This window comes from Rutidosis leptorrhynchoides, chromosome 1 (genome assembly GCF_046630445.1).
Source record: "Rutidosis leptorrhynchoides isolate AG116_Rl617_1_P2 chromosome 1, CSIRO_AGI_Rlap_v1, whole genome shotgun sequence".
In the NCBI taxonomy this organism is placed as follows: domain Eukaryota; kingdom Viridiplantae; phylum Streptophyta; class Magnoliopsida; order Asterales; family Asteraceae; genus Rutidosis; species Rutidosis leptorrhynchoides.
In genome coordinates this window covers 291,842,792-291,986,970 of record NC_092333.1, presented here as the reverse complement: position 1 = coordinate 291,986,970, position 144,179 = coordinate 291,842,792, and the positions used below count along the sequence as shown (strand labels likewise).

At 34.8% G+C, this 144,179-nt stretch overlaps 1 protein-coding gene across 1 annotated transcript; it reads left to right on the top strand.

The window, feature by feature from the left end:
- The first annotated feature begins 33,094 nt into the window (after positions 1 to 33,094).
- LOC139870059 (protein STRUBBELIG-RECEPTOR FAMILY 8) lies at positions 33,095 to 127,960 on the top strand. Its single transcript, XM_071857914.1, is given in 18 exon segments — positions 33,095 to 33,197; positions 38,648 to 38,783; positions 38,934 to 39,005; positions 39,112 to 39,177; positions 39,280 to 39,351; positions 39,436 to 39,507; positions 39,642 to 39,713; positions 50,357 to 50,422; positions 50,496 to 50,561; positions 50,679 to 50,980; positions 51,140 to 51,307; positions 116,974 to 117,071; positions 117,168 to 117,439; positions 117,535 to 117,670; positions 118,275 to 118,414; positions 119,577 to 119,647; positions 127,552 to 127,646; positions 127,808 to 127,960. Coding segments are annotated over 18 exon segments (2,160 nt in total).
- Positions 127,961 to 144,179: the final 16,219 nt, after the last annotated feature.

Below are 144,179 nucleotides of genomic sequence, written 5' to 3'. Positions count from 1 at the left end.
TAACCTCAATTATCTTTTTCTCATGGCAATCCCTAAGAAAGTGATACTTAACACCTATGTGCTTAGTCTTAGAATGTTGAATAGGATTCTTAATAATTGCAATAGCAGCAGTATTATCAATATAAAGAGGAGAGAAAGAGATTCTTAGTCCGTAATTGCGAAGTTATTATTGAATCCAAACAACTTGCGAACAGCAACTAGCAGTAGAAATATATTCAGCTTCACGTGTGGAAAGAGCAACTGCAGTTTGTTTCTTGCATTGCCTGGTCACCAGCCTTTCACCTAGAAACTGACATCCTCCTGATGTAGACTTGTTGTTGATTTTACAACCTGCATAGTCTGAATCATTGTATGCTACATGATCAAACTTGTCTTCATTTGAATACTAGATGCCGAGCTTTAGAGAATGTAACAGATAACGTAGAATTCTTTTGGCAGCTGTAAGATGAACTGTATTAAGTTTAACTTGATAGCGTGCACACAGACATGTTGCGAACATAATATCCAGCCTAGATGCAGTGAGATACATGAGCGATCCGATGATTACTCGATAATATGTAGGATCAATAGGTTCCCCTTCACTGTCTAACGAAATACCGTGATTCACAGCTAGCGGGGTCGACACAAGACGTTCTTGAGTCATACCGAAATGTTTAAGTATATCATTCACATATTTTGCTTGGTGAAGAAAAATTCCATTTTCAGTTTGTTCGACTTGCAGACTAAGGAAATAGTGCAAGAGACCCAATTTGCTCATCTCGAATTCATCCTTCATAACCTGCTTAAACTCGTCAACGAGTTCCTGCTTAGTAGATCTGAAAATAATGTCGTCTACATAGATCTGGACTAAGATAATATCATCATCTTTAACTTTCGTGAACAGAGTACAATCTACTGTGCCCATTTGATAACCTTTCTCGATAAGATAACTTGACAAACGTCCATACCAAGCTCTTGGGGCTTGATGTAATCCATAAAAGGCTCTTCGTAAACGGTAAACTTTGTCAGGATGAAGATGATCTTCAAAACCCGGTGGTTGACTGACATATACTCTTTCATTAAGCTTGCCATAAAGAAATGCACTCTTGACATCCATTTGATACACTTTGAACTTCATAAATGAGGCGAAAGTCAAGAAAATGCGAATAGCTTCCAATCTGGCAACAGGAGCAAAACTTCATCGTAATCGAATTCAGGATCTTGCTGATAACCTTTAGCAACTAATCTTGCTTTGTTACAAAAAACATTGCCATCTTCGTCAAGTTTGCATTTCCAACCCCAATTGAGATCAATTACTTTAGCTCCATGCGGTTTAGTAACCAAATTCCAAATATCTAAACGATTAAATTGCAGAATCTCTTTTTGCATGGCCATAACCCAGTCAACATGCTTCAAAGCTTCTTTTGTGGTCTTTGGCTCTATTCTTGAAATATGAAATGAGTACTCCTAGTAAGCATCAGCAGCTGTCATATGAGTATCAACTTGACCATCAAACTGAACTTGTCTTCTCGTTCTAACACATGCATTTGGATCTCCAATAATATTCTCTCTAGGATGAGCAGCTGTAGTTCTGGGAACTGGTTGTGCAGGAACAGGTATCTCGTGATGTAGATTCGTGGTATCTCCAATATCTTCAGGATTGTAGGAACTTTCACTTGAAATATCAGATCCGTAGGTATCGTACACTGGATCAACATCTTGATATGAATCTTGAACTGGCTCAGCGATAATTGGTAATAGAGTTGGAGTTGGAGTAGATGCAGACACCTCTGGTTCATTCTGTAAATAAAACGGCATTTGTAATCTTACTTCATTCTCCGTCTGATCTGGAGCAAGATTGAATGAGTCAATCAGCTCATCATAGTTATAAATCCAAGGATGACTCTTAGGAGCACTCTTCGTTTGATTCCTTTGGACATCCACTTCAGACCATTCTTCAACACATCTCGTTTCATTTTTGAAAACTCGCTTGTTAGGAGAACTATACCCAAGAAAAACTCCAATAACCACTTTAGAATCAAACTTACTTCCAGGTTTTCTTTTCAAGATGGTACACAGTGCACCAAATGGTTCTAGATGCTTCAAAGATGGTTTTCTCCCATGCAATAACTCATAGCAAGTTTTACCCAGTCGTTTAACACTCAGAACTCGATTCATAGTGTAACAAGCATTTACAATAGCTTCTCCCAAAAATGAACAGGTAACGATGAATCTACCAGCATTGTTCTAGCTGTCTCGAACAATACCCTATTCTTTCTTTTAGTAACACCATTCATCTGAGAAGCGTATGCAGAACTGAACTGCATATTGATACCTTTTTCAATACAGAAACCTGCAAGATACTGATTCTTGAATTCTGTGCCATTATCGCAACGAATCTTTCTTACATTTAGATTAAAACCTGTCTCTAATCGATTGATTAGCACTTTCAAATTCTCAAAAGTATCGGACTTCTCTTTTAAAAACATTACCCAAGAAAATCTTGAATAATCATCAGTTACAACTAGAAAGTACTTACTTCCATCAATGCTTTCAAAACGAATTGGACCAAAAAGATCCATATGTAACAATTCAAGTGGAGCAGATATTGGATTGTACTTCACCATCTTATGAGCTTTCTTGCTCTTCTTACCCTTCTTACACGGAACACATGTTCCTGGAATCTGAAAAGATTGAAGATCAACACCTTCTACAAGATTATTGTGAACAAGGTGATTCATTTTTCGAAAACTTAAATGACCTATGTGTTTGTGCCATGTGATAGAATCTTGTTCAGTCGCTTTAGAAATAAACGCTTGATGATGTTCAGCAATTGAAGTAGTAACATTCATATCCAGCATGTATAAGTCAACTTGTCTAGGAGCCTTCATCAAAATTATTTCTGGAGGAATCAAAAACTCTGGTTTCAAAATAAAGTTGAATTCGTCATCAAACGCATCACAGTAAACCACAAAATCTTCCGATTCCTCTGGTAAAGCTAAAACCGGTGCTTGACATAACAACTGTTTGAGATTCTGAAAAGCCATTTCTTGTTCATCAGTCCATCGAAAGGCTACACCTTTTCTGGTTAATTTATTCAACGGACCCGCTATTTTAGAGAAGTCTTTGATAAATCGGCGGTAGTAACCTGCTAAACCCAGAAAACTCTTGATTTCTGTCGGTGTTTTCGGTGAGTTCCAATTCATTACAGCTTCTATCTTAGACTGATCTACTTTGATACCCTGTTCACAAATTACATGACCCAAAAACTGTACTTCCCGCAACCAAAATTCACACTTGGAGAACTTAGCGTACAACTGTTCATGTTTCAATAGTTCTAACACCAATCTCAAATGTGTAGCATGATCCTTCTCGGTTTTCGAAAATATCAAAATATCATCTAGAAAACGATCACAAACTTGTCGAGATATTTACGACACACTCTGTTCATTAGATCCATAAACACTGCTGTTTGTTAACCCAAACGGCATAACTAAAAACTCATAAAAGCCATGTCTGGTTCTAAATGTTGTTTTTGGTATATCGGTCTCTGCAACACGTACATGATGATACCCTGAACGTAAATCAATCTTTGAAAAGTAAGAAACACCCTGTAACCGATCGAATAAATAATCTATTCTCGGTAACGGATACTTATTCTTTATTGTTCTCTTATTCAAATCACGGTAATCTATACATATACGAAGTGACCCATCTTTCTTTTTCACAAACAACACAGGAGCACCCCACGGTGAAGAACTTGGTCGAATAAACCCCTTATCTAACAGTTCCTGAATCTGAGACATCATTTCTTGGATTTCTGATGGAGCTAATCTGTAAGGAGCTTTTGCAACTGGCGTAGCACCCAGAACCAAATCGATTTTATACTCTACTTCACGTACTGGAGGTAACCCTGGTAAATCATCTGGAAACACTTCTGAAAATTCTGACACAATGGGAATATCAGTCACCTGCTTCTTTTCTTTCTTAACATCGATCACATAGGCTAAGAATGAATCACACCCTTTCTATATCGCCTTCTGAGCTTTCATTAGGGAAACCCTAGGAAAGTTAAATCCACTTCCCTCTCCCCTAGCTATCACTCAGGATCCATCGGCCAAACGAAAAGAAATCATATTCTTATCACACTTAATATTATCCCTATTATCTCTTAACCAATTCATGCCTATGACTACATCAAAGCTAGGTATAGGCATCAACAAATAGGTTAAAGGGAAGGAATGGCCGTTGATTTCGATGGTAACTCCAGAAACAGATGACGTGCATGGCATTTTACCATCAGCTACTTCTATTCCCAAAGGCGCATCTAACATCCTAACAGGCAACTTCAACTTATCACAAAAGCCTAAGGATATAAAAGATCAATTTGCTCCAGAATCAAATAACACACGAGCTGGCAAGGAATTAACCAAGAACATACCCGTAATGACATCTTCGGTAGCGGTTACAGCGTCTACCGTCATCTGAAATGCCTTTGCCTCTGCTGTTGGAGGATTCTTTCTCTTCTGCCCGGCAGTAGAAGCAGAAGATCCCCAAGAAGTTACTGACCTTGCCCCTGACCCTGCCCCAGAACCGGCTCTTGATGCAGATGGCCAATTTTCAGATCTATGCCCCTCTTGATGGTAACTCCAATAAACATTTGATTTGAAAGAACAAGCTATTGCTTCATGACCTAATACTCCGCATTTCAAACATCTTCTGGTCATTGGAGAACACGGATCGACATGAGTAGATTTACAAACATTACACCAACCAGACTGCCTAGAACCCGATCCGCTCATGCCAGACTTACTTTTCTGTTTAAACACACCTGACTTCTTACCACGAAATTCTGATTGCTTACTTGATTGCTGAACAGACTAACCACCTGTTTGACCTTCTGATTTCCCCCCAAAAGATCCACCTTTTGAACCTTCTCTTTTTGCTATCATCACGTCCCCTTCAGTAACCTTGGCCATTTCATGAGCCTGTGCCAAGGTTGTTTCAAATCTTGCAATTATTCTATACTCTGGCTTAATCACCCGTATGAAATGCTGAATTTTATCCTTCTCAGTCGGTACCCATTGTTGAACGAACCTTAGCTTCGATGTAAAATCTCTGAAAACTTCATCAATCATCATACTTTCTGTCATCTTCATACTCAAAAACTCAGTCTTCAATCTTTCCATTTCATATTCTGAACAATACTGCTCATGAACCTTAGCAGCAAATTGTTCCCAGGTTATCTGACTGATCTGTTCTTTGGGTAAATATGCAGTGATAGAGTCCCACCATTCCATTGCTTAACCTTTAAGAAACCTACTGGCAAACAACACCATGGATTCAGGCTCACAAAAACATGCTTCCAACGCTCTCTCCACTTCTTTTAGCCAATTAAGGGTCATTGTAGGGTTTGTGTGATCGCTGTACTCGAGAGGTTTACAGTCTAGAAACTGTTTATATGAACACTTCTTTCTCGTCTCAGGAACTTGAAATGGGTATATCATCTGATTTGGAAACGACTGGTTAAACAGAAATGGTATTTAGAGGTTTAGAAATTTGGAGGAAAAGTTGTGTTCAACGCAGTGGTATTAGGGTTCCATTGCGTCCGTTCTTGTTCCAATTCCTTAATTTTCTCCTGAGCTTCTAGTAATCGACTTTGAAGGTTTATTACTTCACGAGAGGTTTCTTCCCCTGATGACACGTGTCCATCTTTGTTGGGAGCTCTGAAGGTTCCAGTTCCAGGGGCGACAGGGCCAGTAGCGTTCGCTTCGTTATCTGCCATTACTGCACTACAACAACACTCACACCAAAGCTTAGTATAAACTCTGTTAGTACTAACAACTAACACATAACCTGTCCTAATACTCACTTAACCCATCCCCAACATGTTATGTTTGACATGACTCTACTAAGTTTGGGAACATGACATTTAGATTACAATGTGCATGCTGCCAAACCAAGCTCTGATACCAACTTGTGACACCGCTAAATTTTTTTTTAAATACGTGGCGAAAGCATTTATTTATTAATTACCAAATACACTTTAACAATTGTCAATACAGAACAACCAGTGTCACGTGTTATAAAAACAATATACATAATTTAAACGGAAGAGACATAAAGGCATTATGTTTACAAAAGAACACATTTTAACTAAGCAAGACCACATCAGAGTTGACTGCTGTCAAACATAACATCACCATGCTCGTCTTCTCCCAAACGCACTATCTACAAAAACTATCAACCTGCAGGGAGGAGATGGAGGAGAATTAGCACGAAGCTAAGTGAGTACAACTAACTATAGGAAAGAGTATACAGGAACCATCATACTAATCATGTCACAAAATCTAACACACAAACATCACCCAAGTGCCGTCTACAGAGACTCTGACAGCCCGGTCAAACCTTTAACTACCAGTTGATCGGACTAGGGCTTACCAGAAGTTCCTCCACCACCGTATGTGTGTATATATATATATATATATATATATATATATATATATATATATATATATATATATATATATATATATATATATATATATATATATATATATAAACCACACGCGACAGACGCGTCATTCACATATATATACACCACAATTGTCTAGGCCACCACATGAGGAACCCAACCCACAGGTTGATCTCTCCTACTGAGGCTACCACATAATAGGGACGCACTGGGCTCCAACAAACAAGCATCAACTAACATGCAGTCATCACATCATACTAACTAACCATAATAGCAAGTATATCTAACAAGCATGACAAATATAATATAACATGCTACTCTATACTATATACTCTAGTTAGTCCCACTCACCAAATACCAGCAACTAGCTCAGATAATCTACTACTGAGCGACTTCCTTATCCTTATCATCTAAACATAAAGAAAATCAAGTTAGTTTCTGTCCGTTAACACAAAACAACACAGTACAATAAATCAGTCACAATAAGTGTCACTAAAAGTCCTCCTAACACTTGTGCATTTTCAAAATTTACATCCTGATCATCATAAGTCACGCGGACAGCATAATGGCTAAGAAACAACTAAATTTCACTATAAAGTGTAGTGACCCGAACTTTTCCATGTTTATATATATATATTAAATGAAATTGTTATTTTACATGATTAAGTGTTTCCAACATGTTAAGCAATCAAACTTGTTAAGACTTGATTAATTGAAATAGGTTTCATATAGACAATTGACCACCCAAGTTGACCGGTGATTCACGAACGTTAAAACTTGTAAAAACTATATGATGACATATATATGGTTATATATATAGTTAACATGATATTATGATAAGTAAACATATCATTAAGTATATTAACAATGAACTACATATGTAAAAACAAGACTACTAACTTAATGATTTTGAAACGAGACATATATGTAACGATTATCGTTGTAACGACATTTAATGTATATATAAGAGATATTCGTACATCATAATATCATGATAATATAATAATTTAAAATCTCTTTTGATATTATAAACATTGGGTTAACAACATTTAACAAGATCGTTAACCTAAAGGTTTCAAAACAACACTTACATGTAACGACTAACGATGACTTAACGACTCAGTTAAAATGTATATACATGTAGTGTTTTAATATGTATTCATACACTTTTGAAAGACTTCAAGACACTTATCAAAATACTTCTACTTAACAAAAATGCTTACAATTACATCCTCGTTCAGTTTCATCAACAATTCTACTCGTATGCACCCGTATTTGTACTCGTACAATACACAGCTTTTAGATGTATGTGCTATTGGTATATACACTCCAATGATCAGCTCTTAGCAGCCCATTTGAGTCACCTAACACATGTGGGAACCATCATTTGGCAACTAGCATGAAATATCTCATAAAATTACAAGAATACGAGTAATCATTCATTACTTATTTACATGAAAACAAAATTACATATCCTTTATATCTAATCCATACACCAACAACCAAAAACACCTACAAATACTTTCATTCTTCAATTTTCTTCATCTAATTGATCTCTCTCAAGTTCTATCTTCAAGTTCTAAGTGTTCTTCATAAATTCCAAAAGTTCTAGTTTCATAAAATCAAGAATACTTCCAAGATTGCAAGTTTACTTCCAAGTTTTCTGAATCCATTCCAAGTAATCATCCAAGATCAATAAACCTTTGTTACTTACAGTAGGTTATCTTTCTAATACAAGGTAATAATCATATTCAAACTTTAATTCAATCTCTATAACTATAACAATCTTATTTCGAGTGGAAATCTTACTTGAAATTGTTTTCGTGTCATGATTCTGCTTCAAGAACTTTCAAGCCATCCAAGGATCCTTTGAAGCTAGATCAATTTTTCTCATTTCCAGTAGGTTTATCCAAGGAACTTGAGGTAGTAATTATGTTCATAACATCATTCGATTCATACATAAAAAGCTGTCTTATTCAACGTTATAAACTTGTAATCACTAGAACATAGTTTAGTTAATTCTAAACTTGTTCGCAAATAAAGTTAATCCTTTTAACTAGACTTTTAAAATCAACTAAACACATGTTCTATATCTATATTATATGCTAACTTAATGATTTAAAACCCGGAAACACGATAAACACCATAAAACTGGATATACGCCGTCGTAGTAAAACCGGGGGCTGTTTTGGTTGGGATAATTAAAAGCTAAGAAGAACTTTGATTTAAAAGCTATACTTCTGGAAAAATGATTTTTTTTATGAACATGAAACTATATCCAAAAATCATGGTTAAACTCAAAGTGAAAGTATGTTTTTCAAAATGGTCATCAAGATGTCGTTCTTTCGACGGAAATGACTACCTCTTTCAAAAATGACTTGTAACTTGTATTTTCGACTGTAAACTTATACTTTTTCTGTTTAGATTCATAAATTAAGTTCAATATGAAATCGTGGCCACTGGAATCACTCAAAACGGATTAGAAACGAAGAAATGGCGAGTAAAACAAGATTGATAAAAACTACTCATTTTACTTACGTGAAAGTTAGTAATAAATCTATTCCAACCATAACCTAATCAACTTATATTGTATATTATATAATCTTGAGATACCATAGACACGTATACAATGTTTCGACCTATCATGTCGACCCATCTATATATGTATTGCGGAACAACCATAAACACTCTATATGTGAATGTTGGAGTTAGCTATACAGGGTTGAGGTTGATTCCAAAATATATATATAGTTTGAGTTGTGATCAATACTGAGATACATATACACTGGGTCATGGGTTGATTCAAGATAATAGTTATCGATTTATTTCTGTACATCTAACTGTGGACAACTAGTTGTAGGTTACTAACGAGGACATCTGACTTAATAAACTTAAAACATCAAAATGTATTAAAAGTGTTGTAAATATATTTTGAACATACTTTGATATATATGTATATATTGTTATAGGTTCGTGAATCAACCAGTGGCCAAGTCTTACTTCCCAACGAAGTAAAAATCTGTGAAAGTGAGTTATAGTCCCACTTTTAAAATCTAATATTATTGGGATGAGAATACATGCAGGTTTTATAAATGATTTACAAAATAGACACAAGTACGTGAAACTACATTCTATGGTTGAATTATTGAAATCCAATATGCCCCTTTTTATTAAGTCTGATAATCTAAGAATTAGGGAACAAACACCCTAATTGACGCGAATCCTAAAGATAGATCTATTGGGCCTAACAAACCCCATCCAAAGTACCGGATGCTTTAGTACTTCGAAATTTATATCATGTCCGAAGGAGGATCCCAGATTTCGATGTAACATATTTGTATTTTAAACCATTATGTAATGGTCGTGTGTAAACAGGATGTTTTAGATTATCATTATTTGATAATCTACGTAAAGCTTTTTAAACCATTATTTAAGAAATAAAGGTTATGGTTTGTTTTAAAAATGAATGCAGTCTTTGAAAAACGTCGAATATAGTGGTCAAAACCTCGCAATGAAATCAATTAATATGGAACATTTTTAATCAATAAGAATGGGACATTTCAGTTGGCATCAGAGCTGGTGTAACGCCATCCATGTGTGGCGGGTTAGTCGTAAAGGAGGTTCTCACAGTGTTACCTGTGACGAAGCATTGGCTCTTACTCCTTGCGATCCCTTACGAGGGTTGGCAGTAGCCGAGAGGCAGGCCATAAAATCAGTATCTGAGGTACACTCAGTGGTCACCAGGCGGTTAGCTGGGAAGGCACTGGGTGGGACGGTGGTTGTCCCCAACTATATTTCAGTTGGTATCCGAGCGTTGGTCTTAGAGAACCAGAATTTTGTATTAGTGTGTCTTATCGAGTTTGTTAAGATGCATTAGTGAGTCTGGACTTCGACCGTGTTTACTTGAAAAATGATTGCTTAACAAATTTTGTTGGAAACTATATATTTTTAACATGTAAATATTATGTGATATATTAATCTCTTAACGTGTTTGATATTATGTGATAGATGTCTACCTCTAGAACAAGTCCCATTGACTCACCTAATAATAATGAAGAGTCAAATGTAAATTGGAATGATTCGTGGACTGAGTCACAAGTTCCCGAAGAGGAACCGGAAGAAGAGTCGGAACCGGAAGAAGAATCGGAACCGGAAGAAGAATCGGAACTGGAAGAAGAAATAGAACCAGTAGGGGAAATAATAAAACGGTTAAGTAGAAGAAAATCCTCAACCAACCGACCAAAGTTAATTATGGTCAATGGTGTTTCCGCCAAGGAAGAAAAGTATTGGGAGGATTACCAATTCTCCGATGAATCGGATCCCGAAAAGGATTCCGATGATGTTATAGAAATTACCCCAACACAATTTAATAAGGCAAAAGGGAACAATAAGGGAAAGGGCATAAAAATAGAGAAATTTGATTCGAAACCCGATGAACTTTATATGTATCGTCAACACCCGTATTTCTTAAGTTGTGACAATAACCCGGGAACCTCTAAACCACCAGGTTTTTCTAAACCAATGTGGAAAATGACGACTCGTATTAGGGGAACATCATATATCCCTAGAAACTTGGCAAAACGAACCAAAACCGAAGAAGAAGAAACGAGAGAGTCGGAATAAGATAGTTGTATTTGTGTGATGTAATATATGTAATATAGTGTGCTTATGCTTTATGATATATGTAAAAATTGCTTGTATTAATAAATATTTTTTTTATGAATCTAACTCTTGTCTATTTTACAGTATAAAAACACAAAATGGATAGACAACCCAATATTTTAAGAGACCTACCCGGAGACATGATTGATGAAATCTTGTCTAGAGTCGGTCAGAATTCCTCGGCACAACTATTTAAGGCGAGATCAGTTTGTAAGACATTCGAAGAACGTTCCAAGAATGCCTTGGTTTATAAAAGGCTTTCGTTCGAAAGATGGGGGATATCACATTGGGAAACCCATAAGTTACGATGTGTTTACTTTGACGCATATATTGCGGGGAACCCAAATGCTATTTTACGCAACGGGTTAAGAAATTATTTTGACTCAATATATCCGAATATAGGACTTCGTGATTTAGAAAAAGCGGCTAACATGCAACATAAAGAAGCATGTTATGCTTACGGGTTAGTAATGTTCGCTTCTGACCAAACTGAGAACAAGAACATCGGGCTACAACTATTAAACAAAACGTTCCCACAAGTGACGGAGTCGGTAATTGGGGTAAGAAATGAGGTTTTTAGGTTATTACAAGACTGTTGATCATTACGTAACCTTCATCCTTTTGACGACGTTACAACACATTGTCTTACTATCGGTCACAACGGTTATGTTCCACAAAACCAAGGATGGGAAGTGGTATTAGTGAAACCAGAACGCATGACTTGTTTCTGGACGTATGAATTACGTGTCTTTATTGCCTTTGCTAAATGCCTTATTTATTAACTAGAATTATCTTCGCAACTACTTTGTATCAAAGTTTTATGTACTATATTTCATGCTATATGTAAAAAAAAGCGGTATTGTAAGTTTGCAAGTTATTGTATAAAGGTTTGAATATGATAATTTTTTTTTTGTGATTAGTTTTTCATATAGAATTGTAGTAGTTGAAATGGTATGTTAGCTACTAAGTATGAACTTAACGGGTAGGTACTACCCGAATTAAAGAGTATAAAACGCTAATATGAAGAAAGAGCTTTTATAAATAAGTTCATATTACGCTACGAAATACTATTGACTACTCTTGATATTCTATATGATTAACTCGTTTCATTTGACTATTTTGAAGGAAATGACATCGACTACTCGACACACCTTGAATATGAGCGAAGAGGAATTTCGTGCCTTTCTTGCTTCAAACATAGCCACAGTACAGGCTGCGCTACATACCAACAATAACTCCGAATCTAGCAATGCAGCTAACGGCGCAAGAAATTGTGTAGGATGCACCTACAAAGAATTCACTGCCTGCAAACCTTTGGAATTTGATGGAACCGAAGGACCGATCGGATTGAAACGGTAGACCGAGAAGGTCGAATCGGTGTTTGCCATAAGTAAGTGTACTGAAGAGGACAAAGTGAAGTACGCTACGCATACCTTCACAGGTACTGCGTTAACATGGTGGAATACCTATCTAGAGCAAGTGGGACAAGATGATGCTTACGCACTACCGTGGTCAGCATTCAAGCACTTGATGAACGAGAAGTACCGTCCCAGAACTGAGGTCAATAAGCTCAAGATAGAACTTAGAGGGTTACGAACCCAAGGATTTGATATTACCACGTACGAAAGACGATTCACAGAATTGTGCCTATTGTGTCCGAGAGCATTCGAAGATGAGGAAGAGAAGATCGACGCGTTTGTGAAAGGATTACCGGAAAGAATCCAAGTAGATATAAGTTCACACGAGCCCGCCTCTATACAACAGGCATGTAGAATGGCTTACAAACTAGTGAACTAGATTGAAGAAAGAATTAAAGAACAGGCGGCTGAAGAGGCCAATGTGAAGCAAGTCAAAAGAAAGTGGGAGGAAAACGGTGATAAGAATCACCAATACAACAACAACAGCAATTACAACAATAATCGCAACAACTATCCCATCAATCGCAACTACAACAAATAGACCAACAACAACAACAACAGTAACTACAACAATCATCCCAACAACAATAACAATTGCAACAACAACAACAATCAGAAGCAGCTAGGCCAAAGGTGTGAAAAGTATCACTCGGGGTTCTGCACCAAATTTTGCAACAAGTGTAAAAGAAATGGTCATAGCGCGGTGAAGTGTGAGGTCTACGGACCAGGGGTTAACAGAACGAAAGGAACAAATGGTGTCGGAACGAGTAATGGTGGAGCAAGTAGTGTCGGAGCAAGTTATGCCAATGTAGTTTGTTATAAATGTGGAAAACCGAGCCACATTATTAGAAATTGCCCGAACCAGGAGAACACGAATGGACAAGGTCATGGAAGAGTTTTCAATATTAATGCGGCAGAGGCACAGGAAGACCCGGAGCTTATTACGGGTACGTTTCTTATTGACAATAAATCTGCTTACGTTTTATTTGATTCGGGTGCGGATAAAAGCTATATGAGTAGAGATTTTTGTGCTAAATTAAGTTGTCCATTGACGCTGTTGGATAGTAAATTTTTACTCGAATTAGCAAACGGTAAATTAATTTCAGCAGATTATATATGCCGGAATCGAGAAATTAAACTGGGTAGCGAAATATTTAAGATTGATTTGTTACCAGTAGAGTTAGGGAGTTTTGATGTAATGGTTGGCATGAACTGGCTGAAGAAGGTGAATGCAGAGATCGTATGTTATAAAAATGCAATTCGCATTGTACGAGAAGAAGGAGAACCCTTAATGGTGTACGAAGAAAAGGGCAACACGAAGCTACATCTTATTAGTAATTTGAAGGCACAAAAACTAATAAGAAAAGGTTGCTATGCTGTTGTAGCACACGTCGAGAAAGTACAAACTGAAGAAAAGAGCATCAATGATGTTCCCGTCGCAAAAGAATTTCCCGATGTATTTCCGAAAGAATTACCGGGATTACCCCCACATCGATCCGTTGAATTTCAAATAGATCTTGTACCAGGAGCTGCACCAATAGCTCGTGCTCCTTACAGACTCGCACCCAGCGAGATGAAAGAACTGCAAAGCCAACTACAAGAACTATTAGAACATGGTTTCATTCGACCAAGCACATCACCATGGGGAGCTCCTATTTTGTTTGTCAAGAAGAAGGATGGTACATTTAGGTTGTGTATTTACTACAGAGAGTTGAATAAACTTACCATCAAAAACCGTTATCCACTGCCGAGAATTGACGACTTATTTGATCAACTACAAGGCTCGTCGATTTATTCGAAAATCGATTTACTTTCTGGATATCATCAAATGTGAGTAAAGGAGGATGATATTCCAAAAACTGCTTTTAGGACGCGTTATGGTCATTACGAGTTTATGGTTATGCCGTTTGGATTGACTAACGCACCAGCTATGTTCATGGACCTTATGAACTGAGTGTGTGAGCCATATCTTGACAAGTTTGTCATTGTTTTCATCGATGACATACTTATTTACTCAAAGAATGATCAAGAGCAAGAAGAACATTTGAGAAAAGTGCTAGAAGTATTGAGGAAAAAAATTGTACGCTAAGTTTTCAAAGTGTGCATTTTGGTTGGAAGAAGTTCAATTCCTCGGTCACATAGTGAACAAAGAAGGTATCCAGGTGGACCCGGCAAAGATTGAAACCGTTGAAAAGTGAGAAACCCCAAAAACTCCGAAGCATATACGTCAATTTTTAGGATCGGCTGGTTACTACAGAAGATTCATCCAAGATTTCTCCAAAATAGCAAAACCCTTGACTGCATTAACGCATAAAGGGAAGAAATTTGAATGGAAGGATGAACAAGAGAAGGTGTTTCAATTATTGAATAAAAAGCTAACTACGACACATATATTTTGTCATTTCCTGAAGGGAATGATGATTTTGTGATTTATTGTGACGCATCAAAGCAAGGTCTCGGTTGTGTATTAATGCAACGGACGAAGGTGATTGCTTATGCTTCTAGACAATTGAAGATTCATGAGCAAAATTATACAACGCATGATTTGGAATTAGGCGAGGTTGTTTTTGCATTAAAGACTTGGAGGCACTACTTATATGGGGTCAAAAGTATTATATATACTGACCACAAAAGTCTTCAACACATATTTAATCAGAAACAACTGAATATGAGGCAGCGTAGGTGGATTGAATTGTTGAATGATTACGACTTTGAGATTTGTTACCACCTGGGAAAGGCAAATGTGGTAGCCGATGCCTTGAGCAGAAAGGACAGAGAACCCATTCGAGTAAAATCTATGAATATAATGATTCACAATAACCTTACTACTCAAATAAAGGAGGCGCAACAAGGAGTTTTAAAAAAGGGAAATTTAAAGGATGAAATACCCAAAGGATCGGAGAAGCATCTTAATATTCGGGAAGATGGAACCCGGTATAGGACTGAAAGGATTTGGGTACCAAAATTTGGAGATATGAGAGAAATGGTACTTAGAGAAGCTCATAAAACCAGATACTCAATACATCCTGGAACGGGGAAGATGTACAAGGACTTCAAGAAACATTTTTGGTGGCCGGGTATGAAAGCCGATGTTGCTAAATACGTAGGAGAATGTTTGACGTGTTCTAAAGTCAAAGCTGAGCATCAGAAACCATCAGGTCTAATTCAACAACCCGAAATCCCAGAATGGAAATGGAAAAACATTACCATGGATTTCATCACTAAATTGCCAAGGACTGCAAGTGGTTTTGATACTATTTGGGTAATAGTTGATCGTCTCACCAAATCAGCACACTTCCTGCCAATAAGAGAAGATGACAAGATGGAGAAGTTAGCACGACTGTATTTGAAGGAAGGCGTCTCCAGACATGGAATACCAATCTCTATTATCTCTGATAGGGATGGAAGATTTATTTCAAGATTCTGGCAGACATTATAGCAAGCATTAGGAACTCGTCTAGACATGAGTACTGCCTATCATCCACAAACTAATGGGCAGAGCGAAAGGACGATACAAACACTTAAAGACATGCTACGAGCATGTATTATTGATTTCGGAAACAGTTGGGATCGACATCTACCGTTAGCAGAATTTTCCTACAACAACAGCTACCATTCAAGCATTGAGATGGCGCCGTTTGAAGCGGTTTATGGTAGAAAGTGCAGGTCTCTGATTTGTTGGAGTGAAGTGGGGGATAGACAGATTAAGGGTCCGGAGATAATACAAGAAACTACCGAGAAGATCATCCAAATTCAACAACGGTTAAAAACTGCCCAAAGTCGACAAAAGAGCTACGCTGACATTAAAAGAAAAGATATAGAATTTGAAATTGGAGAGATGGTCATGCTTAAAGTTGCACCTTAGAAAGGCGTTGTTTGATTTGGTAAATGAGGGAAATTAAATCCAAGGTATATTGGACCATTCAAGATTATTGATCGTGTCGGACCAGTAGCTTACCGACTTGAGTTACCTCAACAACTCGCGGCTGTACATAACACTTTCCACGTCTCGAATTTGAAGAAATGTTTTGCTAAAGAAGATCTCACTATTCCGTTAGATGAAATCCAAATCAACGAAAAACTTCAATTCATCGAAGAACCCGTCGAAATAATGGATCGTGAGGTTAAAAGACTTAAGCAAAACAAGATACCAATTATTAAGGTTTGATGGAATGCTCGTAGAGGACCCGAGTTCACCTTGGAACGATAAGATCAGATGAAGAAGAAATACCCGCATTTATTTCCAGAAGAGACGTCAACACCTCCAACTGCTTAAAATTTCGGGACGAAATTTATTTAACGGGTAGGTACTGTAGTGACCCGAACTTTTCCATGTTTATATATATATTAAATGAAATTGTTATTTTACATGATTAAGTGTTTCCAATATGTTAAGCAATCAAACTTGTTAAGACTTGATTAATTGAAATAGGTTTCATATAGACAATTGACCACCCAAGTTGACCGGTGATTCACGAACGTTAAAACTTGTAAAAACTATATGATGACATATATATGGTTATATATATAGTTAACATGATATTATAATAGTAAACATATCATTAAGTATATTAACAATGAACTACATATGTAAAAACAAGACTACTAACTTAATGATTTTGAAACGAGACATATATGTAACGATTATCGTTGTAACGACATTTAATGTATATATATCATATTAAGAGATATTCGTACATCATAATATCATGATAATATAATAATTTAAAATCTCTTTTGATATTATAAACATTGGGTTAACAACATTTAACAAGATCGTTAACCTAAAGGTTTCAAAACAACACTTACATGTAACGACTAACGATGACTTAACGACTCAGTTAAAATGTATATACATGTAGTGTTTTAATATGTATTCATACACTTTTGAAAGACTTCAAGACACTTATCAAAATACTTCTACTTAACAAAAATGCTTACAATTACATCCTCGTTCAGTTTCATCAACAATTCTACTCGTATGCACCCGTATTTGTACTCGTACAATACACAGCTTTTAGATGTATGTACTATTGGTATATATACTCCAATGATCAGCTCTTAGCAGCCCATGTGAGTCACCTAACACATGTGGGAACCATCATTTAGCAACTAGTAGGAAATATCTCATAAAATTACAAAAATATGAGTAATCATTCATGACTTATTTACATGAAAACAAAATTACATATCCTTTATATCTAATCCATACACCAACGACCAAAAACACCTACAAACACTTTCATTCTTCAATTTTCTTCATCTAATTGATCTCTCTCAAGTTCTATCTTCAAGTTCTAAGTGTTCTTCATAAATTCCAAAAGTTCTAGTTTCATAAAATCAAGAATACTTCCAAGATTGCAAGTTTACTTCCAAGTTTTCTAAATCCATTCCAAGTAATCATCCAAGATCAAGAAACCTTTGTTACTTACAGTAGTTTATCTTTATAATACAAGGTAATACTCATATTCAAACTTTAATTCAATCTCTATAACTATAACAATCTTATTTCGAGTGGAAATCTTACTTGAAATTATTTTCGTGTCATGATTCTGCTTCAAGAACTTTCAAGCCATCCAAGGATCCTTTGAAGCTAGATCAATTTTTCTCATTTCCAGTAGGTTTATCCAAGGAACTTGAGGTAGTAATGATGTTCATAACATCATCCGATTCATACATAAAAAGCAGTCTTATTTAACGTTATAAACTTGTAATCACTAGAACATAGTTTAGTTAATTCTAAACTTGTTCGCAAATAAAGTTAATCCTTCTAACTAGACTTTTAAAATCAACTAAACACATGTTCTATATCTATATGATATACTAACTTAATGATTTAAAACCCGGAAACACGATAAACACCATAAAACTGGATATACGCCGTAGTAGTAAAACCGGGGGCTGTTTTGGTTGGGATAATTAAAAGCTAAGAAGAACTTTGATTTAAAAGCTATACTTCTGGAAAAATGATTTTTCTTATGAACATGAAACTATATCCAAAAATCATGGTTAAACTCAAAGTGAAAGTATATTTTTCAAAATGGTCATCAAGATGTCGTTCTTTCGACGGAAATGACTACCTCTTTCAAAAATGACTTGTAACTTGTATTTTCAATTATAAGCTTATAATTTTCTGTTTAGATTCATAAATTTAAGTTCAATACAAAACTGTGGCCACTAGAATCACTCAAAACGGATTAGAAACGAAGAAATGGCGAGTAAAACAAGATTGATAAAAACTACTCATTTTACCTACGTGAAAGTTAGTAATAAATCTATTCCAACCATAACCTAATCAACTTATATTGTATATTATGTAATCTTAAGATATCATAGACACGTATACAATGTTTCGACCTATCATGTCGACCCATCTATATATATATTGCGGAACAACCATAAACACTCTATATGTGAATGTTGGAGTTAGCTATACAGGGTTGAGGTTGATTTCAAAATATATATATAGTTTGAGTTGTGATCAATACTGAGATACGTATACACTGGGTCGTGGATTGATTCAAGATAATAGTTATCGATTTATTTCTGTACATCTAACTGTGGACAACTAGTTGTAGGTTACTAACGAGGACAGCTGACTTAATAAACTTAAAACATCAAAATGTATTAAAAGTGTTGTTGAACATACTTTGATATATATGTATATATTGTTATAGGTTCGTGAATCAACCAGTGGCCAAGTCTTACTTTCCGACGAAGTAAAAATCTGTGAAAGTGAGTTATAGTCCCACTTTTATAATCTAATATTATTGGGATGAGAATACATGCAGGTTTTATAAATGATTTACAAAATAGACACAAGTACGTGAAACTACATTCTATGGTTGAATTATTGAAATCGAATATGCCCCTTTTTATTAAGTCTGGTAATCTAAGAATTAGGGAACAGACACCCTAATTGACGCGAATCCTAAAGATAGATCTATTGGGCCTAACAAACCCCATCCAAAGTACCGGATGCTTTAGTACTTCGAAATTTATATCATGTCCGAAGGAGGATCCCGGAATGATGAGGATATTCTTAAATATGCATCTTGTTAATGTCGGTTACCAGGTGTTCACCATATGAATGATTTTTATCTCTATGTATGGGATATGTATTGAAATATGAAATCTTGTGGTCTATTGTTACGATTTGATATATATAGGTTAAACCTATAACTCACCAACTTTTTTGTTGACGTTTAAAGCATGTTTATTCTCAGGTGAATACTAAGAGCTTCCGTTATTGCATACTAAAATAAGGACAAGATTTGAAGTCCATGTTTGTATGATATTGTGTAAAAACTGCATTCAAGAAACTGATTTCGATGTAACATATTTGTATTGTAAACCATTATGTAATGGTCATGTGTAAACAGGATGTTTTAGATTATCATTATTTGATAATCTACGTAAAGGTTTTTAAACCTTTATTTATGAAATAAAGGTTATGGTTTGTTTTAAAAATGAATGCAGTCTTTGAAAAACGTCGAATATAGAGGTCAAAACCTCGCAATGAAATCAATTAATATGGAACGTTTTTAATCAATAAGAACGGGACATTTCATAAAGCATCGTTGATCTACATCCGTATGGTTGCACCTGCAACCGTATGGTTACAGCATCCATCCGTACGGTTACAATATGTAACCGTGCGGTTACATGTTTATAGTCTGATTGCACATTACTGCTACATCCGTACGGTTGCACATGCATCCGTACGGTTGCACCACGCAACTATGCGGTTGCAACCTGCAACCGTATGGTTGTGTTCTTCGTGCAGCAGCAGTAGAAATGATGGGTTTTTGAACCAAAAACAAACAAATCTCGATTTCTGGACGTTTTGACACCAAAATTCTTTTAGAAAACATTTATAACACTTACAGAAACTTAAACCCCAACAAATTATGCCAAAACAACTCGAAAATCATAAGATTTGACCAAAAACCCCATTTTGAACCAAAAACTAATTAACAACACAAAACTCACTGATTTGAACACGAATTCAGTTGAGATTTACCTTGATTAACACACTGAAATCACAAAGAACTGATTACACACAAAGATTCAACACAAAAACGAGATTTAAGAGATTAGGGTTCTTGAATTAGGTTTAAGTGTGTGTGTGTGTGTGTGAAAATGAAGAATCTGGAAGAAACATCACAAATGAGCTGGTACAAGCTTATATATATAAGTTAAACACCATACCCCATCACACACGGGTATTTATCAGTTATCTGATATCTTTCGCACATCATTTAGTAACCAAAACGAAGTCCAAAATAAATAAACAAACATGTTCTGTGACCCTTGTCACAAACTGGTCCTAACCATATCATCACATAATAATAAATATTAATTAAAAATAAAGCATATACTAACACGACGCTAACTTAAGGGCAATTTAGTAATCTTACAGCTAGGCCCGATTGAGGATGTTACAGTGTAAGTGTTTGCAAGTAAGTAGATTATATATGTATATGTATAATTGTTGCATTCACTAAGCGTTTTGCTTACCCTCTTGTTGTTTACTCTTTTAGATTTATGTACGAAAAAGGGCAAGGGTAAGCTTGTGGACTAGAGATCTCCCTCTTATGATTGTGATAGAGGATGCTTTTAGATTTCGACCTAGGTTTAGGTAGTTTAACCCCAAACACCATGCTCGTCTTTTGTTTGGAACTTAAACTCGTTTGATCGGAATTATTATTTGAGAATGTACATGTCATCGTACCCTTTTTGTAAACTCGTAATCATTTGAAGTGTACAAACTATGAAGGTTGTTAAAAAGGTTTTAATCCAAAGTGATTGTACTGTTGAAAATGGGTTTTACGTCGTTTAAAACTTGCTGGTACCAGTTTATGCAGTGGGAAGTGCCGCGCCGCAGAAACGCGCGATTCTGGTCACCAGGTCTGTTTGTAAGTTCTGGTCTGGAAATCCATTAAGAAGCGCGCCACGCAAATGGCTTTAGTAAAAAAAAGTTTATAAAAAAAAGGTGTATTTCTAGTAAAGAGTATGGGTTGTTACACTATCTCATTTTAAAAACGAAAGCGAAGACACCTGAATAGATGCAACGAATAATCAACATCACAACCTTATAATGAGGAAGAAAGTGACACAGTTACCACACAGGTCCGTTTACAAAGGCTGGAAGGTGTTCGCGACAAAATCGTTCAAGAATTACCTGCAAAAAAATGAAGTAGCAGTAGTAAGCGCAATAATATTTTAGTCGCCTTTGTTAGCTAATAGTAATCGCGATTATCATATTGGCATTTTGGGTATTACCTGGAACTACGTACAAATGGCGGAATGTGTTTCAATAGTTCTTAATATGTACAACAAGTTTATACTACATAAATGACATAGGCTCGAATAAGTGGTTAAAGTCAACCAAAAGAACAGGCTTCATAACGGCTGCAAACTTTAAGTTGCCACGCAAAGGTACGAAACCATTTCAACTCATTTGTCGACACAACTCCAATGATTTGATCATCATAGTCTGTTTTGATATCCATCTTTCTAGGAAAACCATACATTTTTATTTGGAGTCGTGAGCATCGCCAGGCACAATTATGAATACAAATGCATTCTGTGACTAAAGGAAACCACTCAAAAACTGCATTACAGATCTTTGTGGTTCTCTTTGTGGCTCAGACATAAGCATAAACGAAGCAATCGAAAATGAATCACCATGGCTGCAATCCGAAGGTTGCCCATCCAAGGTATGAAAACATTTATTCAAGTTACCTAGCCCACATCCAATATGTTTATCATCACAGCCTAATTTTTTTAAGGTGCAGGTTTAAAAGACAATCATGGACAAATGAACATTAAATGGCTTCTCTAATGATACATAGTAAAATTAATAAATTAATATGAGGAAACGGGTTACATGGCTGCAATTCAAATATTGCCATGCCAAAATATGATCCTTTTATTGTGAGTGTAAGGGTCAAGTTAAAACCGTAAAGGTTACCTATAAAACAGAGCAACATAGTGTAACATCCCGCCTTTTTCCGTTTACTTTTCCGTTTAACTATTTAAAGTCCGTTATATGATTATGACATCCCTCGTTAATACGCGTTTTAAAATATCTCGTTTAGGTAATTCACGCACCCGCAACCGAACTAGAGGGACCATTGTTGCCAAGAGAGCAAAGAGGTGACTAGGTTAACTAGTCAACCCTTCACTCTCATCCATTCATTAATTCTTTTTCTTTTTCCTTTTTCTCTAACACTTTCACCAAATCTCTCAAACACCACTTCAAGGATTCATCATCCAAATCAAATTGAGCAAGCATCCATCTAAACAAATTGCATATTCAGAATCCTCTCATCTTCCTCTTCGATTCCATACCGATTTCATCAAGTTTGGGTAACTTTCTAAAATCACTAGATGTTGTGTTCTTGATGTTTTTAACTTATAAAGTTGTTAATTAGTGTCTATGGCTCAAGTCTAACATGAATATATGATTTATATGTTCGATTTCGTTATTTGAAGTAACTAGTTTGAATATGAACTTTGGTGTGTTTGATTTGGTGATTTGGTTGTTTGAATGTTGTTAAAAGTGATAAATGCATGTATTAAATGTGTTCCTAGTATCACTAGCTTCAATTTGATGTGTAGGTTGTTTTAGAAAACTTCATAAACATGATTAGTGATTTTGATGTTGTTGGTTAGGGTTGATAGAATTTAATGTGAACATTTAATGCTTTGAATGACATGAAATGTTATTTGTAAGTGTTAGGTTGTATTGTATGCTTGATCACCTTCGAAACGGCATATCATTCATGTAAATTGGTTGTCGAATCATCAAATTTCATTTATGAACTTGAATGCATTTAATGAGGAGCCTTGAATGTGATTTTGGTTGTTGTAAAAGTAAATGTGATTGTTGAAATGTGTTTAGTTGTTTTCCTTGTCAAAATACCTTTCCGATGATATAAGATACATGTTTTGGTTGTTTGCGGGTCATAAATGGTGATTGTTTGAAGTTAGGTTCGTGCATAAAACTTAAAAACTGCCAGATTTCTCTGTACAGGTAATGGCGCGGCACGCCATATACCCGCGCGGGGCGCCAAAGTGGTCAGTCCAACTTTGTCAATTTTCGAATAATGTTTGCTATGCTACGCACCTTCGATTCACATGTAACTTGTTCTAACATGCTCATATATGATTAAAAACCTCAGAAAAATAGTTCGGGACCCGACCCGAACGTGTTGACTTTTTCGTTGACTTTGACCGACCAAAGTTTGACTTTTTGTCAAACTTAACCAAATGATTATGCAACCTTCCTAACTTGTTTCTATACTTGTATCTTGCATGAAACTTGACAATTTGATTTCACATGCTACATAATCGAGTCGTAACGAGCCGTAGGACTAATTGAACATCTTTGACCTATCGTGTTTACCGTTATTGATACGACCTATTTGTTTAGGTCAAGACTAGCTCTATTCTTTGCACACGTTACTTGTTGAAGTACTTATTTACTCTTCCGCTCAAGGTGAGATCATAGTCCCACTTTTACTCTTTTGCACTTACATTTGGGATGAGAAAACATAAACGTTTCTTTTTACTAAGTGAACACAAGTACAGGAAAACAAACATTCTACATACGAGTTTGAACAAAAATCCTCAATTCAATTATCATTAGTTACACTTGCCGGGTGTAAGCGAGAACTTATGTTATATGGCCATATGGGTTTGACAAACCCTCATTCAAACGGTTCGCTACCGTTTACGAATGAAATATATTTTCGAGAAACAGTGTATGTTCTAACACTATTGTGATGGGGTTCTATGGAAGGAATGTTAAGCATTGATAATTGGGTGCTCGTGAAACAAACTTTTGGAATGTATTACTATTATCTCATTGTTGCAAATCTTGCGGTTCACTTGTACTTACTTACTCAAACCTATGATTTCACCAACGTTTTCGTTGACAGATTTCTATGTTTTTCTCAGGTCCTTGAACATTAGGTGATACATGCTTCCGCTCATTACTTTTGATACTTGCTTGGATGTCGAGTATACATGCATAGTTGGAGCGTCTTTTGGCTACTTTAAATTGTGTCGCATAGGTTTCATTCGTACGTTAAAAATTGTAATGTAACTAGTCTTTTGAACTACAATTGTAAACTTGAAACATCCTTTTACTTATGAAATAAATTAGACATATTTTGGTCAAACGTCATGATAAAGACTTATGACCACGTAACGGGACCCAAGTAGTCGGCGCCGTCAAACATGATTTGGTCGGGTCGCTACAGATGGTATCAGAGCGTTGGTTGTGGGGATTTAGAGTTCATTGGTCTCGACCCCGAGTCATAGGGTACATTAGTGAATCTAGACTACAACCGGCATATAGACTGAAGTAGGAACTACTTGACTATTTGTGCATTATACTCGAACTCTCCTATCATATCTAACTCTTATTCGATCTTGATATCACGTTGTTAAATTTGATTGACACGCCACCTTGACTATATGAAATGATGTCGAATGCACATATGAATCAGGGTAATATAATATCCGGGATTATATTATGGTGACTCATATGAACGTTCCGACATTATGGCATAAAGAATTTAAGGCGAGTCAAGGAAAATTTTCTCTCTATCTTTATTCCATATCACGGTTAGTATTATTTAGAATACTAACCAACAGTATTCTTTTGTTTTGAAGGAACAATGGCTCCTCGCCGTGCGCCACGCCGTGAAACTCCCGAACAAGCTCTACAACACATGATAGCCACCGCCGTAGATGCGACCATGGCCGGTCACTCATCCAACAACAATAATAATAACAACCACAACAATCACAACAACAACAACAATGGAGCCTGTAACTCAAACGAAGGGTGCTCCTACAAATCCTTCATGGGGTGCAAACCTCACACTTTTGATGGAACCGGGGGACCGGTCGTGCTCACCCGATGGTTTGAGCAAACGGAAGCCGTCTTTAGCATAAGCGGTTGTCGGGACCAAGACAAGGTTAAATACTCCACTCACACCTTCGCCGGTGTCGTTCTTACATGGTGGAATACTTATGTACAATCGGTGGGTACCGATGAAGCTCACGCCCTCTCTTGGGCCGACTTGAGGGAAAAGATGATTGTCGAATATTTCCCTCGTGAAGAAACCCGAAGGCTCGAACAAGAGCTAAGAACTTTAAAGGCGATCGGAAATGATCTCAAGGCTTATAATCAACGATTTTCCGAACTAGCCTTGATGTGCCCAAATCTTGTGAACCCCGAAGCTTTAAGGGTTAAACTTTACATGGATGGTCTTCCAAAGAGTATCAAACACGGAGTAATGTCATCCAAACCCACTAATCATCAAGAAGCTTTGAACATGGCCCGCAAAATGATAGAAACGGTTGACGAAATCATAGTTCCGGTACCTAAGGCCGAGGATAAATCGGGCGGCAACAAAAGAAAGTGGGAACCCTCCTAATCAAGCAACAACAACTTTGCTAAGAAGCCTTACACCTCCGACGGCAAGAAGGGTTATGCCGGGAACCTACCCCTTTGCAACAAATGCAACAAACATCACTTTGGTGAATGTGGCAAGTTAATTTGCCACCGGTGCCAAGGAGTTGGTCATAAGGCCAATGAGTGTAAAAGTGTTGCCCCCATCGCTCGAAAGGAGCCCAATGCACCAAAAACGGGCACTTGTTATGAATGTGGCCAAACGGGCCATTATAGAAATGCATGCCCGAAGAGGAAAGATAACCCCAATACGCGCGGCCGAGCTTTCAACATCAACACCGAGGAAGCCCGAGATGATAATGAATTAGTCACGGGTACGTTTCTTCTCAACAACACTTATGTTACTTGTTTATTCGATTCGGGTGCCGATAAGAGTTTTGTATCCAAGACTTTGACTCATTCTTTTAATACTCCACCACGTCCACTAGATACCACTTATACCATTGAAGTGGCCAACGGAAAACTATTGAGTGCCGACACATATTACCGGGGGTGTACGTTAAACATTTTGTGTAATGAGTTTGAAATCGACTTGATACCCATGGAACTAGGTAGCTTCGATGTAATAATCGGTATGAATTGGCTAGCCAAAACGAAATCTCACATCCTTTGTGATCTTAACGCAATCCGAATCCCTATCGAGAATGGTGAACCTTTGATCGTCTATGGCGATAAGAGTTGCACCGGACTCAACCTCGTTTCGTGCATTAAAGTTAGAAAGCTACTCCGTAAGGGTTGTTTTGCGATCCTTGCTCACGTTAAGAAAGTCGAGTCCGATGAGAAGCACATCGATGATGTGCCAATTGTTAGTGACTATTCCGATGTATTTCCCGATGAATTGCCGGGTCTTCCACCTCATCGACCGGTTGAATTCCAAATTGATCTTATTTCGGGAGTCGCACCCGTAGCACGTGCACCATATAGACTTGCTCCATCCGAAATGAAAGAATTGCAAAGTCAAATCCAAGAACTACTTGATCTAGGTTTTATCCAACCTAGCCATTCACCTTGGGGCGCTCCGATCTTGTTTGTTAAAAAGAAAGACGGATCCCTACGAATGTGCATTGACTATCGTGAACTAAACAAATTGACGGTTAAGAATCGATATCCTCTTCCTCGCATCGATGACCTCTTTGATCAATTACAAGGGTCTTGTGTATATTCAAAAATCGATCTCCGCTCGGGTTATCATCAATTGAGGGTTAAGGGGGAAGATGTCTCCAAAACCGCTTTCCGAACTCGTTATGGTAGTTATGAATTTCTTGTAATTCCATTTGGTCTCACTAACGCACCGGCGGTGTTCATGGATCTTATGAACCGCGTGTGCAAACCGTATCTTGACAAATTCGTTATCGTGTTCATCGATGATATTTTAGTCTATTCAAAAAGCGAAGAAGAACACGAGGAACACCTTTGACTTGTGCTTGAACTTTTAAGACAAGAACAACTCTATGCCAAATTCTCCAAGTGTGAATTTTGGTTAAAGGAAGTTCAATTTCTTGGTCATGTTGTAAGTGACCAAGGTATTAAAGTCGATCCAACAAAAATCGAAGCCATTAGTAAATGGGAGACTCCTACTACTCCTACTCACATCCGTCAATTCTTGGGTCTCACCGGATACTACCGTAGATTCATCAAGGATTTTTCTTTGGTTGCTCGTCCTCTAACCACGTTAACTCATAAGGGAAGAAAATTCGTTTGGGCAACCGAACATGAATCCGCATTCCAAATCTTGAAAACGAAGCTAACCACCGCTCCTATCTTGTCACTTCCTGAAGGAAATGATGACTTTGTTGTATATTGCGATGCCTCGAAACATGGTTTTGGGTGTGTATTGATGCAACGAATGAAAGTCATTGCTTATGCTTCTCGACAACTCAAAATTCTTGAACGAAACTACACGACGCATGATCTCAAACTCGGAGCCGTTGTCTTTGCACTTAAAATGTGGAGACACTATCTTTATGGAACCAAGAGTACTATCTTTACCGATCACAAAAGCCTTCAACACATCTTCGATCAAAAGCAACTAAACATGAGACAACGAAGGTGGATTGAAACCTTAAACGATTACGATTGCGAGCTTCGTTACCATCCCGGAAAGGCAAATGTAGTAGCCGATGCCTTAAGTCGAAAAGAAAGAGCGGTGCCTCTTCGTGTCCGAGCCTTAAACATCACCATCCACACAAACCTTAATAGCCAAATTCGGGTAGCCCAAGATGAGGCTCTCAAGGATGAAAACCTTTCACACGAGCTCTTGAACATTCTCGTCTCTCGATTCGAAATTAGGGAGACCGGACTTCGATATTACGCCGGAAGGATTTGGGTGCCTAGTTATGGGGACTTACGAAGCCTTATTTTAGATGAAGCCCATAAGTCCTGATACTCGATTCACCCCGGTGCCAATAAGATGTACCACGACCTTAAACAACTATATTGGTGGCCGAACATCAAAAGGGACGTAGCTACTTATGTTTCCAAGTGTTTGACATGTTCCAAAGTCAAAGCCGAACACCAAAGACCGTCCGAACTACTTCAACAACCCGAGATCCCGCAATGGAAGTGGGAAAGGATAACGATGGATTTTATCACCAAGCTACCAAAAACGACGGGCGGTTATGATACCATTTGGGTTATTGTTGACCGTCTCACCAAATCCGCACACTTCCTTGCCATAAAAGAAACGGACAAAATGGAGAAACTTGCACAACTTTACATTAAGGAGATCGTAGCCCGACACGGTGTACCTTTATCGATTATCTCCGACCGAGATGGCCGTTTCGTTTCTAGATTTTGGCATACATTGCAAGAAGCGTTGGGAACGCGATTAGACATGAGCACCGCATATCATCCTCAAACCGATGGACAAAGCGAACGTACAATTCAAACCTTAGAGGACATGTTACGAGCTTGCGTGGTTGATTTCGGAAAAGCTTGGGACAAGCACTTACCTCTCGCCGAGTTCTCTTACAACAATAGTTATCACGCGAGTATTAACGCCGCACCATTCGAAGCATTATATGGTCTAAAATGTCGTTCTCCTCTTTGTTGGGCCGAAGTAGGCGACAAACAAATCACCGGTCCCGAACTTATTCATGAAACAACCGAGAAGATCGTTCAAATCCGAGATAGGCTTCGGACGGCCCGGAGTCGTCAAAAGAGTTATACCGACAAACGACGCAACGACCTCGAATTTCAAGTCGGTGGCCGAGTAATGTTAAAAGTCGCACCTTGGAAAGGTGTAATTCGTTTTGGGAAACGCGGGAAGCTAAATCCGCGGTATATTGGTTCTTTCGAAATCTTGGAGCGTATTGGAACCGTTGCTTATCGTTTAGATCTTCCGCCTCAATTGAACTCCTTTCATCCTACCTTCCATGTATCTAACTTGAAAAAGTGTCTTGCCGAACCCGATATCATCATCCCTCTCGAAGAACTTACTATTGATGACAAACTTCATTTTGTGGAATAACCGGTTGAAATTGTGGACACCTCCATCAAGACATTGAAACAAAGCCGAATCCCGATTGTCAAGGTTCGTTGGAATGCCAAAAGAGGACCCGAGTTTACTTGGGAAAGGCAAGATCAAATGCAAAAGAAATACCCTCACTTATTCCCGATTCCGGAAACGCAAAATTTCGAGGAAGAAACAACAACTACTACGCCTACTTAAATTTCGGGACGAAATTTCTTTTAAGGAGTAGGTAATGTAACATCCCGCCTTTTTCCGTTTACTTTTCCGTTTAACTATTTAAAGTCCGTTATATGATTATGACATCCCTCGTTAATACGCGTTTTAAAATATCTCGTTTAGGTAATTCACGCACCCACAACCGAACTAGAGGGACCATTGTTGCCAAGAGAGCAAAGAGGTGACTAGGTCAACTAGTCAACCCTTCACTCTCATCCATTCATTAATTCTTTTTCTTTTTCCTTTTTCTCTAACACTTTCACCAAATCTCTCAAACACCACTTCAAGGATTCATCATCCAAATAAATCGAGCAAGCATCCATCTAAACAAATTGCATATTCGGAATCCTCTCATCTTCCTCTTCGATTCCATACCGATTTCATCAAGTTTGGGTAACTTTCTAAAATCACTAGATTTTGTGTTCTTGATATTTTTAACTTATAAAGTTGTTAATTAGTGTCTATGGCTCAAGTCTAACATGAATATATGATTTATATGTTCGATTTCGTTATTTGAAGTAACTAGTTTGAATATGAACTTTGGTGTGTTTGATTTGGTGATTTGGTTGTTTGAATGTTGTTAAAAGTGATAAATGCATGTATTAAATGTGTTCCTAGTATCACTAGCTTCAATTTGATGTGTAGGTTGTTTTAGAAAACTTCATAAACATGATTAGTGATTTTGATGTTGTTGGTTAGGGTTGATAGAATTTAATGTGAACATTTAATGCTTTGAATGACATGAAATGTTATTTGTAAGTGATAGGTTGTATTGTATGCTTGATCACCTTCGAAACGGCATATCATTCATGTAAATTGGTTGCCGAATCATCAAATTTCATTTATGAACTTGAATGCATTTAATGAGGAGCCTTGAATGTGATTTTGGTTGTTGTAAAAGTAAATGTGATTGTTGAAATGTGTTTAGTTGTTTTCCTTGTCAAAATACCTTTCTGATGATATAAGATACATGTTTTGGTTGTTTGCGGGTCATAAATGGTGATTGTTTGAAGTTAGGTTCGTGCATAAAACTTAAAAACTGCCAGATTTCTCTGTACAGGTAATGGCGCGGCGCGCCATATACCCGCGCGGCGCGCCAAAGTGGTCTGTCCAACTTTGTCAATTTTCGAATAATGTTTGCTATGCTACGCACCTCCGATTCACATGTAACTTGTTCTAACATGCTCATATATGATGAAAAACCTCAGAAAAATAGTTCGGGACCCGACCCGAACGTGTTGACTTTTTCGTTGACTTTGACCGACCAAAGTTTGACTTTTTGTCAAACTTAACCAAATGATTATGCAACCTTCCTAACTTGTTTCTATACTTGTATCTTGCATGAAACTTGACAATTTGATTTCACATGCTACATAATCGAGTCGTAACGAGCCGTAGGACTAATTGAACATCTTTGACCTATCGTGTTTACCGTTATTGATACGACCTATTTGTTTAGGTCAAGACTAGCTCTATTCTTTGCACACGTTACTTGTCGAAGTACTTATTTACTCTTCCGCTCAAGGTGAGATCATAGTCCCACTTTTACTGTTTTGCACTTACATTTGGGATGAGAAAACATAAACGTTTCTTTTTACTAAGTGAACACAAGTACAGGAAAACAAACATTCTACATACGAGTTTGAACAAAAATCCTCAATTCGATTATCATTAGTTACACTTGCCGGGTGTAAGCGAGAACTTATGTTATATGGCCATATGGGTTTGACAAACCCTCATTCAAACGGTTCGCTACCGTTTACGAATGAAATATATTTTCGAGAAACAGTGTATGTTCTAACACTATTGTGATGGGGTTCTATGGAAGGAATGTTAAGCATTGATAATTGGGTGCTCGTGAAACAAACTTTTGGAATGTATTACTATTATCTCATTGTTGCAAATCTTGCGGTTTACTTGTACTTACTTACTCAAACCTATGATTTCACCAACGTTTTCGTTGACAGATTTCTATGTTTTTCTCAGGTCCTTGAACATTAGGTGATACATGCTTCCGCTCATTACTTTTGATACTTGCTTGGATGTTGAGTATACATGCATAGTTGGAGCGTCTTTTGGCAACTTTAAATTGTGTCGCATAGGTTTCATTTGTACGTTAAACATTGTAATGTAACTAGTCTTTTGAACTACAATTGTAAACTTGAAACATCCTTTTACTTATGAAATAAATGCGACATATTTTGGTCAAACGTCATGATAAAGACTTATGACCACGTAACGGGACCCAAGTAGTCGGCGCCGTAAAACATGATTTGGTCGGGTCGCTACACATAGATTCTTTATCACTATTATAAATTCAAAATGGAATATCACCATGGTTGAAATATTTGTTAAACACTCAAGTTAACTTAAAGAAAAAAAAACGACATTGAAAATCTATCATTATGAAAATATGAAATGGAACATCACCCCAGAGGGAAGACGTCTTAACAAAAATTCGAACCATAAGAAAGCATCAAATAACAAACCTGACCATTATGACTGTAAATCAAGCTACCTCATCGTCAAGTAAAAACCCTAGCTGAAATTCAATGGTCATAAACCGAGCGCAACCACCAACGCCAATGCAACAACGACGTCAACAACAATCGATCGTTATAATGCAACCACCAACATCAACAACAATCAAACTTCAAATCAAAAAGTGTAAACCCTAAAATAAATTTGACGGACAAACACCTATTGCAGCAACCATCAAGGGGGAAAAAATAAGGAATTCTTAAGAAGGAAGCCCAAAAAGCATCAAAAAATCGACTAAGAAGGTGGAAACGCTAAAGTGAGACGACAGAGAGGCTGAAAGCAATCACGAGAAGTTTCATTGGGTATACAAAGCATATAATGAAAGGGTCAATAATATTTTCATATATGAAAAATAATAAAAAATAATGATTGTATTCTAACTCATCTTTTGGAAGATAAAAACTAGAATACCTCTAGATGAGGATAATTGGAATAAGGTAAAAATGGATGTAGTTAAAAATTATCATGAACTTGAGTTATATAATGTTGTCGCTAAAGGGTTTTTGTACACTAGCTAGTGTCGTTTAGAGCGGGGAAATATGTAATTCACTCACTCAAATAAATGAAACAGTAGCCGACACCTTCCCTGTATGCTGCTCCTACTTCACTCTCTTCTTTATTACTACTCTCTGCATTTCAAGTTTCGAATCTCTATTCCTGTATTTCTATCTCTACTCATTCATTCATTTAAACTATTTAATTTTATTTAATTAATTTTTTAAATGGCAAAACCTACCAACTGTTCTTCTTCATTACACACACTCTTCGTTTACTGCATTCTCTTCTTCTTCTTCATCCAATTTTAGGTCAAACTCTGCTTAATATTGGTCATACCAAAAATGGTGACGAATCGCCGTCATCACTATTTTCTGTTACTCAACTTTGTTGCAGCCATCTGAGTTTCGTTAAGCTCCGTTCACGCCACTACTGATCCAACCGATTGTAAACACTCATTTAATTAAATTATTTATTGTTAGAAATAGGAGGTTATGTATATTATTTGTGGAAGAGAGGATTGATGATTTAGAAGTTTGATTGATCTTGAAAACTCTTCTTTTATTGCTTATTGAATTGCTTTATTGTTTAATTACAAATGAGGGGTGAAGCCCTCTATTTATACTACTCAATGGAGTAGTCTAGATCACTCCATCATCTACTACTATCTAGATATTTCCTAGTATTTCTAGACCTAGATATTTTACAAGATTATTCTACACACATTTTACACACTTTCACTACTACATATTACACGAAGTTTCTACATAATGGGCTATAATCTTGATCCAAAATAGTTGTATACTTGCAAGCCCAAATCCAAAACAAATAGCCCACAATCAAGTTTAGTTTCCAACAGCCCCCCTTAAACTTGATTTCGTTACTCCGAGCATATTTCGTAATCTCTTAAACGTCTCGTGTTTTAGAGGCTTTGTGAAAATATCAGCAACTTGGTCAAGTGACTTCGCGTACTTTATCTGCACCTCTTTATTTGTAACACACTCCCTGATGTAATGGTATTTCGTATCGATGTGCTTGCTTCGATCATGGAAGACTGGATTCTTTGCTAGAGCAATCGCAGACTTGTTATCCACATATATCTCTGTAGCTTCCTTTTGCATGACAGGTGCACGATGTTGCTGCTACAAACTCGGCTTCACACGTTGACAGAGTCACAATGGGTTGCTTCTTCGAGCTCCATGTGAACGCCGTATCTCCCATATAGAACACGAAACCACTCGTACTCTTACGATCATCTATGTCTCCAGCCCAATCACTATCACTGTATCCAACTAGCTTGAAGTGCTCAGAAGGCGAATAAAACAGGCCATAGTCAATCGTACCTTTGATGTAGCGAAGTATCTTCTTAGCCGCCTTCAAGTGATTTATTGTAGGTGCTTCCATGTATCGACTTACTAGTCCAACTCCGTAGAGAATATCTGGCCTCGTGCAGGTTAGGTACCTCAGACTTCCAACCAAACTCTTGTATTGTGTTGGATCCACCAAGTATCCTTCATCATCTTTTGACAATTTGAGATTGCAATCCACCGGTGTGTTCATTGACTTGCAGTCATTCATCTTAAACTTCTTGAGCACCTCAATATTCCTTCTTTCTTTTGTTTTACCTCGATCCCAAGATAGTAAGCCATAAGTCCAATGTCGGTCATCTCGAACTCCCGAACCATTGCTTTCTTGAACTCCTCAAACATTTTGGAATTACTACCGGTGAATATCAAGTCATCCACATATAGGCACACAATCATAACATCTCCTTCCTTGCTTACTTTGGTATAGAGAGCATGCTCATGTGGGCATTTTGTAAAGCCATTCTGTTGGAAATACTTGTCTATCCTGCTATTCCATGCTCGAGGTGCTTGCTTCAACCCATATAAGGCCCTTTTCAATTTCAGCACCTTATTCTCTTGGCCTTTCACGATGTATCCCAAAGGTTGTTCTATATAGACTTCTTCTTCTAAGTGGCCATTAAGGAACGCGGATTTGACATCCATTTGATAAATCTTCCAATTATGCTGAGCCGCAAGTGAGATTATCAATCTTATAGTTTCTAGATGAGCGACGGGAGCAAATACCTCGTCATAGTCTATGCCGGCTCGTTGACTATATCCCTTCACCACCAACCTTGCCTTATATCTTTCAACTTCACCTTTGGAATTCTTCTTGGCCTTGTACACCCATTTTACACCAATAGCCTTATGTCCCTTTGGTAGTGTGGCAAGATCCCACATATTATTCTTCTCGATTGCTTGAATCTCTTCGTCCATAGCACATTTCCACTTTTGGCTTTTTGTTGCGTCTTCATAGCTTATTGGCTCACAATCGGCAAGAAGGCAGAACAATGATAGATCCTCCATAGGCTGTGTTACCTCGTACAACTCCTCAATGCTCCTTGTGTGATGTTGTAGCCTACTTGATTCTCCTCCTGATGTTGGTGTTACTTCATTAGGTGTAGTGGTTGGAGTATGTGGAGAGTGCGGAGATGATGTACTAGAAGGTTCTTGAACTTCTAGATATTCTTCATTCTTTGCAGTACTCTCGAATGGATAAGGGAGAAAGTCGTAGTTCTCCTCTTCGGGAACATTCCAATCCCATGTTGCTTCTTCATCGAACACCACGTCTCGACTTGAGATTACTTTACCATTCTTGGGATTGTATAGCTTGTAACCCTTCGAACTTGAGTCATAACCCACGAATATGAGTTTCTCGCTTTTATCATCGAGTTTTGTCCTCTTCTGATCTGGCACATGAGCATATGCCACACTTTCGAACACTCGAAGGTGTGAGATGCCGGGCTTCCTTCCACTCCAAGCTTCAATGGGCGTTTTGTTCTTGACACTTCTAGTGGGCGAGCGATTTGATAGATAGATCGCACAGTCCACTGCCTTAGCCCAAAACTCCTCAGGCATCCTTTTGCTCTTTAACATACTCCGGGCCATATCAAGAATGGTCCTATTTTTTCTTTCCGCAACACCATTTTGTTGAGGTGAATACGGAAGAGTTAGAGGACGTCGTAACCCGTTGTTGTGGCAAAATTTCTTGAATTCCTTGGATGTGAACTCTCCTCCACGATTGGATCTCAACGCCTTTATGGTGAGACCACTTTGATTCTCCACAAATGCTTTAAACTTCTTGAACATTCCAAAAGCTTCCGACTTCTCTTTTAGAAAATAGACCCATGTCTTTCGACTAAAATCATCAATGAATAGAATAAAATATCTATTTTTACCAAAAGACGGTGGGCTGATGGGTCCACACACATCCGTGTGAATAAGTTCTAGAGGTTTCTTCGCTCTACTAGAAGCTTCTGTTGGAAAACTGTTTCGGAAGTGCTTTCCTAGAAGGCATCCCTTACATATTTGATCCGGATGATTAATTGGAGGCAAACCCTTCACCATTCCTTTACTTGATAATAATTTTAACCCTCCAAAATTTAAGTGCCCGTATCTCATGTGCCAAAACCAAGAATTATCTTTGAAACATGCTTTTAAACATCTTGGAATGTCATGTTGAATATTTAGCATGAACATCCTATTCGTTGGCATTGGCACCTTAGCAATCAAACCTCCTTTTTGGTCTCTTAAATAAAGAGTACGATTTATCATGTGAATATCATAGCCTTTCTCTAAGAGTTGTCCAATACTTAGTATATTCGTCTTCATATTAGGCACATAATACACGTTAGAGATAAATTGATGCCTTCCATTTTTCAAGCGGATGAGAATCTTACCTTTGCCTTTAACTGGGACTTTAGAGGAATCTCCGAAGGTGATATTTCCACTAGTTACCTCGTCTAACTCCACAAACATGTTTTTGTCACCACACATATGGTTGCTTGCACCCGTGTCGAGATACCATAAATTTGATTCTCCGTTATCTTCACCTTTGCATGCTAGTAACAAAGTATTTTTCACGGCTTCGGTATCTTCTTGCACTAAATTTGCTCTTTCTTGCACGTAATTGTTTGACTTCTCGCATTCCGAAGCATAGTGGCCAAATTTATGACAATTATAGCATTTGGTTTGAGAATTGTCATACCTTGGCCTTCTACTTGTGTAGCCTCTCCCGCGACCTCTTGTCGGGTGAAAATTTTGACTTCTTTCTTCATTTCTGTAAGAACTATAACCTCCACGTTTGATATATCCTTGTCCTCGTCCTCGGCCACGTACTTGACCACGACCTCGTTGACTCGTTTGATGAGTCTTTTCACTGCTCTCTTCCTTGAAAGACAGTTTTGCTTGTAAAGCTTGCTCCAATGGCTCCTTATTATTCTTATTGAACCTCACTTCATGGGCTTGTAGTGAACCCATGAGTTCATCGATAGTCATTGATTCTAGATCTTTAGATTCTTCGATGGCTACGACTATATAGTCGAATTTTGAATCTAATGATCTAAGAATCTTCTCAATGACTCTTGCATCACTTAGAGTTTCACCATTCCTCTTTAATTGATTGACAATCGCCAAGACTCTTGTAAAATAATCGGAAATTGATTCTGAGTGTTTTTTATTTAAGGATTCGAACTCACCTCGTAGTGTTTGTAGTCGAACCTTTTTCACCTTTTCAACTCCCTTGTGAGAATTCTCCAAGATCTCCCATGCTTTCTTGGCGGTGGTTGCACTTGCAATTTTCTCAAAAGCTCCATCATCTACACTTTGTTGGATGATGGAAAGAGCCTTTTGATCGTTCGTCTTCATTAATTTTTTCTCCTTGCCGAGAGGACCTTTTTCTGCAGGTTCCTCATAGCCTTCCTCCACAATCTCCCATAAGTCTTGTCCACCTAGGAAGGTCTTCATTTGGATGCTCCATCGATCATAATTATCCTTTGTGAGGCGAGGAAATGTGATGACATTGTTGGCTATCATCTTGTCGAACCTAGCTCTTGATACCAATTTGTTAGAAATAGGAGGTTATGTATATTATTTGTGGAAGAGAGGATTGATGATTTAGAAGTTTGATTGATCTTGAAAACTCTTCTTTTATTGCTTATTGAATTGCTTTGTTGCTTAATTACAAATGAGGGGTGAAGCCCTCTATTTATACTACTCAATGGAGTAGTCTAGATCACTCCATCATCTACTACTATCTAGATATTTCCTAGTATTTCTAGACCTAGATATTTTACAAGATTATTCTACACACATTCTACACACTTTCACTACTACATATTACAAGAAGTTTCTACATAATGAGCTATAATCTTGATCCAAAATAGTTATATACTTGCAAGCCCAAATCCAAAACAAATAGCCCACAATCAAGTTTAGTTTCCAACATTTATGCTTACTTACATTTCTTCTTTATACTTAATATTCTCTGTATACATATTTATATGCTATTTATGATTATTGAATAATTTCATATTTTGAATATTTAGTTAGTTTCGGAATGAGATCTATACAACAAAGTATTATTATTTTTTTTAATCTCAGTCAAGCAATTGTATTTATGATTTTGTGCTCTCTGTCGGATTAGGTTTTTTTCGCTATATTTTTATAGAGGTGTTGTGTTATTAGGTTTAAGAATGAGGTTTATGCATGCGCCAAAGGTTCAATACAGAATTTTTTTTAATGTGCACCATTGTGCACAAGTGTATTTTTGTGCACAAATACAAAACTCTGTTAATGTGCACCATTGTGCGCAAGTATATTTTTGTGCACAAATACAAAACTCTGTTAATGTGCACCATTGTGCGCAAGTATATTTTTGTGCACAAATACAAAACTCTATTAATGTGCACCATTGTGCTTATATTTTTATGAACATTAGTTGGTTATGTAGTTTTTTGGTTATGTATTGAACCTCACCCTTATGCATGCTGGTTGCAGGTGGTTAAGTTGTGTAGGGCATAATAATAGTTTTTGTTTGCTTGTGTGTTGCAGTTGAAGCACTAGGGGTTTTGTACACCTCTTTAAACAATGCTGCACAGCTAACGAATTGGAAACCAAATGTTGGTGATCCATGTGGAGGAGAGTCATGGAGAGGTGTTACGTGTGAGGGCAGTGCTGTTGTTTCCATGTGAGTTTTTTCATGAACCTCATTTATAATATATGCAATGTAAATTTTTACTGCATACACTGTATCCCATGGTTAACGATTTAGTTTTTTGCTCTGTTTAATTAAATTGGATTTGTTGTTTTGTTGTTGTTGTTGTTGTTGTATTGACAGTCAACTTCCAAACTTAGCGATTGATGGGACATTGGGATATATGTTGTCCGGCCTTACGTCACTTAAAACATTGTAAGTACAAAATCTTGAATTATTGAAGGACTAACCTACAAAGGTTTTGTGTAATGAATTTTGTGATTAATTTTTTTATTTTTTTTTTTTTGTGCTTTTAATTTAGGGATTTAAGTGGAAACAACATTCACGATGCACTTCCATATCAGCTACCTCCAAATCTTACTAGCTTGTAATGCTGTTAAAATAATTTAATTTTGGTGGATCATTTTTTATTTTCTCTGATTTTTGTATTATATGATTCTGCTGCTAATATGTGTTTTCAACCACGTAGGAATCTTGCAAATAATAATTTAAGTGGAAATCTCCCGTATTCCATTTCGTTGATGTATAACCTGAATTACTTGTGAGAGCTTTACCCTTATATAGTGACTACTATGCATCTTACTATTTACCAGAAAGCTTAATCCTATTATCTTTTGGCTTCCAGAAATCTCAGTCACAATGGGCTCTCTCAGAATATTGGCGATATATTTAATAACCTGACAAGTCTCACTACATTGTAAGTTTGAGGTGCAATACTTACAGACCATATTTTGTCTGGTACATAAGTTAAAAATTTTAAATCCATATAAATTTACATTCTTGTTTCAAGCATAATTTTACCAATATTCTAACCTGCTACAAGTGATGCAGGGATCTCTCAAACAATGACTTAGCTGGTGATCTACCAAATTCACTGAGTACATTGTCAAGCATTTCTACTTTGTGAGTATCTTTTTAATTGGCTATTCGTATATTAAAAACTGGTTCAATATGTTTGTAATCCTCGTGATGATTTTGAAGCGACCCGTCCTAATCCATCCGGACGAAGTCCATATCGATTATAAACGATTCACAACAGTTGATTACATCGCGAGGTACTTGACCTCTATATGATACATTTTACAAACATTGCATTCATTTTTGAAAAGACAATCTTTCATTTCATCGAAAGTTGACAACATGCATACCATTTCGTAATATATTTTACTATAATTGACTTAATAATAATCTTGATGAACTCAACGACTCGAATGCAACGTCTTTTGAAATATGTCATGAAAGACTCCAAGTAATATCTCTAAGATGAGCAAATGCACAGCGGAAGATTTCTTTCGTACCTGAGAATAAACATGCTTTAAAGTGTCAACCAAAAGGTTGGTGAGTTCATTAGTTTAACATAAATAATCATTTCATAATTTTAATAGACCACAAGATTTCATATTTCCATTTCTCATAAACATACGTCCCATGCATAGAGACAAAAACATCATTCATATGGATTGAACACCTGGTAACCGACATTCACAATATGTATATAAGAATATCCCCATCATTCCGGGATCCTCCTTCGGACATGATATAAATTTCGAAGTACTAAAGCATCCGATACTTTGGATGGGGCTTGTTGGACCCGATAGATCTATCTTTAGGATTCGCGTCAATTAGGGTGTCTGTTCCCTAATTCTTAGATTACAAGACTTAATAAAAAGGGGCATATTCGATTTCGATAATTCAACCATAGAATGTAGTTTCACGTACTTGTGTCTATTTTGTAAATCATTTATAAAAGCAGCGCATGTATTCTCAGCCCAAAAATATAAAGGGTAAAAAGGCAAATGAAACTCACCTAATGTATTTTGTAGTAAAAATACATATGAAGACATTTAACAACTGAACAATGCAGGGTTGGCCTCGGATTCACGAACCTATATCATTTGTATATATATATATATATATATATATATATATATATATATATATATATATATATATATATATATATATATATATATATTAAAACATTTAATTGTAACTGAACCAATTTATTTATTATATCCTTAATTTATATATTATGTATATATTCAAAATGTTTAATATTTATATAGTTATATTGATATATATTTGATTAGTATCTTAATAAAAATACCTATCATGTTATATGTGAATATTTATATAAACTTTGTTAATTTGATTAAAAACATACTTACAATCCTAATAATATCTTTAAAACTTTTATTTTCATATACGTAATTATTTTTAGTAATATTGATATAGATAATGCTGATAATAATAAAATAATAGTTTAGATGAAAACAAAATAATAATTTTGGTAAAAATAATCTTAGTAATAATAATAACTATATTAATAATGATAATATCGGTAATTTTTAATATAATGAATAATTTAATAATAATAATGATGATACAAATAATAATTTTTGATGTTAATACTTAATGCTTATTAATAATAATAACAATCTTTTTACGAATGGTAATCTTAATAGTAGTGCTTTTGTTAATAATAATAATACGTCTAAAATGATACCGATACTAATATTAATGATAATTTTAATGGTTATAATACTTATAATAATACTAAATGATCATATTAATAATAATAATAATAATACTCGATAATAATACTATTAGTGATAATAATATTAGTTATAGCAATATTATTGATAGTAGTCATAATTGTAATTATAATTATGATAATAATAATAATTGGTGACAAATACTTTCATTGGTAACAATAATAATAATAATAACTATAATACTAGCGATAATCATAATACTTATTAGTAATAGCAATAATTAGTAATCAAAAATAATAATAATAATAATAATAATAATAATAATAATAATAATAATAATAATAATAATAATAATAATAACAACAACAACCATAATAATAATAATAATAATAAATATAATAATAATAATAATAATAATAATAATACAAATAATAATAAAAATACAAATACAAATACAAATACAAATACAAATACAAATACAAATACAAATTTTGATATGGAAACTACCTCAAAAGAGGCCTTAAAAAGAAACAGCCGCAAACAAGATTCGAACCCCCAACCTCTCGTACACCCGCTAACACTCAGGACCATTGGGCTGTTGCCTATTTTCTGAATATATTTGCATCCCATATATATGTGTATCGATTATTTTTCTGAAAACATTCCATCTTCTCCATCAAAATCCAATAATCAAAATGTCACAGAGATTATGAAAACAATTACACAATTTTGTTCAAGACTTATAATCAACTCGTATAACATAAAATTTGTGTGTTATTTATAAACAAGGCAAACAAAAAAATAAAAAAATAAATAAAGTATGCTGCAGTCGCTGATTTGCAAGAAAAAAAAATTGAAATCGAATTAGAGAAAGTTTGAGACCAAGCTTATAACATAAAATAGATTTTAATCCACTCCTATAAACTATTGGTATCCTAAATTGCATGTAATTCGCAACAACAAACTTGAATTTCTTCAAGAACAAAACAGTTGACTTTTGTATTTAGAAGTTTGACTCCGAAATTCGAATTCGTTAGTTAAAATTTAGACTTGGGACTTTACAGATAGATTAAACGAACCCTTTCTAATAGAATTGCATTATTAGATTTTTGAATAAGACTCGAATTCGATATTTGGCTAAAAAGGAGAATATTAGAGAATGAACGGGTTTTCTTCTTATTTTTCTTTTCTATTTTCCCTTTCTGATTCGCAACAGACAACCATATATGATTTGTAATCGAATAAGTAAAACAGTATTAAGATTTGTTATTTAGTGAAAAGGATCGACACTCAATCACAGACCGACAGAAAAACAAGAGAGTAAATAACAGATTAAATAACGCGTAATATATTTATTTTTACATTTATATAATTAGTCTTAATATAATATTTATCCATATCTGTATTTATCTATATTTATCTGTATATATAAATTATATATATTTATATATTTGTATCTATATATTATAGTTAATCTTATTCATTAATATCAATAAATATATCTATAATATTAATAATACTGTTAATATTATACATAATAATAACAACATCTATAATAATATAATAGTAATAATAATATTATTATTAATAATAATAATGATAATAATAACTATAAAATTTATAACAGTAACATTATTAATAATAATACTAATTATAATAATACTAATATTGTTAATAATAATAATTATATTAATATTAATAATAATAATATTATAACAATTTATATATATCAAATTCGTATCTATTGGTTATATAATTAAAATAATATCAATAACACTAGTATTGATATTAATATTGAAAGTAATAACAATATTATTATAACAATTATATTTAATTAAATTCAGTATATTAGTATTACATATTAGTGATTATGTAATATAACTATAAAATTTACATTACATAATAACTTACATCTTAACATAAATTACTGTATACATATAATAATAATAATAATTATACATAGAAATCATATTATATATATATAATTTCATTTTGAATTACACTTAATTATTTTATATCTTATTTACATACTTAAATCTAATGTTTAAATTATTATTTTTTTAGTTTCAAATTATTTTATATACATGCATTTATATATATATATATATATATATATATATATATATATATATATATATATATATATATATATATATATATATATATATATATATATATATATATACATATACATATTTATTTACAACAATTGTTCGTGCATCGTCGAGTAAGATCCAATGGGTAGTTAAGTGCATGAATTTATTTTTACATGAAACGTCGATTTACTTAACTTGTCGATATCCATTTTCTAAGTTATCTATATTTCATAATTTCACTTTCACATTAAATAATATGAAAGCTAAATAGTTATCTTATCAAAAGTCACGAGACAATTATTGTAAGGCATAAATTGAAAATCAAACGGGAATCTCCACTAACCCTTGTCTAGTTTCCGTTAATTGACCTTTTGTTCTTACTTGTAAATTACCTTACTATTTATTCCGAATACTGTTAAAAGGAACAGATTTCCTTAAATCAAAGTGGGTCCCTTAACAGAGACTCGTAATCATAAAATGTATCTGATAAATCAATCATTTGATATTATCTTCTAGTTCCATCGATAATCATATTGAAACAAATACGTTCATGTATAGTATTACACGTTTAATACCTCGTTAATATTCTCAAGTTATAATATATAGATATACGTGCATATACATATTCATATCTAATTAAATAATTGTTCGTGAATCGTCGGAACTTGGTCGAGGTTAAATGAATGTATGAACATATTTTAAAATCCTTGAGATTCAACATTACAGATTCTGCTTATCGTATCGAAATCATATAAAGATTAAGTTTAAATTTAGTCGAAAATTCCCGGGTCATCACAGTACCTACCCGTTAAAGAAATTTCGTCCCGAAATTTGAGTGAGGTGGTCATGGTTAACAATAAAAATGTTTTCATGACGACAATTGAGTTGATAAATAGAGTTTTATCATCATTGAGTAATACAGATAAAATAATTCGATTATTCGAAGAGCACGAATGAAGCTATCACAAAAGAGTGAAATGAATAAGTGAAGTTTCGTTTTAACTTTTGACGTTGCCTGGGTTGAATTTAGAGAATAAGATGCATCTTAACTTTTGAAGGAGTCTGGTTTGAATTCAGGAATTCAAGGGATTTAAATAAAATCTTCGAAATCTAAAAGATTTGACTCTTCAGCGAGTAAGGAAATTAAGATCTCTATAATTAAATACAGTGATCTGCATCAATTACTCTGTCTGATATTTCCATTATAAATTAAACTCTTCCCGTTCCATAATTTTCACCATTCCTATACTTTCTTTCATTGTTCTTACATCCACAAGATTGTGAAAATGCTTAATCCAGTTCTGATCCTTGTCCTTATCCTGACTATTGCAACAATCATTCTCCTTTTCCAGCTTCCATCGGAGGAATCTGTATTTTTTTACTTCGTCCTTGGGGTTATAGTGTTTTTAATTCTCCCGTGTCTTTATGTTGCGATAAATATTGATATACACGGTCTGTAATTTCCGTGTTGTTATTGGGCTTTATATCTCCCCTTATATTTCAATATCCCTATTTTTGTTTCCTATAATCATTGTTATCCACAGCTAATACTCCCTCCTATTTGCGGAGATTTATACTCCACTTTCTATTTCGGAGCGTTGTCCCTTCGTTTCTTCTTCTTGCGATTGGGCATCTCTTGTAATGGTCCAGAATTCGTAGATATAAGTTTCAGAATGAACATTGTTAATGTTCTAAGAAGGGAATGGTAATGGCAAGATCTTGATTTGTTAAATTACCAGAATACCCTGGAAAAGGCCGAATCATTAAGGAATATTTTCTTATTTTTTAGAGGTTTAAATAGAATACAAGAGTCGTGTAACATTGCACATGATGACGTTAGAGTCTGTGAATCATCACGTTTCATTAGAAACTCAGCATGACTTACTGTAATATAATCACGTTGATCAAGTGTCATTATATTATACTAACTCATGCTTCAGTTCCCAACATTACTCCAATAACATTCATATTTTAAGCTCGAAAGTTTACAGAATATAGAAACTAACAGTTTCTATATGATGTAACACTGATAGCACGAAGAGATTAATGATTTCAGATAAGAATAGTTATAAAAATATCTTCAGAAATATGGAGGATATTTATAATGAAAGATATGATGATATCTTGGAATTTCTAATATCGAAGGATGGTGAAGAAAATTTTTGTCCGCAAGAGTTTGGAGTCAAAAGCAAGGTATTCGTAAATGACTTCAGCAGGTACTGAATCATTTAGATTCTTTGAAGTCAAACTTATTCTTTGTGATTTGTCCACGGCTTCCTTCATAGTTTGCTCAATCAGTTTTTTAGTTTCAAACTTTTTCTGAGCTTTGCCAACCTACAATTCTTTATCATCAACTTCCGATGATTAAGGTCATTTACGGTTGTCTACGGTTTCTGCTGCTTCATTAAGCTTTTTCAACATTCAGAGTATTTGATTTGTAGACTGAGTGCTTTTCAGGATTTCAGATGAAAGATCATAATTCTAAGAGATAAATGTTATATGTTTACATATAACTGTTGATATAGACATGCTGCGAGATTTCAAAATACTGATTACTGATTCTCGATATTTGGTACGGCAATTCTCTTTACAAGGTGCGGATGAGTACATGATGAGACTTCAATAGATAAATTTAGTGATTTGTCGGAGAGATTTAAACCAAGGAGCGACGAGGTTGCTGGTACATCTGCTGGTAATATGATGGAATATAATAAAAGGTTCTCCGGTAACAATAAAAGAGTACTCATATAAATCAAGGTTATAATAAGGTTGTTTCAAACAAAAAAATCAAAGTTGACTTGCTGGAGATGTGACAAAATTTGCTAATTTGGAAAGGGATTGCAAAGTTATTTTGGGTAATAATAACACAAAGAAATTAGCATAGCTACGTTTTAAACGTTTACTCAGTTGCCGAGAGTTTCTCAGGTGAAAAGTTATATGCATCAATCTTTTCTTCCGTAGATGAAATGCGGTTGGTTCATCCTTTCGATTGAGGTGTTTTCAAGAATTACGAAAGGTTTGGACGCAGATTGTAATCGTCAAGATACATATGAGGTTTTAGGGTGAAACCAAGTGGCAAACTTGAAGATTTATTTAGTTTCATATGTTATAATCAATATTTTAATTCATTTTAATTGTCCAATGTTGGTAGTCCTCGATTGATAGTCCACAGTTAGCAATTCGAAAATTCATATATAATTTAATATATAATATTCGAATTAATTAATACGTATTGTGACCCGTATTCGTCTCAGACTCGATCACAACTCAAACTATATATATTATTGTAGAACCAACCTCAACCCTGTATAGAGAACTCAATCATTACTTCATATAGAGTGTCTATGGTAATTCCAAATAATATATATAGATGCGTCGATATGATATGTCAAAACCTTGTATACGTGTCCCGATATTTAAAGTGCGTAAAATAAATAACAGAAAATAAATGACGATAAATAAAATTGCGAGAATATAAATTGCGATAATTAAATTGCGATAAATAAAGTGTAATCAGTTAGCTGGGAACAATTAGGTAGGAACAGTTAGCGTGGATTCTTAACAAAATTTCTCATAGTTAATTTGTTTGTTTCTAACAAATTTTACTTTGTCAAATGTTTTCTTCATTATGCCACTTGTTGGATTCTGATAAATCAAATTCCCAATATGAAATTGGATGAATATGGTTATTCTGTGGTGAACGAATTTGTATATCGGTGGATGTAAGTAGGATAGTAAACGACTGTTGAATCAGCTTCGAAGAATGTACAGTGTAACTTATTAATGTGAAATCTGAATATTCCTCGGGTATTACCTACCCGTTAAAATATTTTCACCATTAACAGTTTGTACAAAAGAATTTTTAATTACAATCTTTATGAAAACATATATACATATATATTTTCTTCAGACTTAATCATGGATTTAATGAGTCAATGTGATATTAAACTCATCAGATTTACGGCTAAAACTAGAGTACATAATCTCTAAAACATTAAAGATCACATAATTTCCATGAAGGACGAAGATAGTTTATGTAGAATGATTCGTAGAACGATGATTATATTCGAGGTACCGAATGAGACGTTGAGGCGTGTGACGTTGAAACCTTGGGTTGTTGGTGGTAATCGTATTGATGTTGTTGCTGAAGCTGGTAAGTTTTGCACCATAATCTGCAAATTGATTACTCGAGCGCGAAGCTTGTTGACTTCTTCCATTATTCCGAAAGGATTGTCGGTTGGAACGAGCCGCTGAATAAGGTTTAGAATTGTGGATAGAATATAATCGTGTTGAGATATTCGGGAAATGAGGGTGAAAATGGTGTTTCGGACTGGTTCGCCGGTAAGTGCTTCAGGTTCATCGTCAAGAGGTAGATTCGGTTAATGGAAGGGATCGCCTTCTTCGCGTCTCTATTGATGAAGTCGACTACGAATCCATCAGATGAATTGGGGATGGCTGATTTGGTTGATTCATTTTGATGACACTGCTTTCGGATCTTAGGTGAAACTCCATGTCGGAATGGCTGTCGAAATCCGAGGAATTCGAACTGGTTGAAGGATTGATCTCGTACGATCAGACGAAGGATTTTCGATAAGAAATAGATTATAGGATATAGAAACAGCCGCAAACAAGATTCGAACCCCCAACCTCTCGTACACCCGCTAACACTCAGGACCATTGGGCTGTTGCCCATTTTCTGAATATATTTGCATCCCATATATATGTGTATCGATTATTTTTCTGAAAACATTCCATCTTCTCCATACAAAATCCAATAATCAAAATGTCACAGAGATTATGAAAACAATTACACAATTTTGTTCAAGACTTATAATCAACTCGTATAACATAAAATTTGTGTGTTATTTATAAACAAAGCAAACAACAAAAAAAAATAAAGTATGCTGCAGTCGCTGATTTGCAAGAAACAAAATTGAAATCGAATTAGAGAAAGTTTGAGACCAAGCTTATAACATAAAATAGATTTTAATCCACTCCTATAAACTATTGGTATCGTAAATTGCAAGTAATTCGCAACAACAAACTTGAATTTCTTCAAGAACAAAACAGTTGACTTTTGTATTTAGAAGTTTGACTCCGAAATTCGAATTCGTTAGTTAAAATTTAGACTTGGGACTTTACAGATAGATTAAACGAACCCTTTCTAATAGAATTTCATTATTAGATTTTTGAATAAGACTCTAATTCGATATTTGGCTAAAAAGGAGAATATTATAGAATGAACGAGTTTTCTTCTTATTTTTCTTTTCTGTTTTCCCTTTCTGATTCGAAACAGACAACCATATATGATTTGTAATCGAATAAGTAAAACAGTATTAAGATTTGTTATTTAGTGAAAAGGATCGACACTCAATCACAGACCAACAGAAAAACAAGAGAGTAAATAACAGATTAAATAACGCGTAATATATTTATTTTTACATTTATATAATTTGTCTTAATATAATATTTATCCATATCTGTATTTATCTGCATATATAAATTATATATATTTATATATTTGTATCTATATATTATAGTTAATCTTATTCATTAATATCAATAAATATATCTATAATATTAATAATACTATTAATATTATAAATAATAATAACAACATCTATAATAATATAATAGTAATAATAATAATATAATATTAATAATAATAATAATGATAATAATAACTATAAAATTTATAACAGTAACATTATTAATAATAATACTAATTATAATAATACTAATATTGTTAATAATAATAATAATAATATTAATAATAATAATACTATAACAATTTATATATATCAAATTCGTATCTATTGGTTATATATTTAAAATAATATCAATAACACTAGTATTGATATTAATATTGAAAGTAATAATAATATTATTATAACAATTATATTTAATTAAATTCAATATATTAGTATTACATATTAGTGATTATGTAATATAACTATAAAATTTACATTACATAATAACTTACATCTTAACATAAATTACTGTATACATATAATAATAATAATAATTATATATAGAAATCATATTATATATATATAATTTCATTTTGAATTACACTTAATTATTTTATATCTTATTTACATACTTAAATCTAATGTTTAAATTATATTTTTTTTAGTTTCAAATTATTTTATATACATACATTTATATATATATATATATATATATATATATATATATATATATATATATATATATTTATATATATATATATATACATATTTATTTACAACAATTGTTCGTGCATCGTCGACTAAGATCCAATGGGTAGTTAAGTGCATGAATTTATTTTTACATGAAACGTCGATTTACTTAACTTGTCGATATCCATTTTCTAAGTTATCTATATTTCATAATTTCACTTTCACATTAAATAATATGAAAGCTAAATAGTTATCTTATCAAAAGTCACGAGACAATTATTGTAAGGCATAAATTGAAAATCAAACGGGAATCTCTACTAACCCTTGTCTAGTTTCCGTTAATTGACACTTTTGTTCTTACTTGTAAATTACCTTACTAATTATTCTGAATACTGTTAAAAGGAACAGATTTCCTTAAATCATAGTGGGTCCCTTAACAGAGACTCGTAATCATAAAATGTATCTGATAAATCAATCATTTGATATTATCTTCTAGTTCCATCGATAATCATATTGAAACAAATACGTTCATGTATAGTATTACACGTTTAATACCTCATTAATATTCTCAAGTTATAATATATAGATATACGTGCATATACATATTCATATCTAATTAAATAATGGTTCGTGAATCGTCAGAATTTGGTCGAGGTTAAATGAATGTATGAACATATTTTAAAATCCTTGAGATTCAACATTACAGATTCTGCTTATCGTATCGAAATCATATAAAGATTAAGTTTAAATTTAGTCGAAAATTCCCGGGTCATCACAGATTTTGTTTATGGCAGTCATGTGCAGAACAATCAATTAACAGGCTCTTTAAATCCACTAAGTGGTCTTCCTTTGACTGATGTGTAAGTTCAAATTTTTTATACACTGGCCATCATGCTTTATGCTACTTATCTTATTCCTTTAATATATACACAGAAATGTAGTAAATAATCACTTCAGAGGATGGATACCACGAGATCTTCTTTTCGACCCTGCTTTTATGTAAGCTGTTATATTTAAATATTGATAATTAATATTGTTATAAATTGTGTGGCTTATGTGTCGTTTTCCAACGTATACGAGGTTTTTATTACTCTCAGCATTTTTAAAAATGAACAGATACGATGGGAATTCATTTGACAATGGACCTGCTCCTCCTCCGCCTCCGTACACTACACCGCCTCCTGGTAAACCTCGTAACAGTCGGCCCTGTTCTCCCCCATCAGGTACACGTATGCCCAGGTCAAACACGAGCAATGGAAAGAAATTTGGAATTGGAGCTATTTTAGGCATAAGTTTGGGATCTGCATTCTTTATACTTCTTTTGCTTCTTGTGCTTCTTTTCTTCTTTAAGAAAGGGCAAAGGAAGGAAAATATTGCACGAACTTCTACATTAAACCCTCCTATCAGTAATGAGAAAGGTTCGTCTCATTAATAATTCCATTCTAAAGTTTTATCTTTGAAGTCTCTTGCAAATACTATTTCGGGTCACATAACTTAAAACGAAGTGAAATTATGTTCGATAGATTCTTGGTATTGTTCAAAACAATATTCTAAGCATTCGAAAAACGTCATTGCAGTTAATGCAGAAATTCAAGAGCAGAGGGCAAAACCAACAGTTAGCAGCCTAATTGATTTGAAGCCGCCACCAACAGAAAACTCGACATTTGAACGCGAGAAATATAGATCTACAAATAGAGTGAAACCCCCTATAACCACTAGTTCATACACCGTTGCTGAAAGGACCCGTTCATATACATTATAAACAATTCACAATAGTTGATTTCATTACGAGGTACTTGACCTCTATATGATACATTTTACAAACATTGCACTCGTTTTTAAAAGACAAACTTTCTTTACATTGAAATTTAACGGCATGCATACCATTTCATAATATATCCAACTATATTTGACTTAATAATAATCTTGAAGAACTCAACGACTCGAATGCAATGTCTTTTGAAATATATCATGAATGACTCCAAGTAATATCTCTAAAATGAGTAAATGCACAGCGAAAGATTTCTTTCGTACCTGAGAATAAACATGCTTTAAAGTGTCAACCAAAAGGTTGGTGAGTTCATAGGTTTATCGTAAACAATAAAATTCATCATTTTAATAGACCACCAGATTTAATATTCCCATTTCCCATAACCATTATGCATAAAAATTCATTCATATGGATTGAACACCTGGTAATCGACCTTAACAAATTGCATATAGAATATTCTCATCATTTCGGGACAACTTCGGACATGATAAATTTGCCATCATTCCGGGAAAACTTCAGACATGATAAATTCGCCATTATTCCGGGAAAATATCGGACATGATAAATTCGCCATCATTCTGGGAAAACATCGGACATGATAAATTCGCCATCATTCCGGGAAAACATTGGACATGATAAATTCGCCATCATTCCGGGAAACCATCGGACATGATAAATTGACATGATAAATTTGCCATCATTCCGGGAAAACATCGGACATGATAAATTTGCCATCATTCCGGGAAAACATCAGACATGATAAATTCGCCATTATTCCGGGAAAACATCGAACATGATAAATAGGGTATATTTGATTTCGATAATTCAACCATAGAATGTAGTTTCGATTACTTGTGTCTATTTCGTAAAACAGTTATAAAAGTAGTTCATGTATTCGCAGTTCAAAATATATTTCAAAAGCATTTAATAAAGCAGTTGTGAAAACAGCGCATGTATTCTCAGTCCCAAAAATGTAAAGAGTAAAAGGGAATAAAATGAACTCACATAATGTATTTTGTAGTAAAAATACATAGGATGACACTGAACAATGCAGGGTTGGCCTCGGATTCACGAACCTATATCATTTGTGTATATATATTAATACACATACTCGTAATCGAATAAGTTTATATATATAACTTATTAATGATGTTATTATTATTTTTTTAAAAATATTTTGTTGTGTTATATGTGTTATATATATATCTATGTATTTTATTCGTTTATCCAAATAGTAGTTTTAATTATACTAAGTTAATATTAGTAATGATAAAAATAATGATAATACCTTTTTAATATACTTATGTTAATAATAATAGTTATACTATTTTTAAAATGATAATAATATTAATTTTTATGGAAGTACTAATAAATTGTATCATTTTTATGATAATATTAATAATACTAATCATATTCATCATAATAATACTATATATTTTAATAGTAATAATAATAATGATTATAATATTAATTATACTAAAAATCTTATTTCTAATATTGATAATAATAATAATTACTTAATAGTAATCAATAATAAATAATAATAATACTAATAATAATAATAATAACAAAAATAATAATAATGAAATAATGATAATGAGAGTATTAGTAGTAACTACCTCAAAGGAGTAGCCCTTTTTTTTAAAAAATATGCCCAAGTTCGGGTTTGAACCCGCAACCTCCCGCTAACCCAATAAATCCCTTAGACCATTCCGCTGTCCGTTCCCTTCTTGATCTAATCTAGGACTTAATTTAGTTAACCCGTTTTTCTGTTTCCTTTTTCTTCTTATCTAAAAAAAATGTCACAAACCGGGCTCGAACTCAAGATCTCTCGCTTAATACCAACACATCTCTAACCACTGCTCCACCGTTTCATTCATGTAGCATCTTGCACTTATAAATATTTAACATATATTAATTTGTTCATCATCTTCCAGAAGGATTTTCGTATGCCCGAGAGACATATTTAATTAATGTGGCTAATATATTATGATCCAAGTCGGGTCATACCCAATAACAAGCTTACCAACACTTTAAATGTATTTAATCTTAGCGATTGGATCGTTAAGTAAATACGCGACACTTGAATTTTAGAAAATCGGTTTTCTAAAATATTATCACTTGAGATAAATTATTTGGATAATTATATATAATTGTTTATAGGTTTAAATAATTATATTGTGTTATATTTTATAAAAGGTTTATAAAGTATATAAGTAACTAAACAATGCATATGTTTTATAACAAGTTTTATATATAAAACATCAAGTTTTTTATAAACATTCTTGTTATAAAATAATGGCATGGATGGGCAGATTTTGGGACTCCAAGACAAGTCCCATGCTAGTTTATTCTTGTTACTTTTGATACAAATATTCCCAAGTGCATGCTTAACACTTAAAACCAAGTTTTGACTCTTATTTTTGAACTTACAAGTTAGAAACTCTTTCAAACTTTCTGCTTTATGATTCTGGCCGAATTTTGAGCTGAACAAAAAGGGGTTCAAGTGGTTTTGCAAGTGAGAAATTTAAGTGTTATTAAATCCTAACCAAAGCACTAAGTGTTGGTTATAAGTTTGGGGTATAAACACTTGAGGTTTCATACTTTTGAGGCTCCATTCATCATCTTCTTTCTAGTTGCTGCTGATCAGAATTTTGGGTGCAAATAAAAGGGTTTTAAGCTTGCTTAATTAGCTAGTTAAGTGTCTAAATCTTAACTAACTTAAAGGGTGGTGTTGGTGCATCAAAGGATTAGGGTATTGCACACTTGAGGGTTCAAGTTGGTAGCATTCTTCCATCATTTTCATCATCATTTTGCTGTCCAAATTCAGCTCATAACTCATCATAGAGGAGGTATAATCTTCTTCCTTATTTGTTATATGTAAGCATTATTTCATGACTTGATAACTATATGGAATTCATCTAAAGTGGTTTAACATATTAACATGCTTTCTTAATATTTTGCTTCCGCTTGTTGTAACTCTTAATGAATTGGTTTCATGAATAAGTTAACATTAAGAACTTGTTGAAATGTTGAATTCCATCAATGGTATCTAGAGCCGAAGTCTTTGAAATATGCTTCTTATATATGGTCTTTAAAACCCATCAAATTTGCATTCTACTAACATACATGAAAGTAAAATGCAAAATTAATGGATTTGGGAGGGTTTCTCATTTTGGCCGAATTTATGAGGGTTCCAAAAGTGGTTTTGGGTTTGCCATTTGGTTCATACTTGTTGATATATTGATGTTCACAATCATAGCCAAGACCTTGTGTTTGTATGAATATTTGTTTGGTTGATTTTTTAATCTTTCTATGTGGTTGTTATATTCATTCATTTGGTTTGTAAAATTAATCATTCATTTGGTATGTAATATTAATTTTGGTTATGTAATTTATTTTATATTTGGTATGTAAAATAGATTAGGTTGTATTTTCATTTTAGAAAAATGTACTAGGATATATTTTTGTAAAAATGAAGATGCAAGATGAAGACAAGGAAGATGCAAGATTAAGTGGGAGATTTGAAATCTCCTACTTTGTGTTATAACCCCTTAACCGGTGACATTTGTTTTCGGCTAAACAAATGTCTACCTAAATGGCTTGATTGTGAACTCATTAGTTTTGCATGCATGGTTGTATATTGTGTTTGTATGTTTGGTTACTACAAGTTAATCACAAGTTAACAACAAGTAAAATAACAATTTAATTGGTTAAATTAAACATTATTTACGACATGCAAAACGACGATTTAATTGGTTAAATTGAAATGGAATAAGGACATTAATAAATGGTTATTAAGAACAATAAAAGTATTATAATAAATGGTTATTGAATCACATATATAAAATGGTTTATATCAAGTAATTGGCTAAAATTACAAGACTTGAAAATGGATTTCAAATAAACCATACACTAAATGCATGTTGGTGTATGGCATAAATGTTTTCTTAAACTAAAAATAATGGAAACTTAAAATCCCTTCAATTAACAAGGTAAACAAGTTAAAATGCCATCCTTTTGTGCAACACTTAAAAATATTAGGGAACTCATAATAGGATAAAGGTCACCTAACCGTTATGAGCAAACTAATATGATTGAGGTAAATTTTGCACACTTGTGGGACAAAGGTCACCTAACCACTTGTATGTTAAATTTACACGTTTACACAAGTAGGACGACTTGATTTGAGAATCATGAACTTAGGGTCACCGAAGCATGAGGAACAAATAGGCGTTGATGGGATAAATATGCCATGCAAAAGGATTGCATGATCCCATAACTTAGAAGTTGCAAAAGGATTGCAATTGTCATATAATGACTACCTAGCTAAATCAAATGACGGGATAAAGGTCACCTAACTGAAATTTGGTTTACCGTTGGATTCTAAAATTTAATAAATATCAATTGGATTTAAAGGGTATTGATTGTTAAATTAAAATTAATACTTAAACGACTTTGTTAAATTTTGTAGATGGCCACCAATAACAACAACAACATTTCAAACGCACCCATCAACTTTAACAACCTATCGTTGAGGTCAATCCTCGAAAAGGAAAAACTCAACCATACGAACTTCATGGATTGGTTCCGCAATCTAAGAATTGTCCTCAAACTAGAGGATAGGGCGTATGTGTTGGAAAACCCCATTCCCGATCAACCGGACGAGGATGATACGGAAGGCATGGCTTATTGGGAGAAGTATTGCACCGATTCGGTGCAAGTTTCTTGCCTCATTCTTGGGACTATGATACCCGAACTCCAAAAGGATTTTGAGCATCATAGTGCATATGACATGATCACACAGTTGAAGGAGATGTTCCTTCAACAAGATAGTGTCGAGCGCTTTGAAACGGTCTGAGCGCTTCATGCATGTCGGATGGACGACTCCCAATCCGTTTCATCTTATGTCCTTAAGATGAAAAGCCTAATTGATCGTGCGAACCGTCTAAACTGCAACGTGTCTAATGAATTAGCCACGGACCTTATCCTTAATTCCTTGTCAAAGAGGTTTGACACATTTGTAATGAATTACAACATGAATGGATGGGATAAGAGCATTGGTGAATTACATGCCATGCTAAAGACGGCCGAAGCGAGCATGGGTAAAAGGGCTTCACCCATGTTTTTGACCAATGAAGTCGGGTCTAAAAACAATAACACTTCTAAGCCGAAGGTGGCTAAGAGGAAAGGACCCGCCTACCAAGGCAAGGGCAAGGGAAAGGGGAAAATGGTTACCCCAACCAACAACAACAAGAAGCAAAAGGTTGCCGGTAAAGCTAACCCCAAGGAAGATCCGTGCTTCGGTTGCGGTGAAATGGGTCACTGGAAACGCAACTGCCCGGTCTACCTGAAGGAGTTGAAGGAAAAGAGGGATGCGGGGCAAACCTCAGGTAATGTATATATGGTATACATTGAGCTTAGTATTACTTCTTCTAATACATGGGTATTAGACACATGATGTGGAACTCATATTTGCAATTCTTTGCAGGGGTTTAAAAGAAGTAAACAACCAGCAGGAACAACAAGTCTCTTCATGGGAAATGGAGCAAGGGTGCAAGTGAAAGCTCAAGGAGACTTTGTTTTAAAGCTACCAAGTGGTTTGGAGCTTATTTTGAAAAATATTTTGTATGCACCCGATTTATCTCGAAACATTATTTCTGTGTCCCGTTTGAAACAATATGGTTTTAATCTTAATTTCATTAATGATGATATCCATGTTTCTTTAGATAATGTGTTCTATTTTAAGGCTTTGCCTTCGAATGGTATTTATGAATTGGTTCATGATGACACATCATACAATAGCTCAATGTTCCATGCAAACACCAAGAAACTCAAAAGGGATTTGAGTGATTCCTACTTATGGCATTGTCGCCTTGGTCACATAAACAAGAATCGAATGCATACACTTCAAAAGAATGGACTTTTTAAATCAAATGAACTAGACTCGTTTGATGTACGCGAATCTTGTTTACAAGGCAAAATGACTAAAGCACCTTTCAAAGGGACCTATGAAAGGGCTAAAGACTTCTTAGGATTTATACATTCGGATGTATGTGGACCTTTTAAGCCCATGACTAGGAAAGGTGAAAGATACTTCGTCACTTTCATTGATGACTTCAGTCGTTTCAGATATGTCTATTTATTAAGGCACAAGGACGAAACTTTTGAAGCATTCAAAGAATATCAAAACGAAGTACAAAATCAACTCAATAAGACAATCAAGGTACTTCGTACCGATAGACGAGGTGAATACCTAAGCGATGCTTTCCAAGATCATCTTAGAAGTTGTGGGATTATCTCGCAACTTACTCCACCCGGGATACCACAGCTTAATGGTGTGTCCGAAAGGAGGAACCGAACCCTAATGGATATGGTTCGATCTATGATGGCTAGAAGCTCGTTACCTCTATCATTCTGGGGTTATTGTCTATGCTCCGCGGCTCGTATTCTAAATATGGCCCCAACCAAGAAAGTGGAACGAACTCCTCATGAGATGTGGTTTGGAAAACCTCCATCTCTATCATACGTAAAGGTATGGGGATGTGAAGCTTATCCTAAGCATTACGTCCCTAATAAGTTGAATGCTTGATCCACGAAGTGTATCTTCATAGGATATCCCAAGGATGATATGGGATACTATTTCTATGATCCAACCGAGCAAAATGTATTTGTTGCTCGAAAGGCTGAATTCCTTGAAACTAAGTTCCTAATGGAAGGAAATAGTGAAAGGATGATAGATCTTGAAGAGGTTCAAGATCAAATAGATGATACATAATTGGTTGACACTAGCACTCAACATGAAAATGTTGAGAATGATCAAATGGATGATCGAAATACACAAGACGTTCGCAAATCTGGTAGGATTAGTAATCCTCCTGAGAGATATGGGTTTCTCATGGATGGTTGCTATGTGGTTGATTTGGATGAACCAACAAACTACTAAGATGCTTTATCAAGGATTGATAAGGATAAATGGCAGGAAGCCATGAACGCTGAGATGCAATCCATGTATGACAACCAAGTTTGGGAACTTGTTGAACAACCTACTAGCTCAAGGCTAGTTGATTGTAAATGGCTTTTCAAAATGAAAACCGACATACATGGAAACTTGGATACATATAAAGCTAGACTTGTAGCAAAAGGTTTTACTCAAACTCAAGGGGTTGACTATGATGAAACTTTTTCGCCTGTGGCAATGCTAAAGTCTATTAGGATATTACTTGCCATTGCTGCTCATTATGATTATGAAATATGGCAAATGGATGTCAAGACCGCTTTCCTGAATGGGCATCTTGAGGAAGATGTCTATATGGTTCAGCCTGAAGGTTTTGTTGATTCGAGATATCCTAAAAAGGTATGCAAGTTAAAGAAGTCAATCTACGGATTGAAACAAGCATCTAGAATGTGGAATCATCGTTTTAATGAGAAAGCTGAGAAATTTGGCTTCATTAAAAATGGTGATGAAGCATGTGTATATAAGAAAGCTAGTGGGAGCACTATCATGTTCCTTGTAGTATATGTGGATGATATATTGTTATTAGGAAATGATATTTCGGCAATGCAAGGTGTTAAAACTTGGCTAAGTAAATGCTTCTCCATTAAGGATCTTGGAGAAGCACAATACATTTTGGGGGTTGGGATCTACAGGGATAGATCCAAGAAACTGATAGGTTTGAATCAAAGTACATACATTGAAAAGATCTTGAAAAGGTTCAAGATGGAGAACTCTAAGAAAGGTTTGGTACCTATTCAAAAAGGAACACTTCTCAGTGCATCTCAGTGCCCCACCACGAAAGATGAACAGGAGAGAATGAAGAAAGTCCCATATGCATCCGCCATTGGATCAATCATTTATGCAATGATATGCACTAGACCGGATGTGTCATGCGCTCTTAGCCTGACAAGTAGATACCAGAATAACCCAGGAAACAGTCATTGGATTGCTGTCAAAAGTATATTGAAATACCTTAGAAGGACTAAGGATATGTTTCTAATATATAGGTTTGGTGAGGAGGAACTCGCTGTAAAAGGTTACGTGGACGCGAGTTTCCAAACTGATCGAGATGATTCTCGATCACAATCCGGTTATGTCTTCACATTAAATGGTGGTGCGGTCTCTTGGAAGAGTTCAAAACATGATGTTGTTGCATTATCCACTACAGAGTCGGAGTACATTGCCACCTCATTGGCAGCTCAGGAAGCTGCATGGATGAAGAAATTCATCGACAACTTAGGAGTAGTCCCTTCTATTCAGGACCCTCTTGAGATCTCTTGTGACAACGAGGGTGCGATTGCTCAAATCAAGGAACCTCGTGCTCACCAAAAGACCCGTCACATTGAGCGGAGATTCAACTACATAAGGGATGAAGTTGAAAAGGGAAAGATATGTATTCGCAAAGTTCACACAGATCTTAATATAGCGGATCCTCTCACGAAGCTCTTACATGGATCAAAACATGCAGGACATGTTTGTGCATTAGGGCTTCGATATTCTAGTGATTGGTCATGATCTGTTTTAAGTATTGTAACGGAACAAAATTGTTCAAACTCATTAATATAATTATGGTATTAATTTATTTTGAGTTATGTTCCTATTTTGCATATTTTATCCATGAATAAGTAATTATTCTAAATTCCGTAGTCGATCACATTTGTGGGAGCAAATGTGAGGTTTAGACTATTATGAACTTGGATTGGTATACATTCATGGACTGAATGTGGGGCAAGGTTGCTACCAAGGTTCATAGATATTTGTGGGATACAAATATTGGAAGACCCACCCTCAAGATTCACTAAATGGAGCCTTTGTGGTTGATCACATGTAATCTTGAGTAAAGGTGAATATCATTGTATCCTCTGACCTGAGATACATATTGGGTTCAGATATTTACCAAGTATTGTGCCTTGATTCTTTCCTTCGCTATTCTGAAATATGGTAGTTCATAAGGAAGAGCTCAGGTGTAATGCAAAGTATATATATCTAGGACGTATGTGATCAAGATGGAATTTGTCCCTCTTATTCGTTGAGAGTCAGATGTCTAAGGCCTGATAAAGTTAAATCTAGAAGAGAGTGATCACTCTGTGTCTCTTGGATTTAGCATGACATCTAGAACGAAAGGAAATAATGAAAGATTCATCTATTCATATTCGAGATGGGAAACTCGAAAGGGATGATGTTATTGAATGGCACAAAGTCATAACATATTGGGGGTGATGGACGGTTGTTAGGTGATATCCATCACTCGCATTAATTTCTTATGTTTCTCGTGCAAGTGGGAAATTGAAGGATTTTCGTATGCCCGAGAGACATATTTAATTAATGTGGCTAATATATTATGATCCAAGTCAGGTCATACCCAATAACAAGCTTACCAAAACTTTAAATGTATTTAATCTTAGCGATTGGATCGTTAAGTAAATACGCGACACTTGAATTTTAGAAAATCGGTTTTCTAAAATATTATCACTTGAGATAAATTATTTGGATAATTATATATAATTGTTTATAGGTTTAAATAATTATATTGTGTTATATTTTATAAAAGGTTTATAAAGTATATAAGTAACTAAACAATGCATATGTTTTATAACAAGTTTTATATATAAAACATCAAGTTTTTTATAAACATTCTTGTTATAAAATAATGGCATGGATGGGCAGATTTTGGGACTCCAAGACAAGTCCCATGCTAGTTTATTCTTGTTACTTTTGATACAAATATTCCCAAGTGCATTCTTAACACTTAAAACCAAGTTTTGACTCTTATTTTTGAACTTACAAGTTAGAAACTCTTTCAAACTTTCTGCTTTATGATTCTGGCCGAATTTTGAGCTGAACAAAAAGGGGTTCAAGTGGTTTTGCAAGTGAGAAATTCAAGTGTTATTAAATCCTAACCAAATCACTAAGTGTTGGTTATAAGTTTGGGGTATAAACACTTGAGTTTTCATAGTTTTGAGGCTCCATTCATCATCTTCTTTCTAGTTGCTGCTGATCAGAATTTTGGGTGCAAATAAAAGGGTTTTAAGCTTGCTTAATTAGCTAGTTAAGTGTCTAAATCTTAACTAAATTAAAGGGTGGTGTTGGTGCATCAAAGGATTAGGGTATTGCACACTTGAGGGTTCAAGTTGGTAGCTTTCTTCCATCATTTTCATCATCATTTAGCTGTCCAAATTCAGCTCATAACTCATCATAGAGGAGGTATAATCTTCTTCCTTCATTGTTATATGTAAGCATTATTTCATGACTTGATAACTATATGGAATTCATCTAAAGTGGTTTAACATATTAACATGCTTTCTTAATATTTTGCTTCCGCTTGTTGTAACTCTTAATGAATTGGTTTCATGAATAAGTTAACATTAAGAACTTGTTGAAATGTTGAATTCCATCACTTCCCATTACCTAGCATCATTATTATGATCAAATATCTATTATCACTATCTTATTACAGCATCGTCATCATTTCCTAATCACTTATCATTATCCTCATAATACTACCATCATCATCATCATCATCATCATCATCATTATCATCATAATACCGATCAATATCATTATCATCAACCTTATAATCATCAAACACATCGTATCTCATCACCATAACTGTATCTTCTCGTTCTCATCACATCATCATCAAGTCATTACCATTCTCAACATATGACACCATTATCATCATCAAACAGGCTCGATCATTTTATTTACAACCCATAATTGGCCCAGTAGAATAGTTTAGTTCATGGTTTTAAAAAAAAATTATGATGGCCCAATAAAAAGAAAACGAGCTCATTGGCCCAAGTAACACCCGAAATAGAATAGAAATAGACATCAGTTTGCAGCAACAACAATCAGTGGGGTATGGGTCTTAATTCTTGTCTGCCAATAATGAAAAAGATTAATGACTTTGTTTGTTAATACCCAAAATCATTAACAATTAAAAGGAACGTTGGAACCATCAGGAGACTTTAATGAAATAAAAGGAATTGATAAGTTTATCTTTGAAGATTTTGAGCAATGATAACTCCAAAGAGACTTCAACTTACAACCTTCTACATACAAGATACAAATTCAAGATGCAAGCTCAAGATATAAATCTATTAAATGTTGGGATGGAAGTATGCTCAGAGAAAAGAAATATATATATATATATATATATATATATATATATATATATATATATATATATATAATGATAAAGTTGATCAAATCACGAGGCCATATCGGTCAACATTCCACAAATAATAATGCGAATGTATCACTGGTATTAGTTATGGTGGTGTTTCTCAATGAGTTGATGGGTGGTTCAAAATATATATATATAAATATATAGAATTGGAATAGTGGCGGTGTTCATCAACGGGGTTTGGTGTGGTGGTGATGTTAGGCGATAGTGATGAGTGGTGAAGTGGTTGCGGGTGATTTTGGGTTCGACGGATGAGTGGTGTGGGTTAAGATGTTATTCATATGAGAAGAGGAGAGAGAGAGATGTAGTGAGAGAGAGAGAGAGAGAGGAAGAGAAGGGTGTTTGTGTTGTTCGTAGCTCCAACAGAACCGGGATCAGGTGTAGTAGCAACTTGGTTGTGTTGGTCTCGATCATCAAACAGAAAGTAACCGCAACGTAGTAGCAACATGGTAGTGTTGTGTAGTGGGTTCAACAAGAAAACAGATTTATATAGGTGGCGGTTTTTAGGTTGGTTCACGATAATTGTAGAGGATGGTAATTGTTGTGGTGCCCGATAATAAGAAGTAGCGGTTTAGGTGTGTTTTACAATAGCTGAAACATATGCAAATAACAAGTGGGTCTTGTGTTTGCGATGGAAGTTCTCAGTTAACAGTTTGCAATATTTTTAAGTTCGATGATGGTGAAGTGCTGTAGGTTATGGTGGTTACCGGCGACGTGTGTGGTTGTGTTTTTAGTTGTGGATGGTGGCTTGTTGTCGTAAGAGAGGGAGAAGATCAAGAGGGTGTGAAGGTGATGATAGGTGATTTAATTATGTACATGTTCTATTGTATATGTAATATATGTAATAAGATTTGGAGAGTGAGTAATGCAAAAACATTGCTATTCTAATAATTATCATGTTTTAAACTGTGCCAATATGATAAAGAATTTAACAGTTATCTCTATAGTACAGCAGCCCCAAATTTTAGATTTTTCCTACCGACAGTTTATCCCGAATGGCTATATCGTGTCTATTGCTAAACAGTTAACGTATAAAAGTGTTCCTAAAAAATTCCAAATTTTTAAATTAACTATATTTATTTATTTTAGTCATTATGGTAAAAATTTCAATCATCAATTTAAAAATAAAAATTACATCAACTGTCCCTCTCATTTATGGGTGAAATATAAAAATTGTTAAAATTTAATAACTAGATCCTAAATACATTTTTAGTAAGCCTAAAATTTATAGAACTCATTTTCGGATCACCGTTTATTTTAAAATCAATATAAGTTTGAATTTAACTTGCTTAATATCAATCGAAACATCAAACGAGTATTACCATCATTTAATATTTATTTTTAATATACTTTATTTATATATATAGATATATTTTAACAAATAATTATTATAATATCATATTTTTCTTTTAATAAAAACAACATATAATACTTTAAATTCTATTTCGAGTTATTATTTATATATACATACACACATATCTATTTATAATTAATTGTTCGTGAATCGTCGAGAGCAGTCGAAAGTCAACTGAATATATGAACATCGTTCCAAAATTTTTGAAACCCAACATTACAGACTTTGCTTATTGTGTCAGAAACATATAAAGATTAAGTTTAAATTTGATCAGAAATTTTTGGGTCGTCACAGTACCTACCCGTTAAAGAAATTTCATCCCGAAATTTGATTGGGATGGTCATTGCTAACAATAAATATATTTTCATGACTCATACGAGTTGAAAATTAAAGTTTTATCACCATTGAGTAACAAGGATAAAATAATTTGATTATTCTAAGAGTACGAGTGAAGCTATCACAAAAGAATGAAATGAGTAAATGTGTGTTCGTCTTATCCAGTGACGTAGTCACGGTTGATTTCTGGAATTCAAGGGAAAAGATAGAACTATCATTAAAATATGTTCTTGATATGTTTGAAGATTAGATAGAATGTAAGAGTCGTGTAACATGGCACATGATGACGTTATGCTCTGTGAATCATCACGTTTCATTTTGAAACTCAGCATGACTTACTGTAATATAATCACGTTGATCAAGTGTCATTATATTATACTAACTCATGCATCAGTTCCAAACACTACTTCAAAATTATTCATATTTTAAAGTCGAAGGTTTCATAATTTAGAAGCTAAAATAGATTCTTTTATGATGTAACACATATAACGCGAAGAGATAAATAATGTCGGACAAGAGTATTTATGAAGATATCTTCAGAAATATCGAAGATATCTTCAGAAATATCGAAGATATTTATGATGATATTTTGGAATTTCTAAGTTCGATGGTTGATGAAGAAAGATTTTTCGCAAGATTTTAACATGAGTACGGAGCTAGATATTCGTTGAAGGTTTCATCGAATCCAGAATTACCTGGTTTCTTTGAATATATGGTATGGTCCTTGTATTTAGCCTTGGTCTCCTTCATGGTTTGCTCAATCTATTTTTCAGTACCAAATTTTCTATCGAGCGTTCCTAACACTCCTTTCTTTATCATCAAACTTTTGGCCGTTTAGACTATCTACAATTTTTCTATTTCCTCTGCATTTAATGCTATGATATCTGAATCATCGGTTATCAATCCGAGGTGGTTTCAGGAGAATTGTGTTTTTAGATGATTAAACGCTGATTGTAGTATGGTGAAATATAAAAGGTTCCCCGGTAACAATAAAAGAGCATACATATAAATCAAGGTGATAATAAGGTTGTTTCGAATGAAAAGTCAAAGTTGACTTGCTGGAGCTGTGACAAAATTTTGCTACTTTGAAAGGAATTACCAAGTTATTTTGGGTAATAATAACACTAAAGGAATTAGCACAGATACGTGTTAAACGTTTACTCAGGTTCCGAGTGTTTTCAGGTGCATATCTATATGCATCACTCTTTTTTCCCGTAGATGAAGTGCAATTGGTTCATCCTCTCGATTAAGGTGTTTTCAAGAATCATGAAAGGTTTGAACGCAGATTGTAATCGTCAAGATGCAATTGAGGTTTAAGATGAAATCAAGTGGCAAACTTGAAGAAATGTTTAGTTTCATATGTTATAATCAATATTTTAATTCATTTTAATTGTCCAATGTTATTAGTCCACAGTCGATAGTCCACAGTTAACAGTTCAATAATTCATATATAGTTTAATATATAATATTTAAATTAATTAATACGTCTCGTAACCCATTGTATACATGTATCAGACTCGATCACAACTCAAAGTATATATATTATTGTAGAATCAACCTCAACCCTGTATAGCTAACTCGATCATTACTGCATATAGAGTGTCTATGGTTATTCCAAATAATATATATAGATGCGTCGATATGATATATCAAAACCTTGTATACGTGTCCCGATAATTAAAGTGCATAAAATAAATAACAGAAACTAAATGACGATAAATAAAATTGCGAGAATTAAAATTATGATAATTAAATTGCGATAAATAAATGTAATAAGGAATTAACAGTTAGCTAGGAACAGTTAGCTAGGAACAGTTAGCGTGGATTGTTAACAAAATTTCTCTTTAATTAATTTGTTTGTTTCTAACAAATTTTATTTTGTCCAATGTTTTCTTCATTATGCCACTTGTTGGATTCTGCTAGATCAAAATCCAAATATGAAATTAAATGAAAATGGTTATTTTGCGATGAACGGATACGTATATCGGTGGTTGTAAATAGGATAGTAAATGACTGTTGAATTAGATTTGAAAGAATGTACAGTGTACTTATTAATGTGAAATCTAAATATTCCTCGGGTATTACCTACCCGTTAAAATATTTTCACTATTAACAGTTTGTACAAAAGAATTTTTTATTACAATCTTTATGAAAACATATATACATATATATTTTCTTTAGATGTAATCATGGATTTAATGAGTTAATATGATATTAATCTCATTTGATTTATCGTTAGTACAAGAATATATAATCTCTAGAACATTAGAGATTACATAATCGTCATGTCGTACAAAGATAAATGAGGTAGAACGTCATGTAGAACGATGATTATGCTCGAGGTACAGATTGTTATGTTCAGGCGTGTGTTGTTGTGGTTTGTGTTGTTGCTGGTGGTACTATTGATGCCGTTGATGTTACTAAAGCTGGTACGTTTTGCACCATACTTTCTAAGGCTACAACTCGGGCGCGAAGCTCGTTGACTTTATTACTCCGAGATGATTGTCGGTAGGAACGAGCGGATGAATAAGGTTTAGGATTTGGAATATCATATAATCATTGCGAGATATCCTGGAAATGAGGGTGAATATGATGTTTCGGACAGGTTCGCCGGTAAGTGTTTCAGGTTCATCGTCAAGAGGACAATATGGTGGATAGAAGGGATCACCTTCTTCTTGTCTCCAATAATTAAGTACACTACGAACCCATCAGATGAATTGGGGATGGCTGATTGGCTGATTCATTCTGGTGACGCTGCCTCCGGAGCTTAGGTGAACATCCATGTCGAAGTAGCTGTCGGGTTCCGAAGAACTTGAACTATTGACGAGTCCCATTTCGTACTTTTGAATAAAGGATTTTTAATATGAAATGATTGTTGGCTATCGGCTGGTATTCTAATTACATAGAATATCTTTATATATAGAACAAAAGATTTCGTAGATTACGGAGGAATTTACGGCATATGTTAGGCAAATCTACAGTAGCAGATACGCTAGGATATGAATTTTGTCTATACACTATTCATTCAATCAATGCAGTAAGATGTGTCTAGACTAGGAATGATAAGCAGGTAATTTCCTAAGGATGATAAGTAGATGATTTTCGACACGAAATGATAAGCAAAAATTTTGACATGCAGACACGGTCGAAGTCCAGACTCACTAATGCATCTAAACAACTATCAGTTAGACACACTAATGCAAGACCTGGTTCGCTAAGACCACCACTCTGATACCAACTGAAAGGACCCGTTCATATACATTATAAACGATTCACAATAGTTGATTTCATTGCGAGGTACTTGATGTAACGACCCTGGTTTTTCCAACGTTTAATTATTAATAATTTATTATTAATGCATGTATTTTAATAAACATATTCTTATACGTGTTACTTGTTACCGTATTTAACTTTTCATGGCCCGACTTGTCTTTGTGATACACGTACGTTTCACGAATAATATTTTCGAATATGATTAATTATTATTAATCATTTTTAATTAACTAATGTAACTAGTTAATTACTTGGGCTTTGTTTATTTAAATTGTTACATACTTGGACTTGGGCCTTTATTATTGGAAATGGACTTGGAAGTCCACCCTACTTCTCTTAATGGATTAATTAAGTGCCCACTTTATGCTAGTAACATCTTAATGATAAACAAGATTAATTAGTGACATGAGGAATCTAGTTACATGCATACTTACACCATTTTCTCATACCACTTAGCTTTAATACCATTTCAAGCTAACACCTCCTCCCCATGCATGAAAGTTGAAGACTTGACTTACCCCTTTGAGCACCTTGGGACCGTCGACCACTTAGGGAGAAAGGAGGGATTCAAACTTTTTTTTGGTTACTTATTTACAAGTATTATCTTCACTTTTACACACACTTACTTACACTTTCTTTCTCTCATCTCATTTTCTCTCAAACTTGTAAGTAACAAGGCTTTGTTATCTCTCTTTTTCTTCCAACAAAACTGAAATATATCATTAATTATCATCATCATTTACTTGATTTATTACTTGTTGTTTGTTGTTGTTGTTAAAGATCAAGTTTTCTAACTTGTATCTTCATGTAATCTTGGTTACTTTCATCTTTGTTTGATGAAGAACCAAGAACAAGGATCTAAGTTCTATAACTTATGGTTCTACACTTAAAATGTCAAAAGATTTAAAGTTCATGAGTTTTATAAGCATACTTGTGTTCATGTTAGTAAACTTGAGGTTTACTTTCTTAAAGATCAAAGCCTTGGCTTGAATCTTTCTAAGTATGAACAACCATGAACTTATTACTTGTAGATTTAGTTTATCTCTTCATTTTATGTACTTTAAAGTTGTGATTCTTGTTTGTTGGTCAAGTATTACTAGTTAATCTTGATCTCATATTTCTAGAAACTAAAAGTTAACTTTGTAAGTTCAAGAACATGGAAGTATAACTTTCTAGTTATAACTTCATACACTTGTGTTGGATCTAAGTTTCTATAGCTTATGGTCTTCTAATTTTATTGTAAACAAGAGCTTACAAGTTTTCATACAGATGGTTTCATTAAAGTAAAGATCTAAGTCTTATAACTTAGGATCTAACTTAAGAACACTAGATCTAGACTTTCTAGTCTAGGATCTTTAAAATATAGCTAAGATCTAAGTTCTACAACTTAAGATCTTGATTATTTAGTTTACTTTCAAGTTTATAGCTTAATATTACTTTTATAACTCATGTATGTGTCGGATCTAAGATCTTGATGTAACTTTGGTTCATCAAACTACTTACAACCCTTAATTGAGTTGTGCTACTTATCTTAGACTTACACTAGTGTTATAATAGTCAAACCTTGGTTAAGATGATGCAAACCCATCAACAAGTTGTACACTTGAAGCTATACGCATCAAGGATGAGAACCGTGATGAGCATCGAGCACCAAGAACCCACCGGAACACATTTTTTATGTTTCCTGGAACTGATCAGACTACCTGGGATACTGGAAAGCTGATTTTCAGTTAGTTTGGTTTGAATAGATGATTTTCCATTTAGACCTCATCATAGTCCGAGTTACGGTTTAGGATCTATGGCCTTCCGAAAGTCACTACACCCTATTAATGTTGTGCTGAAATTTCTGACCTACTCGCACATAAACCGTCACCACGGTCAAACAATGACGAGTTTGGTTCTAGAAATTGGTCAGTACCTAGGGGACTCATATATGGAGCCATGACCACTGGTCTCACCCCATTTCAGTTTGTATAGAGGTCGTGGCGACTGAACGAATTAAGCCTTTATTTCAAACCCTAGTCTTGACTTAAAACTTACTTTACACTTTTTGTTTAATGATGAATGATGATGGTACTTAAGACCAAATTTACATACTTTTAAACCTTTGGAAACGATTTACTGACTTAGTAACTTTTGACTTAGGTTGAGGACCTTCCGGACCAACCACTTGCTTACTATTCCCGCGTATCGACTTTTACTACTTTCCACTGTGAGTTATAGCATCCCTTTTTACTTTAACTATTTTGGGAACTGAGTATACATGTTCATTTTATGTTTTACATACTAGGCACGAGTACTTTAACTTATTATATGTGTGGGTTATACAATGGCATAAACTTTCCCCTTAGCTCGGTAACGTTTAGTCATTGGTCTTTGAACTGGTGAACGCGAATCTTAGATATGGATCCATAGGGGGTGTTATTTAATACTTCATAAACATACGCACTCGCCAAGTGTATTTTTAGGGGGTGTTATTTACGTTAAGTTAGTTACCAAGTGCCCACGTTTATACATATACTTTTCATACTGTTTTGAAACGCTGTTGAAGCACTGAAATCTCGTGGCCTACCTTACATTACTGTTATACTTAAACTATAGCTCACCAACATTTGTATTGACGTTTTTAAGCATGTTTTTCTCAGGTGCTTAAGATTTGCTTGCTTCCGCTGTAATAGTCATGCTTTGTAGACACCCGCTGCGCTTATTAGAGATGTCACCGCATGAAACGTTTATTTTGCATTCAAACTATATTACTTTTGAAACGATGTATTTGTAACGACCTATGGGTCACGTACTATTATTTTTGCTTGCTATTCGTAGAAGCATACTTTTGGATGTTAAACATTTGACGTTGGTTAAAACGTCACCTTTATTCATGAATGCAAACTTATTTTGAAACAGCATATAGTATTTGACCTTGTAATGATCCTGTTGTTGATGATTCGTACACGATGGTTTTGTACTGGGCATCACATTTGGTATCAGAGCATTGGTTGTAGGGAATTAGGTTGCATTAGTGAGTCTAGACCGGACCGAGTAGGATTCACTAATAGTGCCCTTTCAAATTCCTTCTTAGAACAATTACTATGTTTATTCTAAAATCCATACCAACGAATTCTGGACCATTACAAGAGTTATATAAACGTAAGAAGAAGAAACGAAAGGATAAAGCTCCGACATAGAAATTGGGGTATAAACCGCAGCAAATAGAAGGGAACATTAATTATGGATGACAATGATTATAGAAGATAGAAACAAGGACATCGAAGTATAAGGGAAGATATAAAACCCAATAACCACCCGCAAATTATAAACCGTAGATGTCAATGCATATAGCAATATAAAGACACGGGAGAACTAGAAACACTATAAACCCAAGAGTATAGTAGAAGTAAATAGATTCTTCTGGTGGCAGATTAAAAAGAAGAATGACAGATATGCAAGTTAAGAGGATATCAAGGATCAGGATGGGATGGAGCATATTAACGAATACTTTAAAGTAGGAATTGAGGAAGAAAGAACAGAAGGTGTGAGTTGTAAGGAAATGGAGAGGGTGGATTTATAGGAAAAATTTTCGACAGAGCAATCGAAGCAGATTATCACTTTTAATCAAAGAAGATCTGAATCTCCTTAATTACCGAAGAATCAAATCTTAATATGAAGATTTCTTCTAAATTCCTTAAATTCCGGAAATCAATCTTGACTACGATACCGGTTAAGTCAAACTCACTTTTATTCATTTTCACTCTTAAGTGATAGCTTCATTCGTGCTCTTCACAAAACAAATCATTTTATCTATATTAATCAATGATGATAAAATCCTAATTATCAGTTCATATACGTCATGAAAACACTCTTACTGTTAGCTATGACGACCTCTATCAAATTTCGGGACGAAATTTCTTTTAACGGGTAGGTACTGTGATGACCCGGAGATTTCCGAACAAATTTAAACTTTAACCTTTATATATATCCGACACGATAAGCAAATCTGTAATGATTAAGTCTCGAAAGTTTTGAAATTATATTCATTTAATTAAATACCCTTTGACCATGCCAAGCGATTCACGAACAATTACGTGTAAATAAATATATATGTATATATACATGTGTGCTTATTAGATTGATATATATTATAAAACATTGAACGGATTAGTTGATATGAACATAAGCTATGAGATCTATTTTATGAACTTGGAAATGCTATCAAGGTATTGAATAGATAATAATTTACATGAACGTATTTGTTCGATGTAAGTTTATCGACGAGATTAAAAGATAATATCAAATGATTGAATTATCGGATACATTGAACTATGATTATGAGTCTCTGTTATGAGGTCCACTTTGAATTAGGAAACCCTTACTTTTAACGGTATTCGGAATAAATGGTAAAGTGATTTACAAGTAAGAACAAAGTGTCACTTATTGGGAGTTAGACAAAAGTTAGTGGAGGATTGAATTTCATAACACTTGGTTGATAACTTGCAACGTATATAGAACGTGTTTATGTATATTAGATATATTAGTTAGGTAAAAGATAGTAACCCTTGTTCATTGATTCGATTTATAATTAGATATATTAACTAGAGTGTTTGAGAAATTGAAGTAAATGTTGGCGCATAAATAAGTTATATCAGATTAAGTTTTTGAGCATAAGCGTTAGGTGATATAACAATATCTAGTATTCACACGACTTTAATGTTATATATATATTGGTCTTTGAAATATAATTAATTTTGAAAAGTGAAATATTATATTATTAGATAAATATTTCAAACATAGGTATTATGTATAAATTTATAAATTTTAAATGTACATATATTTTATTTTAGTCATAAAACGTTTTGATTCAAACTAATAAGATTAAATATATATTTTGTTATATAACGAGACGTCGATTTATAAAAGGAAATGACCAAAACACTCAAAAGATTAAGTTACACTTTGAGTGGGTTAGTTTTTAATTAATTTAAGTCTAGTTAATAATAAAGGTACATGTCACAAAACGTTTAATTTAAAATAAAATATTTTGATAAACAACGAGTCACTGATTTATAAAAGTAAATGACCACAACGCTCAATTTTATAAGTTACATTTTTTATAAGGTAATTTATTGATGAGTAAGTCAAATTTTTGATAAAGGTATACGTCGCGTAACGTAAAAGGCTAGTTTTCTAAACGTATGAAAGTGCGTCCGAAAAACCGAAAGTGGTACATGAGTCGCGAGACCACGACCGTGTCATTTTTGTAAAAATTATATTTTTACCATGAACGTAAATATAATATAATATTTAATTAATCCTAAAGATTAAATATAATATATATTAAATAAATTATAAATAAACTTCAATATGTCATACGTAATGAAGAGAATTGGCTGTCGGCAACCTTAAATAATGGGACAGCTGGATTTATTTAATCCTCGCGAGTTACGAAGATTATAATGTGTTCAGAGAACGAGTCGCAGAATAGTCAAAATCAGAAAATGGCTATAAAGCCAACGTAATCTGTTGTCTAATATATTTTTTTTCATCAAACACTAACACACACATACACGAGTACTCCATCTATTTTATTATTATTTATATTATTATTATTATTATTATTATTATTATTATTATTAATCATATTATTATTAGGAGTTATTATTATTATTATTAGTAGTATACATAAAATATTACGACGGAGTGCTGTCTAAGTGTTTTCAAAACGGGTTTATGAGTGGGATAGAGCTAAGGAAATTATGGGTTATAGCTATGGAGGTGATGGGTAATGTTCGAGGGTATGCTCGTGAGGTCAATCTAGTGTTTATCATCTCCGTTGCATTTACGTACCGTTCCTGCAATATTGAATCTCAATATTGATACGTGAGTATTCATAATTTTATTTTTATATACCAATAGTGTATCCCTGACTAGTGCTCGAGAAAATAAGATTATGCATGCTTGTACATTTGATATTGCCCTTAGATAGGTTATGTTGAATCTTAAAGGTTGTTATACTAGGGATGAATTAAGGTATAAGATATGCATGTCATTTGAAAGCTAGCGAAAAATTAAGAACTTTTCATTTAGATATCGAATGGATTCGATGAACGGTTAGAAAGTTATGAATTAAACAATTAATTTCGTAATTAAGATTGCTAATGATAATTAGTGAACTAATTTTCTGGGTAATAAAAAGTGGTTATTTGGATTCTACTCGTCGAGTAGATGAATTTTCATATAAAGCACGTCTCGTTTCGTTGAACGGTTGTCAAGTTATGGATAAAAGAAATTTTGTAAATTTTGATGAAACGTCGATACGGAAACTGAAATTCTCGTTGATCTGCGTTGTTTCAGATTAAAACAAAAATACCACTAAATTCTTTACTGTAAGGTCTAGCAAACGACTCTAGCCGTTTGTCAATTTGAGTCTCGACGATTTTTCTAAAAATCGTCAAAGTTGACTGTTTGGTCACATTTTAAAATTCTGAAAAGAACTGAAACTTTTTATTAAAAATGTCAGTTTTGTATCAGTTGTCATGGTCGGCCTGATGTGTGTTTACTTTTGCTAAAAATCATGTTATATCTTTGTGGTAACTAGAATTTGCAGGCTTTGACCGTTTGTCAATCCGAGTTTCGAGGAATTTTCTAAAAATCTCCAAAGTAGGCTACTCGGTCACTTTTGTAAATTTATTAAAGCTGAAAAATTAACTTTGAAACGCCGAAACCGCGTTGGCAACTACGAGTTGTCTAGGTTTAGTTTACTTCTGTAAAATTTATGCTTAATCTTTTTGGTAATGTGTAACTTTTATCTTTGGCCGTTTATCAATCAGAGCTCCGATAATTTTTCTAAAGGCCGTTTAGTCATGTTTGACCGAAAAATCATTTTTGTATAAGTTATTGTACTTGTGCATGCGACCTCATTTTTACTTTAACCTTTGACTTTTGACCTAACTGAGCATGGGTAATATAACATGTTACTATACTGTTGAGTCAGACTCGAGCATTAGGATTGTGGTACACTATGACTTGGCCTAAATTGTTAGACAAATATTGACCGTCATATAAATATATATAATTAATATAGGTTCGTGAATCCGAGGCCAACCCTACACTTGTTCAATGATGTTATATGTATTTTTACTACAAAATACAGTATGGTGAGTTTCATTTGCCTTTTTACCCTTTATATTTTTGGGCTGAGAATACATGCGCAACTTTTATAACTGTTTTACGAAATAGACACAAGTAATCGAAATTACATTATATGGTTGAATTATCGAAATCGAATATGCCCCTTTTTATTAAGTCTGGTAATCTAAGAATTAGGGAACAGACACCCTAATTGACGCGAACTCTAAAGATAGATCTATCGGGCCCAACAAGCCCCATCCAAAGTACCGGATGCTTTAGTATTTCGAAATTTATATCATGTCCGAAGGAGGATCCCGGAATGATGGGGATATTCTTATATGTATATTGTGAATGTCGGTTACCAGGTGTTCAATCCATATGAATGATATTTTTGTCTCTATGCATGGGACGTATGATTATGAGAAATGGATATATGAAATCTTGTGGTCTATTAAAATTATGAAATGATTCTTTATGATAAACTAATGAACTCACCAACCTTTTGGTTGACACTTTAAAGCATGTTCATTCTCAGGTACGAAAGAAATCTTCCGCTGTGCATTTGCTCATATTAGAGATATTACTTGGAGTCATTCATGACATATTTCAAAAGATGTTGCATTCGAGTCGTTGAGTTCATCAAGATTATTATTAAGTCAATTATATTTGGATATATTATGAAATGCTTTGCATGCCTGTCAACTGTCGATGTAACGAAAGTTTGCCTTTTAAAAACGAATGCAATGTTTGTAAAATGTATCATTTAGAGGTCAAGTACCTCGCGATGTATTCATATGTTATTGTATTCGTCCCTATGGATTGGGTCGGGTCGTCTCATGTGGTATCAGAGCGGTGGTCTTAGCGAACCAGGTCTGCATTAGTGTGTCTAACTGATAAGTCGTTAGGATGCATTAGTGAGTCTGGACTTCGACCGTGTCTGCATGTCAAAAGTTTTGCTTATCATTTTATGTCGAAAATCATCTACTTATCATCTGTAAGAAACTACCTGCTTATCATTCTTAAGTCTAGACGCGTTTTCTTGCATTTATTGCATAATAGTGTATAGACGAAATCTTATCCTAGCATATCTGTTACTGTGAACTTTGACTGACATTTTTCAAAGATTCTTCCGTAATTCATGGGATTTTGGTATCATATATACATATGCAAATTATGTAATTGAAGAATACCAAATCTAAATCCTACAATCTATTTCATAACAAAATTCTTTCCCTAATCATACGAGATGGATCCCTCAACCAGTTCGAACTCCTCAGATTTCGACAGCTATGTCGATATGGATTTCCATTCGAGCTCCGAAAACAGTGTGACCGGAATGGATCAACCAATCAGTCACCATCTATTCTGGATGAAATGGGGATGGGTTCGTAGCCTCCTCAATTATTGGAGACAAGAAGAAGGTGATCCTTTCCATCCACCCCATTGCCCTCTTGGCGATGAACCTGAAGCACTTACCGGCGAACCTATTCGAGAAACTATTTTCTCTCTCATTTCCAGAGTATCTCGTCACGATTATATACTACACCAAATTCTAGATTATATCTATCCGCTCGTCCGAACTGCTGACCATCCCGGTGTGATAGAAGAAGTCAACGAGCTTCGTGCTCGGGTGGTGGCTTTGGAGAATACGGTGCGAGGATTACAAACACCATCAGCAGCACCAGCCGCATAACCAGTACCGCCAGTAACATCCACATCGCAAGCCTCAGTACTAAAAGCACCAGCAGCATCACCGGCATCAACAGCAACCACCATTACTAACATCAACAGAATCATTACCACCGCCAACAATCACATATGCACCACACACCTCATTATTCCAACCTGTATATCGGATATCAACGTTACACGCACCAAAGATACCAAGGAGTACCAACAACAACAAACGATGAAGTATTGATTCATAACTTCATCGGAGAAACATCCTGCGGTGATTATGTAATCTCTAAAATCTTAAGAGATTATTTATCTCAACCTTAACCATAAACCAGTTGAGTGAACAGAGATGATAGAGGAAAGAATCGAAACCCTGACAAGAATGGTGCGCGGTTTACAAGCTAGACTTGTTTTACCAATAGCATCATCAGTACCCTTAGCTTCACCAACCCAGTCAGTGATGTCAATATCGTTAGAATCGTCAGCATCTCTAACATCACAAGCTCCGCCAGTTCAAGAAATCACTGTGGAAATCATTACGAATCAACAACGAGTATATTGTATCAACGAGCTATGAAGTATTAACTCATTCTTTTCGGAGGATTTATATATATTCAATGTATATGAAATCTGAAACCATAATACATCTTTCTGTACTAAGCTATTATGTATGGAACTTAACTATCCGATTAATTCATATTACTAATATGCTATGATGCACATCCTTCATTAACAACTTAACCATCGTTAATTACAATCTCCGTTTCAAATCAATGAATTCAACTTCATAATAAACCAAGTGTATCATTCAATAACATGTTTGATTCTACAATTTCATCATCGATGTACTCGAAACTTACTGGAAGACAACATTCGTATCTTTCGAAGTTAGCAAGAGTTCTATGAGCATCAGCATGATTCACTAAGGAAATACATATAAATATTGAAGTATTGATTTCATTAGTGAAATACTCCGCAAAGATTATGTAATCTCTAATGTTGTAGAGAAAATTCATTTTTAATTCAAGCTGAAAATTAAATGAGCTTAGTATGATATTAACTCATTGAATCTGTATTACATTTGAAGAAAATATACCCACATATATTTTCATAAAGATTGTAATAAAAAAAAAAATTCTTGTTCAAAATATTATTTGTGAAATTTTTTTTTAACGGGTAGGTAATACCCGAGAGATATATAAAATCACAATTAATATGTTACGTTCTTCAATTCTGATTCGACAACCATCAACTATACCAATATACATTCTTCTATAGAAATCAAAACAATCATATTCATTCGAATCTAATTACATATTCTGATTTTGGGAATTTCAGAATTCAACTCGAGATACAACCGAAATCATCACTCTTAGATCCTTATATTTTTTTCTTTCCAAAACTATACTTTGACTTCAAAACTGTGATAGAACATCACTTTTAATCATAACACTCAGAGGAATATGAAAATCATTCGAGATTCAGGAAGATTTCACCATCTGGATACTGACTATGACAATCTGCATTTAAAACCCTTCTAAATTCCGGAAGACATTTCAAATAATGAACAATCGAGATGATGATCCAACCACACGTTACCCGAAGTTTTGTACCTGAAAAACTCTCGAAACCAAAGTTATAATCTAACATGTACCTGCGTCGAATTCTTTATCATTTATTAGCAAAACAACATTTCGATTTCTTTTCAAAGTAGCCAATTTTGTCACAGCTCCAGCAAGTCAACTTCGATTTTTCAGTCGGACCAGTCTTATTATAACCCCGATAGATACGTTGCCCTTTCGTCATCATTACTGGGGAACCTTTCATATTTCACCATATTACCACCAGCGTTTAATCATCTAAAACACGATTCTTCAGAACCCGCCTCGGATTGATAACTAGAGATTCAGATATTATAGCATTAAATGCAGAGGAAACATAAAAATGGTAGATGGTTTAAACGGTCAAAAGTTTGATGATAAAAGATAGTGAGTTGGTGAAGCTCAGAAAAAGAAAGGATTTGGTACTGAAAAACGGATTGAGCAAAGTATGAAGGAAGCCGTGGACAAATCACAGAGACTGAATCTGCCTTCAAAGGATCCAAATGATTCAGTGCCTGCTGAACTCGTTAGCAAACACCTTACTTCTTATTCTAAACCTTCACAGACAGATATTCTTCATCATCATCTTATCTTAAATATTAAAAGATACCTTTGTATCTTCCACTATATATACTCTCCATATTTCTGGAGATATTATCACAACTATTTTTATCTGAGATCATTTATCTCTCCGTAATATCTGTAACATAAAAGAAACTGTGTTAGTTTCTAAATTCTGAAAAATTCAAATATGAATGTTTTGAAGTAGTGTTGGGAACTGATACATGGGTTAGTATAATATAATGACACTTGATCAACGTCATTATATTACAGTAATTCATGTTGAGTTTCTAATGGGATGTGATGATTCACAAAACATACCGTCATCATGTGTCATTTACACGACTCTGACATTCTATCTAATCTCTAAACATATCAAGAAAATATTTCTTGATGATTCGGTCTTTTTCAGGGTATTCTGGTAATTTGACAAATCAAGATATTGCCCTTTCAAATTCCTTCTTAGAACAATTACTATGTTTATTCTAAAATCCATACCAACGAATTCTGGACCATTACAAGAGTTATATAAACGTAAGAAGAAGAAACGAAAGGATAAAGCTCCGACATAGAAATTGGGGTATAAACCGCAGCAAATAGAAGGGAACATTAATTATGGATGACAATGATTATAGAAGACAGAAACAAGGACATCGAAGTATAAGGGAAGATATAAAACCCAATAACCACCCGCAAATTATAAACCGTAGATGTCAATGCATATAGCAATATAAAGACACGGGAGAACTAGAAACACTATAAACCCAAGAGTATAGTAGAAGTAAATAGATTCTTCTGGTGGCAGATTAAAAAGAAGAATGACAGATATGCAAGTTAAGAGGATATCAAGGATCAGGATGGGATGGAGCATATTAACGAATACTTTAAAGTAGGAATTGAGGAATAAAGAACAGAAGGTGTGAGTTGTAAGGAAATGGAGAGGGTGGATTTATAGGAAAAAATTTCGACAGAGCAATCTAAGCAGATTATCACTTTTAATCAAAGAAGATCTGAATCTCCTTAATTACCGAAGAATCAAATCTTAATATGAAGATTTCTTCTAAATTCCTTAAATTCCGGAAATCAATCTTGACTACGACACCGGTTAAGTCAAACTCACTTTTATTCATTTTCACTCTTAAGTGATAGCTTCATTCGTGCTCTTCACAAAACAAATCATTTTATCTATATTAATCAATGATGATAAAATCCTAATTATCAGTTCATATACGTCATGAAAACACTCTTACTGTTAGCTATGACGACCTCTATCAAATTTCGGGACGAAATTTCTTTTAACGGGTAGGTACTGTGATGACCCGGAGATTTCCGAACAAATTTAAACTTTAACCTTTATATATATCCGACACGATAAGCAAATCTGTAATGATTAAGTCTCGAAAGTTTTGAAATTATATTCATTTAATTAAATACCCTTTGACCATGCCAAGCGATTCACGAACAATTACGTGTAAATAAATATATATGTATATATACATGTGTGCTTATTAGATTGATATATATTATAAAACATTGAACGGATTAGTTGATATGAACATAAGCTATGAGATCTATTTTATGAACTTGGAAATGCTATCAAGGTATTGAATAGATAATAATTTACATGAACGTATTTGTTCGATGTAAATTTATCGACGAGATTAAAAGATAATATCAAATGATTGAATTATCGGATACATTGAACTATGATTATGAGTCTCTGTTATGAGGTCCACTTTGAATTAGGAAACCCTTACTTTTAACGGTATTCGGAATAAATGGTAAAGTGATTTACAAGTAAGAACAAAGTGTCACTTATTGGGAGTTAGACAAAAGTTAGTGGAGGATTGAATTTCATAACACTTGGTTGATAACTTGCAACGTATATAGAACGTGTTTATGTATATTAGATATATTAGTTAGGTAAAAGATAGTAACCCTTGTTCATTGATTCGATTTATAATTAGATATATTAACTAGAGTGTTTGAGAAATTAAAGTAAATGTTGGCGCATAAATAAGTTATATCAGATTAAGTTTTTGAGCATAAGCGTTAGGTGATATAACAATATCTAGTATTCACACGACTTTAATGTTATATATATATTGGTCTTTGAAATATAATTAATTTTGAAAAGTGAAATATTATATTATTAGATAAATATTTCAAACATAGGTATTATGTGTAAATTTATAAATTTTAAATGTACATATATTTTATTTTAGTCATAAAACGTTTTGATTCAAACTAATAAGATTAAATATATATTTTGTTATATAACGAGACGTCGATTTATAAAAGGAAATGACCAAAACACTCAAAAGATTAAGTTACACTTTGAGTGGGTTAGTTTTTAATTAATTTAAGTCTAGTTAATAATAAAGGTACATGTCACAAAACGTTTAATTTAAAATAAAATATTTTGATAAACAACGAGTCACTGATTTATAAAAGTAAATGACCACAACGCTCAATTTTATAAGTTACATTTTTTATAAGGTAATTTATTGATGAGTAAGTCAAATTTTTGATAAAGGTATACGTCGCGTAACGTAAAAGGCTAGTTTTCTAAACGTATGAAAGTGCGTCCGAAAAACCGAAAGTGGTACATGAGTCGCGAGACCACGACCGTGTCATTTTTGTAAAAATTATATTTTTACCATGAACGTAAATATAATATAATATTTAATTAATCCTAAAGATTAAATATAATATATATTAAATAAATTATAAATAAACTTCAATATGTCATACGTAATGAAGAGAATTGGCTGTCGGCAGCCTTAAATAATGGGACAGCTGGATTTATTTAATCCTCGCGAGTTACGAAGATTATAATGTGTTCAGAGAACGAGTCGCAGAATAGTCAAAATCAGAAAATGGCTATAAAGCCAACGTAATCTGTTGTCTAATATATTTTTTTTCATCAAACACTAACACACACATACACGAGTACTCCATCTATTTTATTATTATTTATATTATTATTATTATTATTATTATTATTATTATTATTATTATTAATCATATTATTATTAGGAGTTATTATTATTAGTAGTATACATAAAATATTACGACGGAGTGCTGTCTAAGTGTTTTCAAAACGGGTTTATGAGTGGGATAGAGTTAAGGAAATTATGGGTTATAGCTATGGAGGTGATGGGTAATGTTCGAGGGTATGCTCGTGAGGTCAATCTAGTGTTTATCATCTCCGTTGCGTTTACGTACTGTTCCTGCAATATTGAATCTCAATATTGATACGTGAGTATTCATAATTTTATTTTTATATACCAATAGTGTATCCCTGACTAGTGCTCGAGAAAATAAGATTATGCATGCTTGTACATTTGATATTGCCCTTAGATAGGTTATGTTGAATCTTAAAGGTTGTTATACTAGGGATGAATTAAGGTATAAGATATGCATGTCATTTGAAAGCTAGCGAAAAATTAAGAACTTTTCATTTAGATATCGAATGGATTCGATGAACGGTTAGAAAGTTATGAATTAAACAATTAATTTCGTAATTAAGATTGCTAATGATAATTAGTGAACTAATTTTCTGGGTAATAAAAAGTGGTTATTTGGATTCTACTCGTCGAGTAGATGAATTTTCATATAAAGCACGTCTCGTTTCGTTGAACGGTTGTCAAGTTATGGATAAAAGAAGTTTTGTAAATTTTGATGAAACGTCGATACGGAAACTGAAATTCTCGTTGATCTGCGTTGTTTCAGATTAAAACAAAAATACCACTAAATTCTTTACTGTAAGGTCTAGCAAACGACTCTGGCCGTTTGTCAATTTGAGTCTCGACGATTTTTCTAAAAATCGTCAAAGTTGACTGTTTGGTCACATTTTAAAATTCTGAAAAGAACTGAAACTTTTTATTAAAAATGTCAGTTTTGTATCAGTTGTCATGGTCGGCCTGATGTGTGTTTACTTTTGCTAAAAATCATGTTATATCTTTGTGGTAACTAGAATTTGCAGGCTTTGACCGTTTGTCAATCCGAGTTTCGAGGAATTTTCTAAAAATCTCCAAAGTAGGCTACTCGGTCACTTTTGTAAATTTATTAAAGCTGAAAAATTAACTTTGAAACGCCGAAACCGCGTTGGCAACTACGAGTTGTCTAGGTTTAGTTTACTTCTGTAAAATTTATGCTTAATCTTTTTGGTAATGTGTAACTTTTATCTTTGGCCGTTTATCAATCAGAGCTCCGATAATTTTTCTAAAGGCCGTTTAGTCATGTTTGACCGAAAAATCATTTTTGTATAAGTTATTGTACTTGTGCATGCGACCTCGTTTTTACTTTAACCTTTGACTTTTGACCTAACTGAGCATGGGTAGTATAACATGTTACTATACTGTTGAGTCAGACTCGAGCATTAGGATTGTGGTACACTATGACTTGGCCTAAATTGTTAGACAAATATTGACCGTCATATAAATATATATAATTAATATAGGTTCGTGAATCCGAGGCCAACCCTACACTTGTTCAATGATGTTATATGTATTTTTACTACAAAATACAGTATGGTGAGTTTCATTTGCCTTTTTACCCTTTATATTTTTGGGCTGAGAATACATGCGCAACTTTTATAACTGTTTTACGAAATAGACACAAGTAATCGAAATTACATTATATGGTTGAATTATCGAAATCGAATATGCCCCTTTTTATTAAGTCTGGTAATCTAAGAATTAGGGAACAGACACCCTAATTGACGCGAACTCTAAAGATAGATCTATCGGGCCCAACAAGCCCCATCCAAAGTACCGGATGCTTTAGTATTTCGAAATTTATATCATGTCCGAAGGAGGATCCCGGAATGATGGGGATATTCTTATATGTATATTGTAAATGTCGGTTACCAGGTGTTCAATCCATATGAATGATATTTTTGTCTCTATGCATGGGACGTATGATTATGAGAAATGGATGTATGAAATCTTGTGGTCTATTAAAATTATGAAATGATTCTTTATGATAAACTAATGAACTCACCAACCTTTTGGTTGACACTTTAAAGCATGTTCATTCTCAGGTACGAAAGAAATCTTCCGCTGTGCATTTGCTCATATTAGAGATATTACTTGGAGTCATTCATGACATATTTCAAAAGATGTTGCATTCGAGTCGTTGAGTTCATCAAGATTATTATTAAGTCAATTATATTTGGATATATTATGAAATGCTTTACATGCCTGTCAACTGTCGATGTAACGAAAGTTTGCCTTTTAAAAACGAATGCAATGTTTGTAAAATGTATCATTTAGAGGTCAAGTACCTCGCGATGTATTCATATGTTATTGTATTCGTCCCTATGGATTGGGTCGGGTCGTCTCATGATACTTGTCGTTATTGCCATGCTACTTACCGCTATACATGATCTAGATTGTCGTAGTTACTTTGCCTAATACGTGCTTGCTTTATGACTTACTGACATGGAAAAAGTTATTTTTCCTTGTTCAGATGTCGGATATTCTACCTGTTATCATTTTGGAGAGCGACTCAGACTCATCCGCCACCTCGCCTGCCATTGTTGTCGATTCTCATATCCCATCGTCGACACCTTCCAGTGACTCTGGCGCTTCATCCTCTGGAGCCAGTAGCCATGCACCCGACCAAGTGATCACCTCTGACGGAGCTGAGGACCTACAGGAGATTCCAGCTCCACTTGTCCCAGGACCCTCGGAGCCACAGCACCATTCCGGTGGTGCTGTGATTCCCGCGAAACTTGGGGAAGGTCCGTTCCATAATGAGCATAACCATTGGTGTCGACGCCTTCCTGATGGACGCCTCGTGCCGATCCCACCTTTCAGATACCGACTGATGATGGCCGGCTGAGCAGAGCCACCCGTGCAGCCACCCCCAGACGATTCCGACGACTCATCATCTGACGACTCATCCACCGACGACTCTAGCGATGAGGATTCTGATGAAGACCCTGAGGAGGCACCCGTGCAGCCACCCTCCACCCCACCGAAGAAGCGGTATCGTTTCGACGGTACTGTTATTCCAGGGGTTAACGGAGGTAGGTCGTTCGTAAACGCACATGGACTGAAGGTTAGAGTTACTACCCGTAAGCGGCTTGTGCCGTATCCTGCTGATCCATTCATACGTAAGGCTCCCCGTTACACAGCATCTACTTCTGGTGCCGGACCGTCTGCACCACCAGCTCCACCAGCACCACCTGTACCGACTGCACCGCCTGCCCCACCATCTCCCTCTGTCGAGGAACTGACAAGGGAAGTGGAGATCCTCCGTGCTCGGGTAACTGAGCTCGAGGACCAGATGTCCCACATAATGGACATCCTTCACCCACCGTCACCATAGGACATTTGTACTAGATTTCATTATGTAATCTCGTTTGTAGTTTCATGTATTACTTATGTATTCTACGAACCTATGCGGATGTATGCAACTTTTTATTAATGAATGGAACTTAGTGTTGTTTAATCTTTGTACGGTATTCTATTTACGTTACAGTGTGATGATTTTAAGGTATCTAAATCTATTTGCATTACTTAATTAACATGTGTTGTGTTGATTCCATGTTGGTTACCATATACTGTATTACTATTATTTGAATACTGGATTTTGACTTGAGTTAAAATTTTTGGTTAGAACATCAATGGCCAACGGAAGATCAACGCCCACAGCAACACAGATCGAAGAAATGATCACCGAACAAGTAGCAGCAGCTTTAGCGGAAATGAACCCCCAAGCCCCACCAGTTAACCATCCCATTCGTAATGGGTGTACTTATAAGGAATTCCAAAGCTGTAAGCCCCACAACTTTAGTGGTACTGAGGGGCCAGTTGGTCTCACTAGGTGATTTGAGAAATTAGAATCTGTGTTCCATGTAAGCAACTACTCAGAGATGAACAAAACAAAGTATGCCTCATGTACGCTGTCGGACGGCGCACTAACCTGGTGGAACAAACTTGCTCAAGCTAAGGGTATTGATGAGGTATATGCTACCCCGTGGGAGGAATTTAAGGGGGCTATGATCGAAGAGTACTGCCCCAGAACGGAGATACAGAAGATGGAAACTGAGTTTTGGGGACTGAAGGTGGTAGGAAACGATCTTGATGGTTACAACCGTAGGTATCTGGAATTAGCTCTAATGTGTCCAACGATGGTTACCCCGGAGTTTATGCGGATGGAAAGGTACTTGTGGGGACTTCCTAAGTCCATTAAGGGAAATGTCACCTCTTCAAAGCCAGCTGATGTCCCGGAAGCAATGCGCATGGCGCACACCTTAATGAACCAAATTATCATCGATGAACCGGAAAAGGCAAAATCCGAATCGGGGGTTAGCAGTGAGAAGCGGAAGTGGGACAACAACAAGGGGAGAGCCTATGATCAAACCCCCACTAAGAGGCACAACGATGGGAGGAACCCCAATCCGAACACCAACTCGAACCCCAACTACAAGGGTAGTCTGCCACAGTGCAAGAGGTGCTACAAGCACCATACCGGGTACTGTAATGTTGTCTGTGAAAAGTGCAAAAGGACCGGGCATATTGGCAAGGACTGCAAGATCACCATCATCACTGGGAAGCCGAACCCTACTATACCAAGAAAGTGCTATGAATGCGAACAAACGGGCCACTTCAGAAATGAGTGTCCCAACAAGCAAAAGGACGGCGGACCACCGCGTGGCATGGCTTTCAACGTAAATGCAAGGGATGCCCGTGAGAACCCCGACTTGGTCACAGGTATATTCACTATCAACAATCTATTAGCTTCTGTCCTATTTGATACTGGTGCCGATAGAAGTTATGTATGTAGACACTTTTGCTCTAAGATTAATTGGTCGTTAGTATTGGGATTTAACAAGTTTCATAATACTTAAAACATTTTAATAATCAAATTAAAGCGGAAGCAAGTATGTATTACCATTTAGAACTTGTTAATCTTTAACCAGTTAAAGTTAAATCCCAATTAGGATCAAGTTGTGATATATACTTACAAACTACAAGCAAGTAAAGAGATTATACCTACTCCAAGCTTGCTAGTAAATGATGAAGATGATGATGATGAATGGAGCTCCAAAATGTATGAAACCTCAAGTTGTAATACCCCAAGCTTATCACCAACACCTTGTACTTTGGTTAGGATTTGTTGACACTTGAATTTAGCTTCCAAAAACCAAATTATGAACCCTCTTTTTGCCCTAAAACCCCACGGCCTACAGCAGGTTTTTGGGAGAGTTTTGCAGTTTTTTTGAAGTAATTTTTGATGTGTAAATGCATATGGTGGTGGTCTCCAACAATGCCTTGGTTAAAATGCATCTTGAATTCAAGTAACCAAGTAAAAGATAAGCCAAAATGGCATGCTTGTGAAGACTCCCATGCCACTTCCAAATTAGTTTTATAAAATAAGTTTTATAAAAAAATAAGATTTCATAAAACCATTTTATAAACTAGCATTTTAATTATGTACATTTTATATAAAACTAATTATATAAAAAATGTAACATAACATTATTAATTATTTAACCTATAAATAATTAAATCCACATTATATAAATTATTCCATAATTTATATATATATATATATATATATATATATATATATATATATATATATATATATACACACACACACACACATATATATGTACACATCAAGCAATATTTCAGAAAACCATTTTTCTTAAAGTTCAAGTGTCGTGCAGTTGATCAATGATCCAATCGTTAACATCAAATACGAATAAGGTGTCGGTAAGCTTATTATTGGGTATGACCCGACTTGGATCAAAACATATTAGCCACATTAATTTAATATGTCTCTCGGGCATATGAAATACCTTCAATCTCCCACCTGCACGAGAAACATAAGAAATTAATGCAAGTGATGGATACCACCTAACGACCGTCCATCACCCTCAATATGTTATGACTTTGTGCCATTCAATAACATCATCCCTTTCGAGTTCCCATCTCGAATATGAATAGGTGAATCTTTCAACACATCCTTTTGTCCTAGATGTCATGTAAAATCCAAGAGACATAGAGTGATCACTCTCTTTTAGATTTAACTTTATCAGGCCGTAGACATCCGACTCTCAACGAATAAGAGGGACAAATTCCATCTTGACTACATACGTCCTAAATATATACTTTGCATTATACCTGAGCTCTTCTTTGTGAACTACCATATTTCAGAATAGCGAAGGAAAGAATCAAGGCACAGTACATGGTAAATACCTGAACCCAATATGTAACTCAGGTCAGAGGATACAATGATATTCGCCTTTACTCAAGATTATATGTGATCAACTACAAAGGCTCCTGTTAACACCTATTTCCTTATGAGGTAAGGCTTAGTGTGTCAACACAATACTAGAAGTTATCTAGCCTTAGGAGGGTGGAGTGTTGCCGATTGATGTTTACCCTTGGGAAATGATCCCTACAGACCCGATTCACAACTGTAGAATCTTGTGGGGTGGCTTAATCAATCTGTCATCCGTAGAGCGTAAAAGTGCTAGCCAGATGACTTCTAGTGAGAGAAAGTAGAGAGAAAGAAAGAGAGAAGTGAAGTCTCAGCTCTCAAGTTTGACAGAATGTCTGAACCCTGTAAAATGACGACCCAAGGGGTCTATTTATAGTGTCAGATCCACCAGATTGCTCGGGGACACGTATCAGATGATGATACATTCTGTTACTTATGATCCGAAATTTACGTTGAAGGTGACGTTCCCCGACCAGGGCTTACGCGCTAGGCGGCCTTCAGGGCTTACGCATGATGGAGCAGCCTGTTCAGCGGAGAACGCTGAACATATAATTCCACAAAACTGTTGTTTCCAGTCTTCCTGATGCTACTTTTATGCAACCATTATGCCTTTTATGTGTGTATACGATAGGATACACCATTAAGTCCCCCCAGTTTAATGGCTTAAGCATTTAAAAAATGTTTAAGTTATTAAACTTTTGATAACGCATGCCAAACTTGCCTGCTCATTGCCCATTTGCATTGGGGAAAACATTACAGGCATTAAATGCAGACGAATTTTACTGACACTGTTATGATTAATTTTGCACGGTTGAGATCCTTCACGCGCCTCTAGCTGTAAAAGTGTTATTTCGTACCCCACGTTTAAACTCACCCATACACGTGTCTCAATCGTGGCCACCAAAATTGCATCGATGAACTCCTATATAAACCGTCATAACCCTTTTACCTTCTTATTGATATCTTTTTACTGTTTTATCATGGCTTCTACTCCGAGTACTGGCCAAGAACACGCAAAGCGTTTTTCATCAAATACCGCTGACATTCCAGAAGTTAGCACAATGGCTTCATTACTGACAAGTGAATACTTAGATGGTTTAAAGATTGCCTTCCGCCATCTTAATCAATACAACCCTGTTCTCCCTACCAACAAACAAACTGCTGACAACCCTCCTGATGGAAAAATTACTTTATACGCCTTACAAATTGCCCACGGCAACCTCCGTGTTCCCCTTACTAACTTTCTCCTTCGCCTTCTTAGATATTATAAGGTCTGTCTTAGTAAAATGCATCCCCATGGCCTTCAAAAAATCATCCTTTTTGAAATGTACTGCAATGCGACCAATATAAAGCCTCGCATTAAATTTTTTATCTCTTTGTTTAGAATTCGCACAATTAGTGACTCCTGGATTACTATTGATAGTAAACGAAATACTCATTTTGTTGGTACAAATAGAGTATAAAACTTGAAGGACTGGAAAAGTCCATTTTTCTTCGTTGACGAGACTGTTATTCCAGAGGAGTACTCCGTTGTCCGGGAATGGGGTGCTATTGATGCTGGTGTAGGAAAGGGTGTTAAGATTTCTGCCGCAGAGCAGCAGATAGTAAATAACTTGAAAGAGCTCCGCCTTCCGTCCAGATCATACGAGAGGTATGAGGGTATTCTTGTGCTGTGCAAAGTGAGTCAAGAATGGCCGAGCACTTCTATGCCAGTACTTCGTGAGAAAAACTAGGGTAGGATGTGATATGATCATCCTATTATATATATAAATGCGTTTCTACTGCTTGTCATGTTTGCTTATATTGCTGTTTATGTTTAATTTTTGCAGCCAACTCCGTGATGCAGGTTCGTTTTGCTCTTTTATCCGTTGATCTTGATGATGAAGTGGAGGTTACTGCTCGTGACAAAACTGCTGAAGAACTAGAGGCAGAGAGAGCTGCAGCTGAAGCTAAGGCTGCTGCTAATGCTGCTGCTACAAAAAAGGGTGAAGAAATCGTTATTAGCAGTTCTGATACTGAGTCTGGATCTGAACAGACAGATACTGAACGGACAGCGGATGACACCACCATCACCGAGCAGCAGACATCAGGCTCGGTTGATATCACGGGTGAAACAAACCCCACCCCCTCCAACCAAAAAGACAAGGAAGAAGAGCATAGGCTCTAAGAGGGTGAAAAGTACAGAGGGGGGCCAAAAGCAGAAACGCAAAAGAAGTATGTCCATTCTGCTCTTCCTTGATAATGCACATGTCTCTTCTCATAACTGTTATACTTGTTCATAATGCTAATTTGTTTCTGTTAGTGATTTTTGCAGAATCTAATGATAGACAAGGAAAGGCTACTGAAGGCGGTGAGTGGAGGCCGGAGGAGAACCTTGAAGGTGAAGGTGATAAGGGTCTGAAAACTCCTGACCCAAACTTTACTCCTTTTAATGAATCCGAATTCCATGATTCAAGGACGGAGGACGACGCCTCCTATCATTCTCCACATCCTAGCTCTACTATCCCTCCGATCACCTCATCCAATGTACAAGAGCCATCCCTTCCAGCTCATGTAAGTACATTGCAGGCGATCATTGAGAACCCTGCTACTAAGGATACAGAATTTTCAGCTCTCCTTCAGGTTTGAATGATAAAACTTCCTTCATGTATATGCTTGCAATTTATTTATGTGAGGTGCTTGAAATTAACCATAAAATTTTTCTTCTGCAGGGTTATGCTATCCCTGAGCTAAAACCACATTTCACCGCTCTCCTCTCTGACCAACTTAGGGAGTCAACTGTTGCAGCTCATGTACTGTTGACTAACCATCTAGAATCTGTTCTGTAACTGCAGAAGCATCAGGAGTCTATTCTTGCTATAGCCCGTAAAGATATAGCTGAAGGTGTAAATGCTCGTAAGAGAGCTGCTGATGCTGAGTGTGCCTTGAGTGATGCTCAGAAAACAATAAAGGCTAGAGAAGTTGAGCTAAAAAGTGCTCAAGATGTCATTGTTGCTCTGCAAGGGGAAAAGGATGCTGAGAAGAAAAGACTTGAGGAGGAGCAGGTGAAAGTAAGCGAGTTGGAGAAGGAGTTGAGGGAGAAATCTGCTGAGCTTCTCCAGAGGGCGGAGAAGGCTGAGAGTAATTTTGCTGAGCTTAAGAAGGGTATACTGGGTTTGATAGCAAAGGTGCTTGGATCCAGTCTTGTGGGGTATCCCTACAGTGATTATGTTGATGCTATACACACCCATGCTATTGCTGATGTGACAGATAAATTGACCAGACGCCTTGCTCCAAACAAGTCTCTCCCTGCTGCTATTACGAATTTGATGCCTCCTGGAACCCTGGAGAAGGTTGATGAAGCTAGAGACAGATTAATTAATCTAAAGATAGATGTTTATGATGAAGTATGCAGCAGAGAGTAGTCCTCTGCTCAGGATGTGCTCAATGTTGAATTTTCATAAACTTGTAACCATTTGATGAGCAACCGTCTGTAATAAACATTGATAACTTGAATACTATAAATATGTATTGCTTTAATGATTGTATCTCCTTACATACTTGTTCCAATTATTTTGTTGTTTCCTGCTTAGAACAAATCTGTGATGCACTGAAGCATATAATAAATTTGTTATGTACAACTGTACACTGTATAACTAAGCGAAGCACTTAGACAAGTATTTAAGGTAATTCGTTTTTAGATGTTTTGCACTGTTAACTTCAGCTGAATGAGCAACATTTAAAAAATTCACTTTGCAAACATTATGTCTTTAAACATGCTGTAGGAAATTTGTAATTTGTTATACGCTTTCCGTCATCAAATTAATGAGGAATAGTTATGAAGTGTTCTTTGAAGAGTGATTATAAAATAATCTTTCCGCCATATGCCTTCCGTCATAAAATATATGAGGAAGAACTTTTGAAATATTGTGTGAAGATTAGCTATGGGTTGGTGACCTATCTGTCATATGCTTTCCGTCATAAAATATATGAGGAAGAATTGTGTAATATTTTTGGCCTTCATATAAAATATAAACTTCTTTCGTTCTGTGAAGTAAGTTTTTATAATGTTTGTCATGACAAGTATCTGAGTTTTGTATTTTGCCTCGGTGCGTTCTAGTAAAACTTTAACGTTTTCTAGCTGATCCCTTGTGCCTTTGCTGGCCGGCACAAAAGCTTCCGCCATCGGAGGTATAAAAATACTCTCCTTCTAAGGGCAGGATATAAATGTAATGTTTTACATTTGTCACAGGCAGCACTTTGCATAAGAAAAAATATAAAATTTTATTGATCAGTACTGTGCAATACATAAACAACTGTATGACGAATTTAGGTGGATCAAGCCTAATTAGTACATCATGAACGTTTAGTGTATGCAATTGAAAATATATGCACTGTAAAGATGACCACAATGGTCTAGAGTAAATTGAAAAATTTGTTCTTCAGAAATGCTAACAAACTGCTCTTATTGAAATGATAAATTTTGTTCTTGAGAAAATGCTGGAACTTGCTTCTTCAAACGCCAAGCGCCTAGAGCTGTCTGGCGTGAACACATGATCATGCTATAAAGAACTCCTGAACCTCATCCTTACTGAACAACCGATTATGCCTCCTCGGATTCATATTACCTTCTGGCGAGCTTGCAAATGTGGATCGTTCCCTTGTTGGTGCCACATACTGTGAGTGTATGGCGGCTACTCCATTTGGAGTTGGGAATCTAATCTTTGCATGAGCCGTCGATGTTATCGCTCTAAATTTAGCTAACGCTAACCGTCCAAAAAGGACATTAAATCGAGAGTTGCCATCCAGAATAGTGAAATCGATTGTTTCGGTTCTCAATAGTGGAAATGTTCCTAAAACGACCTCCAAACGAACTCTTCCCATTGCATTCACTGGCGCTCCTGTTAGCCCTGAAACCTTCAAACTCATCCGCCTAACTCTTACCTGCACATGCCTTGGAAAATCCTTGAAATAATGCCAATAAATGATGTCAGCCTCACTGCCTGTATCTGTGTAAATATGGCTGATGAACTTGTTTGCAACTTCTGCTGAAATGACCACTGGCTGAACGGACAAAGCCCAATTTTGAATTGGTTGAAAAATAATTGGTGCATATCTCCAGCTATCAACATTGTTATCCGACTGCTCACCGTCCTCATAATGACTTCCATTCAACCACACCATTTTGATTACAACGTCTGGAGTTGACTCACGCTTCATGATCCGGTTTCCGTACTGGTTTCTGTTATCTCCTCCGCCATGCTCTTCCCTTCTTCTATTATCTCCTCGACGACCTCTTCCACCATCATTCTTTTGCCATCCAAATTTTCTGCGAGGATCATTCCTCCTGTATTGTTTGTCTGGCAACAAGTGGTTTAACTCTCCTGCTTTAATCTTTGCGATGATCTCTCTCATCAAGGATTTGCAGTTATCTGTATCATGACCCCATGCTTCATGAAAGTCACACCATAGTTCACTTTTTGGACCCTCTCTTTCCTCCATGGGTGCCGGCAGATTGAAAGTGGTCCGGATTGGTTCAGTGAAAAGAATCTCTTTTGGAGTTTTAGTCAGCGCCATTATCAACGGATGCCTCTCTATTGGCCTTCTATTATGATGAAAATCATTGGGATGATTGTTGCCTCTCCATCTGCCATTGGAATTGTCATTCCTCCTCTGATTCCTGTCAAAGTACCGCCCTCCGTTATGCGGTTTGCTACTGCTATTGCCGTTAAACTTATTCATCCCCCGCTCACCGGCTCGAACATGCTTCTGTGCAACTTCCAACGCCTGATGTAGAGTTTTTGGCAAGTCATACCTTAACGCATGAATAAGTGCACTAAATCGTCGCTGATCCAGACAAAAAATAAAACCAGATACTAGCTGAGATTCTGGACAATTGTAACACCCCAGCTTAACATGACCACAATATTGTCCGCTTTGCCCGCAGGCGCACGACTTTTTCTTGGCGACCACACACGAGAAGCACTTTTTCAGGAGGTCACCCATCCTGGTAGTGCTCTTGCTCGAGCACGCTTAACCACAACGTACTCGCACACACCCACTCTTCCTGTGGTCCCAAAACACGTTTTGTCATTTAAGCGTGAGTATTACCTTATAATCCCATGATCACTCATGTCCATGGGCGATGTGGGATTTGCCTAGGGTGTTACATTCACTCCCCCTAGGGACTCATCGTCCTCGATGAGGTTTTCCCCACCACCCCCACCGACACATGAGTGGCTCTGATACCATTCTGTAACACCCCAGCTTAACATGACCACAATATTGTCCGCTTTGACTGCAGGCGCACGGCTTTTTCTTGGTGACCACACACGAGAAGCACTTTCCCAGGAGGTCACCCATCCTGGTAGTGCTCTCGCTCGAGCACGCTTAACCACAACATACTCGCACACCCACTCTTCCTGTGGTCCCAAAACGCGTTGTGTCATTTAAGCGTGAGTATTACCTTATATTCCCATGATCACTCATGTACATGGGCGATGTAGGATTTGCCTTGGGTGTTACAACAATCAGGTATCTTCTGTGCTTCTAGTGTGTATCGCTTCATGAAATTACTCAAGGATTCATTGTGATGCATTGTGATCTCATGTGCATCAAGATGTGTCAAAGTACAGCTTCGAAGGTTTTGATACTGCATAACAAACTTTGCACGGAGGTCCAAATAACTAGTGATGCTTTTCGGCGGCAAGCTAGCAAACCATTCTCTTGCCATTTTCTGCAGCACCATTGGAAACGTATGACAAGCTTCCTCGTCATCCCAATGCTGCAACCTCATAGCACCTTCAAACATGGTGAGGAAATCCTCAGGATCTGTTGTACCATCATAAACTCCAATTGCCGGTATGCCAAGATTCCTGGACAACGAATAGTTGGCAATTCGATCAATGAAACACTGAGTGGATTCTGCCATAGCTGGTGGCTTTGTAGCGTGCTCTCCAGGAATGAGGGCGAAGAAATTATCTACAGCCACAGCATGGACGGCGGGCTGCGCTAAGCGTTGCTTATATTTTGTCGGAGCTGTCTGCGTAAGGATGTCATTTAAAAGCAACACTGACTGCTTGTCTGACATGAACTCATCTTTGTCAATTTCATCATCAGAGTCATTATTATCATAGCTCAGGTCATTATCATCCTCAGAATCATCAATAAGACTGCCTAGCTTGTCAAGAAGCCTGGATAACCTGTATTTTGATATAGATTGCCTTTTCATGATTTGCTTGTATTTGCCATCCGCCATCCGTCGAAAAGGTATAAATGATGGACATCGTCGTGGTTGCATTAATGGCCGTCGCTCTGGATTAGTAACAAAATTTGGAAGTCTTTCTGCACTTTTGGTTGTCATTTCTTCGATTACTGGCCTTTTCTCCGAATTAGTTGCCAAATGCTGAAGCCTTTCTGCAGTTTCAGCAACTGTTTCTTCAATCGTACCATCTAGTGGCGGAAGAGGTACATCTTCAACAGTTATCATGTCGTCAGTTGATGGATTGTTGACTGCTTCAAGTACAAATGGAGCTTCAGTTGTTTTTGTTCCTTTTCTGTTTCGTGTGTTCTTTGCATTAGTTGATGGCGCCATTGTTAACACCTATTTCCTTATGAGGTAAGGCTTAGTGTGTCAACACAATACTAGAAGTTATCTAGCCTTAGGAGGGTAGAGTGTTGCCGATTGATGTTTACCCTTGGGAAATAATCCCTGCAAACCCGATTCACAAGTGTAGAAACTTGTGGGGTGGCTTAATCAATCTGTCTTCCGTAGAGCATAAAAGTGCTAGCCGGATGACTTCTAGTGAGAGAAAGTAGAGAGAGAAAGAGAGAAGTGAATTCTCAGCTCTCAAGTTTGACAGAATGTCTGAACCCTGTAAAATGACGACCCAAGGGGTCTATTTATAGTGTCAGATCCACCAGATTGCTCGGGGACACGTGTCAGATGATGATACGTTCTGTTACTTGTGATCCAAAATTTACGTTGAAGGTGGCGTTCCCCGGCCAGGGCTTACGCGCTAGGCGGCCTTCAAGGTTTACGCATGACGGAGCAGCCTGTTCAGCGGAGAATGCTGAACGGATAATTCCACAAAGCTGTTGGTTCCAGTCTTCCTGATGCTACTTTTATGCAACCATTATGCCTTTTATGTGTGTATACGATAGGATACACCATTAGCTCCATTTAGTAAATCTTGGGGGCGGGTCTTCCAATATTTGTATCCCACAAATATCTATGAACCTTGGTTGCAACCTTGCCCCACATTCATCCCGTGAATGTATACCAATCCAAGTTCTTAATAGTCTAAACCTCACACTTGTTCCCACAATTGTGACCGACTACGGAATTTAGAATAATTTCTTATTCATGTATAAAATATGCAAAATAGGAATATGACTCAAAATAAATTAATACCATAATTATATAAATGAGTTTGAACAATTTCATTCCATTACAATATTTAAAACAGATCATGAACAATCACAAGAATATCGAAGCCCTAATGCACAAACATGTCCTGTATGTTTTGCTCCATGTAAGAGCTTCGTGAGAGGATCCGCTATGTTAAGATCTGTATGAACTTTGCGAATACATATCTTTCCCTTTTTAACTTCATCCCTTATGTAGTTGAATCTCCGCTCAATGTGACGGGTCTTTTGGTGAGCACGAGGTTCCTTGATTTGAGCTATCGCACCCTCGTTGTCACAAAAGATCTCAAGAGGGTCCTGAATGGAAGGGACCACTCCTAAGTCGTCGATGAATTTCTTCATCCATGCAGCTTCCTGAGCTGCCAATGAGGCGGCAATGTACTCTGACTCTGTAGTGGATAATGCAACAACATCCTGTTTTGAACTCTTCCAAGAGACTGCACCTCCATTTAACGTGAAGACATAATCGGACTATGATTGAGAATCATCTCGGTCAGTTTGGAAACTCGCGTCTACGTAACCTTTTATAGCGAGTTCCTCCTCACCAGACCCATATATTAGAAACATATCCTTAGTCCTCCTAAGTTATTTCAATATACTTTTAACCGCAATCCAATGGCTGTTACCTGGGTTGTTCTGGTATCTACTTGTCAAGCTAAGAGAACATGACACATTCGGTCTAGTGCATATCATTGCATACATGATTGACCCAATAGCAGATGCGTATGGGACCCTTTTCATTCTCTCTTGCTCATCTTTCATGGTAGGGTACTGAGATGAACTGAGAAGCGTTCCTCTTTGAATAGGTACCAAACCATTCTTAAAGTTCTGCATCTTGAACCTTTTCAAGATCTTTTCAATGTATGCACTTTGATTCAAACCTATCAGTTTCTTGGATCTATCCCTGTAGATCCCAATCCCCAAAACGTATTGTGCTTCTCCAAGATCCTTAATGGAGAAGCATTTACTTAGCCAAGTTTTAACACCTTGCATTGCCGGAATATTATTTCCAAATAACAATATATCATCCACATATAGTACAAGGAACATGATAGTGCTCCCACTAGCTTTCTTATATACACAAGCTTCATCACCATTTTTAATGAAGCCAAATTTCTCGGCCTCCTCATTAAAATGATGATTCCACATTCTAGATGCTTGTTTCAATCCGTAGATTGACTTCTTTAACTTGCATACCTTTTTAGGATATTTCGGATCAACAAAACCTTTAGGCTGAACCATATAGACATCTTCCACAAGATATCCATTTAGGAAAGCGGTTTTGACATCCATTTGCCATATTTCGTAATCATAATGAGCAGCAATGGCAAATAATATCCTAATAGACTTTAGTATTGCCACAGGCGAAAAAGTTTCATCATAGTCAACCCCCTTGAGTTTGAGTGAAACCTTTTGCTACAAGTCTAGCTTTATATGTATCCAAGTTTCCATGTATGTCAGTTTTCATTTTGAAAAGCCATTTACAATCAACTAGCCTTGAGCCAGTAGGTTGTGCAACAAGTTCCCAAACTTGGTTTGTCATACATGGATTGCATCTCAGCGTTCATGGCTTCCTGCCATTTATCTTTATCAATCCTTGATAAAGCATCTTGGTAGTTTGTTGGTTCATCCAAATCAACCACATAGCAACCATCCATGAGAAACCCATATCTCTCAGGAGGATTACTAATCCTACCAGATCTGCGAACGTCTTGTGTATTTTGATCATACATTTGATCATTCTCAACATTTTCACGTTGAGTACTAGTGTTAACCAATTTTGTATCATCTACTTGATCTTAAACCTCTTCAAGATCTATCTTCCTTTCACTATTTCCTTCCATTAGGAACTTAGTTTCAAGGAATTCAGCCTTTCGAGCAACAAATACATTCTGCTCGGAAGGATCATAGAAATAATATCCCATATTATCCTTGGGATATCCTATGAAGATACACTTCGTGGATCGAGCATTCAACTTATTAGGGACGTAACGCTTAGGGTAAGCTTCACATCCCCATACCTTTAAGTATGATAGAGATGGAGGTTTTCCAAACCACATCTCATGAGGTGTTCGTTCCACTTTCTTGGTTGGGGCCATATTTAAAATACGAGCCGCGGAGCATAGACAATAACCCCAAAATGATAGAGGTAACGAGCTTCTTGCCATCACAGATCGAACCATATCCATTAGGGTTCAGTTCCTCCTTTCGGAAACTCCATTTTGTTGGGGTGTTCCAGGAGGAGTGAGTTACGAGATAATCCTACAACCTCTAAGATGATCTTGGAAATCATCGCTTAGGTATTCACCTCCTCTATCAGTACGAAGTACCTTGATTGTCTTATTAAGTTGATTTTGTACTTCGTTTTGATATTCCTTAAATGCTTCAAAAGTTTCGTCCTTGTGTCTTAACAAGTAGACATATCCAAAACGACTGAAGTCATCAATGAAAGTAACGAAGTATCTTTCACCATTACTAGTTATGGGCTTAAAGGGTCTACATACATCCGAATGTATTAATCCCAATAAGTCTTTAGCCCTTTCATAGGTCCCTTTGAAAGGTGCTTTAGTCATTTTTCCTTGTAAACAAGATTCACATACATCAAACGAGTCTAGTTCATTTGATTTCAAAAGTCCATTCTTTTGAAGTGTATGCATTCGATTCTTGTTTATGTGACCAAGGCGACAATGCCATAAGTAGGAATCACTCAAATCCCTTTTGAGTTTCTTGGTGTTTGCATAGAACATTGAGCTATTGTATGATGTGTCATCATGAACCAATTCATAAATACCATTCAAAGACGAAGCCTTGAAATAAAACACATTGTTTAAAGAAACATGGATATCATCAATAATGAAATTAAGATTAAAACCATATTGTTTCAAACGGGATACAGAAATAATGTTTCGAGATAAATCGGGTGCATACAAAACATTTTTCAAAATAAGTTCCAAACCACTTGGAAGCTTCAAAATAAAGTCTCCTTGAGCTACTACTTACACCTTAGCTCCATTTCCCATGAAGAAACTTGATGTTCCCGCTTCTTATTTACTTCTCTTGAACCCCTGCAAAGAATTGCAAATGTGAATTCCACATTCTGTGTCTAATACCCATGTATTAGAGGAAGTAATACTAAGCTCAACGTATACCATATATACATTACCTGAGGTTTGCCCTGCATCCTTCTTTTCTTTCAACTCCTTTAGGTAGACCGGGCAGTTGCGTTTCCAGTGACCCATTTCATCGCAAACAAAGCACGGATCTTCCTTGAGGTTAGCTTTACCGGCAACCTTTTGCTTTTTGTTTTTGTTGGTCGGGGTAACCATCTTCCCCTTTCTTTTGCCCTTGCCTTGGTAGGCGGGTCCTTTCCTCTTAGCCGCCTTTGGCTTAGAAGTGTTATTGTTTTTGGACCCGCCTTCATTGATCATAAACATGGGTGAAGCCCTTTTACCAATGCTCGCTTCGGCCGTCTTAAGCATGGCATGTAATTCACAAATGCTTTTATCCCAACCATTCATGTTATAATTTAACACGAATGTGTCAAACCTCTTTGACAATGAGTTTAGGATAAGGTCCGTGGCTAGTTCATTAGACACGTTGCAATTTAGACGATTCGCTCGATCAATTAGGCTTTTCATCTTAAGGACATAAGATGAAACGGATTGGGTGTCGTCCATCCGACATGCATAAAGCGCTCGGACCGTTTCAAAGCACTCGACATGAGCTTGTTGAAGGAACATCTCCTTCAACTGTGTAATCATGTCATATGCACCATGATGCTCGAAGTCCTTTTGGAGTTCAGGTATCATAGTCCCAAGCATAAGGCAAGCGACTTGCACCGAATCGGTGCAATACTTATCCCAATAAGCCATGCCTTCCATATCATCCTCGTCCGGTTGATCGGGAATGGGGTCTTCCAACACATATGCCCTATCCTCAAGTTTGAGGACAATTCTTAGATTGCGAAACCATTCCATGAAGTTCGTATGGTTGAGTTTTTTCTTTTTCAAGGATTGACCTCATCGATAGATTGTTAAAGTTGATAGGTGCGTTTGGAATGTTGTTGTTATTGGCGGCCATCTACAAAATTTAACAAAGTTGTTTAAGTATTAATTTTAATTTAACAATCAATACCCTTTAAATCCAATTGATATTTATTAAATTTTAGAATCCAACGGTAAACCAAATTTCGGTTAGGTGACCTTTATCCCGTCATTTGATTTAGCTAGGTAGTCATTATATGACAATTGCAATCCTTTTGCAACTTCTAAGTTATGGGATCATGCAATCCTTTTACATGGCATATTTATCCCATCAACGCCTATTTGGTCCTCATGCTTCGATGACCCTAAGTTCATGATTCCTAAATCAAGTCGTCCTACTTGTGTAAACGTGTAAATTCATCATACGAGTGGTTAGGTGACCTTTATCCCACAAGTGTGCGAAATTCACCTTAATCATATTAGTTTGCTCATAACGGTTAGGTGACCTTTATCCCATTATGAGTTCCCTAATATTTTTTAAGTGTCACACAAAAGAATGGCGTTTAACTTGTTTGCCTTGTTAATAAGGGATTTTAAGTTTTTATTATTTCTAGTTTAAGAAAACTTTTATGCCATACACCAACATGCATTTAGTGTATGGTACTTATGAAAAACCATTCTCATATTTTTGTAATTAGGCCAATTACTTGATATAAACCATTTTATATATGTGATCCTTTTACATGTTCTTAATAACCGTTTATCAATGTCCTTATGCCACTTTTAATTTAACCAATTAAATTTTCGTTTTGCATGTTAATAATGTCGAATTTAACCAATTAAATTGTCATCTTGCTTGTTGTTAACTTGTGATATTCTTGTAGCAACCAAACATACAAACACAATAAACAATCACACATACAAAATAATATGTTCACAATCTAGCCTTTTGGTGGACATTTGTTTAGCCGAAAACAAATGTCACCGGTTAATGGGTCATAACACAAAGTAGGAGATTTAACATCTCCCACTAAATCTTGCATCGAAATGCATGTGTTCTTCTTTTGCTCCATCTTGTGTATCTTCATTCTTTTATAAACAATATCCTAATACATTTTTCTCTAGAAAATGAAAATACAACCTAATCTATTTTACATACTAAATATAAAATAAATTACATTACAAATGAATGAATAAATTACATGCCAAAAGAATAATTATTATTACATACCAAATGAATGAATAATCAACCAAACAAGCATGCAACCAAACACAAGGTCAAGGCTAAGATTGAGACAACAACATGCAACCAAATATGACCAAAATGGAAGACCCAAAACCCATTTTGGGTCCCAAACAATTCGGCCAAAAAACCCACCCACCCAAAACATATAATTTTTGCATTTTACTTTCATGCATGTACATAAAATGCAAAATGTATAGTGAGTTTAATAACCATCTCGAAGCATATTTCAACAACTTCGGCTCTAGATGCCATTGTTAGGATTTAACAAGTTTCATAATACTTAAAACATTTTAAGAATCAAATTAAAGCGGAAGCAAGTATGTATTACCATTTAGAACTTGTTAATCTTTAACAAGTTAAAGTTAAATCCCAATTAGGATCAAGTTGTGATATATACTTACAAACTACAAGCAAGTAAAGAGATTATACCTGCTCCAAGCTTGCTAGTAAATGATGAAGATGATGATGATGAATGGAGCTCCAAAATGTATGAAACCTCAAGTTGTAATACCCCAAGCTTATCACCAACACCTTGTACTTTGGTTAGGATTTGTTGACACTTGAATTTAGCTTCCAAAAACCAAATTATGAACCCTCTTTTTGCCCTAAAACCCCACGGCCTACAGCAGGTTTTTGGGAGAGTTTTGCAGTTTTTTTGAAGTAATTTTTGATGTGTAAATGCATGTGGTGGTGGTCTCCAACAATTCCTTGGTTAAAATGCATCTTGAATTCAAGTAACCAAGTAAAAGACAAGCCAAAATGGCATGCTTGTGAAGACTACCATGCCACTTCCAAATTAGTTTTATAAAATAAGTTTTATAAAAAAATAAGATTTTATAAAACCATTTTATAAACTAGCATTTTAATTATGTACATTTTATATAAAACCAATTATATAAAAAATGTAACATAACATTATTAATTATTTAACCAATAAATAATTAAATCCATATTATATAAATTATTCCATAATATATATATATATATATATATATATATATATATATATATATATATATATATATATATATATATATATATATATATATACACACATCAAGCAATATTTCAGAAAACCATTTTTCTTAAAGTTCAAGTGTCGCGCATTTGATCAATGATCCAATTGTTAACATCAAATACGAATAAGGTGTCGGTAAGCTTGTTATTGGGTATGACCCGACTTGGATCAAAAAATATTAGCCACATTAATTTAATATGTCTCTCGGGCATATGAAATACCTTCAGTTAGTTCCTTTAAAGGAGAGTATGCTTGTAGAGGTAGCCAATGTAAAACTTGAGAAAGTTGACCAAGTTGGCCGAGGAGCTATTATCAACATAGCTGGTGTAGATTTCGAGATTGACTTGATACCCATTAAGTTAGGAAGCTTTGATGTTATTGTCAGTATGGACTGGTTGACCAAGATAAGGGCTGACATTATCTGTGGAGATAAAGCTCTTCGTATACCTCACGGAGATGGTAAGCCACTGATTATTTACGGAGAGAGATGTAGCTCGAAACTAAATCTCATTAGTTGCATGTAAGCGCAAAAGATTATGAAGAAAGGACGTCCTGCTATTCTAGCACATGTGAAAACGTTAGAAACCGAGGTGAAGAACGTGGATGACGTACGAATTGTGAATGAATTTTTTGATGTCTTTCCGGAAGAATTTCCTGGATTACCGCCACCGAGAGCAGTGAAGTTTCAGATCAATTTAGTGCCAGGAGCTGCACCTGTAGCTCGCGCACCTTATCGACTCGCACCTTCCGAAATGCAAGAGTTGTAGAGCCAATTATAAGAACTGCTAGACCGTGGATTTATCCAACCAAGTTTCTCGCCTTGAGGCGCACCTGTTTTATTTGTGAAGAAGAAGGACAGATCATTTCGCATGTGTATCGACTACCGTGAGCTCAACAAATTGACGATCAAGAATCGGTATCCTCTTCCCAGGATTGACGATCTTTTTGATCAACTGCAAGGATCGAGCGTTTACTCTAAGATCGATTTGCGATTCGGTTATCACCAATTGAGGGTGAAAGAGAGAGACATGATGAAGACTGCATTCAGAACTAGTTATGGTCATTATGAGTTTCTCGTGATGCCATTCGGTTTAACCAACGCACCTGCCATATTCATGGATCTTATGAATCGTGTATGCAAGCCATACCTGGATAAGTTTGTTATCGTCTTCATAGATGATATTCTCATCTACTCCAAAAGCGAAGAAGAACATGAACAACATCTTCGACTAGTGCTTGAACTCTTGAGACAAGAGCAACTTTATGCAAAATTCTCCAAGTGTGAGTTTTAGTTGAAGGAAGTCCAATTTCTGGGTCACGTTGTGAGTGATCAATGTATCAAAGTTGATCCCACAAAGATCGAAGCTATCAGCAAGTGGGAATCCCCCACTACTCCAACTCATATCCGCCAATTTTTTGGCCTCGCCGGTTACTACCGAAGGTTTATTGAAGGTTTCTCTCTGATTGCGCGTCCTTTGACCGCGCTGACTTACAAAGGGAAGAAGTTCATTTGGGAACCCGAACAAGAATCTGCATTTCAAACCTTGAAAAAGAAGTTAACCACCGTACCTATCTTATCACTTCCTGAAGGTAGTGATGATTTCGTCGTTTATTGCGATGCTTCGAAAAGTGGTTTTGGTTGTGTACTGATGCAACGCATAAAGGTTATCGCTTACGCCTCTCATCAACTGAAGATTCACGAGCGAAATTACACAACACACGATCTCGAGCTTGGTGCCGTTGTCTTTGCATTAAATCTGTGGAGACATTATCTTTATGGAACAAAGAGCACTATTTTCACCGATCATAAAAGCCTCCAACACCTCTTCGATCAGAAGCAACTAAATATGAGACAGCGTCGATGGATCGAGACACTGAACGACTATGATTGTGAACTTCGTTATCACCCTGGCAAGGCCAATGTTGTAGCTGACGCTTTAAGCCGAAAGGAGAGGATTGCACCACTTCGTGTTCGGGCACTGAACATCACCATTCATTCGTACCTCAATAGTCAGATTCGAGAAGCCCAAGATGAGGCTCTCAAAGAGGAGAATATATCTCATGAATACTTGAACATTCTCGTTTCTTGATTCGAAGTTAAGGAGACTGGACTCCGATGCTATGCCGGAAGAATTTGGGTACCTCGTTATGGAGATCTATGGAACCTTATACTAGATGAAGCCCACAATTCAAGATATTTGATTCATCCAGGAGCCGATAAAATGTACCACGATCTTAAGGAACAGTACTGGTGGCCTAATCTTAAGAAGGACGTTGCAACTTATGTTAGGAAGTGTTTGAGTTGCTCGAAAGTTAAGGTCGAACATCAGAAGCCTTTTGGGTTACTTCAACAACCAGAAATCTCGTAATGGAAGTGGGAAAGGATAACAATGGACTTCATTACAAAGCTACCAAAGACGGTGGGCGGATACGATACCATCTGGTTTATCGTTGATCGTCTTACCAAATCTGCACACTTTTTAGCCATGAAGAAAAATGATACGATGGAGAGGCTCGCTCAACTATACATAAAAGAGGTTGTATCTTGTCATGGTGTGCCCTTATCGATCATCTCAGATCGCTATCCCCGTTTTGCGTCCAGATTTTGGCGTTCTTTGCAAGAAGCCTTGGGAACTCGTCTCGACATGAGTACCGCATATCATCCACAGACCGACGGGCAAAGTGAATGCATGATTCAGACTTCAGAAGACATGTTGCGTGCATGTGTCATTGATTTCGGAAAGGCTTGGGAAAAGCATTTGCCGCTAGCAGAATTCTCTTACAATAACAGTTATCATTCGAGTATTAATGCCTCACCTTTTGAAGCGTTGTATGGCCGCAAGTACCGATCTCCTATTTTTTGGGCCGAAGTAGGCGAAACGCAAATCACCGGACCCGAGATAGTCCATGAAACAACCCAGAAGATTGTCCAGATTCAAGCGAGACTCTAGACGGCCCGTGATCGCCAAAAGAGTTAAGCTGACCTTAAACATAAAGACTTCAAATTCAACGTGGGTGACCGTGTAATGTTGAAGGTTGCACCTTGGAAGGGTGTGATCCGTTTTGGAAAACGTGGGAAGCTAAACCGCGATACATTGGTCCTTTTGAAATCTTGGAGCGTGTTGGACCCGTTGCTTACCGTTTGGATCTTCCAACTCAATTGAGCTCAGTTCATCCTACCTTTCATGTATCGAATTTGAAGAAGTGTCTTGCTGAACCGGAACATGTCATACCATTGGAGGAACTTACAATTGATGACAAACTCTACTTCGTGGAAGAACCTGTCGAGATTATGGACAGTGAGGTCAAAACTTTGAAACGCAACAAGATTCTGATCGTCCGAGTTCGATGGAATGCCAAATGAGGAGCTGAGTTTACCTGGGAACGAGAGGATCAAATGATGCAGAAGTATCCTCACCTTTTCCTAGCTCCTCCATCTACCTAAGCTTAAAATTTCGGGACGAAATTTTCTTTAACAGGTGGGTAATGTAACGACCCTGGTTTTTCCAACGTTTAATTATTAATAATTTATTATTAATGCTTGTGTTTTAATAAACGTATTCTTATACGTGTTACTTGTTACCGTATTTAACTTTTCATGGCCCGACTTGTCTTTGTGACACGCGTACGATTCACGAATAATATTTTCGAATATTATTTACGTTCATGATTAATTATTATTAATCATTTTTAATTAACTAATGTAACTAGTTAATTACTTGGGCTTTGTTTATTTAAATTGTTACATACTTGGACTTGGGCCTTTATTATTGGAAATGGACTTGGAAGCCCACCCTACTTCTCTTAATGGATTAATTAAGAGCCCACTTTATGCTAGTAATATCTTAATGATAAACAAGATTAATTAGTGACATGAGGAATCTAGTTACATGCATACTTACACCATTTTCCTATACCACTTAGCTTTAATACCATTTCAAGCTAACACCTCCTCCCCATGCATGAAAGTTGAAGACTTGACTTACCCCTTTGAGCACCTTGGGACCGTCGGCCACCTAGGGAGAAAGGAGGGATTCAAACTTTTTTTGGGTTACTTATTTACAAGTATTTTCTTCACTTTTACACACACTTACTTACACTTTCTTTCTCTCATCTCATTTTCTCTCAAACTTGTAAGTAACAAGGCTTTGTTATCTCTCTTTTTCTTCCAACAAAACTGAAATATATCATTAATTATCATCATCATTTACTTGATTTATTACTTGTTGTTTGTTGTTGTTGTTAAAGATCAAGTTTTCTAACTTGTATCTTCATGTAATCTTGGTTACTTTCATCTTTGTTTGATGAAGAACCAAGAACAAGGATCTAAGTTCTATAACTTATGGTTCTACACTTAAAATGTCAAAAGATTTAAAGTCCATGAGTTTTATAAGCATAGTTGTGTTCATGTTAGTAAAATTGAGGTTTACTTTCTTAAAGATCAAAGACTTGGCTTGAATTTTTCTAAGTATGAACAAGCATGAACTTATTACTTGTAGATTTAGTTTATCTCTTCATTTTATGTACTTTAAAGTTGTGATTCTTGTTTGTTGGTCAAGTATTACTAGTTAATCTTGATCTCATATTTCTTGAAACTAAAAGTTAACTTTGTAAGTTCAAGAACATGGAAGTATAACTTTCTAGTTATAACTTCATACACTTGTGTTGGATCTAAGTTTCTATAGCTTATGGTCTTCTAATTTTGTTGTAAACAAGAGCTTACAAGCTTACATACATTGTGCAAGTTGAAAATCTAAGTTTCATAACTTATGGTTTCATTAAAGTAAAGATCAAAGTCTTATAACTTAGGATCTAACTTAAGAACACTATATCTAGACTTTCTAGTCTAGGATCTTTAAGATCTAGCTAAGATCTAAGTTCTACAACTTAAGATCTTGATTATTTAGTTTACTTTCAAGTTTATAGCTTAATATTACTTTTATAACTCATGTATGTGTCGGATCTAAGATCTTGATGTAACTTTGGTTCATCAAACTACTTACAACCCTTAATTGAGTTGTGATACTTATCTTAGACTTACACTAGTGTTATGACGGTCAAACCTTTGTTAAGATGATGTAAATCCATCAACGAGTTGTACACTTGAAGCTATACGCATCAAGGATGAGAACCGTGATGAGCATCGAGCACCAAGAACCCACCAGAACACATATCTTACTGTTTCTGGAACTTATCAGACTACCTGGGCTACTAGAAAGTTTATTTTCAGTTAGCTCGTTTCGAGTAGATGATTTTCCATTTAGACCTCGTCATAATCCGAGTTACGGTTTAGGATCTATGGCCTTCCGAAAGTCACTACACCTTATTAACGTTGTGCTGAAATTTCTGACCTACTAGCACTTAAACCGGAACCACGGTCAAACGAAGACGAGTTTGGTTCTTTAAATTGGTCAGTACCTAGGGGACTCATATACGGAGCCATGGCCACTGGTCTCACCCCATTTCAGTTTGTATAGAGGTCGTGGCGACTGAACGAAGTCAGTCTTTATTTCAAACCCTAGTCTTGACTTAAAACTTACTTTACACTTTTTGTTTAATGATGAATGATGATGGTACTTAAGACCTAATTTACATACTTTTAAACCTTCGGGAACGATTTACTGACTTAGTAACTTTTGACTTAGGTTGAGGACATTTCGGAGCAACCACTTGCTTACTATTCCCGCGTATCGACTTTTACTACTTTCCACTGTGAGTTATAGCATCCCTTTTTACTTTAACTATTTTGGGAACTAAGAATACATGCGCATTTTACGTTTTACATACTAGGTACGAGTACTTAAACTTATTATATGTGTGGGTTATACAACGGCATAAACTTTCCCCTTAGCTCGGTAACGTTTAGTCATTGGTCATTGAACTGGTGAACGCGAATCTTAGATATGGATCCATAGGGTTTGACATCCCCACTCGGGCTAGTAGCACTAGCATTTAACGGGTGTTTAATACTTCGTAAACATACGCACTCGTCAAGTGTACTTTTAGGGGGTGTTATTTACGTTAAATTAGTTAGCAAGTGCCCACGGTTATACATATACTTTTCATACTATTTTGAAACGCTGTTGAAGCACTGAAATCTCGTGGCCTACCTTACATTACTGTTATACTTAAACTATAGCTCACCAACCTTTGTGTTGACCTTTTCAAGCATGTTTTTATCAGGTGCTTAAGGTTTGCTTGCTTTCGCTGTACTAGTCATGCTTTGTAGAAACCCGCTGCGCTTATTAGAGATGTCACCGCATGAAACGTTTATTTTGAATTCAAACTATATTACTTTTGAAACTATGTATTTGTAACGACCTATGGGTCACGTACTATTATTGTTGCTTGCTATTCGTAGAAGCATACTTTCGGATGTTAAACATTTGACGTTGGTTAAAACGTCACCTTTATTCATGAATGCAAACTTATTTTGAAACAGCATATAGTATTTGACCTTGTAATGATCCTGTTGTTGATGATTCGTACACGATGGTTATGTACGGGGCATCACACTTGACTTCTATATGATACATTTTTCAAACATTGCATTCGTTTTTAAAAGACAAACTTTCTTTACATTGAAAGTTAACGGCGTGCATACCATTTCATAATATATCCAACTATATTTGACTTAATAATAATCTTGAAGAACTCAACGACTCGATTGCAACGTCTTTTGAAATATGTCATGAATGACTCCAAGTAATATCTCTAAAATGAGCAAATGCACAGCGGAAGATTTCTTTCATACCTGAGAATAAACATGCTTTAAAGTGTCAACCAAAAGGTTGGAGAGTTCATAGGTTTATCGTAAACAATAAAATTCATCATTTTAGTAGACCACCAGATTTAATATTCCCATTTCCCATAACCATTATGCATAAAAATTCATTCATATGGATTGAACACTTGGTAATCGACCTTAACAAATTGCATATAGAATATCCTCATCATTTCGGGACAACTTCGGACATGATAAATTTGCCATCATTCCGGGAAAACTTCGGACATGATAAATTCGCCATCATTCCAGGAAAACATCGGACATGATAAATTCGCCATCATTCTGGGAAACCATCGGACATGATAAATTCGCCATCATTCCGGGAAAACATCTGACATGATAAATTCGCCATCATTCCGGGAAAACATCGGACATGATAAATAGGGCATATTCGATTTCGATAATTCAACCATAGAATGTAGTTTCGATTACTTGTGTCTATTTCGTAAAACAGTTATAAAAGTAGTTCATGTATTCGCAGTTCAAAATATATTTCAAAAGCATTTAATAAAGCAGTTGTGAAAACAGCGCATGTATTCTCAGTCCCAAAAATGTAAAGAGTAAAAGGGAATCAAATGAACACACATAATGTATTTTGTAGTAAAAATACATAGGACGACACTGAACAATGCAGGGTGGCCTCGGATTCACGAACCTATATCATTTGTGTATATATATTAATACACATACTCGTAATCGAATGAGTTTATATATATAACTTATTAATGATGTTATTATTATTATTTTTTTAAAATATTTTTTTGTGTTATATGTTATATATTTATATATATATATATATATATATATATATATATATATATATATATATATATATATATATATATATATATATATATATATATATATATATATATATATATATATATATATATATATATATATATATATATTTTATTCGTTTATCCAAACAGTAGTTTTAATTATACTAAGTTAATATTAGTAATGATAAAAATAATGATAATACCTTTTTAATATACTTATGTTAATAATAATAGTTATACTATTTTTAAAATGATAATAATATTAATTTTTATGGAAGTACTAATAAATTGTATCATTTTTATGATAATATAAATAATACTAATCATATTCATCATAATAATACTATATATTTTAATAGTAATAATAATAATGATTATAATATTAATTATACTAAAAATCTTATTTCTAATATTGATAATAATAATAATTACTTAATAGAAATCAATAAATAATAATAATAATAATAATAATAATAATAATAATAATAATAATAATAACAATAATAATAATAATAATAATAATAATAATAATAATAATAATAATAATAATAATAATAATAATAATAATAATAATAATAATAATAATAATAATAATGAAATAATGATAATGAGAGTATTAGTAGTAACTACCTCAAAGGAATAGCCCTTTTTTTAAAAAATATGCCCAAGTCCGGGTTTGAACCCGCAACCTCCCGCTAACCCAATAAATCCCTTAAACCATTCCGCTGTCCGTTCCCTTCTTGATCTAATCTAGGACTTAATTTAGTTAACCCGTTTTTCTGTTTCCTCTTTCTTCTTATCTAAAAAAAATGTCACAAACCGGGCTCGAACTCAAGATCTCTCGCTTAATACCAACACATCTCTAACCACTGCTCCACTGTTTCATTCATGTAGCATCTTGCACTTATAAATATTTAACATATATTAATTTGTTTATCATCTTCCAATTACCTAGCATCACTATTATGATCAAATATCTATTATCACTATCTTATTACAGCATCGTCATCATTTCCTAATCACTTATCATTATCCTCATAATACTACCATCATCATCATCATTATCATCATAATACCAATCAATATCATTATCACCAACCTTATCATCATCAAACACATCGTATCTCATCACCATAACTGTATCTTCTCGTTCTTATCACATCATCATCAAGTCATTACCATTCTCAACATATGACACCATTATCATCATCAAACAGGCTCGACATTTTATTTATAACCCATAATCGGCCCACTAGAATAGTTTAGTTCACGGTTTAAAAAAAATTGTGATGGCCCAACAAAAAGAAAACGAGCTCATTGGCCCAAGTAACACCCGAAATAGAATAGAAACAGACATCAGTTTGCAGCAACAAGAATCAGTGGGGTACGTGTCTTAATTCTTGTCTGCCAATAATGAAAAAGATTAATGACTTTGTTTGTTAATACCCAAAATCATTAATAATTAAAAGGAACGTTGGAACCATCAGGAGACTTTAACAAAATAAAAGGAATTGATAAGTTTATCTTTGAAGATTTTAAGCAATGATAACTTTAAAGAGACTTCAACTTACAACCTTCTACACATAAGATACAAGTTCAAGATGCAAGCTCAATATATAAATCTATTAAATGTTGGGATGGAAGTATGCTCAGAGAAAAGAAAATATATATATATATAATGATAAAGTTGATCAAATCACGAGGCCATATCGGTCAACATTCCACAAACAATAATGCGAATGTATCACTGGTATTAGTTATGGTGGTGTTTCTCAATGAGTTGATGGGTGGTTCCACAAAAAAATATATAAATATATAGAAATGGAATAGTGGCGGTGTTCATCAAAGGGGTTTGGTGTGGTGGTGATGTTAGGAGATAGTGATGAGTGGTGAAGTGGTTGAGGGTAATTTTGGGTTTGACGGATGAGTGGTGTGGGTTAAGATGTTATTCATATGAGAAGAGGAGAGCGATATGTAATGTGAGAGAGAGAGAGGAAGAGAAGGGTGTTTGTGTTGTTCGTAGCTCCAACAGAATTGGGATCAGGTGTAGTTGCAACTTGGTTGCGTTGGTCTCGATCATCAAACAGAAAGTAACCGCAATGTAGTAGCAACATGGTAGTGTTGTGTAGTGGGTTCAACAAGAAAACATATTTATATAGGTGGCGGTTTTTAGGTTGGTTCACGATAATTGTAGAGGATGGTAATTGTGAAGACCCGTCCTAATCCATCCGGACGAAGTCCATATCGATTATAAACGATTCACAACAGTTGATTACATCGCGAGGTACTTGACCCCTATATGATACATTTTACAAACATTGCATTCGTTTTTGAAAAGACAAACTTTCATTACATCGAAAGTTGACAGCAGGCATACCATTTCATAATATATCTAACTATAATTGATTTAATAATAATCTTGATGAACTCAACGACTCGATTGCAACGTCTTTTGAAATATGCCATAAATGACTCCAAATAATATCTTTAAAGTGAGCAAATGCACAGCGAAAGATTTCTTTCATACCTGAGAATAAACATGCTTTAAAGTGTCAACCAAAAGTTTGGTGAGTTCATTAGTTTAACATAAATAATCATTTCCATCATTTTAATAGACCACAAGATTTTCATTTCTCATAAATATACGTCCCATGCATAGAGACAAAAATAATCATTCATATGGATTGAACACCTGGTAACCAACATTAACAAGATGCATATAAGAATATCCCCTATCATTCCGGGACATCCATCGGACATGATAAAACAACATCGAAGTACTAAAGCATCCGCTACAACGGATGGGGTTTGTTAGGCCCAATAGATCTATCTTTAGGATTCGCGTCAATTAGTAGACTGGTTTACTAATTCTTAAGCTACCAAGCAAAAGGGGCATATTCGGCTTCGATCATTCAACCATATAATGTAGTTTCGATTACTTGTGTCTATTTCGTAAAACATTTAAAAAGTGCATGTATTCTCAGTCCCAAAAATATATATTGCAAAAGCATTTAAAAAGGGAGCAAATGAAACTCACATAATGTATTTTGTAGTAAAAATACATATGACAACATTAGATAAACTGAACAATGCAGGGTTGCCCTCGGATTCACGAACCTATATCAATTGTATATATATTAAAATGTATAATCGTATTCGAACAAGTTTATATATTATAACTTGAATTATATATTATACTTATTTAGTTTTAATTGTTTAGTATCTATATATTTGGTTATATTAATATATCTCTATATATATATGGTTAGTATTATATGAAAATATTCTTAATTCGTTATATATAATTATTTATATAAATAATGTTATTATAATTGGTAGGTGATATATAAACTATTAATATGATTATAATATATGTATTAAGTATATTTTAGGTACAAAATATTTATTTATAACGAAAATGATAGTTTTGATAATAATGATTTACTAATAATAATAACTTTCTTAATATTGATAATACTAATATAAATAACGATATTGTTAAAATTGATACATATGTTAATAATAATAATAGTAAAACTAATAATTACGACAATGATATTTATACTAATATTAGTGAGAGTAATAATAACCTGTATTGTTTTATAACAATAATAATAATTCTAAACATATTCATAATAATAATAATAGTACTAAAAATGGTACAATTACTAATATTTACAAAAATAATAATAACTTGCATTACTTAGTCACTAATTATAATGTTTATAATGAAAGTTTTATTAGGTTCCTAATATTGATAATAATAATACTTTTAATTATTCTAATAAACATATAATATAACTAGTATTAATAATAATAACTATAATTGATAATAATAATAATAATCATAATAATAATAATAATAATAATAATAATAATAATAATAATAATAATAATAATAATAATAATAATAATAATAATAATAATAATAATAATAATAATAATAATAATAATAATACATGAAAGGATAACAGGCTACCTCAATAATTAATCTTTAAAAAAAAACAGCCACGGCCCAGCCTCGAACCCAGGACCACTCGCTAACCCGCAACCTTCCCTAACCATTCTGCTGTCCCTAATTATCTGAATTATTCCTATCCCATAAATATAAAACCTGTTTCCTTCAGTTTATATTTGTTCATCTTCTTCCCCAATTAAACATTGACCAGAGATCAAAACCAAAGGGATTAATTACCCAACCATAATTAGATTTTTCATTAACATCTCAATAATCGTTAACAACAATTTATTGTGGCAGCATAAAAAAACAAATTTAAAAAAAATAAAAGACAGACCTGCTGTATCGAGAAAAAAAAATAAGAACTCAAAAATGGATTTCGATTTCTGGAAGGTTTTAGCCAAAATTTATAACATCAAACATGTTACAAATCATTTCTATAAAGTTTCTGGATCATCAATTGATCATAAAACATCACGTTGAATTCTAATTTTCTCATGAACGATCCTGTTGACTTTTTAATTTACAACTTTGACTCTCTAATTCGTGACCAATACGAAAAATTAAAGGCTCAAGATTTGCAGATAGTTTGAGAAATTGAATCCTAACAAATTGGCATTATTAGATTTTAAAATGGATTTCGAAATCTCTAATTTTGAAAAACGGAAACAAGAACAGGGGTCTGGACTGTTTTTCTCAAAAATTTTAGTTTAAAATCGATCAAATAATTATTGTAATGGTTTTTAATTGATAGAGAAATTGTATAGGTGAAAGACCAAATCAATAATAATGTGTAATTCGTTGGATTATATAATCCATTGTTTTGACAGTCAATTTCCAGCAGGAAATAAATAAAAAAAATTAAAGTGTTTAACAAAGTCCACTGATTTGTATGAATGATTGATATAGGTAACAACTTAAAGGATTCAAACAAAAATCATACTGCAGATTGAGTGATACATGAAACAGAATGTACAATTTTTTATTGGCTTTAACAATAGATTATATAATTATTATAATAATTATTAAGTATATCTATATAAATAATAATAATAATGCTTTTAATATTCCCTAGTAAAATTATAATGATAATATTAATAAAATAATACTAGTAATATTAATGACAATAATAAAATTAATAAGAATTATGATAATGCTAAAAATAATAATTTTTAGTAATAAGAATAATACTATTTAAAAATAATTATATTAATGATAATAATCACCATATTATTCATAAGATAATACTAATAATACATAATGATAATGAATATAATATGATGATATTAATAATAATAGTGATAATTTCAATAAATTTTAGAATAAGCAATACTAATAACACCGTTAATAATATTACTATTATTATTATTATTAATACAAATAATAATACCAATTATAATAAATGATAATAATATTAATAATAAAAAAATGATAGAGTAATTCTTACATATCAACTTTGATATCTATATGTTAGGTATAATAATATTATCAATACAGATATTACTATTAATATTGATAGTAATATAGTAACTGTGTTTTTATTTACAACTAAGTTTAATATATTGATATTATATCTTATTAGCTATGTAATATTTTAATAATTATATTATATATCCTATGATAACATTTATTGGATACTGAATCATAAATATACATGTAGATAATGATATCTTGTATAAGTTTGTATAGATTCTTTTTAATTGTACTTAAATTTTGTTTATTATTTTACATTTTTATTTCTAATTAATTAAAGTGTATCCTATTTATTTAAAATACCATATATATTCTTATATTCATATTTACATAAATGTATTTAAATATTTATCTATAGACAATAGTTTGTGAATCGTCGAGGGCAGTCAAAGGTCAATTGAGTATATGAACATTGTTTCAAAATTTTCTAGACTCAACTTTACATACTTCGCTTATCGTATCGGAAACATATAAAGATTAAGTTTAAATTTGGTCGGAAATTCCCGGGTCATCACAGTAATTGTTGTGGTGCCGGATGATAAAGAAGTGGCGGTTTAGGTGTGTTTTACAATAACTGAAACAGATGCAAATAACAAGTGGGTCTTGTGTTTGTGATGGAAGTTCTCAGTTAACAGTTTGCAATATTTTTAAGTTCGATGATGGTGAAGTGCTGTAGGTTGTGGTGGTTACCGGTGACGTGTGTGGTTGTGTTTTTAGTTGTGGATGGTGGCTTGTTGTCGTAAGAGAGGGAGAAGATCAAGAGGGTGTGAAGGTGATGATATGTGATTTAATTATGTACGTGTTCTATTGTATATGTAATATATGTAAAAAGATTTGGAGTGTGAGTAATGCAAAAACAGTGCTATTCTAATAATTATCAAGTCTTAAACTGTGCCAATATGATAAAGAATTTAACAGTTATCTCTATAGTACAGCAGCCCCAAATTTTAGATTTTTCCTACCGACAGTTTATCCCGAATGGCTATATCGTGTCCATTGCTAAACAGTTAACGTATAAAAGTGTTCCTAAAAAATTCTAAAATTTTAAATTAACTATATTTATTTATTTTGGTCATTATGGTATAAATTTCAATCATCAATTTAAAAATAAAAATTACATCAACTGTCCCTCTCATTTATGGGTGAAATATAAAAATTGTTAAAATTTAATAACTAGATCCTAAATACATTTTTAGTAAGCCTAAAATTTATAGAACTCATTTTTGGATCACCGTTTATTTTAAAATCAATATAAGTTTGAATTTAACTTGCTTAATATCAATCGAAACATCAAAAGAGTATTACAATCATTTAATATTTATTTTTAATATACTTTATTTATATATAGAGATATAATTTAAATAATAATTATTATAATATCATATTTTTCTTTTAATAACAACAACATATAATACTTTAAATTATATTTTGAATTATTATTTATATATACATACACACATATCTATTTATAATTAATTGTTCGTGAATCGTCGAGAGCAGTCGAAAGTCAACTGAATATATGAACATCGTTCCAAAATTTTTGAGACCCAACATTACAGACTTTGCTTATCGTGTCGGAAACATATAAAGATTAAGTTTAAATTTGATCAGAAATTTCCGGGTCGTCATAGTTGCATCTCTTCAAACAGCAACAAATAGTTCACAGGACAATATAATCGGTGAAGGTTCTTTAGGTCATTTTTACAAAGCAGATTTCCCTAATGGAAAGGTATATTTATTTATTTTTCAATTTGAGATGACATATGTACAAAAGCTGATACTTTCTGATATTCTAAATATGAACAAACACTTGTTTCTTTCTTAGATCATGGCTATTAAGAAAATAGATAATGTTGCATCATCACTGCAAGAAGAAGATAATTTTGTTGAAGCTGTCTCAAACATGTCTCGTTTGAGGCACCCAAACATAGTTTCACTGGCTGGATATTGTGCAGAGCACGGGCAACGTCTTTTGGTTAATGATTACATTGCAACAGGTAGCTTGCAAGATATGCTTCATTTTACTGATGATAGGAGCAACACGCTGACATGGAATGCACGTGTAAGGGTAGCACTTGGCACTGCTAGAGCTTTAGAGTATGTCACTGTAAAAATAAAACTCGTAAAATACTAAAATCTTCATCCATCTCCTTTTGGTCTCGCCTCTAATAAAAGCCGAAAAAATTTGCCAGGTACTTGCATGAAGTTTGCCTACCATCTGTTGTACATAGAAACTTAAAATCAGCAAATATATTACTTGATGAAGAGCTTAATCCTCATCTATCGGACAGTGGTTTGGCTGCCCTTACACCAAACACGGAAAGAGATGTATGTATTTTTCAAGGTTGCAATAATCGCTACTAATACTCAGTCGATACTTTTTAGGGAGTACTCGGCAACTCGGGGAGTACTCAGATTTTGACCAAGTTTGACTTTGACTGATTTTGACCTAGTTTTGACCATTTTCTAAATAATCCCGAGTTTTGACCAAATTTTGACTGATTTTGACCGAATTTTGATTTATTTTCCGAGTAACTTTTTGAGTTATTGACCTAATACTCCCCGAGTTGCAAAATTCGAGTACTCGCCGAGTAATTCCAAGCTCTCTGGTATTTTGAATTCAGATTCGGCCAACTAGTTTCACATCAAGTGAATCAGGCTCCCAAAAGTGATTCGGTATTGTAGTTAAGATGAAAGCTTTTTGTCCGAGTCTAATAATCGAGCCTGCTTAGTAAAAAGAAAAGTAGCAACGAATTAAAGAACGAAAGTATTCTTTATCCATATGTGTATGCAAGGATGGTCCATGGAAATTTGAAATTTCATGATTGTGGCAATAAAAAAGTCCATGTCCTATTATTGCAAGCATACCCATAAACTTTGATATGATGAGTAGTCACACTGGTTATTGAACAATTTATTCAAAATTGTACAGGTAGCGACACAGTTGGTCGGTTCATTTGGTTATAGTGCTCCAGAATTTGCCTTGTCTGGCATATACACCGTTAAAAGTGACGATTATAGCTTTGGTGTGGTGATGATGGAGCTGTTAACCAGTCGGAAGCCATTGGATAGGTACTCTTTTTTATTATTGTACGTACATAATTATGGTATTGTAGCTTTCATTAGTATTCCTTGTATGTATTTGAATCCAATCTTTGTTATGAACTTGGATTGTAAGTAACCTTCGTGCCTGAAACGGAACCGACTCCGGATTGATCTTTGAATCGTGTGAACACTTTCCTAATCGAATATTTTGACCCTATTAGCCACGGGTTACACGAAGTTTCGATTGGCATAAGACAAAGACTAGATTGTTGTCTTGGCTAAAAGAAAACAATCAAAACAATTGCAGAGATTTATCTTCTAATTGTTTAAGTTGAAAGTGTGTGTAAAAAGCCATAAATCTGGAACCTTTTTCAAATACACAAAGGGTATATTTATAATGGGTCAAAAGGTTTCTTGAAAAGTCACAACTTTTGATTCATACCCATTAGTGACTTGAAAGTTAATATTCATGTATTTAGACTTAAAATGATCTAAAAACATGTAAAAACGCAGTTAAAATGTCCTGAAACAACCCCAAAATATTTGGGGTTCAAATATGTCTTTTGGGTTGAAAAGGCACCTTTTCAGCGAATCAGTGTTAAGCCGTGCCGCGGGACTGAGAGCCGCGCCGTGGGCTAACAAAGAACCAAACTTCCAATCAGGCCAAAACGCTCGACATTGAAATCGTGCCTTAAGCTGCGCCGCGAATTAATGAAGCCACCAGCAACTTGATATTGATACAAGTCTCGACCACCAAAACACCCTTTGAGCCGCACCGCGGGCTTCCTAGCCGCACCGCGGCTTAACCCTGTCCTGCAGCTCAAATTTTGTGCTTGTGGTTTTTCGTGCGTATGGCCTTTTCAAGTCGTGTTTCGCATTCCTTAAGTTCCAAATATTTTTTTTTCAAGTTCAAAAAAATACCTCAAACCACCTCACGTTTTACGAACGTGTACTCCACACTCTCCGAATTTGTGTAATTTATTAATGGTTCAAAAAACACTTTCAACATAATAATCCAATCCCTAAAATGAATGTTGGATCATGCTAAAATCACCAACAATCTTAACATCACCTCATGTCAATTTGTTTATAGCATATTACTAATTATAAGCATAACTTGTAGCACTTGCTTTACCATTTAAGGATATTATATTTTTTTTATTTTTTATTATTTATTTAATGATGATAGTTCAAGAGTGAGATCTGAGCAATCACTTGTAAGATGGGCCACCCCTCAACTCCATGATATCGATTATGTTGGTGATTTAGGGTTTTAAGAAAACAATTTTCCAATTAATTATTATCATGTACATACATATAATAACAATAACTTTAAGCGGAAGCGTATTAATTATATTGTATTAAATAAATCACCAAAACGGATCCATATGATTCATACGGTTAAATAAATAAATACAACAAACGAGTTTAAAAGATTATAACTTCTTGAAGAACCGGATTGAAGGATGAGAAACCAACAACCAAAAGTATGATTGACGCTAGGGTAGTCCACACTACACTTCGAACAATGTCAAACGGATGTGCTAGTCCCGTCAAGTAATAATAAATAATCTCAAGGATTATTTATATGTTGAATTGTAAAGAACAGTGGGTTTTGTTAAGTCCGTAGACAAAAAAAACGAAGTAGAATACGTAATATTATAGTTTCAGTCGAAAGCAAATCTTGTGGGTTTATTGTAGTTTTGCGAATCAGAAGAAAAAGACCAAAATAATACTTAGGTTTTATTGTGTTTACTAAAAAGAGAACTAAAGATAATATATATATACTCCAAAAGTCAGTGACCCCAAACCAAGTCCATATTCAATTCCAAATATATTATTTTAATATTATATATAATTTCCTTTCATGCTTGCAATTTCTTGATGAGAACGAAAACCAACTAAATCCATTATTTTCTTTGCTCATACGTAAAACTTATTTGACACGAAATTTTATTTAATTAACTAATTAATTAAATACTTTTATTTATTACTTGATAATATATCACTATATATTATTAATTGACGTCTAGGTGTATAAGTGTGTGACCCCGAAGGCTCAAATGAATTCAGCCATATAGTTATGTGTTGTAGCTTGCGCATAAATCCTACAGACTCTCACTTGTGCACGACACAACACCAAGTAACTATACAAACAATGGTTAGCGTCTAGCAACACGCCATTGTCCCCAAATTCACGTGAGGGTAGTTTCTCAGAACTGCTCATAGTAAGTGTTAAATGTCATTTATCCCTTTGTTTCAGATACTTTAGTTAAACTTGAGACATGGATCATCAGTCTTTCTCATTTGTTTAACAGTTTTGTTTCTCGATTCTCAGAAGTGAATTAGATCACCAAACTAATTAAGTATCATCTCAATTACATTTGGGTGGGCCACACAAATATCTTATTCATTCATCGAGGAGCTCATAAGTATCTAACTCCAAAAAGGTTGAAGGAACAAATCCTATCTTGCATACACGTGTCTGTCACGAACTTTACATTACACCCAATAATAGCTTTTATAACAGCCTTATTCAGGACAGTGTTTAACCATATCAAAGTATAATGCTCCACTCTTCGAAACCGGCATGCATCTCAAGTCGAAGGACATTATGACATAACCACTTGCAAGTTTCACTATTGACACCGATCCATGTAGTGAAATCTCGAAGGTTGGGTCATTCCAATATTCATCCTATGAATACATGTGAGTTTGATAGTAACAACATTACACCATATCAAACACTCACATTTGTCTTAGTTTGATGTTACTCCCGTATCATCAATCGACAATGGAAAATTTAAAATTAGTCATTATTCACGGATTTAAACATGCAAATATAGAACACAGTTATTATGAATAAAAACGATCATTACACATTATATCAATTCATTACAAATAAAAACTGCTTTCATGTTCCAATTATCCAAACACTAAAATTACATAAAACTATTAGCTAGTCTAAGCCCAATGTTTCTAGAATGCTCGACATGCTTAGTACAAGACATTGGCTTTGTGAACGGGTCAGCTAGATTGTCTTCTGTTGGAACCTTTTGAATACGTACATCACCTCTCTCTATAACTTCACGTATGTAGTGAAATTTTCAAAGGATGTGTTTGACACCACGTAGAACTCCTGGTTCATTTGCTATTACTATAGCACCAGTATTGTTGCAATACATGTCCATGGGATTTTCAATGCTGGGAACAACGCCAAGCCCAGATATGAATTTTCTGATCCAAACAGCTTCCTGAGCAGCTTCAGATGCAGTAATGTATTCTGACTCTGTTGTAGACATCGCTGTAGTGCTCTGCTTCGAGCTTCTCCAGTCGACTGCACCTCAGTTCATAACGAAAACGTAGCCAGATTGTGATCGACTATCATCTCAATCAGTTTCGAAACTAGCATCAGTGTAACACTTTACGCTCAGTTCATCGAAACCTCCGTAAACTAAGAACATATCTTTAGTATTTCGCAAATACTTCAATATATTCTTTACAGCAGTCCAGTGACAATCACCTGGATTCTGTTGGTATCGGCTCGTCATATTGAAAGCCAAAAAAAACATCTGGTCTAGTGCACCTCATAGCATACATGATGGATCCAATAGCTGAAGCATATGGGACTCTAATCATTCGCTTCACCTCTTCGGGTGTAGAGGGGGCTTGAGACTTACTCAATACCACATTTGGTTACAGAGGAAGACTACCTCGCTTGGAAGCTTCCATCTTAAATCGCTTTAAGATTTTGTCAACATATGCACTTTGACTTAGACCTATTAACCGCTTAGATCTATCTCTATAGATCTTGATTTCTAGGATATACGCTGCATCTCCCAGATCTTTCATAGAGAAACATTTTCCAAGCCAGGACTTAACGTCTTGTAGCGTTGGAATATGATTTCCCATGAGTAATATGTCATCAACATATAAGATTAGAAAGACTTTAACGCTCCCACTAGCTCTCATGTACACACATGGTTGGTCAAGGTTTTGTGAGAAACCAAACTCTTTGATTTTCTCATCAAACTTCTTGTTCCAACTCCTTGATGCTTGCTTTAATCCATAAATGGATTTCTGAAGCTTGCATACTTTATTAGGATACTTAGGATTCACAAACCCTTCAGTTTGCACCATATATACGTCCTACCTAAGGTGACCATTTAGGAATGCGGTTTTGACATCCATTTGCCAAATCTCATAGTCATAGTACGCTGCTATAGCTATGAGTATCCTGATAGCTTTAATGTCCGCCACTAGAGAAAAGGTCTCTTCATAATCAACCCCGTAGGTTTGAGTATAACCTTTTGCTACCAAGCGAGCCTAAAGGTGTGTACATTTCCATCCATGTCGGTCTTCTTCTTGAAGATCCATTTACACCCAACAGGCTTGCTGTTTGGTGGGAGATCAATCAAGCGCCAAACTTGATTATCTTTCATGGACTGCATCTCTTCATTCATAGCATCTTGCCATTTATCAGATTCAGGATCTGACAATGCAGCATTGTAATTAGCGGTTTCGCCCAGATCCCCTAATTCCAAGTCCTCTGTCGTAACCATAAGGTTTAACCTTTTTGGTGGACGTGAGGTTCTACTAGATCTACGAATGAGACATGCTTCGTCCTGCACCTCGACATTTTCATATTGCGGCTCAGTACAAATTTCGCTAGTGTCTTCAGAAGGTAATGTATCTTGTTCTTGAATTTCTTCAAGATCTACAGTGCTCCCACCTGCTTCTTGTAAGAGGAGACTCTTCTCCAAAAACTCAGCATATCTAGCAATGAAAACCTTGTTTTCTGCTGGATAGTAGAAGTAGTATCCCATCGTTTCCTTTGGGTATCCTACAAAGATACATTTGATAGTTCTGAACTCAAGTTTGTTCGGTGTATCACGTTTCACGTAAGCGTCACAACCCCAGACTTTCAAGTAAGATAGATTTGGGACCTTCCCATGCCATATTTCATATGGTGTCTTGTTTACCTTCTTGGTTGGAACCATGTTGAGAATGCATGCAGCAGAATCTAGAGCATATCCCCAAAAGGATACTGGTAGAGTTGTTAGACTCATCATTGATCGAACCATGTCAAGCAAAGTTTGATTTCTCCTTTCTGACACCCCATTATGCTGAGGTGTGTAAGGAGGAGTAAACTATGAGACAATCCCACGATCTCTCGGATGATCTAAAAACTCTTGACTCATATATTCGCCTCTACGGTCGGACCGTAGAACCTTAATGGTCTTTCCGAGTTGATTTTCTACTTCATTTTGAAACGCTTTGAACATTTCAAATACTTCATGTTTATGTTTAATCAAGTAAACATAACCATATCTACTGAAATCATCAGTAAAAGTAACAAAGTAGGTAGCTCCATCTCTAGACATTGTTCTAAATGGGCCACATACATCAGTATGAATGAGTCCAAGTAGATCACTCACCCTTTCAACCTGGTGGGTAAAGGGTTTCTTTGTCATTTTTCCAGATAAACAAGATTCGCATATGTCAAACGACTCATTGCCGATTGACTCAAGAAGCCCATCGTGTTGCAACTTTGTTATGCGTTTCTTGTTTATATGACCAAGACGCCAATGCCATAGATATGTGGAATTCAAATCATGCTTGAATTTCTTAGAGCTACAGTTAAATATAGAACTTTCGTTTGTAACAAGATTATGCATGTCAATTTCAAAAATACCATCTCTAGGAATAGCATTAAAATAAAAAATATTATCCTTAGAAACCGAAATACCATAATCTGTGAATACATGATTAAAACCATTATCTTTCAATCGAGAAACTGAAATAACACCTCTAGTAATAGAAGGTGCATAATGAAAATTATCTAAAATAAGAATAAGTCCACTTGGGAGGATGAGCTCATAGCTTCCTATAGCTTCGACAGCTGCACGATCGCCATTGCCAACGTACAGATCCAAAGCCCCATTATTCAGCTTCTGAATTTTCCTAAGTCCCTGCATATCATTACAAATATGAGTACCACAACCAATGTCATACACCCAAGTTTTATTAGGAAAATTATAGAGTTCTATAACTAAGATACCTGAAGTGCTGGTCGAACCAGCCTTTCCCTTCTTCAACTCTTCCAAGTAAAGCACACAGTTTTGTATCCAATGACCAATCTGGCCACAATGGTGACAAGCCATGTTCTTTGCGGGATGCTCTTTCTTTGCTGGTGGTGGAATTGTATTTTTAGGTGTGTAAGCTTGCTTACTCTTTCCTTTTCCCTTTCCACTAGCAGCTTGCGGCTTTCTTTTCTAGATTTTACCTTCCTTTATGGTTAAGACTGTAGGAGTCTTCTTTGGTAGCCCCTTTTCAGCTTGCTTAAGCATTTCATGTAGCTCGGGGATGGTTTTTCCCATACTATGCATATTGTAATTCATTACAAATCCATCATAGTCCTTGGATAGTGAAGTAAGTATCGAGTGCACTCCAAGAACTGGTGGCATAGCATAACCTAGGTGCTCCAATTGATCCATATAGCCTTTCATCTTCAAGACATATTGCCTAACTGGCTGCCCCAACTCATGTTTGCAAGCGTGAAACGCTTTCACAGTTTCAAACAATTCCTGTTCTGCCTGTTGTTGGAACATCGTCTTGAGTTCCTCAATCATGTCATATGCATTGTTGTCCATTAAGTTTCTTTGGAGCTCAGAGGTCATGCTAGCAAGCATAAGACATGCCACTTCAAGTTTTTCGTTATACTGTTTAGTATAAGCATTACGAACAGTAGCATTAGCAGTTTCATGTGGGACTTCAGGTAAAGGATTTTCCAGATGGTGCAACTTCCTTTCAGACTTTAAGACAATCTGAAGGTTTCGATACCAGTCAATGAAGTTGTTACCATTCAATTTTCCCTTCTCAAGGATTGACCTTATGGTCATGTTGTTTACGGATTGAATTGCGTTTGATGTCATCTACAAAATAAACAAGGTTCTTTTAGTATCTTTAATAATTATCCTTTTATAAATTAACTACCCATGTTTTTTTTTTTAAAAAACTTATAAAACTTTTAATTTACGTAAAAGGCTAAGATCCACATTGTGCTTCCACCATCACATCAGTTGATCTGCTAGCAATGGTGGATTCAATCGGTAGGCGGCGGGCACCAATTGCATTACAAGTGCAACTCTTAGATCTTTATGGGACTCACGACATTTATTGTCTAACACTAGTGTCATCTGGCATGTTTAGTCCCATCCTTGCCTCGGGTTGCGGCCTCACCTCTCAACTCGATTAAGTTATCCAATTATGAAACATGTGAAAATTTATCTAGGTCTCACGCATAGATAATGATCACCTCATGACTATAATTCAACTATGTCTCACGCATAGTCAAAAAATAACGATAAGTGTTTCAAACGAATTGGACGGCATGACTTAAAATTTGACGGGTATATTATACAATTTTAATAATTTATAGAAAAATTTTGTTACAAATATCACATGCATAATATTCGCCTCACAAGTTAAAAACGTTTTAACTTGATTTTAATTATGTTTTGATTTTGTTGTCACATGGCAAATTATACACAATCACATAACATATAAAATCCAACCAAACAATATAAAACATAATAAGTATGTGCATAGCCTCAACCGATGAAATTCCTATACTTGGTCTCACGAGCCATTATGAGAACCAAGCGGTCAACAAGAGGGACGATCACAAAAGTAAACCTTAGAAGCTCCCACTTGCGTCAAGATCTCATGATGACCAAATGTGCTCTTTTACCGCATCTCTTACATCTTTTGTCCAACGACTTTACTGCAAGTGTGTCTTGCTGGCCAAGTTCCGTTCACTTCAAGTCTTTTATTCCATCATGGAGGTTACATTTATTATAAAATAAAATACAACTAAACTAGAATTGTAAATTACATAATTGGCTCAAAAAGGCCTCCCAAAATAAAAGATTAAATTACATCAATAAATAGCCATAAAAACAATGGCATTCAAACAACCACAAACATACAAGATCACAACACATACACACGGTCTAGGTTTTCATCGGCTATGCACAATTATATCATCATAATAATAACATGATCATGACAATAATTATGGCTTGCTCCATGACACAAGATGTATGTCTTGGCGATGGATAAAAAAAAACATATAAATATATACACAAGCCATTGAATCAATAACAACCACGCATATATATATATATATATATATATATATATATATATATATATATATATATATATATATATATATATATATATATATATATATATATATATATATATATACTAACCGTATAAAAACATAAGAGGCTCTTGATACCACTGTTGGTGATTTGGGGTTTTAAGAAAACAATTTTCCAATTAATTATTATCATGTACATACATATAATAACAATAACTTTAAGCGGAAGCGTATTAATTATATTGTATTAAATAAATCACCAAAACGGATCCATATGATTCATAAATAAATACAACAAGCGAGTTTAAAAGATTATACTTTCTTGAAGAACCGGATTGAAGGATGAGAAACCAACAACCAAAAGTATGATTGTCGCTAGGGTAGTCCACACTACACTTCGAACAACGTCAAACGGATGTGCTAGTCCCGTCAAGTAATAATAAATAATCCCAAGGATTATTTATATGTTGAATTGTAAAGAACAGTGGGTTTTGTTAAGTCCGTAGACAAAAAAAAAACCGAAGTAGAAGACATAATATTATAGTTTCAGTCGAAAGCAAATCTTGTGGGTTTATTGTAGTTTTGCGAATCAGAAGAAAAAGATCAAAATAATACTTGGGTTTTATTGTGTTTACTAACAAGAGAACTAAAGATAATATATATATACTCCAAAAGTCGGTGACCCCAAACCAAGTCCATATTCAATTCCAAATATATTACTTTAATATTATATATAATTTCCTTTCATGCTTGCAATTTCTTGATGAGAACGAAAACCAACTAAATCCATTATTTTCTTTGCTCATACGTAAAACTTATTTGACACGAAATTTTATTTAATTAACTAATTAATTAAATACTTTTATTTATTACTTGAATAATATATCACTATATATTATTAATTGACGTCTAGGTGTATAAGTGTGTGACCCCGAAGGCTCAAATGAATTCAGCCATATAGTTATGTGTTGTAGCTTGCGCATAAATCCTACAGATTCGTTGGCCAAAATGGTTGATCCTACATTGAATGGCATGTACCCTGCCAAGTCCTTGTCTCGGTTTGCTGACATCATTGCACTTTGTGTTCAGGTAGAGTTCTGGACGTTCAGTTTTGTACTCGACTACTGTAGAAATAAATTATTACTTCCTTTATCTATCAAGCTTAAACTCTTATCAAATACAGTACCTTTTATGAATATTACATTCCATTGAATTTGTTGTTTTAATGTTTTGGTGTTGTACGTGTACAGCCTGAACCAGAGTTCAGGCCTCCCATGTCTGAAGTTGTACAAGCATTGGTTCGACTCATGTAAAGGGCAAGTGTGGTCAAGAGGCGATCCAGTGACGACTCAGGATTCATATACAAAACACCAGATCATGAGGCGTACGAAATGTCATATTAAGTTACTTTCTCAACAACTTATTAGTCAACACCAAAGACCTTGCAATTTTCACATATATCTATGCAAGGTCAAAGACTCAACATTGATAACGATGAAATGATTGAAGAAGAGATCCGAGAAGGGTAATACCAATATCAGATCTGGAGTATGTAACAATTAAATTTATTTTACATCAAAAGCTGGCCACTTGTTCACTTAAGGTAAATAAGAATACTTATATATACCTATGATGATAATTTTCAATTTCATATTTGTATGAAAGAAAAGATCTCCGACTCTTAACTCAATTCTTTAGTTTCTTACTTCTGTTATAGTTGTTTTTTCGATAGTCTCCGAGATATTGTTGTTGTTTTTTTGGCATCAGAAGCAATTGGCCGAATTTTAAAAAGTGTCATAGTGGTTTTCCTTTTTTTGTACAAATTAATATTCCACTCCTATAAATAAATAGATAAGAATAATAATTGGTTAAGATACTTTTATATCTCTACTATATTTAAGTAACACAAAAATGTAAGTGAAAAATAAGAGGTAAAACTGTAAACTAGACAAAAAAATTACATGTGTTAGTCATTTATTCTTAAGCTATGTGTTTTCTGTATGGAACTATTAAATTGGGAGGGATGAATTATCCTATAAGCATATTGGCGCGGTCTATGTAGATTTGGCTTATAGTGCTTTGTATCAGATGTCTAATTTTATCATAACATAATCCGTCATTTTCTCCAAAAACCAAATGCTCAAGTTGGGTGCAAGTATGATTTACAGTAACAAATTACCAGATACTTGTAGTTTTAAGCCATTGTTCTCATGCTTCACCATAAGAAGTTCACAATTTTGGTGGCGAAAAGTATCCAAGTATATTGTATTTAAATAATAAATAAATAATCTTTTTTCTGTTTAGATTACTAGGTGAAAAAGAATAATTTTACTTAAATATGCATGACCTTGTTATAATATATAGAATATAAATATAATAGAGTGGATAGTCAATTTTGATACGCAAAATTAATGTTATTGTATTACCTAAAGTACTTGAATTCTTGCTATAAATAGACCTTCAAGCAAGCATAATACTTGCTCATTCTTACAAGAAAATTTCTCTCTTTACTCATATACTCTTGTTCTTAAGATTTTCAAAGTCTATATTCAAGAATCAATCCACTAAAGGTAGTTATAAGCCTACTGAATTATAACACGTTATCAGCACGAAGCGCTTCGTATAATCAAGGTTTATCTAAGCAAGCACAAGTCACTAATCAAGATAATAATAATAATAAAAAAAATCTTTAACGATATCTTCTATTATTTATTAGTAAGGTAAATATTATTATCATCATAACTAACATTTATATTTATGTTATTTAAGTTATATATGGTCGGTTATACCGCCTGAATTATATTTATGTAATCTAACTTTTATTAACTTCACTAACATTTATATTTATGTTATATATGGTCGGTTATACCGCCTGAATTATATTTCTGTAATTTAACTATTATTAACTTCACTAACATTTATATTTATGTTACATATGGTCGGTTATACCGCCCGAATTATATTTCTGTAATCTAACTCTTATTAACTTGACTAACATTTATATTTATGTTATCTAACATTTATGATTACTTATGCAATTAATCATTATTTATTTCATGCATACTAATGTTTATTCTTAAATTTATTATTTATGCATAATATGTTTATTCTATTAATCTTCATATTTATACTAAACGTATTTATACTAAATATATTTTATAGTAATCATATTTATACTAATAAATTTTTTTTATTAAAATTATTATTAATATAACGAGTACATAACAGTCGTTAACGTCAACTAACGACGTTACAACGGTCATATATACATAACGGTTGTTAACGTCAACTGACGACGTTACAACGACTATATTTTTTTTAAATATAAAATAAACATCTCCGTTTTCACATTTTCACAAATCAATCTTCATTTTCTCAGATTACCACTCTCAAAAAGTTGTTTGTAAAGATGATTCACACAAGGATGATTTTTTCTATTGTATTGGTCATACTAACTATCATCATTGTTACTAATATACCACGGGGTGAACCTATAGTCTATCCTGCTCTTGTGGTTTTATCATTTGTAATCATGCCATTATTCTGTTGTTTGCTACTTGTGAATTTAAAATGATTCTAATTTCATTTTATTATTTGTCTATGAATAGAAGTTGATTATGATTATGATTTATGTTGTTCATCTTTTTGATAATAGAAAATGTCGAATTTGAAAAGGCTTAAATTTGCTCCTTTAGAATCAAGTGGAAACAACTACTCAACATGGGTTATGAATGTAGAAAAACATCTCGAATCAATCGGTATTTTAGAAACCCTGAATGAAAATAACAATTATTCCGAACAAGAGAAAGCAATAGCAATATTTTTTCTTAGCAAACATATTGACGAGTCCTTAGAATCTACATATTATATGATCGAAGATCCAAGTGTATTATGGAAAATACTCAAAGATAGATACAATATTAATTATCAAGAAATAACGGTGATCCATGAAAGAATAAAATTGAAGATGTTAGTAGACGCTCTTATAAGAATCCCGGAGATTTTTATTAATGATCTGGTAACGTGGATTATCAGTCTAGTATTTTTTGAATACATGAATATCTTGTTTAGCTCTACAAATAAGTCCCAAAAGAAAAGAAAACGAGAGTGAATCTGTTGAAAAATATTGATTAAATAAACCCTAAGCTACCTTGAGACTTAAATGGTTTGAATTTTCTAAGATTCCTAGCTTGTTATGTATCACTCATAAATAAATGGTTTTAGACCATAACGCATATGTTTATTAAGTGTTATGTTTTATGTACTTCATATTGTAACTTGTTTGCATATAATATAATTTGATTTTCTTGCTGAAATATAACTCATTATTTGCTTATCTTATTTGAAGTTTTAGTATGAATCCTGCTGAAATACAACATCAATTAAATGGTAAAGACCTAGGTATTGCAGATAGTGGTAACATATACACTATGATCAAATCTAAGAAATATTTTATTGATTTAAATCAAATGAAGGAATTATAAATACTGTATCAGGTCTTGCAAAATTGATATAAGGAACGAAAAACGTAAAAATTCATATTACTAGATGGTACGAATTTTCTGATAAACAATGCCTTGTTTTCTCCCAAATCAAAGAGAAATTTGTTAAGTTTCTCTGATATATATCATAATGGATATGATTATCAGTCAATGATAACCAGAAATGAGAAATATCTATGTAGCACCGAAAAGCGCATATGATGAAAAGCGCAGCGCATATGATGAAAAGTGCATATTATGAAAAGCACAGCGCATATGATTAAAAGCGCATATGGTGAAAAGGACATATGATTAAAAGCGCATATGATAAAAAGTGCATATGATGAAAAGCGCATATGATTAAAAGCGCAGAGCATATGATTAAAAGCGCATATAATGAAAAGTGCATATGATGAAAAGTACAGCTCATATGATTAAAAGCGCATATGGTGAAAAGGATATATGATTAAAAGTGCATATGATAAAAAGCCCATATGATGAAAAGCGCAGCGCATATGATTAAAAGCGCATATGATGAAAAGTGCATATGATGAAAAGGACAACGCATATGATTAAAAGCGCATATGGTGAAAAGGATATATGATGAAAAGCGCATATGGTGATTAATGAAAAAGCACATATGGTGATTAATGAAAAGCATATATGGTGATTAATGAAAAGCACATATGGTGATTAATGAAAATAATATTGAGAAAGAATCACCAATGTTTCTTAAAAGAATTCAAGGTTACATATATGGACCAATTCATCCATCATGTGGACCATTTTGATATTTCATGGTTCTAATAGACGCATCTAGTGGATGTTCTCATGTTTGTGTGTTATCAAGCCATAATATGGCATTTGCAAAGTTTTTTGCACAAATTATTAAATTGAGAATACATTATTCCGATTACACCATTAAAAGGATGAGACTTGATAATGCTGGTGAGTTAACATCTCAAGCATTTAATGATTATTATATGTCTACAGGGATTTTTGTTGAACATCCAGTTGCTCATGTGCATACACAAAATTGGTTTAGCTGAATCAATAGATAAACGCTTGTAGCTAATAACTAGACAACTGGTAATGAGTACAAAACTCTCAATATTTATATGAGGACATGTAAATTTACATGATGCGATATTAATTCGCATTAAACCAAGTGCAAGTCATAAATATTCTCCATTACCAACTTAATTTTGGTCGAGAGCCAAATATTTTCCATCTTAGAACATTTGGTTGTGCGATTTATGTTCCTATCGCACCACCACAACGCACTAAAATGAGTCCTCAAAGAAGGATGGAAATATATGTTGGATATGAAACATCTTCAATTATAAGATATATTGAACCAATGACGGGTGATGTTTTTACAGCGCGTTTTGCTGATTGTCATTTTAATGAAAAATTGTTCCCTATATTAGGGGGAGAAATGAAAAATAAATAAAATAATGTTTCATGGTGTGAACATCAATTAAGGTATCTTGATCCTCGCACAAAAGAATGTGAAACGAAAGTTTAAAAATAATGCATATGCAAGAACTTGCAAATCGATTACGTGATGCATTTAAAGATACAAAAAGAGTGACTAAATAATATATAATAGCAGTAAATGCTCCAGCTCGAATTGAAATTCCAAAAGCTGGCAATAATATCACTATTGATTTGCCACGCATGAAACATGAAAGATCAATTGGTTCCGAAGATAAAAATCTTCGAAAATAAAATCAGCTGATAATGAGGTAAAATAAAGTGTTCAAGAAGAACCAAATATCAATACTCCTTCTGTAGAGGATATTGATAATAAATACAGAAATTGCAATAAATTATGCAATATTATGGAACCGAAACGGAATGACAAATATTGAGGAGAATTTTTTATATAATGACATCATGAATAAAGATGATGATTTAGAACCAAAGTTTTTCATTGAGTGTCAAAATATACATGACTAAGCTCAATTGAAAGGAGCAATACGAGCTGAATTAGAATCGCTCAATAAAAGAAAAGTTTTCGGATCAATCGTTATCACTTTTAAAGATGTGAAACGTATGGGATACAAATGAATTTTAATTCAAAAAGGAAATAAGAAAAATGAACTTACAAGGTAAGGTCAGACTAGTAACTCAAGATTTCTCTCAAAAACCACGAATTGATTATGAGAAAACTTATTCTCATGTTATAGATGCAAATACTTTTAGATACTTAATCAGCCTGACAGTTTCTAAAAATTTAGAAATACACCTAATGGATGTTGTTACTGCTTATCTATATGGATCAATTGATAGTGATATATATATATATGAAGATACCTGAAGGATCTAAGGTATCAGATGCATCCAATGCAAAATCCAATCGGGTCGCATGTGGTATAAACAATTAAGTGATTACTTGATAAGCAAAGGGTATACAAATAATTTTATTTGCCCATGTGTATTCATTAAGAAAATAACATCCGGATATGTGATCATAGCTATTTATGTCGATGATCTTAACATCATAGGTACAAATAAAGAGATCCATGAAGCCATTCAGCTTCTAAAGAAAGAATTTGAAATGAAAGATCTCGAAAAAAACAAGTATTACCTTGGTTTGCAGATTGAGCATATGCCTAATGGTTTACTTGTACATCAAACAACTTATACCGAAAAGACTTTAAAACATTTTTAAAGACAAAACCATTGGTTGATATATCACTCAATATTGACACTGATCCATTTCATCCCCGTGAAGATCATGAAGATCTTTACGGATCAGAAGTTCCATATCTTAGTGAATTGGGGCTCTTATGTATCTTACAAATTATACAAGAACTGACATTTCTTTTCAGTTAATTTGTTAACAAGGTTCAGCTCAATTCCTTCCAAAAAGACAATGGAATAGGATCAAACACATGTTTCGATACCCTTGAGGAACTACTGATTTATGATTATTTTACTCTAACGATTCAAAACAAGATTTGGTTGGTTATATTGATGCAGGTTATTTATCTGATCCATATAATGCTAAATCTCAAACTTGATATGTATTCCTAAATGGAGGTACCGCAATATCATTGGCGTTATAAAAAACAAACACTTGTTGCAACATCATCAAATCATGCCGAAGTAATTGTATTACATGAAGCTACTCGGAAATGTTTTTGGTTGGGATCAATGACATAACTCATTATTGATTCTTGAGAACTAGAACGCCATAAAAGCCCAACAACTGTCTATGAAGATAATGCAGCTTGCATAGCACAGATGAAAGTAGAGTATATCAAAAGTGACCGAACAAAACACATACTGTAGTGACCCGAACTTTTCCATGTTTATATATATTAATTGAGATTGAAATTTTCATGATTAAATGTTTCCAACATGTTAAGCAATCAAACTTGTTAAGACTTGATTAATTGAGATATGTTTCATATAGACAATTGACCACCCAAGTTGACCGGCGATTCACGAACGTTAAAACTTGTAAAAACGACATGACGATATATATATGGATATACATATGGTTAACATGAGATTTTGATAAGTAAGTATCTCCATAAGTATATTAACAATGAGTTATATACATATAAACAAGACTACTAACTTAAGGATTTCGAAACGAGACATATATGTAACGATTATCGTTGTAACGACATTTAAATGTATATATATCATATTAAGATATATTAATATATCATAATATCATGATAATATAACAATTTAACATCTCATTAGATATAATAAACAATGGGTTAACAACATTAATTGAGATCGTTAACTTAAAGGTTTCAAAACAACACTTACATGTAACGACTAACGATAACTTAACGACTCAGTTAAAATGTATATACATGTAGTGTATTTAGATGTATTAAAATACTTTTGGAAGACTTCAAGACATATATCAAAACACTCATACTTAACGAAAATGGTTACAGTTACTTTCCCATTCTTTTCTTTCATCAAGAATTCTAGTCGTATTCTTACCCGTATTATACACAGCTTCAAAACGTACTTACTATGGGTACATACCAATAGGAACTAGCATGGGATTCCACTCTTGATTATTTCATGTATGACTAATAAATTTTAACTTCTACCATGAGCTAGTCAACTAACTAGAACTCCTTTTAACCCCACTCACCACTCACCAATTACCACTCATCATTCTCTCTATTTCACTTCCAATTCTCTTTCTAATTCTCTCTCAACACACACACACACACTATTATGAACGTATTTTTCCAGTAGTTAATCATCATCTTCATCAAAAATCACTTCAATAATCAAGCTATAATCATGATAGGAAGAACACTTCAAGAACACTTCAAAAATCCCTTCAAGTTTACTAATTTACTTCCAAGCTTTCTAATCCATTCCAAGTAATCATCTAAGATCAAGAAACCTTTGTTATATACAGTAGGTTATCTTTCTTATTCAAGGTAATATTCATATTCAAACTTTGATTCAATTTCTATAACTATAAACTATCTTAATTCGAGTAAAAATCTTACTTGAACTTGTTTTTGTGTCATGATCCTACTTCAAGAACTTTCAAGCCATCCAAGATCCTTTGAAGCTAGATCATTTCTTGTCACTTCCAGTAGGTTTATCTACTAAACTTGAGGTAGTAATGATGTTCATAACATCATTCGATTCATATATATAAAACTATCTTATTCGAAGGTTTAAACTCGTAATCACTAGAACATAGTTTAGTTAATTCTAAACTTGTTCGCAAACAAAAGTTAATCCTTCTAACTTGACTTTTAAAATTAACTAAACACATGTTCTATATCTATATGATATGCTAACTTAATGATTTAAAACCTGGAAACACGAAAAACACCGTAAAACCGGATTTACGCCGTCGTAGTAACACCGCGGGCTGTTTTGGGTTAGTTAATTAAAAACTATGTTAAACTTTGATTTAAAAGTTGTTATTCTGAGAAAATGATTTTTATTATGAACATGAAACTATATCCAAAAATTATGGTTAAACTCAAAGTGGAAGTATGTTTTCTAAAATGGTCATCTAGACGTCGTTCTTTCGACTGAAATGACTACCTTTACAAAAACGACTTGTAACTTATTTTTCTGACTATAAACCTATATTTTTTCTGTTTAGATTCATAAAATAGAGTTCAATATGAAACCATAGCAATTTGATTCACTCAAAACGGATTTAAAATGAAGAAGTTATGGGTAAAACAAGATTGGATAATTTTTCTCATTTTAGCTACGTGAAAATTGGTAACAAATCTATTCCAACCATAACTTAATCAACTTGTATTGTATATTATGTAATCTTGAGATACCATAGACACGTATACAATGTTTCGACCTATCATGTCGACACATCTATATATATATTTCGGAACAACCATAGACACTCTATATGTGAATGTTGGAGTTAGCTATACAGGGTTGAGGTTGATTCCAAAATATATATAGTTTGAGTTGTGATCAATACTGAGATACGTATACACTGGGTCGTGGATTGATTCAAGATAATATTTATCGATTTATTTCTGTACATCTAACTATGGACAACTAGTTGTAGGTTACTAACAAGGACAGCTGACTTAATAAACTTAAAACATCAAAATATATTAAAAGTGTTGTAAATATATTTTGAACATACTTTAATATATATGTATATATTGTTACAGGTTCGTGAATCAACAGTGGCCAAGTCTTACTTCTCGACGAAGTAAAAATATGTGAAAGTGAGTTATAGTCCCACTTTTAAAATCTAATATTTTTGGGATGAGAATACATGCAGGTTTTATAAATGATTTACAAAATAGACACAAGTACGTGAAACTACATTCTATGGTTGAATTATCGAAATCGAATATGCCCCTTTTTATTAAGTCTGGTAATCTAAGAATTAGGGAACAGACATCCTAATTGACGCGAATCCTAAAGATAGATCTATTGGGCCTAACAAACCCCATCCAAAGTACCGGATGCTTTAGTACTTCGAAATTTATATCATATCCGAAGGGTGTCCCGGAATGATGGGGATATTCTTATATATGCATCTTGTTAATGTCGGTTACCAGGTGTTCACCATATGAATAATTTTTATCTCTATGTATGGGATGTGTATTGAAATATGAAATCTTGTGGTCTATTGTTACGATTTGATATATATAGGTTAAACCTATAACTCACCAACATTTTTGTTGACGTTTAAAGCATGTTTATTCTCAGGTGAATATTACGAGCTTCCGCTGTTGCATACTAAAATAAGGACAAGATTTGGAGTCCATGTTTGTATGATATTGTGTAAAAACTGCATTCAAGAAACTGATTTCGATGTAACATATTTGTATTGTAAACCATTATGTAATGATCATGTGTAAACAGGATATTTTAGATTATCATTATTTGATAATCTACGTAAAGCTTTTTAAACCTTCATTTATAAAATAAAGGTTATGGTTTGTTTTAAAAATGAATGCAGTCTTTGAAAAACGTCTCATATAGAGGTCAAAACCTCGCAACGAAATCAATTAATATGGAACGTTTTTAATCAATAAGAACGGGACATTTCAGTTGGTATCCGAGAGTTGGTCTTAGAGAACCAGAATTTTGCATTAGTGTGTCTTATCGAGTTTGTTAGGATGCATTAGTGAGTCTGGACTTCGACCGTGTTTACTTGAAAAATGATTGCTTAACAAATTTTGTTGGAAACTATATATTTTTAACATGTGAATATTATGTGATATATTAATCTCTTAACGCGTTTGATATTATGTGATAGATGTCTACCTCTAGAACAAGTCCCATTGACTCACCTAATAATAATGAAGAGTCAAATGTAAATTGGAATGATTCGTGGACTGATTCACAAGTTCCCGAAGAGGAACCGGAAGAAGAGTCGGAACCAGAAAAAGAATCGGAACCGGAAGAAGAATCGGAACCGGATGAAGAAATAGAACCGGTGGGGGAAATAATAAAACGGTTAAGTAAAAGAAAATCCTCAACCAACCGACCAAGGTTAATTATGGTCAATGGTGTTTCCGCTAAGGAAGCAAAATATTGGGAGGATTACCAATTCTCCGATAAATCGGATTCTGACGAGAATTCCGATGATGTTATAGAAATTACACCAACTGAATTTAAAAAGGCAAAAGAAAATAATAAGGGAAAGGGCATAAAAATAGAGAAATCTAATTCCAACCCCGATGAACTTTATATGTATCGTCAACCCCCGAAGTCCTTAAGTTGTAACAATGACCCGGGAACCTCTAAACCACCAGGTTTTTCTAAACCAATGTGGAAAACGACGGCTCGTATTAGGGGAACATCATATATCCCTAGAAACTTGGCAAAACGAACCAAAACCGAAGAAGAAGAAACAAGCGAGTCGGAATAAGATAGTTGTATTCGTGTGGTGTAATATATGTAATATAGTGTGCTTATGCTTTATGATATATGTAAAAATTGCTTGTATTAATAAGTATTTTTTTTTTATGAATCTAACTCTTGTCTTTTTTACAATATAAAAACACAAAATGGATAGACAACCCAATATTTTAAGAGACCTACCCGGAGACATGATTGATGAAATCTTGTCTAGAGTCGGTCAGAATTCTTCGGCACAACTATTTAAGGCGAGATCAGTTTGTAAGACATTCGAAGAACGTTCCAAGAATGCCTTGGTTTATAAAAGGCTTTCGTTCGAAAGATGGGGGATATCACATTGGGAAATCCATAAGTTACGATGTGTTTACTTTGACGCATATATTGCGGGGAACCCAAATGCTATTTTACGCAATGGGTTAAGAAATTATTTTGACTCAATATATCCGAATATTGGACTTCGTGATTTAGAAAAAGCGGCTAACATGCAACATAAAGAAGCATGTTATGCTTACGGATTAGTAATGTTCGCTTCTCACCAAAGTGAGAACAAGAACATCGGCCTACAACTATTAAACAAAACGTTCCCACAAGTGACGGAGTCGGTAATTGGGGTAAGAAATGAGGTTTTTAGATTGTTACGGGACTGTTGGACATTACGTAACCCTCGTCCCTTTGACGACGTTACAACACGCTATCTTATCAACGGCCATAACGGTTATGTTCCACAAGACCAAGGATGGGAAGTAATCCTAGTAAAACCAGAATGCATGACTTGTTTCTGGACGTATGAATTATGTGTCTTTATTGCCTTTGCTGAACGACTTGTGTACTAGCTAGAATTATCTTCACAACTATCTTGTATCAAAGTTATTGTGTGCTACATTTCATGCTTTATGTAAAATAAGCGGTATTGTAAGTTTGTAAAATATTGTATAAAAGTTTGAACGCGAAATATTATTATAATCAGTTTTTCATATAGAATTGTAGTAGTTAAATTGTATATTAGCTACTAAGTATGAACTTAACGGGTAGGTACTACCCGAATTTAAACTTATAAAACGCTAATATGAAGAAAAAGCTTTTATAAATGAGTTCATATTATGCTACGAAATACTATTAACTACTCTTAATATTCTGTATGATTAACTTGTTCCATTTGACTATTTTGAAGGAAATGGCACCGACTACTCGACACACCGTGAATATGAATGAAGAGGAATTTCGTACTTTTCTAGCTTCAAACATAGCCGCAGTACAGGCTGCGCTACATACCAACAATAACCTTGGATCTAGCAGTACAGGAAATCGTCTAGGATGCACCTACAAAGAATTCACTGCCTGAAAACCTTTGGAATTTGATGAAACCGAAGGACCGATCGGATTGAAACGTGGACCGAGAAGGTCGAATCGGTGTTTGCCATAAGTAAGTGTACTGAAGAGGACAAAGTAAAGTACGCTACGCATACCTTCACAGGTTCTGCGTTAACATGGTGGAATACCTATCTAGAGCAAGTGGGACAAGACGATGCGTACGCACTACCGTGGTCAGCATTCAAGCACTTGATGAACGAGAAGTACCGTCCCAGAACCTAGGTCAATAAGCTCAAGACAGAACTTAGAGGGTTACGAACCCAAGGATTTGATATTACCACGTACGAAAGACGATTCACAGAATTGTGCCTATTGTGTCCGGGAGCATTCGAAGATGAGGAAGAGAAGATCGACGCGTTTGTGAAAGGATTACCGGAAAGAATCCAAGAAGATATAAGTTCACACGAGCCCGCCTCCATACAACAGGCATGTAGAATGGCTCACAAACTAGTGAACCAGATTGAAGAAAGAATTAAAGAACAGACTGCTGAAGAGGCCAATGTGAAGCAAGTCAAAAGAAAGTGGGAGAAAAACGGTGATAAGAATCACCAATACAACAACAACAGCAATTACAACAATAATCGCAACAATTATCCCAACAATCGCAACATCAATCGCAACTACAACAAATGGCCCAACAACAACAACAACAACAACAACAGCAACTACAACAATCATCCCAACAACAATAATAACCGCAACAACAACAACAATCAGAAGCAGCTATGCCAAAGGTGTGAAAAGTATCACTCGGGGTTCTGCACCAAATTTTGTAACAAGTGTAAAAGAAATGGTCATAGCGCGGCGAAGTGTGAGGTCTACGGACCAGGGGTTAATAGAACGAAAGGAACAAATGGTGTCGGAACGAGTAATGGCGGAGCAAGTAGTGTCGGAGCAAGTTATGCCAATGTAGTTTGTTATAAATGTGGAAAACCGGGCCACATTATTAGAAATTGCCCGAACCAGGAGAACACGAATGGACAAGGCCGCGGAAGAGTTTTCAATATTAATGCGGCAGAGGCACAGGAAGACCCGGAGCTTGTTACGGGTACGTTTCTTATTGACAATAAATCTGCTTACGTTTTATTTGATTCGGGTGCGGATAGAAGCTATATGAGTAGAGATTTTTGTGCTAAATTAAGTTGTCCATTGATGCCTTTGGATAGTAAATTTTTACTCGAATTAGCAAATGGTAAATTAATTTCAGCAGATAATATATGTCGGAATCGAGAAATTAAACTGGTTAGCGAAACATTTAAGATTGATTTGAAACCAGTAGAGTTAGGGAGTTTTGATGTGATAATCGGTATGGACTGGTTGAAAGAAGTGAAAGCAGAGATCGTTTGTTACAAAAATGCAATTCGCATTATACGAGAAAAAGGAAAACCCTTAATGGTGTACGGAGAAAAGGGCAACACGAAGCTACATCTTATTAGTAATTTGAAGGCACAAAAACTAATAAGAAAAGGTTGCTATGCTGTTCTAGCACACGTCGAGAAAGTACAAACTGAAGAAAAGAGCATCAATGATGTTCCCATTGCAAAAGAATTTCCCGATGTATTTCCGAAAGAATTACCGGGATTACCCCCACATCGATCCGTTGAATTTCAAATAGATCTTGTACCAGGAGCTGCACCAATAGCTCGTGCTCCATACAGACTCGCACCCAGCGAGATGAAAGAACTACAAAGCCAATTACAAGAACTTTTAGAGCATGGTTTCATTCGACCAAGCACATCACCGTGGGAGCTCCTGTTTTGTTTGTCAAGAAGAAAGATGGTACATTCAGGTTGTGTATCGACTACCGAGAGTTGAACAAACTTACCATCAAGAACCGCTACCCACTACCGAGAATCGACGACTTATTTGATCAACTACAAGGCTCGTCTGTTTATTCAAAGATTGACTTACGTTCCAGGTATCATCAAATGCGGGTGAAAGAAGATGATATTCCAAAGATTGCTTTCAGAACACGTTACGGTCATTACGAGTTTATGGTCATGCCATTTGGTTTAACTAATGCACCAGCTGTGTTCATGGACCTTATGAACCGAGTGTGTGGACCATACCTTGACAAGTTTGTCTTTGTTTTCATTGATGACATACTTATTTACTCAAAGAATGACCAAGAACACGGTGAACATTTGAGAAAGGTGTTAGAAGTATTGAGGAAGGAAGAATTGTACGCTAAATTTTCAAAGTGCGCATTTTGGTTGGAAGAAGTTCAATTCCTCGGTCACATAGTGAACAAAAAGGTATTAAGGTAGATCCGACAAAGATAGAAACTGTTGAAAAATGGAAAACCCCGAAAACTCCGAAACACATGGCCAGTTTTTAGGACTAGCTGGTTACTACAGAAGGTTCATCCAAGACTTTTCCAGAATAGCAAAACCCTTGACTGCATTAACGCATAAAGGGAAGAAATTTGAATGGAAGGATGAACAAGAGAAAGCGTTTCAGTTATTGAAGAAAAAGCTAACTACGGCACCTATATTGTCATTGCCTGGAGGGAATGATGATTTTGTGATTTATTGTGACGCATCAAAGCAAGGTCTCGGTTGTGTATTAATGCAACGAACGAAGGTGATTGCTTATGCGTCTAGACAATTGAAGATTCACGAGCAAAATTATATGACGCATGATTTGGAATTAGACGCGGTTGTTTTTGCATTAAAGACTTGGAGGCACTACTTATATGGGGTCAAAAGTATTATATATACCGACCACAAAAGTCTTCAACACATATTTAATCAGAAACAACTGAATATGAGGCAGCGTAGGTGGATTGAATTGTTCAATGATTACGACTTTGAGATTCGTTACCACCCGGGGAAGGCAAATGTGGTAGCCGATGCCTTGAGCAGGAAGGACAGAGAACCCATTCGAGTAAAATCTATGAATATAATGATTCATAATAACCTTACTACTCAAATAAAGGAGGCGCAACAAGGAGTTTTAAAAGAAGGAAATTTAAAGGATGAAATACCCAAAGGATCGGAGCAGCATCTTAATATTCGGGAAGACGGAACCCGGTATAGGGCTGAAAGGATTTGGGTACCAAAATTTGAAGATATGAGAGAAATGGTACTTAGAGAAGCTCATAAAACCAGATACTCAATACATCCTGGAACGGGGAAGATGTACAAGGATCTCAAGAAACATTTTTGGTGGCCGGGTATGAAAGCCGATGTTGCTAAATACGTAGGAGAATGTTTGACGTGTTCTAAGGTCAAAGCTGAGCATCAGAAATCATCAGGTCTACTTCAACAACCCGAAATCCCGGAATGGAAATGGGAAAAGATTACCATGGATTTCATCACTAAATTGCCAAGGACTGCAAGTGGTTTTGATACTATTTGGGTAATAGTTGATCGTCTCACCAAATCAGCACACTTCCTGCCAATAAGAGAAGATGACAAGATGGAGAAGTTAGCAGACTGTATTTGAAGGAAGTCGTCTCCAGACATGGAATACCAATCTCTATTATCTCTGATAGGGATGGCAGATTTATTTCAAGATTCTGGCATATATTACAGCAAGCATTAGGAACTCGTCTAGACATGAGTACTGCCTATCATCCACAAACTGATGGGCAGAGCGAAAGGACGATACAAACGCTTGAAGACATGCTACGAGCATGTGTTATTGATTTCGGAAACAGTTGGGATCGACATCTACCGTTAGCAGAATTTTCCTACAACAACAGCTACCATTCAAGCATTGAGATGGAGCCGTTTGAAGCACTTTATGGTAGAAAGTACAGGTCTTCGATTTGTTGGAGTGAAGTGGGGGATAGACAGATTACGGGTCCAGAGATTATACAAGAAACTACCGAGAAGATCATCCAAATTCAACAACGGTTGAAAACCGCCCAAAGTCGACAAAAGAGCTACGCTGACATTAAAAGAAAAGATATAGAATTTGAAATTGGAGAGATGGTCATGCTTAAAGTTGCACCTTGGAAAGGCGTTGTTCGATTTGGTAAACGAGGGAAATTAAATCCAAGGTATATTGGACCATTCAAGATTATTGATCGTGTCGGACCAGTAGCTTACCGACTTGAGTTACCTCAACAACTCGCGGCTGTACATAACACTTTCCACGTCTCGAATTTGAAGAAATGTTTTGCTAAAGAAGATCTCACTATTCCGTTAGATGAAATCCAAATCAATGAAAAACTCCAATTCATCGAAGAACCCGTCGAAATAATGGATCGTGAGGTTAAAAGACTTAAGCAAAACAAGATACCAATTGTTAAGGTTCGATGGAATGCTCGTAGAGGACCCGAGTTCACCTGGGAGCGTGAAGATTATATGAAGAAGAAATACCCACATCTATTTCCAGATGATTCGTCAACACCTTCAACAGCTTAAAATTTCGGGACGAAATTTATTTAACGGGTAGG